This window comes from Halichoerus grypus, chromosome 1 (genome assembly GCF_964656455.1).
Source record: "Halichoerus grypus chromosome 1, mHalGry1.hap1.1, whole genome shotgun sequence".
NCBI lineage: Eukaryota > Metazoa > Chordata > Mammalia > Carnivora > Phocidae > Halichoerus > Halichoerus grypus.
This window is the reverse complement of record NC_135712.1, coordinates 158,130,280-158,255,334: the sequence shown is the minus strand read 5'-3', so window position 1 is coordinate 158,255,334 and position 125,055 is coordinate 158,130,280. Positions and strand designations below refer to the sequence as shown.

Below are 125,055 nucleotides of genomic sequence, written 5' to 3'. Positions count from 1 at the left end.
CAGATAAACTACTTGCACTTGAATCCTCATCTCAAGGTCACTTCTGGGGGCTGAGAGGGGGCAATTTAAAGCAAGCGTCTAATAGGTACTAGCGGATATGTTCAGAGACGAACAGAGCCTCCTCCCTTGGGGAATTCACAGTCTAAGAAGCAAAAATATCCAACCTGATATAGCACAATGACATAGTTAAGAGGTGTTGGGGGGTTGGGAGAAAAGAGGTTGAAGGGCATGTACTTGAATTTCCCAGGGGAGGACAAGCCTGAGCAGAGGCTAAGGGAGCCATCACAGAGGGCAGCCTCTACAGGGGCAGGACTGGGCAGGAGGCTGACCCCGCTGCAAGGTGTGGTCTCTGAAGGGAAGGCTAAGTGGCAGCACAGGGCAGGTGGGCTTGTTGTGAGAAGAGGGTGAGGGCCCTACACTCCAAAGTCATTTTGTGGGGTCAGTCTGCGGGGCAGGGCCACACCCCTCCACTCTGGGCAGAGGGGCAGTCAGGGCTTGGCCAGCCCATCACATGGGCCTCTGAGACTGTGGGGGGCTGGGCAGACCTTGAAATGGGGCTGCTGCCACCAAGATAAAGGCCATTTGGGGAAGACAAGGACTGGCTGGGAACGAAGGCTGGATGCTGTAGTGGCAGAATGACAGCAGGAAGCTGGGACAGACATGAGGAAAGCTGTGGGTAGGGTAAAGCCCAACTTGTGCCCCAAACCTCCTCCAGTGATCCATCCACATGCCTGGAATCAGCCCCCTGCTTGGGATTTGTCCCCTCAGAACTTCAGTAGTAACAATAAACATAGTAGCAGGAAACATGGGTTGAGCCCTCACTATCTGAGGGCTGAGGGCTTTACATGGATGGCTTCCCGTCAACCTCAACCCTTTGAGGTAGGCACTAATATTAATACCACTTTGCAGATAAGAAAACTGAGGTTCATATCTTTCCTAAACTCAGCTTGGGCTTCCACAACAAAGTACTACAGACCAGGTGGCATGAAAAACAGAAATTTATTTCTCAGAGGTCTGGGGCTTGAAATCCAAGCTAAAGATGCCAACAGGATTGGTTTCTGGTGAGACTTCTCTTCCTGGGTTGTAGATGGCCACAGTCTTGCTGGGTCTTCACATGGCCTCTTCTCTGTGGGCATGGGAGAGATAGGAAGAGAGAGAGAGAAAGAGAGAGATGAGAGATGAAAGACAGAGAGAGAGGAAAAAAGAGATGCGAAATGAAAGACAGATACAGAGAGAGAGAGAGAGAGAGATGAGAGATGAAAGACAGACACACACACACACACACACACAGGGTGGGCGGCTCTTGAGTCTCTTCCCCCAGTTGTTGGGACACGAGTCCTATCTGCTCAGGGTCCCACCCATAAGCCCTCATTTAACCTTTATTGCATCCCTATAGGCCCTATCTCCAAGTACAGTCACACTGGGGATTAGGGCTTTAATATACAAATTTGTTGCGGGGGGGGGGGGGGGGGGGGGGGGGAGACATAATTTAGTCCATAATATCCCCTAACACCATATAAAACTTTATCATTTACAAATGTCATTTTGTAAATGGTGAGGTCTATATATCTTAAATTTCCATCCCAAGACTACAGTTTGGCATAGTAGCTCTTTGCAAAAGCTACTCACTGCTTAAAATTCAGACAGGCCTGTGGACTCCCAAGGCAGCATTCTGGGTGGGCACTTACAAATGCTGTAAGTGAGGGGAAGAGAATGGGGCATGAGCCAGGACCTAGTGTACACCAGCTGCCACTTACCAAGGCCCTTAGGAATGGGTTCTGTGTCTTAGCATGGCGACTGTCCTTTGGAGCTTAGCTGGGGCTGCCCCCTTCACAAGAGTACTATATTCTCCCCATGGTTTCTTTACTAGAGGTCAACTGTTAGTTGACATTTATCATTACACTTTTGTTGGTTTATTCTTCTTGCAGTGGAGTTAAGTAGGAAATAAAATGTTTCTTGTACCCATATTGAAACAAGATAAGCCCACCTAAAAAATTACAGAACCCAGGGCAAGATTACAAGTGGGGGCCCACAAACCATATGTTTAAGTACATATGCAAATAAAACATGGCTGGGGTGCCTGGGTGGCTCTGTCAGTCAGTTAAGCGTCTGCCTTGGCCTCGGGTCATGATCTCAGGGTCCTGGGACCGAGCCCCACATCAGACTCTGCTCACCGGGGAGTCAGCTCCCTCTCCCTCTCCCTCTGTGCGTGTTCTCTTTCTCTCTCTCTCTCAAATAAATAAATAAAATCTTAAAACAAAAACAACAAACATGGCTGTAAAATAGAGTTCATTCTGTTTTCTGGCCTTGACAAATGTACCTCCATAGCAACTTGGGAGGCCGGGTTCAAATGTAGAATTCTTGGGCTCCTGTGTAAAGATACAGGGCATGCCCCCCCACCTGTTCATTCTCTGGGACACTGATCCAGGTATACATCCTAGAAGTGGGCTTAGGGTCATTCAGAATTCCCAGGTCCTGGGGAGTTGGAGCATGGTCTAGAAAGTTTAGGGCAGGATTACTGGCTACCAGTGGACATAACCCCTCTTTCTGTCAGGAGGGCAGGAGGTGCCAGAGGATGGTTAGTCCCCTGAAGCCTAGGTGCATAAGGAGGTGTGCAGGCAGTACGCAAATGTGGAAGACTGCACATTTGCTGAAAAACAGGGTGTGCATGTGGGTATCTGTAAACTTGTAAATATTTTTGTGTTTAATATGCAGAGTTGTCTTTTGCTGAAATAATATCATGTAGTACTAAATCTTGTTAAATATCTAGCTTTCACTTGCCCTTGCATTTCCACCACTGTTTTGGACTTTCTTCTGGTTGGACTCATGTTGAACTTTGCCTGAGACTCTCTCCCTCCAAAATCTCTCATCCCTCTTTAGATCTTGGTTAGAAGAGGCCCACAGTCAAGACATTTTTGAGTCAATCAGGGAAAACAGAACCAGACTGGGTATTGCTAACTTTGTTAGGTGTGTTACTGGTATTATGGGAATGCTTGAAAAAACAAACATTTATAGATTAGATAAGATACTCAAGTATTTAAAGGTGAAATATGTCTGCTGGAATGCTTTAAAATTGCTCCAGGAAAAAAAAAAAAAAAAACAGATGTGTGTGGGGGGACGGATACAGATGGGGGGGAAAAAAAGGCAAGGTGCAGACCATGATGGAAGCTGGTCTATGGATGTGTGGGACAATTCCACTGTTCTACTTTTGCATGTGTGCACATTTCTACAATTAAGAAGTTAACCACAAGAACAAAACGCTATTCCTGGAGACTTGACGGAGCACTGGCTGCCAGCGAAGCATCTGTGCCTTAGGAATAGCCCGTCTTCACACCCCCTTTAAAGACGGGATCCTCAAGCCCCCTCTCCTTCCTGGAGGTTTTAGAGCCCGAGATTCGGTTTCCTTTGTAAACCAGGCCTCAGATGATTCACTACAACACAGGAGGAGGGGAACTTGGCGCGCTCAGGCAACGCTCGGTTTACACAGTCATAGCCTGGTTGAACCCGGCCAGGAGAGGACTTCTGGGCACAAGAGTCCTCATCACGAACTCGACGCTCCCCGGCCCCGAGGGCGGGGTCTGCGCCGCCCCGCCTTCCTGCGCTCGCTGGTCAGGGCAACGCGCTGGTCAGTCTGGGGCCGCCCCTCCCCGCCTCCGCCCCGCCTCCAGGGCTGGCCCTCGGCCCCGGCCCCGCCCCCGCGCGCAGTGTCCGGGTCCCGCCGCGGCCGGGAGGGGTGGCTAGAGGAGCCTGACTTCCCCGTTTCCTCCGTGAGCCTTACCCGCGGCCCGCCCACCTCCTGCCTGCCTGTTGTGCGCCGCCGCCCGGGAGGGTATCCGGTAAGCGCGGCCCTGCGCCCCACGCGGGCTGGGGTGGGGTTGCGCGAAGTCTGGGGTAAACCGGGGGTGGGGTCCCAAGGAGGGCGTTCCGAGGGAGGGTCTGGATGTGTGGGGGTGTCACACTGCAGAGGCCCGGCCCAGGGGAAGCGCCGGGGTGGGACCAGGGCGGGGGATGCGTAGAAGAGGGAGTAAACCCAGGGCTGTTCGAGGGTATCTCGGGGCTGGGTGGGGCACACCTGGGAAGCCCCGGGCTTGGGGAACGCGGAAGACGAGGTAAACCGAGAGCCGGGGTGTCCGATGGGAGGCTGGGGCCAGGAGATACGCGAATGTAAGGTAAAACGGGGGAAGGGAAGGAAAAGTGGTTCCAGGGGCACCTAGGGCGGAGGTGGCGCCTAGGGAGGTAGCCAGGTTGGGACCCAGGGCAGGGGCAGCTCTGGATGAGGGACCTGGGGTGGAGAGAGACAAACCAGGGTTGGTGCAGTGCCCTTGCGGGTGGGAGGTGGGGAATCCAGACCTTGAGGGGTGGGCAAGTCTTGTTCCTCAGGTATCTCTGAGGCTCCCTCCCCCCCCACACATCCAGTGTTTGGGCTTAACTGGCCTCCTCTACCACACCTACTGATCAGAAACTACCCAGGTGGGTACTCCAGGTGATTCTGATGCAGCTATAGTTTAAGAACCACTGGTCTAAAACATTAGAACTTTGAGGGGTTTGAACTAGGGGTGGGGACTGTCCCGGTGTCTTGTGACATAAATGCGTTATTAAATCTTCACAACTCTGAAGTCAGTGCTATTGTCCCCTTTAACAGATGAGGCACTGGAAGCACAGAAATTGAACTTTTCCTAGGACCCGCATCTAGGAAGGGGAAAAGCTGGGATTCAGACCCTTTGGGCAGGCTCCAGGGTGCTCCCACTGAACCCCATCCTCTGTGAAGCCCAGAGGCACTTTGACTCACAGCCAGGTAGTGGGCAGCTGAGTGGAGCCGATTGGTTCCAGCATTTCGGCTACCCAGTGAGTGGTTAGGAATGGCCATTCCTCCTGCCTTGGGGTGAGCACTAGTTTGTATGAGGTGCTAGCAACCAGGTCTCAGACCTGATGTGCACTGGGGTTCCCAAAAGGGCTTGGATTCAAGGCCAGCTTCTCCCTGACTCACTGGGAGGCGTCTGGATGATCAGTGACCCTACAGACTCATGTGATTGGCAGCCAGTGTTCATCTGGGCCCTGGTCCCCCTGCCCAGCCCCTCTCATAGCCTGCGCCCGAGGAAGGGGCTCCCAGCACTCTGGCCCTGCAGGACTCTCACTCCACACTCTGACGCCTTGGCTGGGTAGTTCTTTGTTGTGGGGGGCTGTCCTGGAGCACTCCCTCCATCTCGTGTCCTCTGGGGGAAAGGCTGGGTGGGCACCGCTGCCCTGAGTCCGCGCCATCTCCCCCCAGCCTTGCCCCTCTCTGTGGGCTACAGGAGAGGGTTTACTGTGTCCACAGCCACTCTCCCGACAGGAGCCTCCCTTACCAGCAGGCCCCAGGACCTGGCGTGTTCATTCATCTGTGCTCATTTCTGTTGATCCAAATGACACTGGAACCCATTCTCCTTCTGAAACACTCCCACGTTCTCCAGGAAACGGAGTGCCTCTGACCACCATCCATGGGGATGCGAGGTCCCTGCTGGTGGGTCACGGTGTCCCCACACCGTAAGGGACACAGAGCAGGTGGGAATGCCTGCTGGGTGCTGACCACAGTGGGCCTCTGACCCATTTTAGATGATTTTAGCGGACATTCCTCAGTGTGCTTTCCTCACACAAGTTTCTCTTGGAGCTGTTCCCTGGGATCCCCCTAGCTCTGCCTTGCACCTTGAGATGTGGCCTCTTTCTCAGCACTTGGGGAACCTTTCAGTTTAGCTTGGCTGCTGGCACTTGCCTCCTGATGCCAACCTGGTTTCTTGGCATATTTGGAAACTCATTTGTGTTCTATCTGAATCGCACCACAATGAGTGGGTCATCCAGAGGGTTTTACTCCTTTTGGGAGGAGAGAGCAAATCTTCAAGGTTCGCGTTTCTCTAATTATCTAGTTTTTGTAAACATTTTTTGGGCCTCTTTTAAATTGGTTATCTTGTCTGAATATCTGTGCCCTTCAGCTGGTGCACTTTCCTGCTGCCTGGTTATCTTGTGACCACGGGTGCTGGGTGATTTTTCCTGCTCTTCCCAGCACTGTCTGCCTTGTCCACTCCTTCCTGCTCACATGCATGGGTCACGGATGTGTCTTCTCTTCATGAAGTGATGCAGTGGTGATCAAATTGACAAAGGGCCCAGTTTATTAAAAGCAACAAAGGAAGGATTCTCTAATAGGCTGTATTTCATCCTTTGTTGACATTTTTTGTCTGCAGTTTTATTTTATTCTTTATGGGTTTTATACATTTTGTATTAATCTAACTTTTCTGTTTTGATGTCCTAAAGAACTTGTGGCCCTTTGCGGGTTCAGCTTGTGAAGTGGTAATTATACTGTGTTTATTATTATTATTAGATGCTGAAGCTATCACTGATTGACAGTGGTAGTCTGTTTACATTTTGTTCCTTTGTCATTTTAGTCCCTCCTCAGACAACTTCTGAAAGCATCTTATTTTCTAGCAACAACAAAATGTTCCAGAGCCATCTTGATTTTTCTCCTGCCTCAAGTTACGGGATTCATTGTCCTCTAAGAGTCCTGGTTCTGAGTATTAGAGGTGAATATCTGAGTGTCAGATGTGCGTGGGGGTACCCCCCCCCCCCAGACTAAGGGAAAGTCCTCTTGCTTTGGACTACTTTTAGAAGTGTCAGAGCCAGAAAGTACATCCTTTTTAAAGGTTGGTGTTCACATTGACTTTGAGCATTTTGATGCCATGTACCCAGCTATCCTTGCAGTACACCATGGCTGCTAAGATTTGTCTCCCACACTGGAAGTCCTCAACTCAGCCCTCAACTCTCTCACCCCAGAGGAGGGCAGGTGAACTGTAACTGAAGTCACAGAGCCCAAACATTGTCAGCTTTGATGCATAACAAAGCACGGGAAAACTGAGGGACTTAAAGCCAACAGTGATTTATCCTTTCTCAATGTTCTGTACATTGCTGGGGTGTAACTTTGGCTTCACGGGGTCATCTGGGGTCACTCATGGGCCCTGATTCCTTTTAGTGGGGGAAGCAACAGAGTTGTCTTTTGAAAACAGAAAATCAGTCTGTGGAAGAAACATGAACGCCTTGCTCTGCCTTTAAGGTCCTACAGGACCGGCTGCCCTGCCATCCTCTTGCATCCAGGTACCGCAGACTTGTCGGCCTCTTTGCCGTTTCTTCCTTGGAAGCACCAAGTTAGCCCTACCCCAGTGCCTTTATACTTGCTGCTGTCTCTGCTTGCAGGGCTCTTTCCCTAGACCTTTGCACAGCTGGCATTTAAAAAAAAAAGTTTTATTATTTATTTTTTAGTAATTGCTACACCCAACGTAGCTTGAACTCACAAGAGTCACATGGTTTTCTGACTGAGCCAACCAGGCGCCTCTGTGCAGTTGGTATTTTTTTTTTTTTTTAATGAATTAGAGCTAAGTAAAATGTCACCCTCTCTTCTAGGGCCTTCCTTGATCCTCCATCTGTATCCTACCCTACACTTTCCCGGCATGGCACCTGTCAGTTCACTGTATTAAATTTCTCTTGTTCATTTATTTGTTCTCTTGTTTATTTCTGTCTCTGCCTCTAGAATACAAATTTCCTGAGAGCAGGACCTTTATCTGTCTTGCTTTTCACGTGTTCTTGGTCCCTAGAAAATCCCTAGCATAAAAGGAAGGAACAAAATGTTATTTGTTGAATGGATGATGAATCATTCATGCACTGAGGGGGCGAGAGGGATGAATAGGTGGAGCACAGAGGATTTTTAGGGCAGTGAAACTACTCTGTATGATATCATTATGGTGGACACACGTCATTAAACATTTGTCCAAACCCACTGAGTATACAATGCAGGAGCGAACCCTAATATAAACTGGACTCAGGGTGATTATGATGTGTCAGTGTAGGTTCAGTGTAACATGCTCCTCTCGTGCAGGATGTTGGGGGAATTCTCTGTACCTTCCTCTCAATTTTTCTATGAACCTAAGACTGCTCTAAAAAAGAAAGGTTTTTTTTCCTAATAGTGCACATCCATTGGGAAGAAGTCTGAACAGTGTAGACGTGTATAAAGTCCAAAGGATTATATCCATGCCTCCTGAACCCCAAGCTCTTTCTGTTATACCCAGCCCTCCTATGTTGACTGGTTGGGTGGCTGGGGTGCCTTTCATGGGAAGGATGAGATTGAGAGTCGGAATGGGGACATCGAGAGCTCTGCGTTAGACCTAGGGTGCCTGAGACGCTTCTCAGACCACTGAGTAGGAGGTTGACTCTGTGTGTGGATCCCGGCTGAGCTGGAGACCTCTTTCCGGGGGGGCAGCGCAGCACATCATTGTTACTTCAAGCACGGGCCTGGGGGAGGTCCGGACACAGGCTGTGGACAGAAGAGAGGTGAGGAGAGTCTGGCATGTCAGCGCTGGAGGTCGGGGGGAGAAGCCACAGCAGGAAAAGAGACAGTAGGACACCAGTGGAGTAGGACCAAGTGAGGCGCACATGGAAACCTGGGAAGGGCCACCAGGAAAGACAGAGAATTTCAGATAAACAGTGAATCACTTTTCAGCGTAAGTGTGTCCCATTTGATCTGCTGCATCTGGCAGCCCAGAGCCGGGAGGAGAAGGCTGTGACGTCCATCTGGCCTTTCTACCGTGATGCTGTAAAGGCCAGGGAAGCCTGTGGGCCTGTACTACTTGTGATGAACCCCCAGCCAGTTCCCCAGCTGGAAGCACAGTTGAGGCTGGACCAGCCCTTGTGGTTCTCACTATTACAGGAAGCGCCTCAGCAAAAACCATCAGAAAACTTTGAAGAACAAGCTTTCTTACAGGTCCCGGAGGGGACACGGCATGCCTCAGGGCCACACAGCCACACAGTGCAGTCTCAGGTGGAGAGAGGGAGGGGGCGAGGACATGGGGCTCGGCCTTTCCTGGGGCGAGATAACTAGGGTTTCATGGGTTCACTGTTTATCAGATGATTTAAAACCTAAGAGCAAGAATTAGGATGAGGGAAGGGAGAAGCGGGGTCACTCAGGCAGTCAGTGATCTGGATTACCTAGGATTTGCTAAAGGGGGAGCTCTGTGGGTGCAGTGACCTGGCTCTTGGGTAGGTTTGCCAGTAGCTGTGTCATATAGCTGGGGTTGCAGATGTCTTGGATATGGATGCCTTGGCAGGCAGAGGCTTCCTGTCAGGCACACGCTACAAAGGAGTCTCAGGGAGCCTCAGGAGAAACAAAGTCAGCTCCAACACCATTAACATAGCCTTTATTCTAGAGTGCTGAGCCCTAGAAGGCTTCCAGAGAGCATTCTGACTTGGGGAAGGAGGGTGGAATGTTTTATGGGCTTTAGCAGGAAGGTATTGGTTAGAATTCCCCTAGACTTAGCAGGAAGGGGGAAGCCCCAGTCCAGCCAGTTTCAGAAATGAGAGCAGGGCATTGTTCTTGAGGGTCAGCAGCTCTTTCAGGCAGTCGACTTTATCAGGAGGGATGAAAGGAGCAGGAGCTAAAGTCACATGCAGGAGGGGGTGGGGGGCACACTGCGGGGGCAAGGATGTGGGGAGGCCATGGTGGGCAGGTCTCAAGTCCTTGAGAGTGTCTCATGACACGCTGAGGTTTGGGGGAATTGTTTGGCATCGTGCAGGTGACCTCTGGCCTTGGCAAGGGCCACTTGTGCAGGGAGGAGCCGGATGGGTGTTGAGCACAGAGGCAAGGACACCGAGACAGTGGGGATGTGTCTCTTTCATTGTGTTCTGAAGGGGAGGAGAGAAATGGGGTGCAAGCTAGAGGGTGGCTTGAGGTCAAGGGAGCTTGTTTGAGAGGGAGATTCTAGAACAAGGTCCTGTTGTCATTAGATGATCCTGCAGAGGTAGAGGGGAGAAACTGAAAAGGCAGGAGAGAGGAGACCCTTGTGATCGCTGGTCCTTGAGAGGGCTGAGGTGGGTTCTGGGGCACAGGTGAGAGGCTGGCACCCCTCACCCCCTTTACCCTGTGTTTCCTCTGCTATGTGATGGAGGCAGTAATAGACCTTCTTGGGACTTGTGAGGCTAAGGGATATGAAGGACCGCTGCATGGGTCATGGGTAGCTGTGTCTATTCTTCTTCTTCTTTTTTTTTTTTAAAGAAATTATGGATCTGGTACTGCAGGGACGCTGGGATCCCCCCCCCCCCCAGCTCTGTTCTACTAATTGTCCTTCCTCCCCATGTGTTCCAAGGGAGCCACACTGAATAGCAGAATGGGGACCTGAGACCCTGTAGACGATTTTATATGTGGCTCGCAGTGATGGTTGGACTGGGACTCTTCTCTCCATTGTTACCTGCTTCCCTACTATGGCCAAGCCTCCCATGTGAGCCTGACTCACTTTACCAGCACTGCTGCCCTGAGTGGGATGAATTTAAAGAGAATGTTTGGTTTACCTCGAGGGTTCAGGCTTAGAGGCTTTAGGGCAAGAAAGCCACTGGGATGGTAGAACAAGGGTCTTAGTCCTAACGAATGACCTGGGCCTGGACCAGCCAGGTAAGGGTGGCTCCTGTGGGGGGCAGGACCAGGGCGGGGGGCCAGGGTGGGCCGCACTGGGCCTGCTGTGGCAAGAGGAGCAGACATTTCCTGTCCCACTGCTGGGCTGCTACAAAGCCTTTAGGAGTCATGCAGGAATAAGTAATTCCTGTTGTTTGTTTGTTGTGGTTTATTGCCTTTCTGAGCTGAGCAAAGCCTGCCTTGGCCCAAGTTCTGTAGGCTTGTGTGTGTGGACGGTTCCTACCTTCAGAGGTGTCCCTGAAGACGTGAGGCCTCCTCTGTGCCCTGCTTACTCGTTGCTCACTCAGGCTGTCCTCACAGGCCCAGTGTCTCTGTTGACTTCGATAAACCTGCTGCACATAGTGCAGGGCCCCTGGCCCTCTGCCAGTGTGGAGGTGGGGCTGGTGGCCTTGGGCGGCTTGTGGCTACAAGTTAAAACATGTATCGACTGACTTGTCCCTGCTGAGTTCTTCCCTCTGCTCTTCCTGTCTATAAATCCTGTGGAGGGCGCCTGGGTGGCTCGGTCGGTTAAGGGTCTGCCTTCAGCTCGGGTCATGATCCCAGGGTCCTGGGATCGAGTCCCGCATCGGGCTCCCTGCTCTCTGGGGAGCCTGCTTCTCCCTCTCCTCCCCACTTGTGCTCTCTCTCTCTCACTCTCTCTGTCTCTTTCTCTCAAATAAATAAAATCTAAAAAAAAAAAAAATTAAGGAAAAAAAATTAAATCCTGTGGAAAAGAAGGTTTTACCAACAGCTGGGTGGACTATCAAGGATGACATGAGATGCTAAAAACAGAGGTGAACAGGTATATACAAAACAACCCAGGATCTAGAACATTCATTTTTAAAAAAATAGCATGCATGAGTGTGTCTGTGTGTACGTTGGAAGGATATATACTAGATTTAGTGTTATTTGGGGGCAGTAAAATTGTTGATGATTTAAACTTCCATATTTACACCTTTTTTGTGTTTTCTAAATTGTATTTCTTATGAACACATTACTTTTGTATTAAAAAACAATCGAGTGATTTTTATTTTGGAATGGATGGTCCCTTGGGAGTAGAATAGGTGGATCGTGGCAGGTCATTTGGTCGCATTCGACACAGCAGTAAAATGAGATGGTCCCACAGCGTGGCTGAATGTGAGAAACCTAATGTTGGCCGAAGAGACCAGACAGGAATAGATGGGAGTATGACTTACTGATCTAACCTGCAAAGAAAGCAGACACTATTGTTTAGGACTGCTCTCATAGTTGGTAACACTAAGGAAGGAATGAAACAACAGCTGAGGAGTGGTTCTTCCCAGAGTTCGGACAGTGGTCCCCCGTGGTAAGGAGTAGGGGCTGTTATTGGACAGGGGCTCAGAGAGTTTGGGAAGCTGATAGTCTTCTGCTTCTTCCCCTTATTCCATAAATAATTCATGAATATTTTTTGACACACAAATCACGTACCATAAAATTCACCCCTTCAAAATGTATAATTCAGGAGAACAGAAAATACATGTTCACACAGAGACTTGCGTACATATGTTCATAGTGGGGTATTATTTGTAATAGCCAAAAAGTAAAAAAAGTTCAAATGTCCGTCACCAAATGAGTTGATAAACAAAATGTGGTCTATTCATACAGTGGAATATTTCACTAGTATATGAAACTTTGTTCCTATATATAGCTCTGTACTCTCCTACTTTGTGCTCCTACTGTCATACAAATTGCATATTTAGTTATTGTGTACCCATATATAGTGATTTGTAGTTACTGAATTATGCAGTTGTCTTTGAATTGGATGAGAGAAAGAAGAGTTATTAACAAAAATGCAGTTATGCTGTTTTTTATACTTGCCTTTGTAGTCACCTTTACTCATGCTCTTTCCTTCTTTATGTGGATGCAAACTACTATCTGGGTCCTTTCGTTCCAGCCTGAAGGACTTTCTTTGGTATTTCCTATATAGGGCAAGTGTGCTAGTGGCAAGTTCTCTTGGTTTTTGTCTATCTGGGAATCTCTTAATTTGTCCTTCATTTTCGAAGGATACCTTTGCTTCTCATAGAACTCTTGGCTGGCAGTCTTATTCTTTAAGCTTTTTGAATATGTCATCCTGCTGCCTCTGGCCTCCATGGTTTCTGATGAGAAATAAGCTATTAATCTTGAGGAGCTCTTGTACATGAAGAGTGACTTCTCCCTGCTTTTAAGATTCTCTGTCTTTGACTAATAATGGTGTGTCTTGGTATGGATCTCTAAATTTATTCTACTTGGAATTTGTTGAGGTTCTTAAATATGGGAATTTTTCTGATCATATTTGGAAAGATTTTGCCCATTCTGTCTTCAAATATTCTTTTTTACCCCTTTACTCTCTCTTCCCTGAGACTCCTGTTATGCAAATGCTGGCTTGCTTAATGGTGTCCCACAGGCCTCTGAGGGCTTGTTCATTTTTCTTCATCCTGTTCTGTTCTTCAGATTGGGTAATCTGTTGATTTATCTTTCAGTTCAGTGGTTTCTTATTCTCCCTGCTCAGGTCAGCTGTTGCACTCCTCAAGGGAATTTTACACTTTGGCTATTATATTTTACAACTCCAGAATTTCTACTTGGTTCTTTTAAAAAGTTTTTATCTCTTTATTGATATTCTCTGTTTGGTTAGGCTTCATTTTCATACTTTCTTTGGTTCTTCAGGCATGGTTCCTTAAGTTCTTTGAACATATTTAAAATAGCTGATTTAAAGTTTTTGTCTAGTAAGTCCAATGTCTGGGCTGCCTCAGGATATTTTTTATTAATTGCTTTCTTCCCTGTGCATAGGTCATAGTATCATGTTTTCTTGCATGTCTCATATTTTTTGTTGAAAACTGGACATTTAAAATTCTATAATGTGGGGCACGTGGGTGGCTCAGTTGGTTAAGTGTTCCAGCTCTTGGTTTTGGCTCAAGATTATGATCCCAGGGTCCTGAGATTGAGCCCCGCATCGGGCTCTCTGCTCAGCGGGGAGCCTGCTTCTCCCTCTCCCTCTGCCTGCCGCTCTCCCTGCTTGTTTTCTCTCTCTCTTTCTGTCAAATAAATAAAATCTTTTAAAAGATTTCGTAATGTGACAACTCTGGAAATTAGATTCTCCCCTCTTCTCAAGGTTTCTTGTTATTGCTGCTTGCTGGAGTTGTTGTGTCTTTGGTGACTTTTCTGAGTGACCTCTTTAGTTTGTATTCTGTGTTGTATGCGGCCACTGAAGTCTCTGCTCGTGGTCAGGTAACGCTTGGGTAGAGATCTCCTTGAAGGCCTCGCGTGGAACTGCGTGGAACTGCCGAACATCCCTGTCTGTGCCTGGGGGCTCTGTGTGCGCATTGGGGCATGCCTTCAGCGCGTTGTCTGGTAGCGGACAGCTCTGCCTCGCCCTCACTTTCTGCTTGTGCAGAGCCTCCAGAGCAGCTGGAGGGTAGAGCTTTGGGCCTTCTCAGCTATTTTGTGAGCAGATGCCCAGCCCAGTATGAGTGGCCTTCTCGATTCCCAGGAATTTTTAGGAACTTTGCAAAATTTGCACATCTAATTCCCCTTTTCCTTTTAGGCTTTTTGGTTAGTGTATTATTTACCCCAGCTATTACCCACTGCCTCAGGCAGCTGTGAAGTGCCTTTAATTGTTTCCAACAAATGTCCCTCAGGGAAAGGCTTTTGTACACTGAGTGAATTAGGAGTGGGGTGAAATACAGACAGTTTGTAAGTGACAACTTCCAGTGAACCACCTACTAGGTCAAAGAATGACAATTTTTTGAAAATGAGGCTTTGAAAGAGCTTGAGCCCATTCTGTTCTCTCTGGGCTGTTGGTTTTTTAGGCTGCTGCAGAACCAGAGAGCAGGGGGTGGGACTAAGGCACAGTTAAAATATCACAATCACCTCTGTTGCTGTTCTTGCTAAAGATTCAGCATTTTTTTTCTTGAATAAATACTCTTTGCATTACTGCAAGCCTTTGATTAATTCCCAGGGTTCTGAAAAAGTGGATTCCACACTTTTTGCTAGTTTTCTTGTTCTTTTATGGAGAGAATTTTCAGTTCCCTATACCACCAGTTTTGCTAACTCCAATTCCTAAATATTTAGTGCTCTCTTCTATAATGTGTTTTTTTCCCTCAAATATGTGCATATTAAATAAAAAATCTACTTAAATTGGGGTTGCAGGAGACCATGTGGAGGCAGTCACTGTGTGAGGGCTTACATGGCATCAGCCCCAGAGGGGTCAGGAACTCTACTGAACAGCCCCTGTTGCTTTGTGTCTCCCAGGTTAAGGCTGCCAGGGGCTCAGCTCTGCTTACATGGATGGGACGGAGACCCGACAGCGGCGGCCAGAGGAGCTGGTTCTGCCACACAAACTCAGTCCTGGAAGACTCTCTGCAGCCTCAGAAGATGGACCTCTGAGTGAATCTGAGAGCCAAAGGGCGGTCCCTAAACCACTGGGGACTGAGCTCAGCAGGGAGACTGCCTTGTCCATTGGCCTTCAGGTGGTAGTGCCCTTCATGTTTGCAGGACTGGGACTCTCCGGGGCTGGTGTACTTTTGAACTATTTCCAGGTAAGAGGAAACTAAATGGTAATAGTGCTGTTGGTGGCATTGTTGAATGTCATCCCTGAAGAGTAGGCAGCTGCATGTTGAGTCCAGCTTGAGGACAAGGGGCAGGGCCTTCTCTTTCAAAAAGCATTTTTCTACAAATTGGGCAAGATTCTTTTAGTTACTGGTGATGGAGACTAAATTTAACCCAGGTTAAGCTTAAAAAAGACAATTTATTAGCTCATATAATTGAAATCTCTAAGGGGTTGGATTTCAGGCATGGCATGATCCAAGTGCTTAAATGATATGATGCTGGCTTTTTCTCTGTCACTCAGCTATGTTTTATTTTCAGGCAGAATTCTGTACCTAGATGGGAGGATGGCCCTTGGCAGTTAATCCTTAGTACATGTGTTCTTAGAAAAAAAAGAGACCTCTTTGTCAATGTCCACATCAATCTCTAAAAATTGATCCTGATGTCAGGCATCCACTCCTGTTCCAGTCACTGTTCCCTAAAGGAGGACATTCTCTGCTTGGCTAGCCTGACTTATGTTGTTAATCACTCTTTGAGGGGAGGCAGGGCCCGTTGATTTGCAGCCCTCCTGGAATGCCACATAGTGAGGAACTGGGAGTTACCCATCAGACAAAAAAATTACCAATGAACCATGCCTTTCCTGTTCTTCTACTGTCAGAGCCCTATTCCTTTCATCAGTGTGACCTTCAGAAGTCCTCCCTGGAAAGGCGTAATACCTAAGGATATTCTAAGTCATGACTGGCCAGATCTCTCCTATCAGTTGACAACCAGCAGAGAACAAAGATCGTCTAGAGTGGGGCAGGCTGGGAGAAGCAGGGCTGACACATCTGACAGCTCCCATCCCATGCCTCACTCAGTGCTCTAGGGACTCTGCACTGGGGGTGGGGGTGGTGGTGGGCTCTCTGTGCCTGGGAACTTGAGCCCTGTCCCTCACTCATTTGAGTCCCAGTTCTGCCATGTAGCTGTAAGGGTGGTAGTTTAAAATTTTTTTTATACCAACACTAAAATCAGATTTCATGTAAAAGTCTGAATTTTTCTTTTCTCTTGGAAACCTGGCAACTGTTACAACGTTGGACCCACATTCTCTCAGGGCCACAGTCAATGGTTGCTGCCCCCTCTAGGTGGCCGTGTTCTCTAGTTTGCCACAGTCCCCACCACTCCCTCTTATTACACCATCCTCCTTCACTCCATCACCTGCCTGGCCCTGCCCCAGTATGGGGCTCTCAAAGACCTTTCCAACAACCAGCTGTCTAGTTTCTCATGACATCACCACACCAGTGACCAGCTGCACTCTGAAGATCCACCTAGACCTCGTCAGGCCCTAGGATGGCCTTCTCTTAAACTGGAGTCCCTATCCTGGTTGGATTCAGCCCTAGTCCCCATGTGTGGTCTCTCTCTGACCTCCAGCCCTCAGCCCTCTCCTTTCTCTCGGTGACCTGGTGCCTTCTGGCCCTACATCCTTCTTTAAGCCGTGGTCAGTCAGCACTGCCGTAACCTCCAGAGCACCTCAGTGCCTGGCTTCCATAACCTGGAGATTCCTCCCCACCCCACTCCCACCTCCTGCCCCTGCCTCCTCACTGCTTCCTTACTTCAGGTCCTCCTCCCTGCAGTCCATTTTCTGTACCAGCGATTTTCAAAATGTCTGTTTTATCGAGGGTTCCTACCAGAATGATGTCACTGAGCATGTATCCCACACACTCACACACACACACACCTCACACATATATATTTATACATACATTCATAGACATCAATCCCCTGTATGTACACACATTGGTTTAGAAAGTGTACACACACACATAAGTTTATAAATTACATATGGAGAGGCAGTATAATAGTGAACTGAACTGCTTAAGGGCCCAGGCTCTGGAGCTTTTTCTAAGTGGGTTTGAGTCCGACCTTTGTCACTTATACAAGTTGCTCTTTGTTCCCCTGTTTTCTCTTCTGTAAATTAGAGTTGACCCCAACAAGGTTGTTAAGAGGACCGTGAAGTGCTGGTCACAGTGCCGGGCATTAGAAAGCACCCAGTGAAGGTTAACTGCTATTGTTCCTGTCGTCACTGATACTCTGTCACGTGCAGTGCTGGGCCAGTTTTCAAAAACTTACATAAAATTTCAACTCAAGAGGATAAAGATTAGGCAGAAATATCCATTCTAGAGTTTCTTTCATGTGTTCATTGGACCCACATGAGGGTCATGGCCCAACTGCCATGTCAGGGGGACCGCCATGATGCAGATCTGAATTTTAAAATCCCTGTTGATTTCTCTATTAACTGTGGAATAAAATCCAGGCTCCACAAACTGGTATCCAAGGGCTCCCCTTGGCTATATCAATTAGGATGGTTTCAGCCACAAATATCAGAAAGCACACCTAGAATAGATTAAATAAGAAGGAAATCTGTCATCTCCCAAAATGGAATTTCCAGGATAGGGTAATTCAGGGTTTGGAAAGTGTTATCATCACCAGCCAACGATGCGTGCAAGAAACCAGGACCTTTCCAAGTTCCTGCCAAATCAGCACCCAAAGTTGGCTTTGTCCTACAGCTACATCACGGTCAGAGGGAGAAGAATGGGTCATGTGTTCTGGCTCCTCCTTCTTAAGCACAGGGAAACTTTCCTAGGCACTCCCAACAGAATTCCCCCACTTCTTACTGGCAGATTTGAGGTACATCCCACTTTGAAACCAAAAATCGGCAAAGGGAATGGAATAGCCTCGATTGGTTTGGCCTGCTTGAAGTGAGGAGAAGAGTAGGTCCCCTGCCCTGTGGGGACAGGGTGGGTTCCTGTGTACAGTTGGGTTCCGTGGGGAAGGCTGGAAAGGGGCAGTGGTGCCACGCTGGCTCAGGGCTGCTGAGGCTCCAGTTCTGCAGCTCTGTCCAGTGGTGCTGGCTCTAGTCTCAGCAGCATGGTAGCCTCCAGCCTTCGACTGTCCCCTCCCTGTGCCTGCCTTCCCACCAGCCCCAAGTGAAGAGGCCTCCCATCATCCTTCCTGCCCCGTTTCACATAGGCAGTCTTTCACAGAGGTGCTGGCCCCACTGACGTTTCACCTTCACAGATGATGGGATATTTGCCATTTCCTTTTATCTTGTGTGTTGATCTGGTGTGTCCTTGGTTTGAATGTGAACTCCCTGAGAATAGAGGCTACACCTTTTTTTTTTTTTTTTCCTGGAAAAGGTAGAATATTCATGTGGTTCAGGGTTCAAAAGGTTCACCAATGTGTGCAGGGACCAGGCTCCCCAGTCTACACAGAGGCAGCCAGTGGGCCCCAGTTGGTTGTGTTTTCTCCTAAAGATATTTTATGCATGTACAAACAAGTATCTGTATCTGTTCATCTGCTTCTGTATATTTTTCTCTTTTTTCAAGTTTTAGCACATACAGACTGTTGAATGCTTTGCTTTTTTCACTTTACAATATAGCTGTACAGTATATTCACTACACAATATGTTCCCTTTACAATATTCTTTATAGGTATATTAAGAGTTTCCTTTTTTTTTTAATGGTTGTTCAGTGTTCCATTATACCAGATACAATACAATATACCAGAATTTATTTAGCCATTTCCCTTCTTATGAGCTTTTTAAATTTAATTTAATAGTTTGCTATGGCTGCCGTAACAGTACCACAGCCTGGGTGGCTGAAATGTCAGAGACTTCTTTTCTCACAGTTCTGGAGGCTGGAAGTCCAAAATCAAGGTGCCCTCAGCGTCGGTTTCTCTTGAGGCCTCTCTCCTTGGTGTGCAGATGGCCACCTTCTCCCTGGTCATCCCTCTCTACATGTCTGCGTTCAAATTTCCTTTTCTTGTAAGGACACCGGTCATATTGGATTAAGACCTATCCTTATGACCTCATTTTAATTTAATGCCTTTTTAAAGGCCCAATTTGTTGGCAACAGATGCAGTCATATTCTGAGGTATGGGGTGGGTGAGGAGGGTTAGAACTTCATTTTGGGGGAGGGGGTATGATTCCGCTCATAACAACAACTTAAAATGGTATTACTAACAAAAGCTGCAGTGAATCATCTTGACGTTTCATACACACCTGAGTAAATGAGTAGGATAAATTGTTGCAAGTAGAAGTGCTGGGTCAAAAGATGCATGCATTTTCGACTTGGACAGATATCCCCAAATCACTTGCCCTGGAGGTGGGACCAGAGCAACAAAACTAGAAGCTGGTTCTTTGAAAGAATTAATAAGATCGATAAACCTCTGGTCAGACTTATCCAAAAGAAAAGGGAAAGGACCCTAATCAATAAAATCATGAATGAAAGGGAAGAGATCATGACTAACACCAAGGAAATAAAAACAATTATTAGAAATTATTACCAGCAACTATGTACCAACAAATTAAGCAACATGGAAGAAGTGGATGCCTTCCCAGAAACTTATAAACTACCAACTGAAGCAGGAAAAAATAGACAATCTGAACAGACCAATAACCAGCAAGGAAATTGAAACAGTAATCAAAACCTCCCAAAATACAAGAGTCCAGGGCCAGATGGCTTGCCAGTGGAATTCTACCAAACATTTAAAGGAGAATTAATACCTATTCTTCTGAAGCTGTTTCAAAGAATAGAAATGGAAGGAAAACTTCTAAACTTGTTCTATGAGGCCAGCATTACCCTGATCCCAAAACCAGGCAAAGACCCCATCAAAAAGGAGAATTACAGACCAATATTCCTGATGAACATGGATGCAAAAATACTCACGAAGATTCTAGCCAATAGGATCCAACAGTACATTTAAAGGATTATTCACCCCTACCAGGTGCGAGTTATTCCTGGAATGCAAGGGTGGTTCAACATTTGCAAATCAGCGTGATAGAGCACATTAATAAAAGAAAATTGAAAGTATGATCCTCTCAATTGATGCAGAAAAAGCATTTGACAAAATACAACATCTTTCTTGATTAAAACTCTTCAAAGTGTGGGGATAGAGGGAACATACCTCAATATCCCTCCACCACCAAAGGAAAATGCCTGTTTTCCAGCACTTGACAACATAGTTTATTATCAAATCCTTTGATCATTAACAATCCCATAGATGGAAAATTGCATTTCATTGTACACTCTATTAGTTTCTATTACTATGTAACACATCATCCCAAAATTTATCAGCTTAAAACAGCACTCACGTATTATCTCATGGGCGCTGTGGCAAGAATCCAGGTTAGCTGGTTTTCCTGCTTCCAGGCCTCTCAGCAGTCAAGATGTTAGGCCACAGCCGTGGCCTCTTCCCAGTGGGCTCACCCTCCCCCAGTGGGCTCACCCTCCCCCAGTGGAGGGATTCAGCTCCTGGCGGGTTGTGGGACTCAGGGCCTCAGTTCCTCACTGCCTGTTGCCCAGAGGCCACCTTCAGGACTTTCCCTGCTGGACGTGTCCAACATGGCAGCTTCATCAATGCGTGAGGTCCGAGAAGGAAACGGTCTGTTAGCAAGACACAAACCACTGCCTTTTACAACCTCACCACAGAAGAACATCTTTCCTCTTTTGGCTAGAGGCAAGTCACTAAGTTCAGCCTGTGTTCAAGGGGAGGGGATTACACCAAGTGTCAGTACACAGGGTATCAGGGGCCATTGTCGAGGTCCCTTGTGGTGTAGTTTGCATTTCTTACATTAACGAGTGAAGTTGAATATCTTTGGATATTTGCCTCTATTTTTTGCCCATATTTTTGTGGAGTGGTTATCCTTTTTCTTATTGATACCTAAGGGTTCTTTATATATAGGGAAATTGGCCCTTTAATTGTGATATGGATTACAAATATGTTTCTCATTTTTCTATTTATCTTTTGACTTTGCTTTTGACCCTGCATGTTTTTTTTTTTTTAAATGTAGTGAGATTAATACTCTTTCTTTTAAGGCTCTGAGCCCGTGTCCTCCTTAGAAACAGAAGCTTCCTCTCGTATAGCTTTCCAGCCCCTTGGGTACCCACACAGGGCAGCATATTACAGGGTTTGGGAATGTGTTCATATGAAGAAGAAAGAACCCCATTCTTTGTGATGAGTCTGATCTCTTCGCATTACATATAGCAGAAGTTCAAACTGGTGGTCTCTGCAGAGTGGTCAGGAACCTTGGGCCCCATGGAAGTGGGTGGGGTAAAGAGGAGGGAGGGTCTGGCAGGGATGGTGCCTTAGCAGAGACACTCGGAGCAACCTAGAAAGGCAGGAGGGCAAGGGGCTGGCAGGAAGGGCGAAGCAAGGGGGTGGAGAGTTTTGTGAGGGAAGGGATTGGAGCCTGGACTGAGTGTCACAGGGGCTGAGGCCAGCCTGTTGCCTCCCCTTGGTGAGGGAAGATTCCCATCCTAGGGTTATGGAGGTGGTCGAACATAGGGCACCCAGCCCTGGAATGTTGAGAAATACCACAGGTTATTAATCACAGGGACTCCTAGCCTGAGAGGGGCCAGCAGATGCTGTGCAGGGCCCTCAGTAGGGAGTGCTTGGGAGCAGAGTGAACCTGCAGGGGCTGTGGGAGGCACTGTGTGGTATCAAAAGGGTGGGGGAGCCCCTGGTTTCTGTGGGAGGGTGTGACTGGCATGGTCACAGGATGGCAGGGAAGTAGAGTCCACTACTCAGGGATAAGAAGGCACCAGCCCTATGATAAGAAAGGCTGTGAGACAATTGCACTCCTGGGTATTTACCCCAAAGATACAAAAGTAGGGACCCGAAGGGGTACGTGCACCCCTAATAACTTCCATGTTTTTTTCAAGCCCAGCTAGTATCTTTAAAGTGATGATTCTGAACTCTAGATCTGACATTGTACTAATGTCCGTATTGAGTAGGTCCCTGGCAGTCGGTACTACCTCTTGTTCTTTTTGTTGAGGTGATTTTTTCCGTCTTGTCATTTTGTGCAGAGGAGAATAGATTAATGAGAGAACAAAATGCTAGCAGGGTAACAACGTCCCCAGAAAATATACTCTAAACAAATCAGAAAAGACCTTCCAGAAAGTGGTCGCTTTTCTGTTCAGAGAGTTGTTGCTATTCTTTTCTTCGATCTCCTGTTGAGTTTGTAGGTGTTCAGAATGGTTTGATCCCTATCCAGCTGAATTCCTGAGAGGAGACGAAATCCAGGTCTCCTACTCCTCCGCCATCTTGCTCCGCCCCCCCTGAAGGGGTACGTGCACCCCGATGTTTATAGCAGCAATGTCCACAATAGCCAAACTGTGGAAAGAGCCAAGATGTCCATCAACAGATGAATGGATAAAGAAGATGTGGTATATATATACAATGGAATATTATGCAGCCATCAAAAGGAATGAGATCTTGCCATTTGCAACGACGTGGATGGAACTGGAGGGTATTATGCTGAGCGAAATAAGTCAAACAGAGAAAGACATGTATCATATGACCTCACTGATATGAGGAATTCTTAATCTCAGGAAACAAACTAAGGGTTGCTGGAGTGGGGGGTGGGGTGGGAGGGATGGGGTGACTGGGTGATGGATACTGGGGAGGGTATGTGTTCTGGTAAGCGCTGTGAATTGTGCAAGACTGTTGAATCTCAGATCTGTACCTCTGAAACAAATAATGCAATATATGTTAAGAAAGAAAAAAAGAAGAAGAAGAATGTAGCAGGAGGGGAAGAATGAAGGGGGGGAAATCGGAGGGGGAGAAGAACCATGAGAGACAATGGACTCTGAAAAACAAACTGAGGGTTCTAGAGGGGAGGGAGGTGGGAGGATGGGTTAGCCTGGTGATGGGTATTGAGGAGGGCACATTCTGCATGGAGCACTGGGTGTTATGCACAAACAATGAATCATGGAACACTATATCTAAAACTAATGATGTAATGTATGGGGATTAACATAACAATAAAAATTAAAAAAAAAAAAAAGAAAGGCTGTGAGAACAGCGGGGTGGAACCTGTGGGTAGGCTACTCAGGACCATCCTGCTTTGCCCCCATGTCACAGTAGCACATCATACTGCTAGTTTTAGGCCTCACACCACATTGACCCTGGGATGCCTTGACACCAGTTTAAACCTTGGGACTGGGACTTCTAGGGAGCAGGCAAAGTGCCTCCCGAGCAAGTGAAGCAGCCTCTTGACCTGAAGGGAGAGGGTGAACTTGTAGGGGTTCCCCATTGCAGCCCATAAAGGCAGTGGAAGGGCCTGTTTTGGCAGTGCAGGGAGCATGTATCCCCAGGAGCATGAATCCAGATTAAAATCAATGCCAGATTAATCAATCTCCCACCCCCAGTGGGGCTCATTTGCTACCTTCTAGCTTAAATAGGAGTTTCTTGAGAAGAACAATGTGCCTCTCAATTGCACTGGCTGCAGGGGAGGTGGTAGTTTACTGCGTCCTTCCTGTAGAGCCAGCATTGTGTATCCTATGTATCGAGGAGGGCCTGGCCGTGGTCGGTAATGTTGGAACACCAAGGAGGACAAGCAGTGTCCCAGTGAGGCCTTGTCTGTGGCCTTACTACATGTGGAGACATCTATGACTTTGACCTATATTTGGGGTGTCTCTGAGACAAGAGTGTCCCAAGTTCTTCCTTACCCTGAAAGGAACAAGTCAGGCAGTGGCCCGGGAGTTTGTGAAAGGTGCAGGTGGAGACATTTGCTGGCCAGGGCATCCAGTGCTAAATGGCAGCCTAAAGTTTGGGACTTCTGCTGACTGTTGGGTGGGTTGTGTCCTTCATTAAGGACATAAACATTCCACTGAGCTCCATCACATAGTACAGTGGTCATACCACCCATGAAGTGTACAGACACCATTGCTGTGCACTCAGTTGATGTCGTGGGGGCTCCCTACACAGCCCAGGGGACCAGGGGAGCAGTGACAAGGGACTGAGGCATTTGGCAAGGGGCTGAGGAAGAACAGGGGAGACCTCTTCCTGGAGGTGGCATATGCCGGGGGTCCCAGGTTTGATTCTATCCTGCATTGAGGAGGCCTCAATAGCTATGCCTCCCAAGGCTCAATGGGCAGCTGGGTATGGAGGGTCACAGGCCAGGGTCCGTGAAAGCCTCTCTTTCCAGGGGAGCCCAGTGTGTGGCCGGCAGTTGCTGCTTGGTTGGTGTTTTGTGTAGGCAAGGAAGGTATTTTCTTGCATCTGAAGGCCTTGGGCGCTGTGTGTCCATTATGGATATACGGTCTAGAGACCAGGAAGCATAAGAGGAGGTTGCTAAAGCTTTTTCAGTGAAGGAGTATTTGAGGGCACTGATGGGAATGCCTCTTGACTTTATTTATTTTTTTTAAAGATTTTATTTGAGAGAGAGAGAGAGAAAGAGCACAGAGAGAGAGGAAGAAGGAGAAGCAGACTCCCCACTGAGCAGAGAGCCCAATGCAGGGCTCCATCCCAGGACGCCGAGATCATGACCTGAGCCAAAGGCAAAAGCTTAACTGACTAAGCCACTCAGGTGCCCCATACCTGTTGACTTTAATTTGGACAGATTCTAGGGCCTTTTGTTGGAGGTGTCCATTCAAGGCAGGTGTCTTTGCAAGTGACAGCATAAATGGGCATAAGTAAAATGTGTAGATGAGCACTGTGTTGCCTCTGGATCTGAAAAGGATTAAATGATGTTGGGCTTGTATTAACAGTGTGTGTGCTGAGAGATCAGTCGCTGTTTTCTGACAGTGTCAAGGATGGAGTTGCTCTGGGTTTACCAAAATAATTTTCATGAATTTGCCAAGGTGGCTGGCTTTGCCTCCTACATGTGGAGTCATGGCCCATCCTCTCTTTATGAACTCCTTTCTGAGTATTTGGATGCCCTTAATGAATGTGTCACATGAGTCTCCCTGGAGGAAGACATCATAATGTAATACCGGACCTGTGCTCCTCGAGAAGGGTGCAAGCAGTTAAAATGTTGTCTGCAAAGATTGTGCATAGCAGAGCTGGTGAGGTACCCCGTGAGTAGCCTGGAAAAGTCTACTGTGTCTATTCAGAGTTGAAGGTTACCTGCACCTAAGAGGCTGTTGAGATAGGCACTGAATAGAACACATTAGCCAGATCTATAGTAGCAAAAGACTTAACGGCTGCTGATTGGGTGGAGTCAGTAATCTCAGTAACATTGGATGGGGGTCTCTGGATGGAACCAGAGCATTAAGGTTATGGTCATGCACTCTGAGGCACCTTATATTCTTTCCAGCTTTAAGAACAGGCCAAATTGGACCTTTAAAAGGAGGAGCAGTGGGGGTAATCACTCCTTCACCAAGTAGGTCTTGTATGATCCATTTCAATCCTTGAAGACCCTCTGTTAGTTTACACTGGACTGTGTTAACTATTTTAGCTCAGCAGAGGGGGGTGTTTCATGGGGTCTCATTTTTGCAATTTAATTTATATGTCAGACTAGGTGACAGGAGTGTCATAGAGCACTTGCATCTACCCCCCCCCCACCACCACCCAAAGGCACCTCCTGCCAGGACATGGCCACTTGGCAGTAGTCCTTGACTTGGTGACGGGAAGAGACGGCCGTGCCCAGGAGAGACAGTGAGTGGAACACGGAGCAGGCTAACGCACAAGCTGGCCAGCAGTTCGCGGCTCCATCCCAGGCAGCCCTGGCCATGTCAGCAGCTAGTTAGCAAAGAGCAGCTGGTGAAAGCTGACCAGGTTTGGGCTGTCCTATTTATGATGCCAACTATTGGAATCACCTCCTCCTCACTCCATTGGTGAGAGAGGGTTTCCCACCCTAGCATTATGGAGATGGCCCAAACACATGGCGACCCCAACACTGGACAAAGGAAATCACTGAGTTTATCAGTCACATATACTCACAGCCTGGGGGAGGAGGACACTGCCTACCACCCAGAGACACACAGGGTTGCGCTGGGGAGCAGAGTGAACTGCCAGGAGCTACGGGAGGCAGGCTTTGTAGTAACAATATGATAAGGTGCCCCTGGTTCCCATGGCAAAGCGTGGGCTGGCCGGAACTAAAACCCCCTACTCGGGAATAAGCAGAAACTGTGCCTGGTCCCCTTGATAAGGAGAGTTGCTTGACTAGAGGACCTTGTCTGTTAGAGCAGAGTAGGGAAGGGAAGTTGTAGTTAGACCATTTGAGGCCCTCCTGGTTTCACCAGATGTCAAGGCAGCAAATCATAATGATTTTAGGCCTTACACCACTCAACCTATAGAAGGCTGATTGGGTTTCTTTTTCTCTTTGTTTCTATGATTCTATTTATTTGTTCATTTGTTCACTCATTCATGCAACCCGTGTGTGTGTGTGTGTGTGAGAGAGAGAGAGAGACAGACAGACAGACAGAGCAGCACTGTCCTGGACACTATGGAGGACCCAACAGCAGGCCCCGCTCTCACGGCATCATAGTCAAGCAGGGAGGGACAGACAGCAGATGCATAAGTCAGTGTTAGACAGCAGAAAGGGCTCTGAAGACAAGCAGGCCAGCTGTGCCTCAGCCTCAGAGGGGGAGGCTGGAGGAGGCCTGAGGACTAGAGGCTGGAGTGAGGCCCGAGTGACATGAGGGAGCTGCCTAGAGAAACTGTGTGTGAGAACAGCTGGCCCTGGGTGGGAGGGCGTGCTCTGGATCCACGTGTTCACCTGTGGGTGGGGTTCTGCCAGCCACATAAGAAGCAGGAAATAAAGGAGAACCCCTCCTGTTATTGAAAATGTAATCGGCTTGATCTCTGAGACCTTAACAGGATGGGGAAGAATTCAGGTCTTTTAAGCATGACCATGTGGCTCAGAACCAGCCCAGGCTCAAGGTGACCGTGAAAGGAGTAAGAGGCCATTTGGAAGGTGTGCTGCTGGGAAGATAACCAGTTCCCACTAAAGAATCAGAAAGGAAAGCTAGGAACAGTGGTGTGCATTCCAAAGCCCTCTGCCACCCTCTGCAGGCCCTCCTAATTGTCCTACAAAGACACACCCCCTAAAAATTGAGGGGGTTGGAATAGATAAGGGATTCATGCTGTAGGCCTGGGGATCCTGATTCATTGGTCCGTCCCTGGGTCTGGGCTGCACGTTTCAGGTCGTTCTGCTGGCAGAATAGACTGAAAACCACTGATGCTGTCCCACCCCTCATGATTAGAAGTTAGAGGCCCACACGGGCAGGGACTTATTCAGGGTCACCCAGGAAACCACCTCATCCTTGACCCAGATTCTACCCTGCTGCCCAGCGCAGCCCCAGAATCTAGTTCAAGCTCTCTGAGATCTTCTACTATGCTACTGAACTGTTTTTAAAATCACATTGCTGATTTTCTGGATTATGACCCAATAAACCATGTTGACAGATTTTGTTCTCAAATAGCACAGGAAAGTAATTTTTTTCATGTAATGATATATTTTATTTATTTTTGGTGACAATTTATGTTTCGATGGTTATGAAAGCAAGTAATCACAATAGAATGTACAGAAAATTATAAAATAAAGGTCACTTTTAATTCTACCACTCAAAAGTAGCCACTTTTAGCATCTTGATGTATATCCTTCTGACCTTTTACTGCTTGTGTTCACTGCTCTGTGTGTGTGCGTTTATGTTAATTTCTCATTTGATTTTTTAAACAAATGAGAAACATTTTTGTAATGATTAAGAACTTGCTTAATTAAGAATCTCTTTCTGTGTGAAATTATGTAAATGATTGTCTGTTTCCATATCTTCTGTACTGATGAGAATGGTTCAAGGGCCCACTGTGTATAATTATACATTGTATTAGGATGTTTGACCAAATTCAGAACTATAAAGAAATTGCAGGAGTTGCTGAAATCAGAAGTGATCACTTGTTGGGGGCCCCTCCAGCTGGGTGCCGTGGGAGCAGTGTGATCAGTGGCCAGAGAAACCAGGGCAGCTCCAAGTGGTTCTGTTGTAAACCAATTAACTTCTGCAACTTCTTTCTCAAAAACATGCCATTTCTCTCTGCCTTCTGCTGGTTTAGACTCTTGTTTGAATACAGGGACTGATGGCGGGCAGCAGCAGATGGGGAAAAGGGCAAGGAGTGGACTGCAGGGAGGTTGGTGGAGGCAATCTGCCCCAGAAGTCAGGGTCTTAGTCCCGCCTCTGATACTAACATGTGTGATGATCTTGGGCAAACCCTCTCAGGCCCTTCAATTTCTTTCTTTCTTTTTTTTTTAATTTAAATTCAGTTTAGCCAACATACTAGTTTTTGATGTAGTGTTCAATGATTCATTAGGTGTGTATAACACCCAGTGCTCATCACGACACATGCCCTCCTTAATATCCATCACTCGGGTACCCCATCCCCCCAACACCCCTCCCTTCTGTAACCCTCAGTTTGGTTCCCAGAGTCCAGAGTCTCTCATGGTTTGTCTCCCTCTTTGATTTCTTACCATTCAGTTTTCCCTCCCTTTGCCTATGCTCCTCTGCGCTACTCCTTATGTTCCACATATGAGTGAAACCGTATGATAATTGTCTTTCTCTGACTTATTTCACTTAGTGTTATACCCTACAGTTCCATCCATGTCGATGCAAATGTTGGGTACTCATCCTTTCTGATGGCTGAGTAGTATTCCATTGTATATATGGACCACATCTTCTTTATCCATTCATCTGTTGAAAGGCATCTCAGCTCTTTCCACAGTTTGGCTATTGTGGACATTGCTGCTATGAACACTGGGGTGCATATGGCCCTTCTTTTCACTACATCTGTGTCTTTGGGGTAAATACCCAGTAGTGCAGTTGCTGGGTTGTAGGGTAGCTCTATTTTTAACATCTTGAGGAACCTCCATACTGTTTTCCAGAGTGGCTGCACCAGCTTGCATTCCCACCAACAGTGTAAGAGGGTTCCACTTTCTCTGCATCCTTGCCAACATCTGTTGTTCCATGTCTTGTTAATTTTACCATTCTGACTGGTGTAAGGTGGTATCTCAGTGTGGTTTTGATTTGTATTTCCCTGATGGCTAGTGATGTGGAGCATTTTTTCATGTGCCTGTTGGGCCTTCGATTTCTCATTTGCAAAAACAGAAGGTTGTACTTCTTGGTGAACATCCTAGAGATATTTTTGCGAGTCTGGTGATGGATTGAAAGTGAAATGATTCAGCGTGAAAGGCCATTGAGAAGCACAGATGGCTACACAAGGGAGTGAAGCTCTTTCATTCATTCATTTATTTATTCACTTGCAGGTCTCAGTGCTATGTGTGGTTGGTTGGTCCTCATCTCTGCTCCCATTCCTTGGGTTTCCTTCAGAGCACTTATCACAGGTCATAATTACATTTTCATTTTTATGTTTGGCTGCCACACTGGAAGGCATGTGGAAAGCGTGTGTCTTTCAGCTAACATGTACCATGACACTTAGACCAAGAGTCTGGCAAATATCAGCCCCTCAGTACTAATTTCTGGAGTAAATGAATGAATGCTTTCCCCTGCTCTGAAGTTGCAGCAGTGAGTCAGCCAGATTCCAATCTCCAGAGGAGTGCACTCCAGGAGGGGAGAGTCAATGTGTGTGCATTTCATGCTGCCACTGAGCAAATGTGGGCTTGCCTTCAGAGGGGTTCAGAAAAAGAGCTTGGGAATTCTGGGGAAGATGTTAGGCTCCAGCCAGGAAACTGGGATGGCCTTAAAGATGAGAAGACACTTCAGTTGGCCCTGAGGTTTAGCAAGAGTTTGGCCTGAGCAGTGTGTGGAACCTGCAGGAGTATTGTGAACATAGGCATGGCCCACGTGAGGGTCCCGGGAAGTTCCTTCTAGGCTGTGTGGTGGATGACCATATTCTAGAAAGAGAGGGCTCAAATGGATGCTTTTCCCCCCAAAATTGTGAGGGACCTTGAATGTCTGGCCACAGAATCTCAACTTTTTCAGGTAATGAGTTGACAGCTAATGAGGGTATTTGGGCAAGCAGGTGACTTGGAGATGTAATATAAAATGTTAATGTGAAGAGCATATTACTTCTGGTGGACAGATGGGTTAGGAGGTAGTAAGGGCCCTGGTAAAGGTGGTGACCATGAGCTGGAGAGGAGGGGACAGACATGGGAGAGACGTGGGGACAAGCAGATTGGATGTGGGGTTGAGGTGGTCAGGGGATGGGTAATCAGAGTGGGTTTGGGGTTTCTGGCAGAACCATTCATTGAAGCAGGAGGCTAGGGAGAGGGGTGGGAAGGAATGATCATGGAAGACTGATCGAGTTACATGGGGGTTACACGGAGTCTGAAAGCTCAGGGGAGGCTTGGTAGTTGTTAGTTTATCTGAGATGAGAAAAGTAGAGTGGGGATGAGGCTCCCAGATGTCCCTGTTACCTATTGCTATGCAGCACACCTCACCCAAATTTGGTGACTTGTTTCAAGCCAGTCGTTCAATTTAATCATGAATCTGCAGTTTGGATAGGGCTCCGTGAGAATGGGTGTCTGCTCCGTTGCAGCATCTGCTGCTGTGGCTTCCACACATCGTACGCAATGCAGGGTAGCTCACTTACACGACATGACAGTTGCTCCTGGCTGTCACCTGGAATCACAGCTGGAACACCCATAGGGGGCCTCTCTGTGTGACCACTTGGGCTCCTCACAGTGTGGTATCTGGGTTTCAAGCATGAGCATCTCAGGAGATGGGAAGTGGAGACTTAGTTTCTCAAGAACCAGACTGGCATGGTGTCTCTTCCACTGTGTTCTACTGGGCCAGCAGTCACAAATCAAAGGGACGAATGTCCAAGAAGGGTAGAGCTCGTTATGTCTGGCTCCAAGGAGAGGCTTTAAAAATATCTGTTGAATGAATGAATAAATGAATTATGTGAGGACAGATGCAGAGAGAGGAATATCTGGGGCTTGAGGGAGATATTTTTTGGAGAAGTTTGGCTGGAGTTGGTGAGGAGGTGGATAGGCTTGAGGAAATCAGTAGGATCTAGATTGGTGAGGACCATGAACTCCAGGCTAAGGGGATGGAACCTGAGTGTGGGACATACTATCCAATAGAGGGGAACCAGCTAAGTTGCCTGAGAGGAACAGGAGCAGAAGTTGAGGCCCAGATCAAGGGCCTGGTCCGGGTTAAGTCCTCTTGGGTCAGTAGGTAAGTGTGCTTCTGACCTGGGGCTTCTTTTGGTTGTGGCCTTGATCCTTGCTCCAGCCAGCCCTCAGGCCTGCCATTCTGTCCCTGGTACCTGTGGAATGCACAGGGCACACCCAACAATAGAATCACAGGCAGTCAAAGGTAACGTCCCAGCCAACTCTCTGGGTTGGGGCAGTCAGCAGGCTATCAGGGTTGGTCTAACCTTTGTAGTGGATGAGAGTGGTGTGGTCCCTTTGGAAACATGTTTATAAGCCTTCTGGGCCCTTGAGAGAGAACAGGGCTGCATTTCCTCTGTGAACACAGCTTCTTCATATGGCCATGAGCCTTTGGACTCTGAAGTCAAGGTGATCGTAGGACATGGCTTCTTTCTTGGGTACCTGCAGCCCTCTCAACCTTGAGGAATGAACTCCTCAGGGGCCTGTAGGAGTGGGTCCTTTATGCTGAGATTTGTCCAGGCACTTCTCTGCCGAGTAGAAGCAGCCTGGGGTGCATAAGCAGAGGCAGGCAGGATTCTTTGCAGCCCTCACCAAGGCCAGGCCTCATGCGGCTCTGTCTCCCTGGGTCCAGCCCAAGCCAGCGTGGACTGGATGCTGTCAAGGTCACTGGGAGAGACTGTGAGTCTCCTCATGACAGTCCTGCTGAGGGAGGTCCCAGCTGACACAGCAGCCACTCTCTGAGGAGAACCTGATCTGCAGGGAGTGGACGGACAGCAGGAGCTTGCCGAGGCCCCAGATGAGGCTCTGAGTCACACTGGCCTTTGTTTCTTGCTTGCTGTCGCCCTTGGTGGAGGGGCAGTCGGGGAGCCTTCCAGCACCTCAGGGCACTGGCAACATTACCTGTGTGGACCTCTTAGGAAACATATCCTGGTGTGGGTGAGGAGGACAGAGGACAGACTTGGACGTCTTGCTCCTGTGCATGTGGTTGGCAGCCTGACCATGGTGGTCACCCAGCTGAATCTGGAGTTTCGCTTCCAGGGCAAGAAGCTGCGAGGCTTCAGCTGTGAGCTTACCCGGTCCCCCCACGGGGTCTTCCCTGAGACTGTCTTCACTATCATTTGCCAGATCGTGGTGCCCATTCTACTCTCAGGCTTGGGCATGTTGACGGCGGGCCTGGTGATGAACATCATCCAAGTGCGTACTGGGCATATGATAACCAGCATGGGGCCCTGGGTGGAGGGAGTGGGGAGCCAGGCTCCCTGGGGATCACAGATAGATTGGGAGAGTCCTGAGCCTGGCCTGATGCCCAGGAGTCCCGGGCTCAGTGGTGCCAGCCAGAGGTCCCTCCAGAGGCCTCAGGTCTGAGATCCATAGAAGCTTCTGACGACCCTCTCCAAGGTCAGCCCACATGAACCATGTTAGCCTGGGGAGCTCAAACCATTTTCCTTCCAGGGAATGCAGGTTCATCAGGCAGGGCCTGGAGGGGTTCAGACTCTTTGCCATTTGCTCACTACGTGAGGGAATTCATTAGCCTCCCCTGCATCAGCTTCCCCACCTACAGACAGGGTTAACGAGTGCACCTACCTCACAGGGTTGTGAGAATGGGCGCCCGAGAATGCCTCATGCTGGGGCCCTGAGGGTGATGGGCACTGTTCCCTCCAGTCCCCAGAATCTCTGTCCAGAGCTCAGGCTGGGGTCCAGGCGGCGCGGGATGCGGCGGTCTCTCTTAGGTGGAGGCACATGTAGGGAGGCCCTTGAGCGAGAGCACACACTCTAGCATTCGCTTCTCCTGGTCTGTTTATGCTCAGGTAATGCTGTTTGAATCATTGAGGGTTTGCTTTGTCTGCCTAAACATTTTTATAGAATTAGTCTGTGATTCTAGACGATATACGTAAGTGAAGAAGAGAGGGTGCCCATAATCTCGGTCAACGTTGTGGTGTGTATCTGTCAAGAACGTATGGGATCATACTATATGATATGCTTTTTAGTCAGTGAAATTAAATTTAAATTTAGTTTTGCAGCCCATGGGGACATCCCAGCTAGTGTGTGCCTTCCTCAGTTGGACCCCACATCTCCTTCCTGATGGCTGCTCAGCCTTCCTGTGCACCTGTCTCTGAGTTGGAGAGGGGCAATCAGCACCCACCCTGTCCCCCAGTCTCTGGATGAGGCTCATGATGCCTCCTACTTAGCCTCTGCTTGCACGGCTCAGTGGATGGCACATTCACTGCTCCTGGGGCTAGAGCAGCCCATTGTGTACTGGCCAGTACTGTTAGAAAGCATTCATTTGTGGGACTGGCAACCTATATACCCATCTCTCCCACCTCAGAGCTTCAGCCCTTGGGCTTTTGTAGTAGTCTCTCACCCCTTCCCTAAGACCCTCCTGGGGATACTGGGGACAAACACTCTGCCCTGGGTCTCTCCTTTTTGACCTTCCATGACCTCCTCATGGAGCATGAGTTTGAGCCCCTCCACTACATTGCGTGTCCCTTAGTTGCTGCAGCCTGGGAGAATGCTGATCAGTCAGCTGGGGGATCTTGGCAGAGTCCAGAAGATTCGGTGGCATGTGGGGGGAAGACGGGCTCGGGATTGTGCCTGACCATTAGCAGTGGTGGTGCAGAAGGCCAGTCCAGGAGGAAGTCTACTGGAGGGCAGAACACCTTTCTGGACCTCTGTGTTAAGGTGCCATCTGGGAGGCTAGCATGCAGCAAAAGGGGTGTCTTGGAAGGCAGGCCCAGAGCATACCGGGGGAAGGCTGTCTGCAAATCCAGGCCTTGAGCCATCCAGCTTTGGGAGGCCCGGCAGCTGGGAGAAACAGAAAAAACCCTGGAAGATACAACTCATTCCTTCTTCCCATTTGCAAACGTGCAGGGCCTCCCGGCTATGGTGAATTTCAAGGGCACTCAGGTTTGCTTGGCTCCTGCGTGTGCACCACCACCTCCCTGCTCACCGCTGCTCAGCGGTGCAGGAGGCAGCCTTGCCAGCACCATTCCACAGGGTAGTCCCACAACACAGGAGGGTGACCTGGCTCCATCTGTTCCCAGGCTGCCTCATGCCGGGGCCTCGGGTCTTATGAGCCTGCAGCAAGGATGACCACCTGGCAGGTGTGTCTCGTGGCTGTGCCTGGCACAGTGGGCTGGCCCCAAGGGCACTGGTCAGGTCCTGGCTTTACCTCCTCTAGATTTGGGGCCAGGGATCTGTTCTCTGTTTATGGGGTCTGGGTTCAGTCTATCGTTGGGCCCAGGGATTGAGGCCCAGTAAGTGGTCAGAGTATCAGTTCGTTGTTTTTGTTTTTTTTCAAAGAATTATCTTTCAGTTACACAAGGAAGGAAGGTATAAATGTTTCTCTTTTTTTATAAAGTAAGTATCGCAGTTGAGGTTAAGCCCTCAATCTCAGTTTATTCGTGGAGGAAGCCTCTATTATCAGGTCACGTGTGTCCTTCAGACCTTATCAGGGTGCACCCAGAGGCAATGACAGGGGTTTTAATTGTGTATGTGGTCTTTCTGCACTGAATCAGACATGAATTAGGATGTAGCCGTGCTCAGAGTAGGTGAGATGAATTCATTCATTCATCTGATTCCTCATTTCTTCACTCAGCATATTGTGTTGAAGTCTGTACCAGCTGCTCTGGGGCTCTGGGGGTGCAGCGGTGAGCAGAAGCAGGCCTGTCCCTGCCTTCCTGGCATTTGTAGCCTAGTGGGCGAGGCAGGCCCTCATCTGATCATCCCACAAACAAGTATCAGGGAGCAGAGGCAGTGAGCAGACGTTTGCCTGTGAAGAAAGAGGGATCAAAGAATCTGTAGTTAGCAGGACAGCTGGAGTTGGACCTTACAGGATAATATAATAGCTTCTAGGATGATGTGAGAGACAGCAAACATTCCAAGCAGAGGGATCAGTGTGTGCAGAGATACAGATGAATGACGTTTGCAAGGAGTGAGGAATGGGACCCGGCCATGGTCATGGGGGCAGGGTGCTGGACAGGCAGTGAGGGGATCTGTCTGCTCTGCTCATGTTGTATGCTGAGTACAGAGGAGTTGTTTGGGTGTTGGTGAGCCCTCTGTGGCAGGGGATGCTGAGAGGGGGGTGTTATTTTTACTCTTGAGTCAGTGGGTACTCGGACTTGTGTGTCAGCTGAAAAGAAAGTGCTCGGGAGCAGGCCAGCTTGCTGGGGAGGTGGGAGGAGGCTTGGGGTAGACAATGCCAGCCTTAGGGGAGGCCAGAGCCCAGGGAGGAGGGCCCTGTCAGGAACTGGATAGCAGACTGACCTCTCTGGATGCGATGTGGTGCACTGATAGGACAGCTGCACAGGGGACTGGGGCTGGATGCTTCTGGAAGACCAGGAACTGCAGGAGGCTGCTGATGGTGGGAGTACCTCCTTGCCTGGTGACACAGTTTTCTTCTGAACTTTCAGGGGAGGGCAGACTCCTAACTCCATCAGAGCTGGGAATGGATTCTGAATGCCCCAGCTTTGCAGATAAGGTAAAAGGAGAAAGGAAGCCATCAGCCATGGGTGCTCTTTCTCCATCGAAGAACCTGAAGGAGGCGTGACCCCTTTCACTTCAGGCCCTGTAAGATGTTTTGTTGGGATGCTTTAGATGACTCTTCTGGGCCCCTACAGTAAGTGGGTTCATACATCTTCAGTTTCAGGGAACAGGGACCAGACGCCAGGCCTCCTGTCTGCTAGCTGACAAAGTAGGAGGATGTTTTAGGTCTAGAATTCTAAAACCAAGAGGAACCTTTAGTGTAGGGATCACATGTATCTATAGGGGCCAGAGAGGTAAATTAAGTCAGTAGGACCAGATGGGGTATTGAAAATTGATGGAGGGGGGCACAGGCAATCTAATTGCATATAAACAGGTAGAAATCATTTTCACTTCACAAACAAGTTTTTTCTCTTCCAGTTTTCTTAATGTATGTGCCCCTTTCATTCCTTTTTATTTTATCTTATCTTTATTTGAGATAGAGCGAGAGCGAGTGAGAGAGAAGAGGGAGATAGAGAGCACGAGGTGGGGAGGGGCAGAGGGAGAAGCAGGCTCCCCGCTGAGCGAGGAGCCCGACTCAGGGCTTGATCCCAGGACCCGGGGATCATGACGTGAGCCGAAGGCAGATGCTTAACCGACTGAGCCACCCAGGGGCCCTTTTTTTTCATTTTTAATTTTTTACATTTGATAGAGACCTGGATAGAGACATATTCTGTCTGTTTTGACAAATCCAGAGTCCGCACATGATGCTGTGGGGCCACTTGGCCGTGGTGTCTTGGGGCCACCTGGGAATCACTGTCCCTGGTAGAGCAGGGCCACTCCTCAGTCCCAGCTGGTCTTGCCAGCGCTCCCATTCATGAGGAATCTCCCAGCTTTGAAATCGGTGACTCGTTCCTGTGCTACAAACACATGGGCCACACTGGACACAGCGTGTTTGCAGACTGGACCCAACCAGTTGGCCTCGGACCCCAGCTTGCCCCCCAGTTTTCCCAGCTGCTGAAGGCCAGAGAAAGAAAGGAACTCTCCTGAGGCCACTAGTGCTGTTCACTGAATAGTATTCAGAAAATTTCATGGCTTCCTTATTCTATGTTTAATTTAAAGCCATTTAAGAAACTACTTAGTCTTACTCATGAGAAGTAACTTGCCACAACTTCTTTCAAGAAATTTTGAAGATGTGCCAATATGTGTATTTGAATTGATCTCCTTATTCTTTCCCCACCAGCACTGGCCCGTGTTTGTAGAGGTTAAAGACCTATTGACGTTGGTGCCACCCCTGGTGGGCCTGAAGGGGAACCTGGAAATGACGCTGGCGTCACGACTCTCCACAGCTGTAAGTAGATATCTGAGTGTCTGGGCCAGCTGCCCCCCAGGGATGGACCCATGGGCACCTCCCAAGCTCCCCTCATAGCTTGTTAGCTGGTGGGTTGGACTCTGGAAAAATGAGTGTAATGAGGTTCTGTTCTATCACGATGCTCCACCTGGTCACTCCTCCCAGTCTGCCATTCTGTTTTTCCATGGCCCAACTGGACTGCTGGCAAGGGCCGGGCCCAGCTCTGTGTGCCCTCAGTTTCTCCTCTAACCCAGTGTCAGGTGCTGCTCTGTGTCCCTGAGCCTGGCTCCACACATTCACATAAAAGTTGTAATGAGCAATGCAGACTTCCTGGAGAGTTTGGGAGAGGAGACAGAGGATTTGAATCACCATGGCACCCACCTCTGTTGGAGGACTCTGTTCTCTAGAATGGCTCCTTGAATGCTCCGTCAGCAGAGCGGCTTCTCAGGGTTCTATAGCTCACACTATCCTCGCCTTGTTACTTGTGGCAGCCCTCCCAGCTCTCCTGGGAGCTGAAATTCTTTTATGCATAGTGGTCTCTCCCCTTTGTGAACCAGTGTGTGAACCAGGCCTGTGGCAAGAGGAGGTATGGTACAGGCAAGAGACTGAAAGAAGGGCAGTGTAGCTGGCATAGTGCTGCCTGGAGAGGTGGGTGAAGGGCAGTCAGCCTGACAGTGGCCCCTGAAGAGCCACATCCTAATCAGTCGGGCCTGTGCATGGTTCCCTATGTGGACAGGGTCTTTGCAGGTGTGGTTAAGTGAAGGACCTGGGAGATTATCCTGGATTATCCAGGTGGGCCCCAGTGTCATCACAAAGGACAGGGAAGTTTCAGAAGAAAAGGCCATGTGAGGGAAGCCAAGGCAGAGAAGATGCTATGCCATGGATTTGAAGATGGAGGAAGAGCCAGGAAAGGTAGCTCTACCTGCTGGAAAAGGTGAAGAAACAGATTCCTCCCTAGAGCTTCCAGAGGGAGTAAGGCCCTGTTGACACCTTGATTTTTGCCCCAGAAGACTCATTTCAGACTCGGCCTCCAGAACTGTAAGAGAATGCATTTCTGTTGTTTTAAGCCATGAAATTTGTGATAATTTGTTACAACAGTATTAGGGAATTAACAGGTAGGGCTGGATCATTTACAGACCCGTAAGGACATTGAAATGTTTTATTTTTTTATTTTTATTTTTTTAAGATTTTATTTATTTATTTGAGAGAGAGAGAATGAAAGGGAGAGCACATGAGGGGGGAGAGTCAGAGGGAGAAGCAGACTCCCCGCTGAGCAGGGAGCCCGATGTGGGACTCGATCCCAGGACTCCAGGATCATGACCTGAGCCAAAGGCAGTCGCTTAACCAACTGAGCCACCCAGGCACCCCATTGAAATGTTTTAAGCAGCAGATAACATGATACAGACACACACACGAATGATTACATTGGTCAGTGTTTGAGAGGGAAAAAAATGTTGCTTGCAGCCTCTGCTGTGGTGTCATTTCAGGTGTTAGCATTTTTATTTCATAATGTTTAACTACATGTTAAACATTCTCTGCAATGATCAAATCTTCGTTGTAATTTGTTTTAAATACATAAAACATAGAGGGAAAACACACTAGTAGTATAATTCATTACAGCCATCTGTCCAAGGAGAATACCGTCATTATCATCACAGTAGAACCTTTGAAGGCACTCAACACCCATTCTGTATTTTTGTTTAAATCACTGTATTAGGGTATAAATTAATAAAATAAAAACTCACAAATTTTAAGCATATAGGTCAGTGACTTTTGACAGATCTGTGTCCCCGTGTAACTACCACCCCAGTTGAGATCTAAAACATTTCCATCTCCCCAGGAGATGTCTCCTCGTGCACTCAGCCCAGCCTCTCCCACCACTCCATCCTGGCAACCCTGATCCAGCTCCAGTCTCTATAGATAAGTTTTGTTTTCAACACACATTCATGATTTTTAAAAATACTCGTAGTGCAACTTGAAATAGAATAATTTTTCTGTATTGTTTTATATTTATTTTGTTTTATTTACATTGTTTTATTTTAGCTATATTGTTCTGGATGTTTTAGATATTGTAATAAGCCAAGAAAAGGAAGAAAGAGACTTGCATATTGGGAAGGAGGAGAAAAACTCATTATTTGCTATCGATATATTTGCCGTCTTGGAAAAATCTAAGCAAATCAGCTAGAAAACTATGAAACTAATAAGCTCAATAAAGTGACCTGGTTTCAAAATATCTAGATGAAATTAAAAAAATATATGTATTGACATACATAAATGTGTATCTATGTACTTGTGTACACACTAGAAATAATCATTTACAAAATACAGTCAGAAAAGAGGTATCTTTTAAAACATAAACTAATTTTAAAACATCTTCAGACTGAAGCCATAAATGTTCAGGACCTATACAAATAAAACAACAATACTTTACAAAGGGAAATATAAATTTGGAGAGAGATACGAAGTTCCAGAATGGGGAAAGTCAATGTAGTAAAGTTACCAATTTTCCCTGTTTTAGTTTATAAAGTTAATGCAGTTAGTATCAGTGTGCCAAAGGAGTTAGGAGAACAGTTGACAATATTATTTTTTTTATTTTTATTTTTTTTAAATTTAATTTAATTTTATTATGTTATGTTAGTCACCATACAGTACATCATTAGTTTTTGATGTAGTGTTCCATGATTCTTTGTTTTCGTGTAGCACCCAGTGCTCCATGCAATACGTGCCCTCCTTAATACCTATCACCAGGCTAACCCATCCCCCCACCCCCTCCCCTCTAAAACCCTCAGTTTGTTTCTCAGAATCCATAGTCTCTCATGGTTCATCTGCCCCCTCCGATTCCCCCCCTTCATTTTTCCCTTCCTTCTCCTAATGTCTTCCATGCTATTCCTTATGTTCCACAAATAAGTGAAACCATATGATAATTGACTTTCTCTGCTTGACTTATTTCACTTAGCATAATCTCCTCCAGTCCCATCCATGTTGATGTAAAAGTTGGGTATTCATCCTTTCTGATGGCTGAGTAATATTCCATTGTATATATGAACCACAACTTCTTTATCCATTCATCTGTTGAAGGGCATCTCGGCTCTTTCCACAGTTTGGCTATTGCGGACATTGCTTCTGTGAACATTGGGGTGCATATGGCTCTTCTTTTCACTACATCTTTTCACTACATTGTCTTTGGGGTAAATACCCAGGAGTGCAAATGTTGGGTTATAGGGTAGCTCTATTTTTAACTTTTTGAGGAACCTCCACACTGTTTTTCAAAGTGGCTGTACCAGCTTGCATTCCCACCAACAGTGTAAGAGGGTTCCCCTTTCTCCATAACCTCTCCAACATTTGTTGTTTCTTGCCTTGTCCATTTTTGCCATTCTAACTGGTGTAAGGTGGTATCTCAGTGTGGTTTTGATTTGGATTTCCCTGATGGCTAATGATGATGAACATTTTTTCATGTGTCTGTTAGCCATTTGTATGTCTTCTATGGAGAAGTGTCTATTCATGTCTTCTGCCCATTTCTTGACTGGATTTTTTTGGGTGTTGAGTTTGAGAAGTTCTTTATACATCGTGGATATCAGCCCTTTGTCTGTGGTGTTTGCAAATATCTTCTCCATTCTCTGGGTTGCCTTTTTGTTTTGTTGACTGTTTTCTTTCCTGTGCTTCTTGATGAAGTCCCAAAAGTTCATTTTTGCTTTTATTTCACTTGCCTTTGGAGATGTATCTTGAAAGAAGTTGCTGTGGCCAATGTCAAAGAGGTTACTGCCTGTGTTCTCCTCTAGGACTTTGATGGATTCCTGTCTCACATTGAGGTCTTTCATCCATTTTATCTTTGTGTATGGTATTAAAGAAGGTCGAGTTTCCTTCTTCTGTATATAGCTATCCAATTTTCCCAGCACCATTTGTTGAAGAGACTGTCTTTTTTCCATTGCATATTTTTTCCTGCTTTGTCAAAGATTATTTGACCATAGAGTTGAGGGTCCATATCTGGGCTCTCTATTCTGTTCCATTGATCTATATGTCTGTTTTTGTGCCAGTATCATGCTGTCATGGTGATCATGGCTTTGTAATATAGCTTGAAATGAGGGAGCATGATGTGCCCAGCTTTGTTTTTCTTTTTCAACATTTCCTTGGCGATTTGGGGGTCTTTTCTGATTCCATACAAATTTTAGGATTATTTGTTCCAGCACTTTGAAAAATATCATTGGAATTTTGATCGGGATGGCATTGAAGGTATAGATTGCTCTGGGTAGCATAGACATTTTAACAATGTTTATTCTTCCGATCCATGAGCATGGAATGTTTTTCCATCTCTTTGTGTCTTCTTCAATTTCTTTCATGAGTGTTTTGTAATTCCTAGAGTATAGATCCTTTACTTCTTTGGTTCAGTTTATTCCAAGGTATCTTATGGTTATAGGTGCTATTGTAAATGGAATCTATTCCCTAATTTCTCTTTCTACAGTTACATTGTTAATGTAGAGGAAAGCAACTGATTTCCGTGCATTGATTTTGTGTCCTGCCACATCACTGAATTGCTGTATGAGTTCTAGTAATTTGGGGGTGGAGTCTTTTGGGTTTTCCACATAAAGTATCATGTCATCTGCAAAAAGAGAGAGTTTGACTTCTTCTTTGCCTATTTGAATACCTTTTATTTCTTTTTGTTGTCTGATTGCTGTTGCTAAGACTTCTAGTACTATGTTGAACAGTAGTGGCGACAGTGGGCATCCTTGTTGTGTTCCTGATCTTAAGGGAAAGGCTCTCAGCTTTTCCCCATCGAGGATGATATTCGTTGTGGGTTTTTCATAGATGGATTTTATGAACTTGGGAATGTTCCCTCTATCCCTATACTCTGAAGAGTTTTAATCAGGAAAGGATGCTGTATTTTGTCAAATGCTTTTTGTGCATCAATTGAGAGGACCCTATGGTTCTTCTCCCTCCTCTTATTAATGTGTTCTATCACACTGATTGATTTGCGAATGTTGAACCACCCTTGCATCCCGGGGATAAATCCCACTTGGTCGTGGTGGATGATCCTTTTAATGTATTGTTGGATCCTATTAGCTAGGATTTTGTTGAGGATTTTGGAATCCATATTCATCAGGGATTTCGGTCTGAAATTCTCCTTTTTGATGGGGTCTTTGCCTGGTTTGGGGATTAAGGTAATGCTGGCATCATAGAATGAGTCTGGAAGCTTTCCTTCTGTTTCTATTTTTTGAAACAGCTTCGGGAGAATAGGTATTATTTCTTCTTTGAATGTTTGGTAGAATTCCCCAGGGAATCCATCAGGCCCTGGACTCTTGCTTTTTGGGAGGTTTTTTGATCACTGCTTCAATCTTGTTACTGGTTATTGGCCTATTCAGGTTGTCAATTTCTTCCTGTTTCACTCTTGGCAGTTTAGAGGTTTCCAGGAAGGCATCCATTTTTTCCAGGTTGCTTAATTTATCAACAACTACCTGTTGTTGATAATAATTTCTAATAATTGTTTCTATTTCCTTGGTGATAGTCATGATCTCTCCCCTTTCATTCATAATTTTATTAATTTGGGTCCTTTCTCTTTTCTTTTGGATAAGTCTGGCCAGTGGTGCATCGATTTTATTAATTCTTTCAAAGAACCAGCTTCTAGTTTCATTAATCTGACCTACTGTGTTTCTGGTTTCTAATTCATTGATCTGTGCTCTGATCTTAATTATTTCTCTTTTAAGGCATGGCTTAGGCATCATTTGTTGCTTTTTCTCCAGTTCTTTAAGGTGTAGAGTTAGTTGGTGAATTCGGGATTTTTCTATTTTTTTGAGTGAGGCTTGGATGGCTATGTATTTCCCCCTTAGGACTGCCTTTGCAGTATCCCATAGGTTTTGGACTGATGTGTTTTGGTTCTCATTGGTTTCCATGAATTGTTTAAGTTCTTCTTTGATTTCCTGGTTGACCCAAACATTCTTGAGCAGAGTGGTCTTTAGCTTCCAAGTGTTTGAGTTTCTGCCAAATTTTTCTTGTGATTGAGTTCCAGCTTTAAAGCATAGTGGTCTGATCATATGCAGGGAATAATCTCAATCTTTTGGTATTGGTTGAATCCTCATTTGTGACCCAGTATGTGGTCTATTCTGGAGGAAGTTCCATGTACGCTCAAGAAGAATGAGTATTCTGTCGTTTTAGGGTGGAATGTTCTGTATATATCTACGAGGTCCATCTGGTCCAGTGTGTCGTTCAAAGCTCTTGTTTCCTTGTTGATTTTCTGCTTAGATGATCTGTCTGTTGCTGAGAGTGGAGTATTGAGGTCTCCTACAATTAACGTATTGTTATCAATATGACTCTATATTTTGGTTAATAGTTGGCTTATGTAGTTGGCTGCTCCCAGTTGTTAGATCTTCTTGTTGGATAGACCCTTTAAGAATGATATAGTGTCCTTCTGTGCCTCTAACTACAGTCTTTAGCTTAAAATCTAATTTGTCTGATATAAGAATTGCTACCCCAGCTTTCTTTTGAGGTCCATTGGCATGGAAGATGGATCTCCATCCCTTCACTTTCAGTCTGGATGTATCTTTAGGTTCAAAATGAGTCTCTTGTAGGGAGCATATGGATGGGTCCTGTCTTTTTATCCAATCTGCAACCCTGTGCCGTTTTATGGGAGCATTTAGGCTGTTCATGTTGAGAGTGATTATTGAAAGATACGAATTTATTGTCATCATGTTGCCTGTGAAGACGTTGTTTTTATAGATTGTCCCTGTAAATTTCTGTTGTAGATCACTCTTGGGGTCTTTCTCCTTTTAAAGAACCCCCTTAATATTTCTTGCAGGGCCGGCTTAGTGGTCACATATTCTTTCAACTTCTGCTGGTCGTGGAAGCTCTGCATCTCTCCATCCATGCTAAATGAAAGCCTTGCCGGATAAAGTATTCTGGGCTGCATGTTCTTCTCATTTAGTACCCTGAATATGTCTTGCCAGGCCTTTCTGGCTTTCCAGGTTTCTGGATAGGTCTGACGTTATTCTGATGTTCCCCCCTCTGTACATAAGGAATTTCTTCCCCCTAACTGCCCTTAAGAGGGTTTCCTTCGTTCTGTGTTTGCGAGTTTTACTATTACATGCCGGGGCGTTGGTCTGTTTTCCTTGATCTTGGGAGGGGTCCTCTATGCCTCTAGGACACAAATGTTTGTTTTATTCCCCAGATTAGAGAAGTTCTCAGCTATGATTTGCTCAAATACATCTTCTAGTACTCTCTCTCTCTCTCCACCCCTCAGGGATCCCAATAATTCTGACATCGGAACGTTTCATGGTGTCTCTTATTTCTCTAATTCTGTTTTCATGGATTTTGAGCTGTTTCTCCCAAGCCTCCTCTTTTTCCTTCTTTTCGATCAATTGGTCTTCTAGATCACTAAGTCGTTCTTCTGCCTCATTTGCCCTAGCTGTTAAGAGTATCTAGATTAGATTGGATCTCATTGATAGCATTTTTAAGTTCTGCCAGTTCAGCTTTCATTTCTGCCCTTAGAGACTCTATGTTGCCATTAATCAATTTCTCCATTCTAGCTATCATCTTCATAACTGTTACCCTGAAGTCCCATTTCTGACATCTTGGTTATACCTGTATCCATTTGTAAATCTGTGGCAGAAGTCACAGTCTCTGAGTCTTAACTGTTTTGAGGGTTCCTCTTCCTAGTCATTCTGTTGAGGGGTGGTTGAGGGAATGTACAGAGTGCAAATTATTGACGAGAACCCAAGCAAGATGCACCTGTTTTCTAGGGACCTTAGGGTTGCTGGCCTCTTGTTCTCCCAGCTTGTCTTCTGGGGGAGGGGCCTGCCACGCTGTTACTCAGGCAACCCTGTTTGGGCAGAGTTGCCCTGCCCCCTCTGGGGGGGATGAGCTCAGTGAAAACTGGTTTTTCAGGGCTTTTGTTCTCTGGCGGCTTTCCCTGGTGGCTTTCTCATCTCTTCGGAGGGTCAGAGCAGAAGCGACTGTTTCCAACCCTCTGCCTCAGAACAGAGAAGTTGCAGTCTGTTCTTCAGTGAGCTCTCCAGGCCACACTATCTCCATTTCTGTCTATGCTGCTAAAAACTGCAGCTCCCTGGGTTGTGCACCCTGCAGCAGTACTCCCAGTCCTTTCCTCCAGGTTGGGGCACGTGGGCACGTCTCTGCCCTTTGTGCTTCTAAAACCACCAGCCGCCCCCAGTTTGCACGCACGGCCCCGCATCTCCAGGTTTCAGTCCGGGGGGGCTGCCCTAATGTCCTTTCCCCACCACTACCAGTCTGCGAGTCTGTGCCCCATCCTCAGTGCGGGAGCTTTCACGAACCGGCGGTTCAGGATCCCCACAGCTCCCTCACCCTTCTGTTTTATCTTCTGATATCTGCCCATGGAATCATGACTCCCTGCTTCATACCTCGAAACCAACCGCCTGCAAGATTCTGTTTGTAGAGATCCAGATATATCTTCTTACATCTCAGGCTGATTTCGTGGGTGTTCAGAGTGCTCTGGTGGATATCCAGCTCAATTCAGGGGACCGGTTGGAATAGGGTCCCCTACTCCTCCGCCATCTTTTCCCAAGTCCAACAATATTATTTTCAAGTTGATCTGGCCGAATAAGTGAGTGAGAATAGCCAAGAAAATATTGATAGGAGAAAGAGTAAGAATACTAATAGTAATGGTGAAATTTGATTTCCACATTTAAAATGTAATATAACGCTATAGTAATTAAACTATTTTGCAACCAGTGTTAGTGAATGTATCATACAACAAAATAGAACATCCAGAAAAAAAATCAGATGTATACAAATATAATCTATTGAATATTGGCATTTTAAACCAGTGAAAAAGGTTGAGTTTTTAATAAAGATTTATTTATTTATTTGAGAGAGGGAGAGAGAGAATCCTCAAGCAGGCTCCCCCTGAGTAAGGAGCCCAATATGGGGCTCGATCCCAGGACCCTGAGATCATGGCCTGAGCTGAAACCAAGAGTCCAACGCTTAACCAGCTGAGCCACCCAGGCTCCCTGAAAAAGGATGAGTTATTAATAAATGGTGCTGAGATCATTGGTTAATTCTTTAGAATTAATTTTTCCTTATGTCCTACATCAATATGTATGTTGAGCAGATTGAATAATTTATTTTTTTTAAATTTTTTATTGTTATGTTAATCCCCATACATTACATCATTAGTTTTAGATATAGTGTTCCATGATTCATTGTTTGTGCATAACACCCAGTGCTCCATGCAGAACGTGCCCTCCTCAATACCCATCACCAGGCTAACCCATCCTCCCACCCCCCTCCCCTCTAGAACCCTCAGTTTGTTTTTCAGAGTCCATCGTCTCTCATGGTTCTTCTCCCCCTCCGATTTCCCCCCCTTCGTTCTTCCCCTCCTGCTACATTCTTCTTCTCTTTTTCTTTCTTAACATATATTGCATTATTTGTTTCAGAGGTACAGATCTGAGATTCAACAGTCTTGCACAATTCACAGCGCTTACCAGAGCACATACACTCCCCAGTGTCCATCACCCAGTCACCCCATCCCTCCCCCCCAACCCCCACTCCAGCAACCCTCAGTTTGTTTCCTGAGATTAAGAATTCCTCATATCAGTGAGGTCATATGATACATGTCTTTCTCTGTTTGACTTATTTCACTCAGCATAATACCCTCCAGTTCCATCCACGTCGTTGCAAATGGAAAGATCTCATTCCTTTTGATGGCTGCATAATATTCCATTGTATATATATACCACCTCTTCTTTATCCATTCATCTGTCGATGGACATCTTGGCTCTTTCCACAGTTTGGCTATTGTGGACATTGCTGCTATAAACATCGGGGTGCACGTACCCTTTCGGATCCCTGCTTTTGTATCTTTGGGGTAAATACCCAGTAGTGCAATTGCTGGATCATATGGTAGCTCTATTTTCAACTTTTTGAGGAACCTCCATACTGTTTTCCAGAGTGGCTGCACCAGCTTGCATTCCCACCAACAGTGTAGGAGGGTTCCCCTTTCTCCGCATCCCCGCCAACATCTGTCCTTTCCTGACTTGTTAATTTTAGCCATTCTGACTGGTGTGAGGTGGTATCTCATTGAGGTTTTGATTTGGATTTCCCTGATGCCGAGCGATATTGAACACTTTTTCATGTGTCTGTTGGCCATTTGGATGTCTTCTTTGGAAAAATGTCTGTTCATGTCTTCTGCCCATTTCTTGATTGGATTCTTTGTTCTTTTGGTGTTGAGTTTGATGAGTTCTTTATAGATTTTGGATACTAGCCCTTTATCTGATATGTCATTTGCAAATATCTTCTCCCATTCTGTCAGTTGTCTTTTGGTTTTGTTGACTGTTTCCTTTGCTTTGCAAAAGCTTTTTATCTTGATGAAGTCCCAATAGTTCATTTTTGCCCTTGCTTCCCTTGCCTTTGGCGATGTTTCTAGGAAGAAGTTGCTGCGGCTGAGGTCGAAGAGGTTGCTGCCTGTGTTCTCCTTTAGGATTTTGATGGACTCCTGTCTCACATTGAGGTCTTTCAACCATTTGGAGTCTATTTTTGTGTGTGGTGTAAGGAAATGGTCCAGTTTCATTCTTCTGCATGTGGCTGTCCAATTTTCCCAACACCATTTGTTGAAGAGACTGTCTTTTTTCCATTGGACAGTCTTTCCTGCTTTGTCAAAGATTAGTTGACCATATAGTTGAGGGTCCATTTCTGGGCTCTCTATTCTGTTCCATTGATCTATGTGCCTGTTTTTGTGCCAGTACCATAGTGTCTTGATGATGACAGCTTTGTAGTCTGGAATTGCGATGCCACCAGCTTTGCTTTTCTTTTTCAACATTCCTCTGGCTATGCAGGGTCTTTTCTGGTTCCATAAAAATTTTAGGATTATTTGTTCCATTTCTTTGAAAAAAGTGGATGGTATTTTGATGGGGATTGCATTGAATGTGTAGATTGCTCTAGGTAGCATTGACATCTTCACAATATTTGTTCTTCCAATCCATGAGCATGGAACGTTTTTCCATTTCTTTGTGTCTTCCTCAATTTCTTTCATGAGTATTTTATAGTTTTCTGAGTACAGATCCTTTGCCTCTTTGGTTAGATTTATTCCTAGGTATCTTATGGTTTTGGGTGCAATTGTAAATGGGATCGACTCCTTAATTTCTCTTTCTTCTGACTTGTTGTTGGTGTATAGGAATGCCACTGACTTCTGTGCATTGATTTTATATCCTGCCACTTGACTGAATTCCTGTATGAGTTCTAGCAGTTTTGTGGTGGAGTCTTTGGGATTTTCCACATAAAGTATCATATCATCTGCAAAGAGTGAGAGTTTGACTTCTTCTTTGCCAATTTGGATGCCTTTGATTTCTTTTTGTTGTCTGATGGCTGTGGCTAGGCCTTCTAATACTATGTTGAATAGCAGTGGTGATAGTGGACATCCCTGCCGCATTCCTGACCTTAGGGGGAAAGCTCTCAGTTTTTCCCCATTAAGAATGATATTCGCTGTAGGTTTTTCATAGATGGCTTTTATGATATTGAGGTATGTACCCTCTATGCCTATACTCTGAAGAGTTTTGATCAAGAAAGGATGCTGTACTTCGTCAAATGCTTTTTCTGCATCTATTGAGAGGATCATATGATTCTTGTTCTTTCTTTTGTTAATGTATTGTATCACGTTGATTGATTTGCGGATGTTGAACCAACCTTGCAGCCCAGGGATAAATCCCACTTGGTCGTGGTGAATAATCCTTTTAATGTACTGTTGGATCCTATTGGCTAGTATTTTGGTGAGAATTTTTGCATCCATGTTCATCAGGGATATTGGTCTGTAATTCTCCTTTTTGATAAGGTCTTTGTCTGGTTTGGGGATCAAGGTAATGTTGGCCTCATAAAATGAGTTTGGAAGTTTTCCTTCCATTTCTATTTTTTGGAACAGTTTCAGAAGAATGGGTATTAATTCTTCTTTAAATGTTTGGTAGAATTCCCCTGGGAAGCCATCTGGCCCTGGGCTTTTGTGTTTTGGGAGATTTTTGATGACTGCTTCTATTTCCTTAGTGGTTATAGGTCTGTTCAGGTTTTCTATTTCTTCCTGGTTCAGTTTTGGTAGTTGATACATCTCTAGGAATGCATCCATTTCTTCCAGGTTATCTAATTTGCTGGCATAAAGTTGCTCATAATATGTTCTTATAATTGTTTGTATTTCTTTGGTGTTGGTTGTGATCTCTCCTCTTTCATTCCTGATTTTGTTGATTTGGGTCATTTCTCTTTTCTTTCTGATAAGTCTGGCCAGGGGTTTATCAATCTTGTTAATTCTTTCAAAGAACCAGCTCCTTGTTTTGTTGATCTGTTCTACTCTTCTTTTAGTTTCTATTTCATTGATTTCTGCTCTGATCTTTATTATTTCTCTTCTCCTGCTGGGTTTAGGCTTTATTTGCTGTTCTTTCTCCAGCTCCTTTAGGTGTAGGGTTAGATTGTGTACTTGAGACCTTTCTTGTTTCTTGAGAAAGGCTTGTATTGCTATATATTTTCTTGCCTTTGCTGCATGCCAAAGATTTTGAATAGTTGTGTTTACATTTTCATTGGTTTCCATGAATTTTTTTAATTCTTCTTTAATTTCCTGGTTGACCCATTCATTCTTCAGTAGGATGCTCTTTAGCCTCCATGTATTTGAGTTCTTTCCGACTTTCCTCTTGTGATTGAGTTCTAGTTTCAAAGCATTGTGGTCTGAAAATATGCAGGGAATGATCCCAATCTTTTGGTACCGGTTGAGACCTGATTTATGACCTAGGATGTGATCTATTCTGGAGAATGTTCCATGGGCACTAGAGAAGAATGTGTATTCCATTGCTTTGGGATGGAATGTTCTGAATATGTCTGTGAAGTCCATTTGTTCCAGTGTGTCATTTAAAGTCTTTATTTCCTTGTTGATCTTTTGCTTAGACAATCTGTCCATTTCAGTGAGGGGGGTGTTAAAGTCCCCCACTATTATTGTATTGTTGTCGATGTGTTTCTTTGCTTTTGTTATTAATTGCCTTATATAATTGGCTGCTCCCATGTTAGGGGCATAGATATTTACAATTGTTAGATCTTCTTGTTGGATAGACCCTTTAAGTAGGATATAGTGTCCTTCCTCATCTCTTATTACAGTCTTTGGTTTAAAATCTAATTTGTCTGATATAAGGATTGCCACCCCGGCTTTCTTTTGGTGTCCATTAGCATGGTAAATGGTTTTCCACCCCGTCACTTTAAATCTGGGGGTGTCTTTGGTTCTAAAATGAGTCTCTTGCAGACAGCATATCGATGGGTCTTGCTTTTTAGTCCAGTTTGATAGCCTGTGTCTTTTGATTGGGGCATTTAGCCCATTTACATTCAGGGTAACTATTGAAAGATAGGAATTTAGTGCCATTGTATTGCCTGTAAGGTGACTGTTACTGTATATTGTCTGTGTTCCTTTCTGGTCTATGTTGCTTTTAGGCTCTCTCTTTGCTTAGAGGACCCCTTTCAAGATTTCTTGTAGGGCTGGTTTCGTGTTTGCAAATTCCTTTAGTTTTTGTTTGTCCTGGAAGCTCTTTTTCTCTCCTTCAATTTTCAGTGACAGCCTAGCTGGATATAGTATTCTTGGCTGCATATTTTTCTCATTTAGTGCTCTGAATATGTCCTGCCAGTCCTTTCTGGCCTGCCAGGTCTCTGTGGATAGGTCTGTTGCGAGTCTAATGTTTCTACCATTGTAGTTTACATATCTCTTCTCCCGAGCTGCTTTCAGGATTTTCTCTTTGTCTCTGAGACTTGTAAGTTTTACTATTAGGTGTCGGGGTGTTGACCTATTTTTATTGATTTTGAGAGCGGTTCTCTGTGCTTCCTAGATTTTGATGCCTGTTTCCTTCCCCAAATTAGGGAAGTTTTCTGCTATAATTTGCTCCATTATACCTTCTGCCCCTCTCTCTCTTTCTTCTTCTGGGATCCCAATTATTCTAATGTTGTTTCGTCTTATGGTATCGTTTATCTCTCGAATTCTGCCCTCGTGATCCAGTAGTTGTTTATCTCTCTTTTTCTCAGCTTCTTTATTTTCCATCATTTGGTCTTCTATCTCACTGATTCCCTCTTCTGCCTCATTTATCCTAGCAGTTAGCGCCCCCATATTTGATTGCACCTCATTAATAGCCTTTTTGATTTCTACTTGGTTAGATTTTATTTCTTTTACTTCTCCAGAAAGGGTTTCTCTAATAACTTGCATGCTTTTTTCAAGCCCAGCTAGTACCTTTAAAGTGATGACTCTGAACTCTAGATCTGACATCGTACTAATGTCTATATTGAGTAGGTCCCTGGCAGTCAGTACTACCTCTTGTTCTTTTTGTTGAGGTGATTTTTTCCGTCTTGTCATTTTGTGCAGAGGAGAATAGATTAATGAGAGAACAAAATGCTAGCAGGGTAACAACGTCCCCAGAAAATATACTCTAAACAAATCAGAAAAGACCTGAAGCAGTGGGAAAAGAAAGGGAAAGAGAGAAAAAAGAAAAAGAAAGAAAAAAAAAAGAAAAACGTAAAGATAAAAACAAACAAAAACAGAACAAAACAAAACAAAACAAAAACAGAATGTGATCAAATATGATCAGGCTGGTTTATAGATAAGTGCCACACACTAGATTTTGGGTGTATTTTGGTCTGTTAAAAGAAAGTGCGTCCCAAAATTTTAATGAAAGAAAAACTTATATATGTACAAAAATAAGGGTTGATATGATGAAGGGATGGAATATTACTGTAAAGATGGAAATTATAAAAAATTTTATAAAAGGAATTGATAAGTTGTTTGAAAAAAGAAAGAAGAGGATTTAAAAGAAAAGGGAGAGAATGTGATCAGGCAGGGGAGTAGAAAAAAACCATAACTAGAGATTTAGAGTATATTTTGATCTGTTAGAAGAAACTATCTCAAAATTTTAAAGAGAGAACAACTTATATATATATGCCAAAAATACGGGTAACTACTATGAAGGGATAGAATATGACTCTCAAAATGAAAAATAAAAATGTTTTTTAAAAAAGGGATTGATAAGATGGTTGAAAAGGGAAAAAGAAAAATTAAAAAATAAAAAAAAGGAAAAAGAAAAAAAAGACAGTTAAAAAAAATAATTAACTTTGAAAGACTAAAGAATCATGGGAAAAAAGCCATGAATTCTATGTGCAGTATTCCCCTAGCGCTGGAGTTCTGACGTTCTCATCAATCGGTAAACTTGGTCTTGGCTGGCTGTTCTCACTGGTCTTCTGGGGGAGGGGCCTGTTGCCGTGGTTTAAAAGTCTTTGCCGGAGGCGGAATTGCCCCACCCTTGCCGGTGCGGGCTAAGTAATCTGCTCCGGTTTGCTCTCGGGAGCTTTTGTTCCCTGCAAGCTTTCCGTACAGCTTTGGAGGCGGAGAGTGAAAATGGCGGCCTCCCAGTCTCCGCCCCAGAGGAGCCGAGAACTTGGGGCCCCGCTCCTCAGTGAGCCCCCAGAGAAAAGCAGTCAGTCACTCCCGTCTCCTCGGTCTCCGGCACACTCCGTGCTCACCCGGCCTGTTACCGAGCATTTCTTTCTCTGGCACCCGACCCCGGGTGGCGTCTCCAAACCCAGCAGATCCCTGCGGTGCACTCCCGCGCCGCTCCTCCCGGGGGAGGAAGGGGAGTCTCCCCGGATCTGCTGCTGTCGGGTCCCTGTTGGAGGAGTAGTGGCCTGACTGTGCCACAGATCACGGTTTATGGCAACCCCGAGCTGAGAGCCCGCGCCTCGGCTCTGTCTCTGCAGCCGGCTTCCCCGCTCCGATACCTGGGAGCTCTGCCGCACTCAGGCACCCCCGGTCTTTCTGTGACCCCTAGGGTCCTGAGACCACACTGTCCCACGAGGGTTCCACCCCCCACTTAGCCACCAGAGTGACGTCCCGCAGCAGAGCCGACTTCTAAAAGTTCCGATTTTGTGCTCTGCGGCTCTATCACTTGCCAGAAGCGGCTGACGGAGGCCCCCACCCGCCGTCTATCCTCCCGAATATCGCCTCGGATTCACTTCTCCGCACGTCCTACCTTCCAGAAAGCAGTCGCTTTTCTGTTTAGAGAGTTGTTGCTATTCTTTTCTTCGATCTCCTGTTGAGTTTTTAGGTGTTCAGAATGGTTTGGTCCCTATCCAGCTGAATTCCTGAGAGGAGACGAAATCCAGGTCTCCTACTCCTCCACCATCTTGCTCTGCCCCCCCGGTGTTTTAGTTTTTAAAGAAACTGCCAGAAAATTTTGTCAGTTCCCACCAGCAATTTTTTAAATTTTTTTTTATTATGTTCAACTAGCCAACATATAGTACATCATTAGTTTTTGATGTAGTGTTCAACAATTCATTAGTTGCATATAACACCCAGTGTTCATCACAACACGTGCCCTCCTTAATACCCACCAGCAATTTTTGACATAACCAGTTTTTCCACATCCTTGCCAGTATTTAGTATTGTCACTATCTTTAATTTTAGCCATTTTATTGAGTGTGCAGTGATATCTCATCTTGGTCTTAATTTGCATTTCCCTGAAGGCAGTGCTGTTGAAAATCTTTTCATGTGCTTATCTGCCCTTCACATATCGTCTTCAGAGAAGTATTCATTCATATCTTTGCCCATTTCTAATTTGATTTTCTATTTTTGATTCTTGAGAGTTCTTTATACATTCTGTATATGAGTTTTTTGTCAGATAGGTGGTTTGTAAACATTTTCTCTTAGTCCGTAGCTTGTCTTTTCATCTCCCACCCCAACAGGTTCATTTAAAAATTTTTTTAATTGTGATAAAATACACACAATAGGAAATTGACCATCTTAACCATTTCTCAGCATCCAGTTCACCGGCGTTAAGTATTTTCACATTGTTGTACAACCATCACCACTATCCATGCAGACTCTTGGTTTTGGAAAACTGAAATATTGTTCCTATCAAACAATGATTCCTCACTCTCCTCCCCTCAGCCCCTAGCAACCACCACTCTACTCTCTGTTACTATGATTTTGGCTACTCTAGGCACCTGATGTAAGTGGAACCATACAGTCTTTGTCCTTTTGTGACTGACTGATTTCACATAGCATAATGTCATCAAGCTTCTTTGATGTTTTAGCATGTGTCAGAATTTACTTTCTTATTAACACTAATATTCCATTGTGTATATAGAGCACATTTTGTTTATCCACTCATTCATTAATGGACACTTGAGTTGTTTCCACCTTTTACATATTACAAATAATACTGCTATGAATATGGGTATGTAACTATATCTTAACATCCCTGCTTTCAGTTCCTTTGAAGTACAATTGCAAGATCATGTGGTAATTCTGTTTTAATTTTTTGAGGAACTACCATACTGATTTCTTCAGGGGCTGCACAATATTAGATTCCCATCAATGGTGCACAGCATCATCTCCAGCACTTGTTACTTTCTATTTCTTTGATAGTGATCACCCTAATGGGTGTGAGTTGGCACCTACTGTATTTTTGATGTACATTTCCCTAATGTGGCAGGATACAAAATCAATGCACAGAATGCACAGAAATGTCCCATTTGATCACTGCTTCAATCTCATTACTGGTTATTGGCCTATTCAGGTTGTCAATTTCTTCCTGTTTCAGTCTTGGCAGCTTATAGGTTTCCAGGTAGGCCTCCATTTCATCCAGATTGCTCAGTTTATTGGCATATAGTTGTTGATAATAATTTCTAATAATTGTTTCTATTTCCTTGGTGTTAGTCGTGATCTCTCCCCTTTCACTCATAATTTTATTAATTTGGGTCCTTTCTCTTTTCTTTTGGTTAAGTCTGGCCAGTGGTTTATCAATCTTATTAATTCTTTCAAAGAACCAACTTCTAGTTTCATTGATCTGATCTACTGTGTTTCTGGTTTCTAATTCATTGATCTCTGCTCTAATTTTAATTATTTCTCTTCTAATGCGTGGCTTAGGCGTCGTTTGTTGCTTTTTCTCTAGTTCTTTAAGGTGTAGAGTTAGTTGGTGAATTCGGGATTTTTCTATTTTTTTGAGTGAGGCTTGGATGGCTATGTATTTCCACCTTAGGACTGCCTTTGCAGTATCCCATAGGTTTTGGACCAATGTGTTTTCGTTCTCATTGGTTTCCATGAATTGTGTAAGTTCTTTGATTTCCTGGTTGACCCAAACATTCTTGAGCAGAGTGATCTTTAGCTTCCAAGTGTTTGAATTTCTGCCAAATTTTTCTTGTGATTGAGTTCCAGTTTTAAAGCATTGTGGTCTGAGAATATGCAGGGAATAATCTCAATCTTTTGGTATCAGTTGAGACCTGATTTGTGACCCAGTATGTGGTCTATTCTGGAGAAAGTTCCATGCGCGCTCGAGAAGAATGAGTATTCTGTTGTTTTAGGGTGGAATGTTCTATAAATATCTATGAGGTCCATCTGGTCCAATGTATCATTCAAAGCTCTTGTTTCCTTGTTGATTTTCTGCTTAGATGATCTGTCCATTGCTGAGAGTGGAGTATTGAGGTCTCCTACAATTAACGTATTGTTATCAATATGACTCTTTATTTTGGTTAACAGTTGGCTTATGTAGATGGCTGCTCCCATGTTGGGGACATAGATATTTACAATTTTTAGATCTTCTTGTTGGATAGACCCTTTTAGAATGATATAGTGTCATTCTGTGTCTCTAATTACAGACTTTAGTTTAAAATCTAATTTGTCTGATATAAGAATTGCTACTCCAGCTTTCTTTTCAGGTCCGCTGGCATGGAGGATGGATCTCCATCCCTTCACTTTCAGTCTGGATGTATCTTTAGGTTCAAGTGAGTCTCTTGTACGCAAATGAGTCTCTTGTATGCATGGGTCCTGTGTTTTTATCCAATCTGCAACCCTGTGCTGTTTTATGGGAGCATTTAGGCCATTCACGTTGAGAGTGATTCTTAAAAGATATGATTTTATTGTCATCATGTTGCCTGTGAAGACGTTTTTATAGATTGTCCCTGTAAATTTCTGTTGTAGATCACTCTTGGGGTCTTTCTCCTTTTATATATCCCCCCTTAATATTTCTTGCAGGGCTGGCTTAGTAGTCACATATTCTTTCAACTTCTGCCGGTCGTGGAAGCTCTGCATCTCTCCATCCATTCTAAATGAAAGCCTTGCCAGATAAAGTATTCTGGGCTGCATGTTCTTCTCATTTAGTACCCTGAATATGTCTTGCCAGGCCTTTCTGGCTTGCCAGGTCTCTGTGGATAGGTCTGATGTTATTCTGATGTTCGTCCCTCTGTATGTAAGGAATCTCTTCCCCCTAACTGCCCTTAAGAGGGTTTTCTTGGTTCTAAGATTTGCGAGTTTTACTATTACATGCCGGGGTGTTGGCCTGTTTTCCTTGATCTTGGGAGGGGTCCTCTCTGCCTCTAGGACGTGAATGTTTATTTCATTCCCCAGATTATGGAAGGTCTCAGCTACGATTTGCTCAAATACATCTTCTAGTCCTGTCTCTCTCTCCACTCCCTCCAGGATTCCAATTATTCTGACATTGGAATGCTCTATGGTGTCACTTATTCCTGTGATTCTATTTTCATGGATTCTGAGTTGTTTTTGCCTGGCCTCCTCTTTTCCCTTTTTATCTATTATATTGTCTTCCAGGTCGCTTATTCTCTCTTCTGTCTTGGTTACCCTTGCTGTTAGATTATCTAGATTGGATTGGATCTCACTGATAGCATTTTTAAGCTCTGCCAATTCAGCTTTCATTTCTGCCCTTAGAAACTCTATTGCCATTAATTGATTTCTCCATTCTAGCCATTGTCTTCACAATTGCTAGCCTGAATTCCATCTCCAACATCTTGGTTATATCTGCATCCATTTGTAAATCTGTGGCATAAGTCATAATCTCTGAGTCTTTTCTATTTTGGGGGTTCCTCCTCCTAGTCATTCTGTTGATGGGTGTTTGAGGGAATGTATAGAGTCCAAATTATTGACCAGAACCCAAGCGAGATGCACCTGTTTTCTTGGGACCTTAGGTTTGCTGGTGTTTTGTTTTCCCAGCCTGTCTTCTGCGGGAGGGGCCTGCCGCACTGTTTCTCATGCAACCCTGTTCGGGCGGAGTTGCCCTGCCCCCCATGGCAGGGGATGGGCTCAGTGGGAATCAGTTTTGGGGGCTTTTGTTCTCTGGTGGCTTTCCCTGTGGCTTTCTGCATCTCTTCTCCGAGTCAGAGCAGAAGAGACTGTTTCCAACCCTCTGCCTCAGAGCAGAGAGACCACAGTCTGTTCTTCAGTGAGCTCTCCAGGCCATAGTGTCTCCGTTTCTGTCCGTGCTGCTATAAACTGCAGCGTCCTGGGTTGTGCGCCCCTTCACAGTGCCCCCAGTCCTGCCTCCAGGTCAGGGCACGTCTCTGCCCTTTGTGCTAATAAAACCACCAGCCACTCCCAGTTCGCCTGTGCGACCCCGCCAATGCGGGTTTCCACCCCAGGGGCTGCCCTAACATCCTTTCCCTGCCGGTACTGGTCTGCGAGTGTGTGCCCCGTCCCCAGTGCGCGAGGGTGTCGCTCATCGGCAGTGTAGGATCCCTACAGCCAGGTACCCTCCCACTGCCATTTATCCTCCTATATCTGCCTGCGGAATCAGGGCTGCCCGCAGAATCAGGGCTCCCCGCTTCATACCTCAGAACCAACCACCTGCGATATTCTGCTTGTAGAGATCCAGATCTTCTTACATCTCCGGCTGGTTTTATGGGTGCTCAGAGTGGTCTGGTAGATATCCAGCTCAATTCCAGGGACCAGTTGAAATAGGGTCCCCTACTCCTCCGCCATCTTTCCTTTCTGGAAATAAGGACTTTAAATGACACACTGGACCAAATGGACTTCACAGATATATTCAGAATGTTCCATCCCAAAGCAACAGAATACACATTCTTCTCTAGTGCCCATGGAACATTCTCCAGAATAGATCACATTTTAGGCCACAAATCAGGTCTCAACTGGTACCAAAAGATTGGGATTATTCCCTGCATATTTTCAGACCACAATGCTTTGAAACTAGAACTCAATCACAAGAGGAAAGTCAGAAAGAACTCAAATACATGGAGGCTAAAGAACATCCTACTGAAGAATGAATGGGTCAACCAGGAAATTAAAGAAGAATTCAAAAAATTCATGGAAACCAATGAAAATGAAAACACAACTGTTCAAAATCTTTGGGATGCAGCAAAGGCAGTCCTACGAGGAAAGTGTATAGCACTACAAGCCTTTCTCAAGAAACAAGAAAGGTCTCAAATACACAACCTAACCCTACACCTAAAGGAGCTGGAGAAAGAACAGCAAATGAAGCCTAAACCCAGCAGGAGAAGAGAAATAATAAAGATCAGAGCAGAAATCAATGAAATAGAAACCAAAAGAACAGTAGAACAGATCAATGAAACTAGGAGCCGGTTCTTTGAAAGAATTAACAAGATTGATAAACCCCTGGCCAGACTTATCAAAAAGAAAAGAGAAATGACTCAAATAAAATCATGAATGAAAGAGGAGAGATCACAACCAACACCAAAGAAATACAAACAATTATAAGAACATATCATGAGCAACTATATGCCAGCAAATTTGATAATCTGGAAGAAATGGATGCATTCCTAGAGATGCATAATTGCTCTTTGTAGATGTTCTCATTTTGTTCATACATCTTTTCCTGATTCCCTTTAGATCTCTATCCATGTCCTCCTTTAGTTCATTGAGCATATTTAACACAGTTGTTTTAAAGGCTTTTTCAGTAAGTCCAAATCTTTTGTTTCTTTAGGGTTAGTTTTTGTAGACTTATCTTGTTCCTTTGAATGGACCATGTTTCCCTGTTTCTTTGTCTGCCTTGTCATCTTTTGTCAAAAAAATGGCATTTGAGAAAATAGCCACCTCTTCCAGTCTTTGCAGACTTGCTCCATAAAGAGGAAGACCGTCACTTATCAGTCTGGTGTGAAGGCTTAAAGTCTTTTCAGGCCTTTTCTGGGCACGTGTCTTCCTTGGGCCTGTGTATGTGCTTTTCTTTCCACCCCAATTCAGCACACAGGGCTGCTATTAAATGTCTTGATTAACCTAAAAAGCCCAGCCTTGCTTCTCCTTGGGGCCTTAGATGTATTATTGTATTCCTCTGACCATATTCTTTGCTCGAGGCACGCGTGGGCCTGCAGTTCTCTGCAGCTGTACTGTATCCAGCACCCAGCACTGGTTTTGGTGGCCTGCAAACTGATATCCAAACTATGCCACCTTCCTCCTCCTGATCTCCAAGTCAGGCAAAACAGAAACCAGTCCCTCAGGTAGCCTCCAGGCAAGTCAGGATGGTGCAGACTATTCCACTGTTTCCCTTCTGTCCTGAGAGAAGGACCAAATACTGTACTGCTCTGTACAGAGGAGGGAGTGGGGCAAGGATAAGCAAAAACACTGGAATTGTCTACTGTTTTGAGTGTGGGTTTTTCTTGGTTGAGCACTCACTTGGTTTTACAGATCCATGACTGGTTTCTAGAGCTCTCACAAAGCTGTTTTGGTCAGTCTGTTGTTTACTTTGTGTTTTCACTGGAGGAAGAGGGCCTGGAGATTCCTAGTCTTCCATCTTGCTGATATCACTCTCCCTCAGTTTTCTTTTAAATTTACTTTTTGTTTTATTTTAGTATATCTTCCAGTAATTGTTTCAGGTAAGATTTGTTGGAAGTAAACTGTTTGGACATTTGCAGCTTGACAGTGCTTTATTTTATCCTCACATTTGAATGCCAGCCTGGTTGCTTACAGAATGCATGGTTCATAGTTATTTTTCTTCAGTACTGAGGTATGTTTTCAGTGTCTTCTTGTGCTCAGTGTTACTGATGGAAGTCTCATTACCTTTTTTTTTTATATTTGATTTATTTATTTGAGAGAGAGAGAGAAAGCAAGAGAGAGAGCACAAGCCAGAGGGGGAGGCAGAGGGAGAGGCATACTCCCTGCTGAGCAGGGAGCCTGATGCGGGACTCTCTAAGTTGGTCTCTGTAATAGATGCCCCACCTTCCCACTGATTTTCTTTTTGCATTCTTAGCAAAAAGCCACCGAGCCTGTCCTTGGACTGGCTTTGTTGCTCCAGCTCTTACCCTACATCTCTGGGACTGCCATTCCAGAGTAGAGCAGTGTCCATCTACCTTGATGGAGACCTGTCCCCCAGGGCCCCCTCCCCGTGGTTTATCCTGCTGGCCTGGTCCTCACCGTATTGCCCTGCTTCCTTCCTGCTTTTACTGGCTTGGTCAGTTCCCCACAGTTCTGGAAAATGGACCATTTAATGATCTTCACACCACATCCCACCACCATCCTACACTGTCTCAGCATCCACATGGATAACTCATCCCAAACCCAAGCCTCCCAATTTTTGGACGGCTTCATCTCCAGTGACCTTCACCTCCATTCCACCTCAGCTGCCCAGGCCCCTCACCTGGCCTTGAAATGCTTACACATGCTCCAAAATCCTATTGACTTCACATCCCACCTCTTCTCACAGCTTCCTTCCCTCTGGTGCTCTTCCTCCCTCATCTCTACAAGGTCTTCAAGCTTCCCAGCCCACCACTCCTCCTCCTGCACCTCTTGGCATCACTCCCTTTCTTGTTCAGCCTCAGCTTGGAAATACAACATCTTGAGGAAGGAATGCCTTTCTAATTCATACTCAGGGGTCATGGGCCAGTAGCATCCCTTATCTGATGAGTACCAGGGTTCGAGTTGGCTGATCGATAGGAAACAGCAAATGGGCACATTGAGTCCAGTGAGCACCTAGTGCATTGAGGAGCAGAGAGGGGCAATGAGCCTGTTGGCCTCACATGTTCGGCACACGGCAGGCTGTGTAACTGTGTTCTGCTCCACCTTAGTTCCTTGTCCCTGTGAGCACCCCTGAGGTGGGTATTAGTCTACCTTTGTGAAGGAGTCACCTGGGGCTCTATGATTGTTCCATGCTGCATCCAAGGTGTCCGTCATGCTGAAAACAAAAGCATCCCCTTATTTGTTCATGAAAAGTAATTCCATTTTTCCCTTGGAGTTCAGGAACTTAATGAACTCAGTACAAAGGAGCTAGGAAAATACATTTATCTACATCTTGAATTTTGCTGGCAAGTACTATGAAGTTAGGAGCTGATTACCATTTTTAAAGGAGAAAATCATATTTTGGATCTTGTTTTTTTATCCTAAGAGAAGGACTTGAGCATTTCTTAAATAGGATGATTTGCAGAGGTCATGTTGGGGTGGTTAGTGGTCATCTGAGATGTGACTTGCTGGAAGAGGGAGTAGGGAATTGTAGGTGTTGGGGACAACGTGGCCGAAGACTTGGCTGAGGGCACAAGCCAGCTTCCCAGCAGGAGTCCTTCCCATGCTACCTGTGGCTGAGCTTTAGAGTCAGGTGGCCCTGAAATTGTTGGTGACACTTATCTCTGTGTGCTTGCATACTTGAGCATGGGCGAGATGGTCTATGACACTATCTTATTCTCAAAGGGACTTGGGTCCTTACCTTTCCCACCCCCAGTCAGTTTTGAAAGCTGGGCAGAATAATTTGTTCTAACATCAATGAAATGATATTTGCTGATTTCTGTCCTGAGAGACTGCCTTTTCCAGGAAGGCTTGGCCTGGCTTTGTGACCACCCAGACTTACCCTTTGTCCTTTTCTCTCCATCCTAGGCCAACACTGGACAAATTGATGATCCCCGGGAGCAGCACAGAGTTATCAGCAGTAACCTCGCCCTCATTCAGGTGACTCTCCCCTTTGTCCGATCGCTGAATCTCCTCCCTGCTTTTGAATCTGCAGCCAGGCCTGCTCCATGTAGGAAGGCTGAAGACTAAGTAAGCCTTTGTCCCTGCACTCCGGACTGAACTTGGGGAATGGGCCACCCATCCACCCTGCACCCACCAGACCACATCCATGTGGCAGCTGGAGGCTCAGCCCAACTATAGGGCACCAGCATGTCCACCTGAAAGTAGATGCCTCTTCGGAGAACCCAAGGTCCCTCCAGTGCCCCCAGCCCCTTCTTTTCAAGACAGGCTTATTGAAAGATTCACCTATACTTGCTCGCTCCTCTTTCTCATAGCCTGGACAGAGCTAACAGCTTTCTCTTCCCGCTATCTTGACTCAAGCTGTGCTTGCCAAGGTCACTGACATCCTAATTGGTATACTCTCTGATTGCCTCATACATGTGATCCTACTTATTCTCTCTGGAGCATCTGCTCTTCTTCCCGCCTGGAGGTTCCTCCGTGGCTGCACTCCTGCCTCTCAGCCTGTTCTTTCTCAGACTTTGCAGGACACCCCGCTCCCCATGCCTTTGTCTCTTAAATGCTTCATGCTCGTTCAAATTTGTACCTCCTTCTAGCAGACCCTAGTTGGGCTAAGTTCTCATCCTAGGAGTCTCAGAGTATTAGAGAGTCAGGAGGCCCAGGGCAGGGGGAGACTGGGAAGAGATTGGCTCAAGGTAAGAGAGGAGTGGCTTCATCCAGAACCTTCTGGGCTTCTCTGGCTGGGGGGAGCCTATGGCCACACAAAGAACCTGGACTCTGAGATCAGACAGGCCTGGAGTTAAGGCTATCATTTATCAACTGGGTGGCCTTGGGCAGGACACACAAGACTTGCTTAGCTGTATCTCCCTGTCCATCAAATTAGGAGGATACCCACTTTACCTCTCACCTGGGTTCCAGAGCCCCTGTTTCTAGCTCTCCACTGGGTATCTCCATCTACCTGTAGCAGAAGCATCCACAAAACAGCTTAGACAGATCTGGCCTCATCACCTCCTCTCCTCATACTCACTTCTTGTGAAGTCCCCAACCCTGAAGAGTTTGATGGTTGAAAGCTCATTCTGGGGGCTGACCAGCTGGAGGCCCTTGGACAAGTCACCTCACCTTATCTATAAGATGGGCCACTGTGAGGTTTCAATCATGGAAGGCTGTGACACCTGGCTAGCATGTGGTAATCTCCCAATCATGGTCGCTGTGCCCATTAATCAAGCTAGAGACCAAGTCACCCTCAGCATTTCTCTGCTCCTTACCCTTCTGTCCAGTCCTGAGGAGTCTGCATCTGAGCTGTGCTTGAATCAGCCCTGCTTCTCCTCCTTGCCTTGGCCTCTTGGTCTCTGACCTCACTGACTACAAACCTCTTCACTGTTCTCACTGCCCCAGGCTTCTTCCTGTCCGGCTCTCCTCTGCATGGCCACCTGAGTGACCTTTTCTAAATCCTAAAGCTGATCAGGTGTCCTCCTCCTGAGGCTCCTTTGTTGGTTCTTCTTGTCCAAGTGTGGGCCTAGCCCAGAGGCACTCCTGGTCTGGTCCTGTCCTCCTGCAGTCTCCTGTCCCCCATCCCTGCTGCTTTTGCATATGTGGTTGTCTCTCCTTGGAATGTCCTTTCTCTTCCTGTTCTCCTGGCAGTGAAGCTTCAGTCAGTTCCAGCCCGATACCGGGTACTCTCCAGGGCTTGTACAAGCTGCTGGGGCTGCCCTGGTTGCAATTCTGTGTTTAGATGTCTGCCTTCCCCACTTGAGCTGAGTCACATGGGCCAGGACCGCGGCCTGTGGCTGAAGAGCTTTGGAGATTAAATGAGGTGCTCGTGATGCCCTTAACAGAGGGTCTGACAAGGGGCAGGTTATAAATGCCTCAGCTACAAGTCACCAAGTCCTTGTCCATATGCATGCACATTTCCACATGATTGATTCTCAACAAACATTCATTAAGTCCCACTCTGGGCCGGGCACTGGCTTGGCACATTGTCCTGATCATAGCATGGATATAATTTTGTCTTCCCCCTTTTTTAAAAAGCTTAACATTGAATCACAAGTGGTACAATAAATTTCATAATTGAACTTTTTAATAACTTTGTATTCTATCACAAATATACCCAAGAGTGATATTTAACAACTGGTAGGGCCTAAGCACGAAGAGCTGGTCTGGCAGGGCCAATGCCAACTGTCCAGACTCAGCCCTGTTCCACTTCTTTCGACTGTCACCACGAGGGTGCACCTGCAATTGTTCGTATGCTTCTACTCGATAAATTATACTGCAATGAAATTATTCTCTTTTGCATGAATTTCTTAAGAGAAGTTCCCACAAGTTCACAAGGTATGAACAATTTGAAGTTCTAGATTTTTTTCCAAAAGGATTATAAAATATTTGAATTCTTAGTATCAAATGATAGACCAGTATTAATATTTCTGTTATTAGTTTCTCCATAACCTCACCAGCATTGAAAGTATTCTTCTGAATGACTTTCTGCATTTACCATATATATGTATGTGTCCATAGACAATATATGATACAACTTTCTGTGTTTTTTAAGCATTAGAAGTATTGTACTGGACATATAATTCTGTTACTTGTACTTTTAAGAGTGACTTAATGAATGAAAATCACTGAGAATAGCAGATAGTAAGCAGTCAGTAAATATCAACTCCAGTCATCATCATCATTATTTTGTGGCTCTTTGTTCACATGTGCAAATGTTTTCCTGGGAAAATGCTAGATCATAAAGTAACCAAATCCCCTCCCCCCAAATTCTTGTACCAATTTTATCACATCTATGTATAAGAGAACCATTTTCCCATATATTTGTCAATGTGTATCTTATGTTATCAGCCTTTTAAATTTTAATTTTACCTAGTCTGATGGATAAAAATAGTGTAGCCCATCCATTAATTCATTCATTCATTGGATGAGCACAGATGAGGGCTGAGCACCTGCAGAGATGGCACTGACCTTTTAGTAGAGGAAGACCAACGTCAGTTACAAAGAAATAAGATACCTACTATCAAATTGGGATTTTATTTTAAATTTTCCTGATTATTCAGGAAGTTGGTCACATTTTTGTGTGTTTCTTAGCCATTTGTATTTCCTTTTCTGTGAATTGTCTATCCATACCCCTTGCACATTTTTCTTTCAGGTTGTCTTTTTTAAAAAGTTGCCATTGGTTTGTTATTTTGATCACTAATGCTTTATTAGTTGTAAATGCTGGAGATATTTTCTCCAGCTGTCTCTCCATCTTTGAATTTCTGGTATCATATAGAAGTCATACTTAGATTTATATACATTTATCTCTATTTTTCTTTATAGATTTTACGTGTTATATCTTCAGAAGGAGTCCCTTTCTAATCCAAAATCTGAAACATACTTTTCTATATTTTCTCCTGTTTTACACTTGAGGTTTTATGTTTAGTGGTGTGTGTATGTGCATGCACGGTATAAAGTAGAAATATATTTTCTCCCCCCAGACAGATGCCTGCTTTCCCTTTCCCTGTTTATTCAGTATCCACCCATTCCATACTGATTTGAAATGCCACCTTTATCTTTATTAAATTTTTATATATTAAATTTTCATATATTCATGATACTATTCCTGGACACCAGTCTGTCCTGCTGATCTGTTTGTCTATTTCTCTGCCAATACCACCATGTTTTAATTACTATAGCCTTAAAACTACGTATTGATAATGAATGTGCCAAAACTCCCTCTTGATCTTTTTTCTCAAATTGTCTTGGCTATTCTCACACATCTACTCATCTTTGTGAAACTTAAGATGAGTTGTCAAGTGCCATGAAGAAGCTTGTTGGGACTTTGATTGGAATTATATAGGTTAACTTGGGGAGCATTTTTCATCCATGTATATGGTAGAGTTCTCTGTTTATTCAGCCTTCTTTAATAACACAACATGTTTCCATTTCCATTAAGACATTTGAATTGCAGTTGACCCTTGGACAACACAGGTTTGAACTGGGCAGGCCTGCCCCTATGCAGAGTTGATTCAATTCAGTACTGTAAATGTATGTATGATTCCTTATGATTTTCTTAATTTTCTCTTCTCTAGCTTACTGAACTGTAAGGATACAGTATATAATACACATAATATACAAAATATGGTGTTAATCGACTTTATGTTATGGGTAAGGCTTCCGGTCAACAGTAGGCTATTAGTAGTTAAGTTCTGGGGGAGTCACAAGTTATACACAGGTTTTCACCTGCATCGCCGCCCCAATGCCTGTGTTGTTGAAGGGTCAACTGTACTGATAACAGGTGCCAATATTGATACTCAGACCTGGACACATCATGGTACTGGCCTGAGTGAGCAGCAGAGATGTGTCCCCACCAAGATGAAATGGGAACTGCAGCTGGGATGGGGGAGAATGTAGAGAAAGGGGGCACCAGCATGCAGAGCAAGTGCCAAGGAAGGAAGGCAGAGAGAGAGATGGAAAGTGTACACAGAGGCTTCCAAGGTGTAGCTGTGGATCATGGAGTGTTTCCACATTGCAGGGGACATTGGTTGTCTGTATAGCTAGAGAGCACTTTTGCCTAGAGCCGTGGGAGGAGCCACAAGCAAGAGACTGGTGGCCCTTGGCTAAGGGCCGAGTAGAAGATGATTTCCCGAAGCAAGATGGCATTGAGCTAGTTGCAGAACAGGAAAACAACAGTTTTCAAGGGAGTTGGATTGAAGCAAGGTGTTAGTCTTTGTTTTTCCCAGGTTGGAGGGGCCCTTGGCAGACTTTAGGGTAAGGGATGAGAGGTAGTGGTGAGTGACATACTGACCTCTCAAGGTCAGAGAGGAGGCAGAGTGAAAGGCAGGGAGGAGTGATGGTGGTCAGTGGCACCTTTCCTCACATTTCTGATTTCTGCCCTGACAGGTGCAGGCCACCGTCGTGGGGCTGCTGGCTGCCGTGGCCGCCCTGCTGCTGGGCGCCGTGTCTAGGGAGGAGTTAGATGTGGCAAAGGTGGAGTTGCTGTGTGCCAGCAGCGTCATCACCGCCTTCCTCGCCGCGTTTGCCCTCGGTGAGCTGTGCCCCCACCCCAGGGACCACCCCGTCCTGGCTCTCTCCGCCCCCCTTCCTCGGTGCTCTGCTCTCAGCTCTTTGTGTTGCAATTCCTTGAGATGTGAAAGATGGGAGCACTAATGGTGGAGCCTCATATATCCTGCCAGGGGCTGGGGGAGAGCCTGTTGGGTTACCAAGACGCACCTTAAAGGTGGGCAGGGCGGATGATGAGTCCACTCTTAGGCAGGGTGTGTGTGCCAGAGCGAGCTGCTGACTCCACATCTCTTCCCTCTGCTTGTTTAAAGAACTGGCCTTTGCTCAGTAGACACATTCATTTCTTCATCCATCCATCCATTCATTCATTCACTTACTCATTCAGTCAGTCTTTAAACATTTCTCAAGCATGGCTTGCATATGGGCTTGTGGTGGGATCTGGAGTCTGCAGTCATGGTGGGGAGCAGGGCTCAGGTTTTAACTTCAATTTCATCTCTGCAGGCGGCCCTTGCACACATTCCACCCTCCGCCCTTCTCCCCAGCTGCCACCACGCTCTTCTGTGCCGTGCACCTGTTTTCCTTATAGAGCACTTGTGAAAATCTGTAATCATCCACTTTCTTCATTCATTTTCTGTCTCACCTCCTCGCTAAAATGTCAGCACCTCAGAGAGGGGCCCTGCTTCTCCAGTTCTGTTCCTATCACACTGCCTGCCACACATCAGATGCTTCCTATGTGTCTGCAGAAGGCGGGAAGACACAAGCATTGACAGACATGAGCTCACGCATGACAGTGGCAACGACAGTGGCTGGGCAGTTACTGTAGAATGTCACCCATTCGCTCATTCCTCAGTACTTACTGAGTGTCTGCCACATGCCAGGCACTGTTGCGGTGCTGGGGATGCTCTGGGGAGTGACTGCACCGTTCTGTGATGTTGATATTCTGGTGCAGAGTGAGACATCCGTACACGAGCACAAAGGGCCAAGTGTCTAGGGTAGCCCCCCGTTCACAGTCATGCTTTCTTTTCATGTCCTGTTTGTTCACTTCAAATTCTTGTTCACTTATCTGTGCGCCGTCCGTTCCTCTGCCCGACAAGCATTTACTGTGTGAGTACAGAGCCTGATGGTTATTTTCATTACCTAAAATAGGCATATTTCAGCTCCTAAATGTTTGCTAAATGAATGGGGTTTATTCTGGTTCTCTTCTGGACTGCGTGTCTGAGTGTCTCTTGCAAACCATGTGCAAGTACAAGAAGGAATAAGTGAACACTATAAATTGGATTTGCATTTACACTTCTGTCCTCCATCTGACTGCTCATAAAACCCCTTTGAGCTCAGTGTTCTGTAAGATGATGTGGCGGGCTATTTGGTGGATTCTGTTCCTTCCTGTGTTAGTGTATATAATCAGGAGGGAGGGTAAAAGTGTAGAAAACCAGGAGCAGATTCACAAGCTGCGCTTCCCTGGGTAGGAGTGTGCTCCTGGCCAGGTACCTGTGCCAGTCTGGCCAAGGGAAGAGCAGGGTGAGTACGCCACACCTTCTGGAGAATTAGAGCCCAGGAGATGCTTGACATGAAGTCTCTTCTGAAAACAGCACCACCAGATGATTCAGGAGGCCAGTCCTGTTCCTGTGGGGCCCTGTAGAGAATGCCATTCCTAGCTCTCCATTTTACAGATGAGGAAACTAAGGCCCAGAGAGGGGGCGGAGCTCACCAGCATGGATATAGCCGGGTTGTCCAGAGATGTGTAGAAGTTCAGAAACATGGCTGGTGGCTCCTCGTGTGACCTCGACGTGACTCTGCTGTAAAGCCAGGTGGTGGTGGTGGTGGTGCTGGTGGATTTTAGTAGGTGCTCTCAAACTGGTGGTGTCTGTGTAGTCCCTGTGGGATTGTTACCAGACCGCCAGCTGTGCAGACTCAACTTCACTTAGAACTGACATTTCAAAAGAGAGAAAGCAGCTATGACCTGGCATGAAACAGGGCACAAACAGTGGCCAGTTAGTATGGCATTGAGGTGAGAATAATAATTTTGTTTAGAGTTATGAATACTGGGTAAAATGTTAAAACGTCAATAGCCAAGATACAAAGTGTCTTCTTAAAGACCCACATGCGACACTGTTGGTTTAAGTCCTAGGCAGTGGCCGAGGGCTAGAGGACGACACACGACTATCGCCTTAGAGCACAGGGTCAGGACAGAAAGTAGGCCCCGGGGAGGTCTCCAGTGCAGCACCTGAAACTCCACCCCCAACCCCACTGGCAGAGGCCACCTGCTGCCTGCACCCAGTGGTGGCCCTGCTGGGCTCCCGAGATGGGCCTGTTCCCCAGAGATGCAGCCCCACTGACAGTACTTTATGCAGTCTGCATCTGCTTCCCCTTCCTTCCCTCCCCCTCTCCCACCCTGGGCGCCCTGTGCGCCATCCTGTGGCTCTCCTGGTTCCCCTGCCCCCAGCAACTCCCCCCTCACAGGCTTTGCCCCTAACAAACCTCTCACGTTGCTAATCCCACCAAGGTACCTGTTTCCCTGGGAACTCCAGTGGACACAAGAGGCCGTGCCCTGCCCCTGGGGCTCTTTTGTTCAGAGCAGTTTTGGAGTCCTCTTTCCTGCATTGAGGGGCTGTGAGCTTCATGTCTGTAGTCCCAGGTGGTGGGGAGCCCGGGAGTCTACTCCCTGCTATCTCCCCCATGGGTTTGAGTGTATCATCAAAGCTTTCAGGCTGCTCTTCGCAGCCTGTCACAGGGGTCCACCCCGCCCCCCCACCTCCCACTGCCGCAGCCTGATTCTCAGGCTCCAGCATAGCAGTGAAACTGAGTGTCAGGGCAGCCTGGCTCCAGGCTTGGTCTGTGTGGATCGAGGCATTACTGAGCAGCCTCGCAGCCACCTTCTCATCCAGTGCTTTGAGTCTCCTCTGTCTCCTGTCTGCAGGAATGCTGATGGTTTGTATAGTGATTGGCGCTCGGAAGCTCGGGCTCAACCCAGACAACATTGCCACGCCTATTGCTGCCAGCCTGGGAGACCTCACTACACTGTCCCTTCTGGCTTTTGTCAGCAGCTTCTTCTACAAATACAAAGGTAAGGGTGCCCCAGGAAGGGGGGGGGGGGGCATGAGCAGGGCTGGGTCTGACATCCGCACCCAGCCCACAGCATTCAGACCAGGCACCCCTCACACAGAAAGGAACTTATGGGGTCTGTCATGGGGTCAGAAATCCTACTTTTCCCAAGGCAAAGCCTGAGGTCATTCAGCAGATTTGAGGTTTTCTCTAGCAGGTACCTGAAGCTTTCCCAACCACTCGGGTCAACAGATAGGTTGTCTGTCTCCCCTTAGGACGGGGGTGCACAAGGAGGCCAGGGAGGACTGGAGGCTAACAGAGCTCCATGGGAAGGCAGTTCACATTGGACACATACAAACCACCTGGGAAGGGACTCCCAAGGAGGAGTGTCACAGCCATGGGCAGCAGCAGCATATCGTCCCTCCACAGGTGTGAGGAGCCCAGGGCTCCTCAGAAGGTGGCCCGGTGCCCTAGTCAGCAGCCGAGGGAGACAGGCACGCATCTTGTATGATGGGCCCTCACGGCTAGAGGCCCTGACTCCACCAGGGGTCTCCCCAGGTGTGTCCTGGGAGTACCGAGGTTTGCTCATGCCCTGGGCATTGTGGCCAGGCAGCATCCCCCTTGCCAGATGGTTCTCACCTGCTGGGTTTCCACAGCTGACCACTCTCCTCTGAGTGTCACAGTTGTTACTTTCCACCTAAGCTGGCCACCCGCAGTTGTTTGGATCTAGTAAGTGTGGATTCTGAGCATGGTCACAACCCTGAGTGCTGGGGGGGCAGGTGGCATCAGTGAGTGGTGCGGATGGTGAAGAGGACAGTGGGGAGCATTGGAGGAAATGCCTGGACAAAGGCACAGCTGCATCGAAGCTCCGGCTTAGCATTGCCCCATGGGAACGTGGACCCAGGACCATGAGAGATCACCCAGCATCTCCATGCTGGCATCTGAAGCATACTGACAGAGTACCTGCCACTTAGAGTGTTCAGGCCCTGGAAACCTTTCCCTCTCAGCCTTGGGCCTGGCTCCTTGCCACCCTGGGATATGCTTGCCACCAATGTTTAATGGTTGGAAGATTCTCAAAGTTCCTGTAAGTGGCAGTGAAGATCTAATAATAAGATGACCTAATTTTCCTTTTAAACCAAACTGAATTTAAAATAAGATTTGTGTATGGGTTGGTTAATGGAGTTTTATAGGTGTCCCTAGACCCTTCCTCTCCACCCTGCTGTACGCCTACTGAAATAGTGCACGTTTCAACACATGACTTACTAGCCGTTGAGTAGTGTTGGGCTGTCCATCTCTTGAATTAGACTGTGACTACACCTTGGGTGTGCTTGGGGGGTTCACTGGGCCTGGCATGTACCGGATAAATCTTCACTGACAACTGTGTCACCTGTCAGTGCAGTTGGGAAGACAAGCATATGCGGGGGGATGTGCTCATCATGGTGGTGGGAAAATATGAGGTGGAACCTCTGCCAGGGCTTCCAAGTCATTCTAAAACAACTGGACTGCAAAACTGTCCCGAAAGTAGTGCCCCTATAGGCTGCTGCCTTCCAGAGCCTTTGAGACTTGCTTAGAGCTTGCTGGGCTTGTCCCTCATCTCCTGGGATGGTGAAGAGGCTGGCCACTTCTGCCATGGAGCACTTTGTCCGGAGCCCACCATGGGCACCTGTGGCCCGCCCTTCCTTGTAGTTGCTCAAGGAAAGGAATGGACTGTAACTGCCTAGTGCAGAGAAAGACAAGTGGGAGATTCTCCTAATGATGCTACTCAGAGAAAGGGGGTGTGGGGCACAGACCCACCTGTACACCTCTGAGTGCTGAGGCCCACTCTGCAGAAGGGCATGCACCACCCTGAGCCTGAGCCTGCCCTTTGGAGGTGGGGCTAGGGGGTGAGAGGACAGTTCTAGAGAAATCTGGTGTCTTGTTCTGTGTGCATTTGGAAGGTGACACACAGAGAATAAGCAGGAAGAGTGTGAGTGGGAATGGTGCTGGTGTGTGTTGGGCCCTGGCCGGACCCCAGGTACAGTCAGGTGTCCCAGATCCAGGTGTGTTTTCATGGCTCGCACCAGTGCAAGAAAATGACACGGGCATGAGTAGCTGCAAAGCTGGCCATGTTCTGGGCCCTGAGACCCATGGATGCCAAGGAGGTCACCTTGGGCTGGCCTCAGCCAGGAGCAGGATTGGCATCATTAGTTAACTCTGGCATTAGCCCTGATTTCTGCATGCTGGCTCGAGTCCTCGTGGGCCACCTCTTCACACTGTAGTCTCTCATATGCCTATCTGAGGGGTAGTTGAGAACATGAAATGAGTTTGTGCTTGGGAAGTGCTGAGCACGGTGCTGGCCCATGGTCACAATCCTATAAATGCCACCATTAATAATAATAATTAGGTTGGGATGGAAGGAGATGGAAGAGGGTACTTATGTCAGGAAAATAGCAAAAAAGAGAGGTGAAGGGGACTGTGACAGGAATTGAGGACAAAGAGGAGCTTTTCCAGTTTCTTCATGAGATGGTAAATTCTTTGAGAGGTATGTTACGTTGGTCCACTCTAAGCTGCTGGGGACAGAAGTGTCTCCTCAGACCTCTAGTGCTTTTAGCTCTCAGCCCACCCCTCATCTTTGGAACCCAGGCCATGGCCCACCAGGCCATGCTCATGTGCCCTGGCACGCATCCCCTCCTCTCCCCACAGACAATCGATATCTGACGCCGCTGGTGTGTATTGGCTTCATGGCCCTGATCCCTGTGTGGGTCCTCATTGCCAAGCAGAACCCGCCCATCGTGAAGATCCTGAAATTTGGGTGGTTCCCAATCATCCTAGCGATGGTCATCAGCAGGTGAGCATGAGTGAGGGCTGCCGCCAACTTCTCCCTTCACATACCACCCCTGGCTTCTGTGGACAGGGAGAGTGGCCTGAGAGCCACAGAACCTCTGGAGTGAGGGCGGCACTCATGGTTGCTGTGGGCTCCTCCACTAAGTCCTGGTGCAGGTTGAGTCATACCTCTTTATTCTTCATCTGTTTCCCTCTCACCAGGAACCTTAGGCCTTACTTATTCTGAGAGGCAGCCCTATTTACAATTGCAGGAGCACCAGAGAGCCAGGCAGAGCCAACCTGGGAACATCAGATGAGTGCGCTAGTGCCTCTGCTCCCTGCCCCCTCGTGGCGCTGCAGGACACTGGGTCTCCCATTCCCGTGCTGCCAGAGCTCTCACTGGCCTGGACCCCTGCTTAGGCTGTAGGGAGCCCCTTACCTGCCTCTGTGAACACCATTTCTACAGCATGGCTGCCGGTGGGACCTGGGAGGCTGAGGGATTATTGGCCCTGGGCCCTTCAGCTCATCTCAGGTCTTCTACCCTTGAAACCTGATCCTCCAGAGCCCTTTCTGTTAGTAGACCTGGACAGGGGCCACCCCAGTCTTTTCTGAGGTGCTTTCCTAACTTTGAATCTCAGGGAGAAGCGGTTATGGGCTAGGTCTCTTTGCTTCCAGAAAGCTCCTGGGCTCCTTATACAAACCGGTCTAACTTTTTCAGGGCTGTAGCGGCAGGGCAGCCTTTGCTAAACTACAGGGGCTGGTGGGAGTGAGGTCTTGTTGTGGCATCTCTGAGAACAAGCAGCATGGGACGATATTCATGCAGGTTCCATTTTCTGCTCAGGAAACTAGCATTTCAGTTACATTTCAGGGCATGGGTCACGTGGCAGAGCCCAGCCAGCTAAGTGGCCTTGGAGGGGAGTTTGTCATTTGTTTTTAATGGGCTGACATTATCTGATGGGTCTTCTGGAACAGCTGAGGCTCAGAATACAGGTGGAGAAGTGAGTGCGCATAGTGCAGAGGACACTGGGGAGACCAGCTTGGCGACAACAGATATTTTGTGTAGGGGTCAGGAAAGTGTTTGCTAAGCTGAGAAGGCAGGCTGATAAAACATTTTGTATAGAGGTGTACCAGGTCACCTACAAGGGTAAACTAACCATTTGCCCTCTATTCTCTCCCCAGTTTTGGAGGGCTCATCTTGAACAAAACTATTTCTAAACAGCAGTACCAAGGCATGGCCATATTTACTCCCATTATATGTGGTAGGTATTGGCAGCACTGTCACCTGGGGCCCTCAGTGTGCTGGGCTGTGCTGGCCCCCAGGGCCAGGGCAGTGGGATCTGACAGCAGCGACTTCAGAGATTCGGCCCCAGGCCCTCAGAGCCATGGCCATGCTTCTGCTGGGCAGCGGCTGCTGGACTGGTTTTTCTCAGGTGGAAGGAGACCCTTGGGGAGAAAGCCCTGCCCACTGTTCCACCAGCTCACACCCTTTTCCTCCTAGTCACCACGGAGACTTGAGCCTTCCCGCAGAGCTAAATCCCACCTGTTGAAGGCACACCATGTCTAAGCCAGGATTTGCTGGCTCCTGCAGATGGAATGTGGCCTTCAGAACTGGGGTGTTGACTTCTCATGGTTTTGTTTTGTTTTTAAACTTAGATTCACTGATGACATTTAAAACTCAGACACTTGCACATAAAAATCTGGATTTCTGTTTTCTCCTTAAAAAGCAAGGCTGTGATAGTACTGAATTTACATTCTCGGTGAGGTGAGAATCAGCTGCCACTGAAATAGGACTTATGCTGTTCCGTTTGCCCGAATCCCCTCCATTCCCCGTTGTCTTTCACCCAGCATTTCACTGATTCACCTTTTAGGCTTAGACCCTGTGGGCATTTATGGTGAGGACCCTCTTTTAACCAAAGCTTGGTTCGTGTCCAGCTTCTGATAAGGATCTGTAAATGGGACCAGCCAGTCAGGAGAGGAACCAAACGTGATAACTTACTGCACACTTGCTTGGTCCCAGGCCCTGGTGTTCTGGGTCTGTAGAAACATGCTTCAGGGATGCCTGGGTGGCTCAGCTGGTTAAGCATCTGCCTTTGGCTCAGGTCATGATCCTGCAGTCCTAGGATTGAGCCCCACATTGGGCTCTTCGCCCAGCAAGGAGCCTGCTTCTCCCTCTGCCTGCAGCTCCGCCTGCTTGTACTGTCTCTCTGTCAAATAAATAAATAAAATCTTTTTTTTTTTTTTTAATGAACATATAATGTATTATTTCTTTAGGGGTACAGGTCTGTGATTCATCAGTCTTACACAATTCACAGTGCTCACCATAGCACATATCCTCCCCAATGTCCATTACCCAGCCACCCCATCCCTCCCACCCCCCACTCCAGCAATCCTCAGTTTGTTTCCTGAGATTAAGAGTCTTTTATGGTTTGTCTTCCTCTCTGGTTTCGTCTTGTTTCATTTTTCCCTCCCTTCCCCTATGATCCTTTGCCTTGTTTCTCAAATTCTTCATATCAGTGAGATCATATGATACTTGTCTTTCTCTGATTGACTTATTTCACTTAGCATGCTACCCTCTAGTTCCATACATGTCGTGGCAAATGGCAAGATTTCATTTTTTTTGATGGCTGCATAATATTCAATTGTATATATATACATCTTCCTTATCCATTCATCTGTCGATGGCCATCAGGCTCTTTCCATAGTTTGGCTATTGTGGACATTGCTGCTATAAACATTGGGATGTATGTGTCCCTTCGGATCACTACATTTGTATCTTTAGGGTAAATACCCAGTAGTGGAATTGCTGGGTCATATGGTAGCTCTATTTTCAACTTTTTGAGGAACCTCCATACTGTTTTCCAGAGAGGCTGCGCCAGCTTGCATTCCCATCAACAGTGTAGGAGGGTTCCCTTTTCACCGCATCCTCGCCAACATCTGTCATTTCTTGACTTGTTAATTTTAGCCATTCTGACTGGTGTGAGGTGGTATCTCATTGTGTTTTGATTTGTATTTCCCTGATGCCGAGCGATGTTGAGCACTTTTTCATGTGTCTGTTGCCCATTTGGATGTCTTCTTTGCAGAAATGTGTGTTCATGTCTTCTGCCCCATTTCTTGATTGGATTATTTGTTCTTTGGGTGTTGAGTTTGATAAGTTCTTTATAGATTTTGGATACTAGCCCTTTATCTGATATGTCATTTGCAAATATCTTCTCCCATTCTGTCAGTTGTTTTTTGGTTTTGTTGACTGTTTCCTTTGCTGGGCAAAAGCTTTTTATCTTGATGAAGTCCCAATAGTTCATTTTTGCTTTTCTTTCTCTTGCCTCTGGAGACGTGTCTAGCAAGAAGTTGCTGCGTCCAAGATTGAAGAGGTTGCTGCCTGTGTTCTCCTTTAGGATTTTGATGGATTCCTCTCACATTGTGGTCTTTCATCCATTTTGAGACTATTTTTTTTAAGTTTAATTTAATTTTATTATGTTAGTCCCCATACAGTACATCATTAGTTTTTGACGTAGTGTTCCATGATTCATTGTTTTCGTATAACACTATTGTTTTGCTCCGTGCAATATGGGCCATCTTAATACCCATCACCAGGCTAACCCATCCCTCCACCCCCATCCCATCTAAAACTCTCTGATTGTTTCTCAGAGTCCATAGACTCTCATGGTTCATCCGCCCCCTCCGATTTCATCCCCTTCATTTTTCCCTTCCTTCTCCTAATGTCCTCCATGCTATTCCTTATGTTCCACAAATAAGTGAAACCATATGATAATTGACTTTCTCTGCTTGACTTATTTCATTTAGCATAATCTTCTCCAGTCCCATCCATGTTGATGCAAAAGTTGGGTATTCATCCTTTCTGATGGCTGAGTAATATTCCATTGCATATATGGACCACATCTTCTTTATCCATTTGTCTGTTGAAGGGCATATTGGCTCTTTCCACAGTTTGGCTATTGCAGACATTGCTGCTATGAACATTGGATCCTTCTTTTCACTACATCTGTAGCAACAGGGAAAGACTTTAGGGCAGTCCCCCGGACTGAAACCCAGAGCGGTAGGGCTGCGCGTGCATTTTGAGTCTATTTTTGTGTGTGGTGTAAGGAAATGGTCCAGTTTCATTCGTCTGCATGTAGCTGTCCAATTTTCCCAACACCATTTGTTGAAGAGACTGTCTTTCTTCATTGGATATTCTTTCCTGCTTTGTTGAAGACTAGTTGACCATAGAGTTGAGAGTCCATTTCTGGGCTCTCTCTTCTGTTCCATTGATCTATGTGTCTGTTTTTGTACCAGTACCATACTACCTTGATGATTATAGCTTTCTAGTAGAGCCTGAAGTCCAGAATTGTGATGCCACCAGCTTTGCTTTTCTTTTTCAACATTCCTCTAACAATTCGGGGTCTTTTCTGTTCCATACAAATTTTAGGATTATTTGTTCCATTTCTTTGGAAAAAGTTGATGGTATTGCCTTAAATGTGTAGATTGCTCTAGGTAATATAGACATTTTCACAATATTTGTTCTTCCAGTCCATGAACATGGAACGTTTTTCCATTTCTTTGTGTCTTCCTCAATTTCCTTCATGAATATTCTATAGTTTTCTGAGTACAGACTCTTGGCCTCTTTCGTTAGATTTATTCCTAGGTATCTTATGGTTTTGGATGCAATTGTAAATGGGATCGACTTCTTAATTTCTCTTTCTTCTGTCTTGTTGTTGGTGTATAGGAATGCCACTGATTTCTGTGCATTGATTTTATATCCTGCCACTTTACTGAATTCCTGTATGAGTTCTAGCAGTTTTGGTGTGGAGTCTTTTGGGTTTTCCACATAAAGTATCATATCATCTGCAAAGAGTGAGAGTTTGACTTCTTCATGGCTGATTTGGATGCCTTTTATTTCTTTTTGTTGTCTGATGGCTGAGGCCAGGACTTCTAGTATTATGTTGAATAGCAGTGGTGATAGTGGACATCCCTGCCGCATTCCTGACCTTAGGGGGAAAGCTCTCAGTTTTTCCCCATTGAGAATGATATTCGCTGTAGGTTTTTCATAGATGGCTTGTATGATATTGAGGTATGTACCCTCTATGCCTATACTCTGAAGAGTTTTGATCAAGAAAGGATGCTGTACTTTGTCAAATGCTTTTTCTGCATCTATTGAGAGGATCATGATTCTTGTTCTTTCTTTTGTTAATGTATTGTATCACGTTGATTGATTTGTGGATGTTGAACCAACCTTGCAGCCCAGGGATAAATCCCACTTGGTCGTGGTGAATAATCCTTTTAATGTACTGTTGGATCCTATTGGCTAGTATTTTGGTGAGAATTTTTGCATCCATGTTCATCAGGGATATTGGTCTGTAGTTCTCCTTTTTGATGGGGTCTTTATTTGGTTTTGGGATGAAGGTAATGGTGGCCTCATAAAACGAGTTTGGAAGTTCTCCTTCCATTTCTATTTTTTGGAACAGTTTCAGAAGAATAGGTATTAATTCTTCTTTAAATGTTTGGTAGAATATCCCTGGGAAGCCATCTGGCCGTGGGCTCCTGTTTTTTGGGAGATTTTTGATGACTGCTTCAATTTCCTTAGTGGTTATAGGTCTGTTCAGGTTTTCTATTTCTTCCTGGTTCAGTTTTGGTAGTTGATACATCTCTAGGAATGCATCCATTTCTTCCAGGTTATCTAATTTGCTGGATTATAGTTGCTCATAATATGTTCTTATAGTTGTTTGTATTTCTTTGGTGTTGGTTGTGATCTCTCCTCTTTCATTCATGATTTTATTTATTTGGGTCCTTTCTCTTTTCTTTTTGATAAGTCTGGCCAGGGGTTTATCAATCTTGTTAATTCTTTCAAAGAACCGGCTCCTAGTTTTGTTGATCTGTTCTACTGTTCTTTTGGTTTCTATTTCATTGATTTCTGCTCTGATCTTTATTATTTCTCTTCTCCTGCTGGGTTTAGGCTTTATTTGCTGTTCTTTCTTCACCTCCCTTAGGTGTAGGGTTAGGTTGTGTATTTGAGACCTTTCTTGTTTCTTGAGAAAGGCTTGTATTGCTATATACTTTCCTCTTAGGACTGCCTTTGCTGCATCCCAAAGATTTTGAACAGTTGTGTTTTCATTTTCATTGGTTTCCATGAATTTTTTTTAATTCTTCTTTAATTTTCTGGTTGAACCATTCATTCTTTAGTAGGATGCTCTTTAGCCTCCATGTATTTGAGTTCTTTCCGACTTTCCTCTTGTGATTGAGTTCTAGTTTCAAAGCACTGGTCTGAAAATAGGCAGGGAATGATCCCAGTCTTTTGGTACAGGTTGAGACCTGATTTGTGACCTAGGATGTGATCTATTTTGGGGAATGTTCCATGGGCACTAGAGAAGAATGTGTATTCTATTGCTTTGGGGTAGAATGTTCTGAATACATCTGTGAAGTCCATTTGTTCCAGTGTGTCATTTAAAGTCTTTATTTCCTTGTTGATCTTTTGCTTAGATGATCTGTCCATTTCAGTGAGGGGTGTGTAAGGGTCCCCCACTATTATTGTATTGTTGTCAATGTGTTTCTTTGATTTTATTATTAACTGGCTTATATAATTGGCTGCTCCCGTGTTAGGGGCATAGATATTTACAATTGTTAGATCTTCTTGTTGGATAGACCCTTTAAGTGTGATGTAGTGTCCTTCCTCATCTCTTATCATAGTCTTTGGTTTAAAATCTAATTTGTCTGATATAAGGATTGCCACCCCGGCTTTCTTTTCGTCTCCATTAGCATGGTAATTCATTTTCCACCCCCTCACTTTCAATCTGGGGGTGTCTTTGGGTCTAAAATGAGTCTCTTGCAGACAGCATATCAATGGGTCTTGTTTTTTTATCCAATCTGATAGCCTGTGTCTTTTGATTGGGGCATTTAGCCCATTTATATTCAGGATACCTCTTGAAAGGTATGAATTTAGTGCCATTGTATTGCCTGTAAGGTGACTGTTACTATATATTGTCTTTGTTCCTTTCTGGTCTATGTTACTTTTAGGCTCTTTCTTTGCTTAGAGGACCCCTTTCAATATTTCTTGTAGAGCTGGTTTGGTGTTCACAAATTCTTTCAGCTTTTTTTTTTTTTTTGTCCTGCAATCTTTTCATCTCTCCTTCTATTTTCAATGACAGCCTAGCTGGATACAGTGTTCTTGGCTGCATATTTTTCTCGTTTAGTGCTCTGAATATATCATGCCAGTCCTTTCTGCCCTGCCAGGTCTCTGTGGATAGGTCTGCTGTCAATCTAATGATTCTACCATTGTAGGTTACAGACCTCTTGTCCTGAGCTACTTTCAGAATTTTCTCTTTGTCTCTGAGACTTGTGAGTTTTACTATTAGATGTCGGGGTGTTGACCTATTTTTATTGATTTTTGAGAGGGGTTCTCTGTGCTTCCTAGATTTTGATGCCTGTTTCCTTCCCCAAATTAGGGAAGTTCTCTGCTATAATTTGCTCCAATACACCTTCTGCCCCTCTCTCTCTTTCTTCTTCTTCTGGGATCCCAATTATTCTAATATTGTTTCATCTTATGGTATCACTTATCTCTCGAATTCTGCCCTCGTGATCCAGTAGTTTGTCTCTCTTTTTCTCAGCTTTTTTTTTTTTTAAAGATTTTATTTATTTATTTGACAGAGAAAGAGAGAGCACAAGTAGGCAGAGTGGCAGGCAGAGGGAGAGGGAGAGGCAGGCTCTCTGCTGAGCAGGGAGCCAGACATGGGGCTCGATCCCAGGACCCCAGGATCATGACCTGAGCCGAAGGCAGCTGCTTAACCAACTGAGCCACCCAGGCGCCCCTCTCAGCTTCTTTATTCTGCATCATTTGGTCCTCTGTCTCACTGATTCTCTCTTCTGCCTCATTTATCCTAGCAGTTAGAGCCTCCATTTTTTATTGCACCTCATTACTAGCCTTTTTGATTTTGACTCGGTTGGATTTTAGTTCTTTTATTTCTCCAGAAAGGGTTTCTCTAATAACTTCCATGCCTTTTTCAAGCCCAGCTAGTATCTTTATAATCATCATTGTGAACTCTAGTTCTGACACCTTACTAATATCCGTATTGATTAGGTCCCGGCAGTTGGTACTGCCTCTTGTTCTTTTTTATGAGGTGATTTTTTCCACCTTGTGATTTTGACCAGAGGAGAATAGGGAATGAGAGAACAAAATGCTAACAGGATAATAACCACGACCCCAGAAAAATATACACTAAACAAATCAGAAGATACCCGAAACCGGGGGATTAAAAGAATATGATCAGGTTGGTGAAAATAACAGAGCCACACACTATATTTGGGTGTATTTTGGTCTGTAGAAGAAATTGCCTCCCAAAATTTTAAAGGAAGAAAAACTTACATATACATACAAAAATAAGGGTAAATATGATGAAGGGATGGAATATGACTGTAAAGTTTATGAAAATTAAAAAGATTTTAAGAAAGGAAATGATAAGAAGTTGGTTGAAAAAAGAATGAAAAAAAATTTTTTTAAAAGAATATGATCAGCAGGCGGAGGAAGATGGCGGAGGAGTAGGAGACCTGGATTTCGTCTGGTCTCAGGAATTCAGCTGGATAGGGATCAAATCATTCTCAACAACTACAAACTCAACAGGAGTTCAAAGAAAAGAATAGCAACAACTCTCTGAACAGAAAAGCGACCACTTTCTGGAAGGTAGGACGTGCGGAGAAGTGAATCCGAGGCGATATTCGGGAGGATAGACGGCGGGAGATGGGCCTCCGTCGGCCGCTTCTGGCAAGTGATAGGGCCGCTTCTGGCAAGTGATAGAGCCGCAGAGCACAAAATCGGGACTTTTAGAAGTCTGCTCCGCTGAGGGACATCACTCCAGTGGCTAAGCGGGGGGTAGAACCCTCGCGGGACAGTGTGGTCTCAGGACCCTCAGGGTCACAGAAAGACTGGGGGTGCCTGAGTGCGGCAGAGCTCCCAGGTATCGGAGTGGGGAAGCCGGCTGCAGAGACGGAGCCGAGGTGCGGGCTCTCAGCTCAGGGTTGCTATAAACCGTGATCTGCGGCACAGTCTGGCCACTGCTCCTCCAGCAGGGACCCAACAAGCGGCAGATCCGGGGAGACTCACCTTCCTCCCCCGGGAGGAGTGGCACGGGAGCGCACCGTGGGGATCTGATGGGTTTGGAGACTCCGCGCGGGGTCGGGTGCCAGAGATAGAAATGCTCGGTCACAGGCCAGCTGAGCATGGAGTGCGGCCGGAGACCGGGGAGACGGGAGTGACTGACGGCTTTTCTCTGGGGGCGCACTGAGGAGCGGGGCCCCAAGTTCTCAGCTCCTCCGGGGCGGAGATTGGGAGGCCAACATTTTCATTCTCGTCCTCCAAAGCTGTATGGAAAGCTTGCAGGGAACAAAAGCTCCCGAGAGCAAACCCGAGCAGATTACTTAGCCCGGACCGGCAAGGGCGGGGCAATTCCGCCTCAGGCAAAGACATTTGGGAACCACGGCAACAGGCCCCTCCCCCAGAAAATCAGCAAGAACAGCCAGCCAAGACCAAGTTTACCCATCAATGAGAATGGCAGAACTCCAGCCTTAGGGGAATCCTGCACATAGAATCCATGGCTTTTTTACCATGATTCCGTAGTCTTTCAAAGTTAAATTTTTTTTGAACTTTTTTTTTTTTGAATTATTCTTTTTCCCTCTTTCAACCAACATCTTATCAATCCCTTTTTTCAAAAAAACATTTTTATTTTTCATTTTTAGAGTCATATTCTATCCCTTCATAGTAGTTACCTGTATTTTTGGCCTATATATATAAGTTGTTCTCTCTTTAAAATTTTGAGATAGTTTTTTCTAACAGATCAAAATATACCCTAAATCTCTAGTGTATGGTTTTTTCCTACTCCCCTGCCTGGTCACATTCTCTCCCTTTTTTTTCTTTTTCTTTTCTAAAACTTCTTCTTTCTTTTTTCAAACAACTTCTTATCAATTCCTTTTATAAAATTTTTTATAATTTCCATCTTTATAGTCATAGTCCATCCTTTCATCATATCAACCCTTATTTTTGTACATATATAAGTTTTTCTTTCTTTAAAAATTTGGGAGGCACTTACTTCTAACAGACCAAAATACACCCAAAATCTAGTGTGTGGCACTGATCTATGTACCAGCCTGATCATATTTGATCATATTCTGTTTTTTTTTTTGTTTTGTTCAGTTTTGTTTGTTTTTATCTTTATCTTTTTCTTTTTCCTCTCTTTCCCTTTCTTTTCCCACTGCTTCAGGTCTTTTCTGATTTGTTTAGAGTATACTTTCTGGGGACATTGTTACCCTTTTAGCATTTTGTTCTCTCATTAATCTATTCTCCTCTGGACAAAATGACAAGACGGAAAAAATCACCTCAACAAAAAGAACAAGACGTAGTACCAACTGCCAGGGACCTACTCAATACGGACATCAGTACGATGTCAGATCTAGAGTTCAGAATCATCACTTTAAAGGTACTAGCTGGGCTTGAAAAAAGCATGGAAGTTATTAGAGAAACCCTTTCTGAAGAAGTAAAAGAACTAAAATCTAACCAAGTTGAAATCAAAAAGGCTATTAATGAGGTGCAATCAAATATGGGGACACTAACTGCTAGGATAAATGAGGTAGAAGAGGGAATCAGTGATATAGAAGACCAAATGATGGAAAATAAAGAAGCTGAGAAGAAGATAAACAACTACTGGATCACGAGGGCAGAATTCGAGAGATAAGTGATACCATAAGATGAAACAACATTAGAATAATTGCGATCCCAGAAGAAGAAGAAAGAGGGAGAGGGGCAGAAGGTATATTGGAGCAAATTATAGCAGAGAACTTCCCTAATTTGGGGAAGGAAACAGGCATCAAAATCTAGGAAGCACAGAGAACCCCTCTCAAAATCAATAAAAATAGGTCAACACCCCGACGTCTAATAGTAAAACTTACGAGTCTCAGAGACAAAGAGAAAATCCTGAAAGCAGCTCGGGAGAAGAGATCTGTAACCTACAACAGTAGAAACATTAGATTGGCAACATACCTATCCACAGAGACCTGGCAGGCCAGAAAGGACTGGCGTGATATATTCAGAGCACTAAATGAGAAAAATCCAGCCAGGCTGTCATTGAAAATAGAAGGAGAGATAAAAAGCTTGCAGGACAAACAAAAACTAAAGGAATTTGCAAACACGAAACCAGCCCTACAAGAAATCTTGAAAGGGGTCCTCTAAGCAAAGAGAAAGCCTAAAAGCAACATAGACCAGAAAGGAACACAGACAATATACAGTAACAGTCACCTTACAGGCAATACAATGGCACTAAATTCCTATCTTTCAATAGTTACCCTGAATGTAAATGGGCTAAATGCCCCAGTCAAAAGACACAGGCTATCAAACTGGACTAAAAAACAAGATCCATCGATATGCTGTCTGCAAGAGACTCATTTTAGACCCAAAGACACCCCCAGATTGAAAGTGAGGGGGTGGAAAACCATTTACCATGCTAATGGACACCAAAAGAAAGCCGGGGTGGCAATCCTTATATCAGACAAATTAGATTTTAAACCAAAGACTATAATAAGAGATGAGGAAGGACACTATATCCTACTTAAAGGGTCTATCCAACAAGAAGATCTAACAATTGTAAATATCTATGCCCCTAACATGGGAGCATCCAATTATATAAGGCAATTAATAACAAAAGCAAAGAAACACATCAACAGCAATACACTAATAGTGGGGGACTTTAACACTCCCCTCACTGAAATGGACAGATCATCTAAGCAAAAGATCAACAAGGAAATAAAGACTTTAAATGACACATTGGAACAAATGGACTTCACAGACATATTCAGAACATTCCATCCCAAAGCAATGGAATACACATTCTTCTCTAGTGCCCATGGAACATTCTCCAGAATCGATCACATCCTAGGTCATAAATCCTGTCTCAACCAGTACCATAAGTTTGGGATCATTCCCTATTTTCAGACCACAATGCTTTGAAACTAGAACTCAATCACAAGAGGAAAGTCAGAAAGAACTCAAATACATGGACGCTAAAGAGCATCCTACTAAAGAATGAATGGGTCAACCAGGAAATTAAAGAAGAATTAAAAAAAATTCATGGAAACCAATGAAAATGAAAACACAACTATTCAAAATCTTTGGGATGCAGCAAAGGCAGTCCTAAGACGAAAGTATATAGCAATACAAGCCTTTCTCAAGAAACAAGAAAGGTCTCAAGTACACAACCTAACCCTACACCTAAAGGACCTGAAGAAAGAACAGCAAATAAAGCCTAAACCCAGTAGGAGAAGAGAAATAATAAAGATCAGAGCAGAAATCAATGAAATAGAAACCAAAAGAACAGAGGAACAGATCAACGAAACTAGGAGCTGGTTCTTTGAAAGAATTAACAAGATTGATAAACCCCTGGCCAGACTTATCAAAAAGAAAAGAGAAATGACCCAAATCAACAAAATCATGAATGAAAGAGGAGAGATCACAATCAACACCAAAGAAATACAAACAATTATAAGAACATATTATGAGCAACTATAATCCAGCAAATTAGATAACCTGGAAGAAATGGATGCATTCCTAGAGATGTATCAACTACCAAAACTGAACCAGGAAGAAATAGAAAACCTGAACAGACCTATAACCACTACGGAAATTGAAGCAGTTATCAAAAATCTCCCAAAAAACAAAAGCCCAGGGCCAGATGGCTTCCCAGGGATATTCTACCAAACATTTAAAGAAGAATTAATACCTATTCTTCTGAAACTGTTCCAAAAAATAGAAATGGAAGGAAAACTTCCAAACTCATTTTATGAGGCCACCATTACCTTCATCCCAAAACCAAATAAAGACCCCATCAAAAAGGAGAACTACAGACCAATATCCCTGATGAACATGGATGCAAAAATTCTCACCAAAATACTAGCCAATAGGATCCAACAGTACATTAAAAGGATTATTCACCACGACCAAGTGGGATTTATCCCTGGGCTGCAAGGTTGGTTCAACATCCACAAATCAATCAACGTGATACAATACATTAACAAAAGAAAGAACAAGAATCATGATCCTCTCAATAGATGCAGAAAAAGCATTTGACAAAGTACAGCATCCTTTCTTGATCAAAACTCTTCAGAGTATAGGCATAGAGGGTACATACCTCAATATCATACAAGCCATCTATGAAAAACCTACAGCGAATATCATTCTCAATGGGGAAAAACTGAGAGCTTTCCCCCTAAGGTCAGGAACGCGGCAGGGATGTCCACTAACACCACTGCTATTCAACATAGTATTAGAAGTCCTAGCCACCCCAACCAGACAACAAAAAGAAATAAAAGGCATCCAAATCGGCAAAGAAGAAGTCAAACGCTCACTCTTTGCAGATGATATGATACTTTATGTGGAAAATCCAAAAGACTCCACACCAAAACTGCTAGAACTCATACAGGAATTCAGTCAAGTGGCAGGATATAAAATCAATGCACAGAAGTCAGTGGCATTCCTATACACCACCACCAAGACAGAAGAAAGAGAAATTAAGGAGTCGATCCCATTTACAGCTGCACCCAAAACCATAAGATACCTAGGAATAAATCTAACCAAAGAGGCAAAGGATCTGTACTCAGAAAACTATAAAATACTCATGAAAGAAATTGAGGAAGACACAAAGAAATGGAAAAACGTTCCATGCTCATGGATTGGAAGAACAAATATTGTGAAGATGTCAATGCTACCTAGAGCAATCTACACATTCAATGCAATCCCCATCAAAATACCATCCACTTTTTTCAAAGAAATGGAACAAATAATCCTAAAATTTGTATGGAACCAGAAAGACCCCGTATAGACAGAGGAATGTTGAAAAAGAAAAGCAAAGCTGGTGGCATCACAATTCCGGACTTCCCGCTCTATTACAAAGCTGTCATCATCAAGACAGTATGGTACTGGCACAAAAACAGACACATAGATCAATGGGACAGAAAAGAGAGCCCAGAAATGGACCCTCAGCTCTATGGTCAACTAATCTTTGACAAAGCAGGAAAGAATTTCCAATGGAAAAAACAGTCTCTTCAACAAATGGTGTTGGGAAAATTGGACAGCCACATGCAGAAGAATGAAACTGGACCATTTCCTTACACCACACACAAAAATAGACTCAAAATGGTTGAAGGACCTAAATGTGAGACAGGAGTCCATCAAAATCCTAAAGGAGGACACAGGCAGCAACCTCTTCGACCTCAGCCGCAGCAACTTCTTCCTAGAAACATCGACAAAGGCACGGGAAGCAAGGGCAAAAATGAACTATTGGGACTTCATCAAGATAAAAAGGTTTTGCACAGCAAAAGAAACAGTCAACAAAACCAAAAGACAACTGACAGAATGGGAGAAGATATTTGCAAATGACATATCAGATAAAGGGCTAGTATTCAAAATCTATAAAGAAGTTATCAAACTCAACACCCAAAGAACAAAGAATCCAATCAAGAAATGGGCAGAAGACATGAACAGACATTTTTCCAAAGAAGACATCCAAATGGCCAACAGACACATGAAAAAGTGCTCAACATTGCTTGGTATCAGGGAAATCCAAATCAAAACCTCAATGAGATACCACCTCACACCAGTCAGAATGGCTAAAATTAACAAGTCAAGAAATGACAGATGTAGGCGGGGATGTGGAGAAAGGGGAACCCTCCTACACTGTTGGTGGGAATGCAAGCTGGTTCAGCCACTCTGGAAAATAGTATGGAGGTTCCTCAAAAAGTTGAAAATAGAGCTACCATATGAACCAGCAATTGCACTGCTGGGTATTTACCACAAAGATACAAATGTAGGGATCCAAAGGGGTACGTGCACCCCGATGTTTATAGCAGCAATGTCCACAATAGCCAAACTGTGGAAAGAGCCAAGATGTCCATCAACAGATGAATGGATAAAGAAGATGTGGTATATATATACAATGGAATATTATGCAGCCATCAAAAGGAATGAGATCTTTCCATTTGCAACGACGTGGATGGAACTGGAGGGTATTATGCTGAGTGAAATAAGTCAAACAGAGAAAGACATGTATCATATGACCTCACTGATATGAGGAATTCTTAATCTCAGGAAACAAACTGAGGGTTGCTGGAGTGGGGGGTGGGGTGGGAGGGATGGGGTGACTGGGTGATAGACACTGGGGAGGGTATGTGCTCTGGTAAGCGCTGTGAATTGTGCAAGACTGTTGAATCTCAGATCTGTACCTCTGAAACAAATAATGCAATATATGTGAAGAAAAAAAAGAAGAAGATAGTAGGAGGGGAAGAATGAAGGGGGGAAATCGGAGGGGGAGATAAACCATGAAAGACGATGGACTCTGAAAAACAAACTGAGTGTTCTAGGTGGGAGGGGGGTGGGAGGATGGGTTAGCCTGGTGATGGGTATTAAAGAGGGCATGTTCTGCATGGAGCACTGGGTGTTATGCACAAACAATGAATCATGGAACACTACATCTAAAACTAATGATCTAATGTGTGGTGATTAACATAACAATAAAAAATTTTTTTAAAAATGTGGTCAGGCGGGAGACTAGGACAATGTCATACACTAGATTTAGGGTATATTTTGGTCTGTTAGAAGAAAGTGTATCATAAAATTTTAAAGAACGAACAACTTTATAATATATATATATATATATATATATATATATATATATATATATATATAAAGGTTATATACAATGAAGAGAAAATATGACTAAAAAATGAAAAATTAAAGGTTTTTAAAAATGAATTGATAAGATGTTGGTTGAAAAAGGAAAGAAGAAAAATTCAACTAAAAAATATAGAAAAAGAAAAGAAAATTTAAAAAATTAACTTTGAAAGACTAAAGAATCATGGGAAAAAAAGCCATGAATTCTATGTGCTGTATTTCCCTAGTGCTGGAGTTCTGCCATTCTCATTGATCAGTAAACTTGGTCTTCGCTGGCTCTTCTTGCTGATCTTCTGGGGGAGGGGACTGTTGCAGTGGTTCTCAAATGTCTTTGCTGGAGGCGATTGCCCCACCCTTGCTGGGGGGCCGGACTAAGTAATCTGCTCAGGTTTGCTCTTGGGAGCTTTTGTTCCCTGCAAGCTTTCCATACAGCTTTGGAGGATGAGAGTGAAAATGGTGGCCTCCCAATCTCCGCCCTGGAGGAGCCGAGAACTCGGGGCCCCACTCCTCAGTGAGCCCCCAGAGAAAAGCAGTCAATCACTCCCATCTCCCTGGTCTCCGGCCGCACTCCATGCTCACCTGGCCTGTGACCGAGCATTTCTATCTCTGGCACCCGACCCCGTGTGGAGTCTCCAAACCCAGCAGGTCCGTGAGATGCGTTCCTGTGCCACTCATCCCCAGGGAGGAAGGGGAGTCTCCCCGGATCTGCTGCTTGTTGGGTCCCTGCTGAAAGAGCAGTGGCCCGGCTGTGCCACAGATCATGTTTATGGTAATCCTGAGCTGAGAACCCACTCCTCGGCTCTGTCTCTGCAGCTGGCTTCCCTGCTCTGATACCTGGGAGCTCTGCCACATCAGGCACCCCCAGTCTTTCTGTGACCCCGAGGGTCCTGAGACCACACTGTCCCAGCGAGGGTTCCACCCCCCGCTTAGCCACTGGAGTGCTGTCCCTCAGTGGAGCAGATTCCGATTTTGTGCTCCGTGCTCTTATCACTTGCTGGTAGCTGGCTGATGGAGGCTCCCTCACCCCGCCATCTATCTTCGGGAATATCGCCTCGGATTCACTTCTCTGCATGTTCTACCTTCCAGAAAGTGGTTGCTTTTCTGTTCAGAGAGTTGCTCCTATTCTTTTCTTTGATCTCCTGTTGAGTTTGTAGGTGTTCTGAATGGTTTGATACCTATCTAGCTGAATTCCTGGGGCCAGAGGAAATTTAGGTCTCCTACTCCTCTGCCATCTTGCTTCGCCCCTAACAAAATCTTAAAAAAAAGAAAGAAACAGCTTCAGAGGCCCTTGGGCACCCCCTCCCCCTACTTCCATGGGAACCTAGGTGATTGTTCCTTGCATGTCAGTGAGACCCAGTAGGTCTGCTCCCAACAGAGGCAGGGCTGGCCACTCACACAAGGGGCTGAGCACCTAAAGGACTGCATCACCTAAGTAAGGTCCCGATGTTTAACACTTGGAAAGATTTCCTTGTATGTCACCCAACTCAGATGCCCCTGGTGCCACAAAAGCAGTTTGAATGAGTTCGGCAGGTGTGACAGTAACTGGGCTGTAAGGAGTGGCAGGGAACAGTCATGCTGCAGAGCATGTTCCTGGAGTGGAGGGAGTGGGGCCTGCTCAGCTCCAGCCAGTTGCTGCCTGTCAAGATTGGAGGTCTGGAGTTGCCCCAACTGACTTGTTAGGAGAAGCTGGCAATTAATTTGAATTACTTTTTAAAAGGTTTTTCCTTTTTTTTTAAATCGTGTATAACACCCAGTGCTGCACAACTATTGAATCATTGAACACTACATCAAAAACTCATGATGTGCTATATGGTGGCTGACTGAACATACATACATACATACATACATACATAAAAAATCATGTGGGTCTAGCAAAATAGATCTGCAGCTGTCCTCTGCCCACAGACCATTCTTTGTATCCAGGGTAGTTGGTTTCTCCCTCTGGACATCACTGGGGCACATCTGGCCCAGTGAGGGATTAATCCCCAGGGGGCTGAGGAAATCGAATGGGGGCAGCCCGCCCACCCTCTAAAGGAGAGGGCCATGAGTAGGCCCTGTTCTCTGCCAGCCCCAGATCCTGGCCCTGCAGAGGGAGCTTGGCATGGCCTTTGTCTTCTGGGCCCTGGGGTCCTGGCAGGGCTGTGCACAATCCACTCCATGTGGAAGCTGGGGCCTCAGCAGTAAGCCCCAGGCCTGTTGCATATGATAGCTCTTCTTCTCTTGCTGCTGTCCCCAATTTCTCTTCTGTCTCCTTCCCACCTTAGGGGAAAAAGCACTTTCATTTTCTCAGATGTTCCATTCTGGAATCTGATTCCTGTCACATCCTATGACTTTGAATGGCTTATCAAGATACCTTCCCATAGACCTTTCTGTCACTGTCTTCCCTCCCTCTCTCCCTATTCCCTACCCCCTCCCTCTACCCAACAAATATGTATTAAAAACCTACTTTGCCAGTCACACTTCCTTCACCGTAAGAGATAGCTGTCAAGGTGATACCTCACTCACAAGGTCCAGTTTACCCTTGCTTGGGGCCGAACAAGATCTGTGGTAAAGTGGGAGGGAAGGAAGAAAGATCCAGTGCTGAATCAGTCAAGGAAGTCTTCCTGGAGGACATAGACTTAAAGTAAGAGATAGAACTTAGAGACTGGCATAAAAAAGGGGAAACCACATTCTTTTTCTCCTCCCAGGTGTTGGTGGCAATCTGGTGGCCATTCAGACCAGCCGGATCTCCACCTACCTGCACATGTGGAGCACGCCTGGTGTTCTCCCCCTCTGGATGAAACAGTTCTGGCCTAACCCATGCTCCACTTTTTGCACCTCAGGTGGGTCTGGTGTCTTCCAGAGGCCATGTGGCCATTTCTTTACACAAGTAAAAATTGCCATCATTGGAATCTGCTCTGTAGCAACAGATGTCTAAGACCAGTGCTGACCTCAGCCCAATCATCTTCAAGGGCACAGCTCCTCCTCCCAGAGACCTGACTCCCCATCTCTGCCTCTAGTTGATTCATCCATTCATTCAGATATTTAATTCTGCCAGGTACTAGGTGTCAGGTTGCAGTGATGAGTCAGAGAAAGCGGATTCTTGCCCACATGGATTTACATTATCCAGAAGAGCAGATAAACACACCAAAAAAAGGAGCATTTAACTACAAATTGTGGCATGTTTTAAAATAAAAAAGTACAGGGTCCAGTGGAAGGAATTTCAGGAGATATTGAGATATGGGTTTGGCAAGTTCCTCTCTGAGGATGATGGGGGGAGCAGGGGAGGGTGTGGGGGGGAGGAGGCGTGCTGGAGCAAGAGGGGCGTTTGAGGCAGAGGGGACAGCCTGAGCAAAGGCTCAGAAGCAGGAAGGAGCTTGGTAAGTCTGAAGAATTGAAAGGCCAGGGAGGCCTGAGCATAATGAGCAAGGGAGAGGATGGAGGAAGCTGAGACCAGGGAGGGAGGGGTTGATCATTATAGGACCTTGAAGCTTGAGGAAGGGAGACTGGATTCTATTCTGAGAACCACTGGAAACCTTTTGAGGTCTTTTCTTTTTGTTACTTTTAAAACTTGGATCTTTTCTCCCACTGCATTTTCTTTTAATCATTTCCTTTCTGTTTCAAGAACTACCTTTAGCCATTCTTTTAGGGTAGATTTGCTGGCACATTCCTGAAGGATATTTTTGCCAGATATAAAATTCAGGGTTGATGGTTCTTTTCAGCACTTGAAAAATGTACCACTTCCTTCTGAATCCCCTGGTTTCTGATGAGAAATTACTGTCATTTGAATTATTTTTTTGTCTTTTGTTTGTTTCAAGACTTTTTCTTTACTTTCTAGTCTTTGAGTTATGATGCACATTGGTGTGGATTTCTTAGGGTTTGGCATGTTTGGGGTTTACTTAGCTCCTTGAGTACATGGATTTATCTTTTGCCAAATTTGGGAAATTTTAAGCCATGATTTCTTTGATACACCTTCAGCCCCACTGTCTTCTTCCTTTCCTTCCTGTATTCTGATGACATGAATGGTGGATCTTTTGTTACAGTCCCACAAGCCCTGGAGTCTCTGTTCAATTTTTCCCCCAGCCTATTTTACTCTCTCTTATTCAGATTGGCTAATTTCCATAGGTTTTTTTCAAGTTCATGGATTCTTTCCTCTGCCCTCTTCACTCAGCTAGTCATCCATTGCATTGAGTTGTTTGGGGTTTTTTGGCTATTGTATTTTTTCAGTTCTAAAATTTCCACATGGGTCTTCTTTGTATCTTCTGTTTCTTTTCTGAGACTTTCTAATTTTTTTTTACCAAAACATTCTATTTTTATCATTTGTTTCAAGTATATTTGTAATTGCTGGTTGAAGCACTTCTACAATGGATTCATTAAAATTGCTTTCAGATAATTCTGCCATCTGTGTCATCTCATTCTTAGTGTCTGTTGGTTGTCTTATCAAGTTGAAATTTTTTTTCTTTTATAAGAAGTGATTTCAGATTGAATCCCAGGCATTCGGGGAATATGTTATGAAACTCTGGATCTCATTTAAGTCTTTTTCAGCTACCTTTTCTGACACTGCACTACTGAAGGAAAGGGAATGCATTGCTTCCTTACTGCCAGTTGGAGGTAGAAGCCCAGGTTTCCCCCCACCCCTACCATCCCCACCGTCTCTGTTCATACACTGGGGGAAGAGGAGCACTTCATTGCTGGTGGGCTGGGGAGGAGTCCACGTTCCTCTGACACTACCCTGGCTGAGAGGGAGAGGGCAGCTTTGTTATTGCTGCCCACATGGCCTTCACAGACATGGTTGAGTGGGGAGCTCATTACCACCAGGCAGAGTACCGCTTACTCTCCACTCAGCCTTCTCTATCCCCCCTCAACCAGAAGGGGTGAGTGGCACATTCCACCTAGATTTGGTCAGAAGTCCAGGCTCCCCTCTTGGCCTTTGCTAATGGAAGTGGGGCTGTAGTTTTTCCTGTGATGTTTGGCTGGAATAGAGAAGTTGCCTAAAAGTTCTGTGTTTTGCTAGGCTGTCCCTCTTTTGGACTTTTGGCTAGACAGAGCGGGCTTTTGTTGAGTCTTTTTTTTTTTTTGGTCTGTGCCCATTGACGTTTCTGAGTTGCTGACTTCTCTAGCATCTGGTCTGGGATATATGAGGCAAAACTCCCCCAAAACACCAAAACAACAACTCAGGGAATTCACTTCTGTGTTGTTTGTTGGGTCCCCAGGTCCCTGGCCAGTCCACCCTTTCTCTCCACCTTTTCAAATCTTCTTATGTTTGTTTTATATATAATGTCCAGGGTTTTTAGTTGTATTTAATGAGAGGAATAGGAAGAAATATGTCTAGCCATCTTGTCTTGAAGTGGAAATTACCATTGAATTTTCTGATTTGTCATTTATATATAGAAAATCTGTTTCTATTTCTCCATTATTTCTGTATCTGTCTTAGTTCAGCTGCTATAATGGAAGTATAGAATGGGTGGCTCATAAATACAAGAAGCTTATTTTTTATAGTTGTGGTTTGTGGAAGTTCAAGGTCAAGGCACTAGCAAATTTTGTCTGGTGATGGCCTGCTTACTAGTTTGTAGACAGCTGTCTTCTCACTGTGTCCTCACATGGTGGAAGGAGTGAAGTGTCTGAGGTGTCTTTTATAAGGTTATAAGCACTAATGACATTCATGAGTGCTGTACCCTTATGACCTAATCATCTCCAAATACCATCACATTGAGGGTTAGATTTACAACATATGGATCTGGGTGATGGAGGACACCCAGATGCTATAGCAGCATCTAAATATTTTACTGAATTCTTATTTATGTAATGTTTCTATAGATTTTCTTGAGTTTTAGGGCCAGCTGCCAATAGCAATTATTTATTTTGCTTCTACTTTTTTTTCCAAAGAATCTTTTCATACCTTGTCTAATTTTTCATCATGAATAGATTTTGGACTCTTGAGTGTTCTCAGCCTCTCTCTACATATTATTTTATGGTAGTGTTTTTAGCTTCTAAGCTGTATGATTGTTCCTCCTCTTTCTTGTTAGTTTGATGAAATATTTTAACTCAGAGGTAAATGGAGACTTTTTATTGAAACTCTATTTCTGTTGAGAAGTCAGTTGCATTCATATGTTACAATTTTTAAAAGTGTGTGTGGTTGGGGCAGGGAAGTCACACTTCTTGCAGAGTCTCAAATTCTTAGAGTACTGAAGCCAAAAGAGAATGTGCTGAATGAGTCCCAGAGGCTTAGCGTGAGGAAGGGGCTGCCTGAGGCCTCCCATGAGTGTGCCACCCTTCCCTGGATTACTAATTCCACATGCTGAGCCTTCGTTCGTCCACATTCCAGAGCTCTCTTCCACCTTAAGCCCTTTGCATGTTCCCTTTCCTCTGCCCAGAGTCCTCTCCTCCAGATTCATATCTCAGCCTAGATGTCATCTTCTCTCAAGGGCTTCTAGTCTCCAGTATTCATCCTACTAATATACACTTTGTTCTCTACCACATTATCCTGGTTTATTTTCATCCTCGCACTGGTCAGTTTGAAATGACTTTTCTTGTTTGTTTGTTTCTGCTACTCGATTCTGTTTTGTTTTGTTTTGTTTTGTTTTTCTCTCTCTCTCTCTCTCTTCCCTAAAATGTCAGTTCCATGAGGGAAGGGACAGGAGTATATCCCCATATGCGAGAATGTGCCTGCCACATAGTAGATGCTCAGTAAACACTCGTGTAATAGATAAATGAATGTGGATGCCTCACTGGAGACTGTCACATGCCAAGGTGGCTTCTGCTGCCCAGCAGGTCACACAATCTCCTTGGTTTTGTTTTTTCCAGAAATTAATTCCATATCAGCCCGAGTCCTGCTCTTTCTGGTGGTTCCGGGCCATCTGATTTTCTTCTACATCATCTACTTGGTGGAAGGCCATTTGGTCCCAGACAGTAAGATCTTTGTGGTGTTCTATCTGCTAGCAAGCCTGATCCAGGTGAGGATGACTATAGCAGTATCAGAGCAGCATTCAGTGGTTGGTCAGCCAGCAAGATTTGTCTTGGTTGGCAGGAGGGCAGTTCCAGGACCCCCATCTTCCAAGAGTCAACTTGTTCAAGCCCAAGGGCATGATCCAGACAGAGAAGCCACTCCACACTCTGTATTGCACACTTCACACTGAACATTCCACACAGCACATGCTACACTGCACATTTCATAGGGTACACCCCCCACAAGGCACACTCCATACTACATATAGCACACTGCACACTCCTCAGCAGAGGATCAAAGGTTCATCCTGAAGTTGCAGCAAGTTGCCGTGAAGCAAGTTGATCAGTGGGTCCAACTGATGATCTGTGCCATGCACACCAACCATCACAGATAGGGTGGGCAGAGACCAGGCCCCTGCTGGAGTGTTGCTGAAAGGCATGTAGGGACTTAAGTCAGGGCTGGATGGTGATAAGGACATGATGAAAGAGAGTAAGCTGGTGCCTGCCTCTGGGTAGTACTCAGCAGACTGTCTGCCCAGACTAGCTGACTGATGCCCCTCGTGGGCCCAGGTTGTCTGCAGAGATAACTGTGCTAGGAGGGCAGTGCTAGAACTAGGGACTGACATGTTCAAATCTCCCTGAGTTAGGGCACTTACAATTGCAGCATGTCCCTGACCCTGAACAGTGGGCTGGAGCACTCTGACAAACTGTCTTGAGCAGGAGCAGGGAAGGGGCTGGAGTCAGCCTGGGACAGGGGATCGAGGAGCCCTGGAATGAGGCCAGGACTGTGCTCACTACTGGCACTTTCAGGAAAGGCTTAATGTCCAAAGCTGCCCATACAAGGGCTTCCAGCAAACTCAAATTGAAGTCCCAATAAGGTCTATGTCTTGAGTTTTCAAGGATACTGAGAGGAGTTGGTGTAGCAGAGATGGTCTGTCTGGCACCTCAGTTTGCCACAAGTAGGACCTGACCACAGGGAGGGAGGCTAGGCAACTATGGATAAGGGTGGACTTCCTGCCTCTGCATGAGCTCATAGCTGGGCACTGGCCCCAAGAAAAGCTAGAGGAAGGGGACTCCTTGGAGTGGACATGTCCACCTTGGTATCTGCCTTTGAAATTTGCTAGTGTTTCTTAGTGACACTTGACTATCTGACTTAGTTGTTATTTTTTGTGTCTGCTTGCTCTTGTGCCAGGTGACGATTCTCCTGTACCTGGCAGAAGTGATGGTTCGGCTGACATGGCACCAGGCCCTGGATCCAGACAACCACTGTATCCCCTATCTCACAGGGTTGGGGGACCTCCTAGGGACTGGCCTTCTGACACTCTGCTTTCTTATCAACTGGTTATTGAGGAGTGAAGCAGGGCTGGATGGCTTCTCAGAACCAGCATCTGGACCTCCCTAATGAGCCCAGGCAGCCCCAGTTGCTCAGTAGAATTTTCCTTCACACCAGCAGGGTACAGAAGTTTCTCCCTGCCTGGGTCCTCAGGAAGGATGGTTGACACCCTGCCTCTGCAGTGGCCCTTTGTCAGTCTGCTAAGGACACTAACACACATCTTGACTCTGGAGTTGGAACCTGAGCCTATGAGGGTGAGGGAGGCCTGAAATCAGAAGCATTGTTTGTGTGTGAATGTGACTGCATGTTCCCGGACATAAGTGCACACCCATGTGCTTGGTGAGTGCAAATGAGTGTGCATGTGTGTGTGGAGAGCAGGGGACTCTGGCCTGAAGACGCTGAAGGAAGAGACATGTCCGGTGCACTTGGGAGATATGCTGGCACTGTTCTGTGCCCATGCAGCCTGGATTGGGGAGGAGCAGGAATGAGACGCCTTCTGTGCCCAAGCCTCAGGACTGAGCTGTGGCTTAAGCACAGTCTTCACCAGCTCTGAGCTTCGTTGGCCATTTTGCCAGTGTGCCTGCAAATGTGCAGCCCTTCCCAAGACAGCCTTTCCTTGCACACCCTTCATCTGCTCCCAGTATTTAATCCTGTTAATGTTTTTTCTCTTTTTCTTCCTTTTATGTTTAAGCAAAACTTCTGTTTAGATTTTAATGATCAGAGAAGTATAAAATAAAACATAGATTATATTATACTTGGCCTTTGTGTCCTTAAAGATAGTTAATGCCACCATGAGACTTGGGGTCTATAAGTAACAAAAACCTCTGGTGTTTCTCTAGTGTTTGTTTCTCAAACTGTGGTCTCCAGCATAGAAGCATCAACATCACGGGGAAACTTGTTAGAAATGCAAGTTGTTTACCCTCCCTCCCCTAGGCCTGCCAAATCAGCCTGTCTTGGGGTAGAGCTCAGCAATGTAGGTTTAATAAGCCCTCCATGTTGTTCTGATACACTCTCACCTTTGAGAACCACTACTCCAGAATGCCCTCACTTTTTTAAAATATATGTTTACTTCCTGATTCTTTTTTTTTAATTAAATTAATTTATTTATTTAGAGAGCACACACGAGTGGGGAGAGGGCAGAGGGAGAGAGAGAATCTCAAGCAGACTCCACGCTGAGCATGGAGCCCAACACAGGGCACAATCCCATGACCCCAAGATCATGACCGGAGCCGAAATCAAGAGTCAGATGCTCAACTGACTGAATCACCCAGGCGCCTGCTACTTCTTGTTTCTTATTAACTCATCATAACAACTTTAGCCATGGTTTGGACTGAGGATTATTATCTTCATCTGGTAAAACAGGTATTTACTTATTAATTTAATACATATAGACATAGACCATTTTGTATCAGTGCCCCAGAAGGAAAGAGGTGGCATCTAACTGGTGTAATTGGGCAGGGCTTGAAGAAGGGACAGTTTACAGATACATGGGGAACAATGGTGAAGCACCCTATGCCTGGGCACAGTTAAGGGGCTGTTACCACCAGAAACTCCCCTGAACTGGGGAGTGAATAGGAGTGGGATTATCTGAGGTTGGGTGGAGGGGCATCTCTATTTAAAAAAAAACAGCTACCATCAGCTGTGGCCTGGCAGAGAGAGATCCATGGGAATAAATACCCCAACCTTATTCTCTGCTTACCCTTTAAACTGCTAGTGTCTCCCATTAGCCAAACCCAGCCAGAAGTTAAATGACTGGCGGTGTCACTTACAGATGGTTTCATAAATATATAGAGGTCTCAGCCTCCTGGGGCTCAGAGCCAGTTGAGGGTGGACAGTGGTTCTGGAGAGGCAAATGGAGAATATCCGGCACACCTAGGTACCAAGTCCTAGGCTAAGTACTGGGGATGCACTTGTGGGCAAAGCATTCATCATCCCTCTCTCAAGGGTCTATAGGGGAGATGGTCAATAATAAACATCATAGGTTTGTGATAACATGGATGGACCTAGAGGGTATTATGCTAAGTGAAATAAGCAGACAAAGAAAGATAAATACCATGTGGTTTCACTCATATGTGAAATCTAAAAAAACAAAACAAATGAATAAACAAAAAGCAGAATCAGACCTATAAATACACTGATGGTTGCCAGAAGGAAGTGGGGTGTGGGGATGGGCAAAATGGGTGAAGTGGAGTGGGAGATACAGTCTTCTAATTATGGAATGAGTCACAGGGATAAAAGGCACAGCATAGAGAATATAGTCAATGATATTATGATAGTGTTGTATGGGGACAGAGAGCAGCTATATTGGTGAGCAGAGCATAATGGGAAGAGATGTTGAATCCCTATGATGTATGCCTGAAACTAATAGTGTGTCAACTATACTCAAATAAAAAATTGCTTAAATAAATAACACTATACCAACAAGTGTTAAAATTCTAGCTGTCATAAGTCTTGCAAAAGAGAAGAATATGATGCTGTAGAAGTATGTAACGAGAGCTAAGACTTATTGAGCACTTACTGTGCCATGTTCTGAGCATTTTACATGTGTAAACTCAGTGTAATAGCCTCACAGCAACCTGATGTTATAGGTATGATAGATTATCCCCATTTATAGATGAAGAGACAGCCATTTTGAGGTCTCTTCACTTTCCCAAGGTCCTTCGGTGAGTAGTGGTAATCTGGCTGAGACCCAACCTATGCAAGTGGTAAAGGGATTTGACCAAGACAGGAGCTCAGGAAAGATTTTTTTCAGGAAGTGCCATGTAAGCTGAGATCCAAGAATAAGTAGGAGTAAATCAGCAATGAGTGAAGAGGTTTGGGTGGAAGGTAGAGCATTCAGGAAGATGGATCTTATCATAGGTAAAGGGGGAGCAGAGTAGAGGGGTCACTACTGAAGCTTGAGTTCCTGCAACATTTAATGACCAGGGGAGTATGATCCTGCAATGCAGAGGCAGAGAAGAGACATGAGAGAGGTAAGGAGAGAAAAAAACAAAACAGGAGAGCATCATATTTGGGGACCAAAGAAGTGTATTATAGAAAGGGAAAGTGGTCCAGTGCTTTGAAACTAGAACTCAATCACAAGAGGAAAGTCAGAAAGAACTCAGATACATGGAGGCTAAAGAGCATCCTACTAAAGAATGAATGGGTCAACCAGGAAATTAAAGAAGAATTAAAAAAAATTAATGGAAACCAATGAAAATGAAAACACAACTGTTCAAAATCTTTGGGATGCAGCAAAGGCAGTCCTAAGAGGAAAGTGTATAGCAATACAAGCCTTTCTCAAGAAACAAGAAAGGTCTCAAATACGCAACCTAACCCTACATCTAAAGGACGTGGAGAAAGAACATCAAAGAAAGCCTAAACCCAGCAGGAGAAGAGAAATAATAAATATCAGAGCAGAAATCAATGAAATAGAAACTAAAAGAAGAGTAGAACAGATCAATGAAACTAGGAGCTGGTTCTTTGAAAGAATTAACAAGACTGATAACCCCCTGGCCAGACTTATCAAAAAGAAAAGAGAAATGACCCAAATCAACAAAATCATGAATGAAAGAGGAGAGATCACAACCAACACCAAAGAAATACAAACAATTATAAGAACATATTATGAGCAACTATATGCCAGCAAATTCGATAATCTGGAAGAAATGGATGGATTCCTAGAGATGTATCAACTACCAAAACTGAACCAGGAAGAAATAGAAAACCTGAACAGACCTATAACCACTACGGAAATTGAAGCAGTCATCAAAAATCTCCCAACAAACAAAAGCCCAGGGCCAGATGGCTTCCCAGGGATATTCTACCAAACATTTAAAGAAGAATTAATACCTATTCTTCTGAAACTGTTCCAAAAAATAGAAATGGAAGGAAAGCTTCCAAACTCATTTTATGAGGCCAGCATTACCTTGATCCCAAAACCAAAGACCCCATCAAAAAGGAGAACTACAGACCAATATCCCTGATGAACATGGATGAAAAATTCTCACCAAAATACTAGCCAATAGGATCCAACAGTACATTAAAAGGATTATTCACCACGACCAAGTTGGATTTATTCCTGGGCTGCAAGGTTGGTTCAACATCCACAAATCAATCAATGAGATACAATACATTAATAAAATAAAAAACAAGAACCATATGATCCTCTCAATAGATGCAGAAAAAGCATTTGACAAAGTACAGCATCGTTTTTTGATCAAAACTCTTCAGAGTGTAGGGATAGAGGGTACATACCTCAGTATCATAAAAGCCATCTATGAAAAACCCAGAGTGAACATCATTCTCAATGGAGAAAAACTGAGAGCTTTTCCCCTAAGGTCAGGAACATGGCAGGGATGTCCACTATCACCACTGCTATTCAACATAGTATTAGAAGTCCTAGCCATGGCAATCAGACAACAAAAAGAAATAAAAGGCATCTAAATTGGCAAAGAAGAAGTCAAACTCTCACTCTTTGCAGATGATATGATACTTTATGTGGAAAATCCAAAAGACTCCACCCCAAAACTGCTAGAACTCATACAGGAATTCAGTCAAGTGGCAGGATATAAAATCAATGCACAGAAATCAGTGGCATTCCTATACACCACAACGAGACAGAAGAAAGAGAAATTAAGGAGTCGATCCCATTTACAACTGCACCCAAAACCATAAGATACCTAGGAATAAATCTAACCAAAGAGGCAAAGAATCTACTCAGAACACTATAGAATACTCATGAAAGAAATTGAGGAAGACACAAAGAATTGGAAAAACGTTCCATGCTCATGGATTGGAAGAACAAATATTGTGAAGATGTTAAGGCTACCTAGAGCAATCTACACATTCAATGCAATCCTTATTAAAATACCATCCACTTTTTTCAACGAAATGGAACAAATAATCCTAAAATTTTTATGGAACCAGAAAAGACCCCGAATAGCCAGAGGAATGTTGAAAAAGAAAAGCAAAGCTGGTGGCATCACAATTCCGGACTTCCAGCTCTATTACAAAGCTGTCATCATCAAGACAGTATGGTACTGGCATAAAAACAGACACATCGATCAATGGAACAGAATAGAGAGCCCAGAAATGGACCCTCAACTCTATGGTCAACTAATCTTTGACAAAGCAGGAAAGAATGTCCAATGGAAAAAAGACAGTCTCTTCAACAAACGGGGTTGGGAAAACTGGATAGCCACATGCAGAAGAATGAAACTGGACCATTTCATTACACCACACACAAAAATAGACTCCAAATGCGGCACCTGGGTGGCTCAGTCGTTAAGCGTCTGCCTTCGGCTCAGGTCATGATCCTAGGGTCCTGGGATCGAGCCCCGCGTCGGGCTCCCTGCTCGACGGGAGGCCTGCTTCTCCCTCTCCCACTCCCCCTGCTTGTGTTCCCTCTCTCGCTGTGTCTCTCTCTGTCAAATAAATAAAATCTTAAAAAAAAAAAAAAAGACTCCAAATGGTTGAAAGACCTAAATGTGAGACAGGAGTCCATCAAAATCCTAAAGGAGAACACAGGCAGCAATCTCTTCGACCTCAGCCGCAGCAACTTCTTCCTAGAAACATCGACAAAGGCACGGGAAGCAAGGGCAAAAATGAACTATTGGGACTTCATCAAGATAGAAAGCTTTTGCACAGCGAAAGAAACAGTCAACAAAACCAAAAAACAACCGACAGAATGGGAGAAGATATTTGCAAATGACATATCAGATAAAGGGCTAGTATCCAAAATCTATAAAGAAGTTATCAAACTCAACACCCAAAGAACAAAGAATCCAATCAAGAAATGGGCAGAAGACATGAACAGACATTTTTCCAAAGAAGACATCCAAATGGCCAACAGACACATGAAAAAGTGCTTAACATCGCTTGGCATTAGGGAAATCCAAATCAAAACCTCAATGAGATACCACCTCACACCAGTCAGAATGGCTAAAATTAACAAGTCAGGAAACGACAGATGTTGGCGGGGATGTGGAGAAAGGGGTACCCTCCTACACTGTTTGTGGGAATGCAAGCTGGTGCAACCACTCTGGAAAACAGTATGGAGGTTCCTCAAAAAGTTGAAAATAGAGCTACCATACGATCCAGCAATTGCACTACTGGGTATTTACCCCAAAGATACAAATGTAGGGATCAGAAAGGGTACATGCACCTCGATGTTTATAGCAGCAATGTCCACAATAGCCAAACTATGGAAAGAGCCAAGATGTCCATCGACAGATAAATGGATAAAGAAGATGTGGTATATATATACAATGGAATATTATGCACCCATCAAAAGGAATGAGATCTTGCCATTTGCAACGACGTGGATGGAACTGGAGGGTATTATGCTGAGCGAAGTAAGTCAATCAGAGAAAGACATGTATCATATGACCTCACTGATATGAGGAATTCTTAATCTCAGGAAACAAACTGAGGGTTGCTGGAGTGGGGGGTGGGGTGGGAGGGATGGGGTGACTGGGTGATAGACACTGGGGAGGGTATGTGTTCTGGTAAGCTCTGTGAATTGTGCAAGACTGTTGAATCTCAGATCTGTACCTATGAAACAAATAATGCAATATATGTTAAGAAAAAAAAAAAGAAGATAGCAGGAGGGGAAGAATGAAGGGGGGAAATCGGAGGGGTAGACAAACCATGAGACACGGTGGACTCTGAAAAACAAACTGAGGGTTCTAGGAGGGGGGGAGGATGGGTTAGCTTGGTGATGGGTATTAAAGAGGGCATGTTCTGCATGGAGCACTGGGTGTTATGCACAAACAATGAATCATGGAACACTACATCTAAAACTAATGCTGTAATGTATGGGGATTAACATAACAATAAAAAAAACCTAATGATGTACTGTATGGTGACTAACATAACATAACATAATAAAATAAAATTAAAATTATTAAATTAAATAAATAAAAACATTAAAAAAAATAAAAAACAAAGAGGCACATACACCCCATGTTTATAGCAACATTATCAACAATAGCCAGACTCTGGAGAGAGCCCAAATGTCCATCGACTGATGAATGGATAAAGAAGTGGAGTATATATATACAATGGAAAAGTACTTGGCCATCAAAAAGAATGAAATCTTGCCATTTGCAAGGATGTGGATGGAGCTAGAGTGTATTACACTAAGTGAAATAAGTCAAAGACAAATACCATATGATCTCACTCATGTGGAATATTTTTCATTGCTACAAACTTTTTTTTATTTAAATTCAATTAGCCAACATAGACTACATCATTAGTTTTTCATGCAGTGTTAAATGATTTATTAGTTACATATAACACCCAGTGCTCATCACATCACGTGCCCTCCTTAATGCCAATCACTCAGTTACCCCATAGCCCCACCCACCTCCCCTTCTGCAACCCTGTTTGTTTCCCAGAGTCAAGAGTCAGTCATGGTTTGTCTCCCTCTCTGATTTCTTCCCATTCAATTTTCCCTCCCTTCCCCTATGATCCTCTGTGCTATTTCTTATGTTCCACATATGAGTGAAACCACCATATGTGGAATTTAAAAAGGAAAACAGATGAACATGTGGGAAGGGGGTAAAAAGCAAGAGAGGGAAACAAACCATAGGAGACTTTTAATGCTAGAGAAAAAACTGAGGGTTGATGGAGGGAGGTGGGTGGGTGATGAGCTAGATGGGTGATAGGCATTAATGAGAGAACTCTTTTTTATTATTAAGTTTTATTTAGTTATAGTGCAATAGTGGTTTCTGGAGTAGAATTCAGTGAATTCATCACTTACATAAAACACCCAGTGCTCATCACAAGTGCCCTTGTGGGGGTGACCTCGTGTGTCCCACACTGGTTGTCCCTTCACCACCTGCTCTTAGTGGGGCAGCCCCATGGGGCCACTCAGGGGAGACCCAGGATAGGCACACCCTGGCGGTCCTGGAGAAGCCACAATGGGGCGCTCACACCCAGGGAGTGAGAGCACCTCAAATACATTGAGTCCATCTACCCTGTCCTCTGCCTCCTTTCTGGCCAAATCCCTGCCCAACTGACCCATGCTTTCCCTCCAGATGCTGCCCCGCCCCAACGTCCTTACCTCCTGTTCTGTTGCGTGGCACCAAAATGTTCCATGGGGCCACACAGAGAATGCACAGGACAGGCATGCCGGGTGTATTGCAGGGCAGATTGGTGGGGAGGTGCTTGCACCAGGAGGATTGTAAGGACTCCAGCAGTGCTGAGCTAGCCTGCAAACCCCTTCCCCCATCTTCTCCTTTCTGCCACTTCCTGCCCACCTGCCCCCCTCACTTGTTCAGTGGCCAGACACCAAAAGTTTCCACAGGCCAGTCAGGTAAAGGCACGGGAAGGGCATGAAGGGCAGTCCCAGTGAAGTGGGGAGGGGGGCACTGGGACATTCCCTGCCTTACCCACCTCCCTGCTGCCCATCCCACCCCTCCCACATGACCTCCCCAAAGCTAGGTGGCCAAACTCCAGAAGGTTCCACGGGGCCTCTCAAGTGAGATAAAGCCCAAGGGTGGTCCCAGGAAAGCCTGGAGAGAGGTGCTTGCACCAGCAGAGCATGCGGGACCTGGCCAGTGCTGCGCCTGTCAGCCCGGAGTGCCCCAGCATTTGCCCAGGCGCCCTGGGGCTGGGAGTCCCTCTCTCTCCCTTCCCCACCCCTGGCTCCCTTTCTTGGGCTGTCATGAATCTCTGGTGTCCCATCCAGTTCCTCTGGGCACCATCACTCAGAAGCCACAGGGTGGGAGCACAGCTGCAGCCTGTTGGGGCCTGCAGTGCAAGGGCAGTAGGGAAGATCAGATAGAGTCATCTCTTTCCCAGGTGACCATGCAGTGTTGGTGCCCCACCTTTGACCAGCAGTCTACACTTTGGGTTGGAGACCTCACTTTTGACTCCAGTAATGTTTGCTGATCTGGGAGACTCCATCAGAATGGAACCCAAAATGGTCCTTAAATCCTCCAGAAGTTGGTTGTAAGCATGCTTACCTTTTGGGTCAATACCATAATTGAAACCTGGTCAAGATTTAAACTCCTTTGAATCTCCTTGGTAAATTTACATTTGTATTTTGCAGTGTTTAGTTCTTGACTTCAGTCCATTTGTGAGTAGGCAATTTTTAGCAAGGAAGGACAAGAGCCACATTTCAGCCACATACAGATTTTTGAGATGGCAAAGGCCAAGGGCTTACTTTCAAGATGTGTTAGTGTGATTTTACTGGTGAATGTAACAGAAACCCGTTTAAGAATTAAATAAAGCTGGAGTGGGAAGTGCAAAGATGGTGGAGGAGTAGGGGACCCTATTCCAACCAGTCCCCTGAATTGAGCTGGATATCTACCAGACCACTCTGAACACCAACGAAATCAGCCTGAGATGTAAGAAGATATATCTGGATCTCTACAAACAGAATATCACTGGCGGTTAGTTTCAAGATATGAAGCAGGGAGCCATGATTCTGTGGGCAGATATCGGAAGATAAACGGAAGGTGGAAGGAGCCTCTGGGATCCTGCACCGCTGGATAGTGAAAGTCTCCCATGCTGGGGACCAGGCACAGACTTGCAGACCTGTAGCTGTGGGGAAAGGACTTTACGGCAGCCCCTGGACTGAAACTGGAGTGGCGGGGCCGCACGTGCAAACTGGGGGCAGCTGGCGGTTTTAGAAGCAAAAAGGGGCAGAGACGTGCCTGGACCTGGAAGCGAGGGCTGGGAGTGCTGCTGAAGGGCACACAACCTAGGACTCTGCAGTTTTAGCAGCACAGACAGAAACGGAGACAGTGGCTTGGAGAGCTCACTGAAGAACAGACAGGTTGGAAACAGTCACTTCTGCTCTCTCAGAAGAGATGCAAAAAGCCACCAGGGAAAGCCACCAGAGAAAAAATAGCCCAAATAAAACAGTTTTCACTGAGCCCATCCCCCACCACAGGGGACAGAGCAACTCTGCCCAAACAGGGTTGCCTGAGTAACAGCGTGGCAGGCCCCTCCCCCAGAAGACAGGCTGGAAGAACAAGAGGCTGAAAACCCTAAGGTCCCTATAAAAGAGGTGCATCTTGCTTGGGTTGTGGTCAATAATTTTGACTCTGTACATTCCCTCAACCACCCCTCAACAGAATGACTAAGAGGAGAAACCCCCAAAATAGGAAACACTCAGACACTGTGACTTCTGTCACAGATTTACAAATGGATACAAATATAACCAAGATGTCATAAATGGGACTTCAGGGTAACAGTTATGAAGATGATAGCTAGAATGGAGAGATCAATTAATGGCAACATAGAGTCTCTAAGGGCAGAAATGGGAGCAGAACTGGCAGAACTTAAAGATGCTATCAATGAGATCAAATCTAATCTAGATACTCTAACAGCTAGGGTAAATGAGGCAGAACAACGAATAGTGATCTAGAAGACCAACTGATCGAAAAGAAGGGAAAAAAGGAGGCTTGGAAGAATCAGCTTAAAATCCATGAAAACAGAATTAAAGAAATAAGTGACGTCATGAAACACTCCAAAGTCAGAATTATTGGGATCCCTGAGGGGTGGAGAGAGAGAAAGGACTAGAAGTTACATTTGAGCAAATAGCTGAGAACTTCCTTAATCTGGGGAATGAAACAAACATTCGTGGCCTAGAGGCAGAGAGGACCCCTCCCAAGATCAAGGAAAAGAGACCAATGCCCCAGCATGTAATAGTAAAACTCGCAAATCTTAGAACCAAGGAAACCCTCTTAAGGGCAGTTAGGGGGAAGAGATTCCTTACGTACAGAGGGACGAACATCAGAATAACGTCAGAGCTATCCACAGAGACCTGGCAAGCCAGAAAGGCCTGGCAAGACATATTCAGGGTACTAATGAGAAGAACATGCAGCCAAGAATACTTTATCCAGCAAGGCTCTCATTTAGAATGGATGGAGAGATGCAGAGCTTCCACGACCGGCAGAAACTGAAAGAATATGTGACCATTAAGCTGGCCTTGCAAGGAGGGTTCTATAAAAGGAGAAAGAACCCAGGAGTAATATAGAACAGAAATTTACAGAGACAATCTATAGAAACAAGGACTTCACAGGCAACATGATGACAATAAATTCATATCTTTCAATAATCACTCTCAAGGTGAACAGCCTAAATGCTCCCATAAAATGGCACAGGGTTGTCGTTTGGATAAAAAGACAGGACCCATCCATATGCTGTCTACAAGAGACTCATTTTGAACCTAAAGATGCATCCAGACTGAAAGTGAAGGGATGGAGATCCATCTTCCATGCCAAAGGACCTCAAAAGAAAGCTGGGGTAGTAATTCTTATATCAGACAAATTAGATTTTAAGCTAAAGACTGTAGTTAGAGGCACAGAAGGACACTATCATTCTTAAGGGGTTTATCCAACAAAAAGATCAAACAATTGGGCCAACTACATAAGCCAACTATTAACCAAAACATAGAGTCATATTGAAAACAATGCGTTAATTGTAGGAGACCTCAATACTCCACTCTTAGCAATAGACAGATAATCTAAGCAGAAAATCAACAAAGAAGCAAGAGCTTTGAATGACACACTGGACCAGATGGACCTCATAGATATATACAGAACACTCCACCCTAAAACGACAGAATACTCATTCTTCTTGAGCGCACATGAAACTTTCTCCAGAATAGACCACATACTGGGTCACAAATCAGGTCTCAACTGATATCAAAAGATAGAGATTATTCCCTGCATATGATCAGACCACTATGCTTTATTTTTTTTTAATTTTATTATGTTATGTTAGTCACCATACAATACATCATTAGTTTTTGATGTAGTGATCCATGATCCATTGTTTTCGTATAACACCCAGTGCTCCATGCAGTACGTGCCCTCCTTAATACCCATCACCGGGCTAACCAATCCCCCCTCCCCCCTGCCCTCTAAAACCCTGTTTGTTTCTCAGGTCCATAGTCTCTCATGGTTCATCTCTCCCTCCACAGACCACTATGCTTTAAAACTGGAACTCAAACACAAGAAAAAATTTGGAAGAAATTCAAACACTTGGATGCTAAAGACCCCACTGCTTAAGAATGGGTCAACCAGGAAATCAAAGAAAAACTTAAAACAATTCATGGAAACCAATGAGAACAAAAACACACCGGTCTAAATGGGCCATAACTAAAATGTAAACATTTGGTGATTCAAGGGACAGTGTTGGAAAATGAAAAGAGAAGTCATAAAACGGAGGAAAATATTGCAACTCATATAACAAATAAGAAACATATCTAGAACATCAAAAGAAGTATTACAACTTAGGAAAAGACAAACAACCCATTAAAAATTAGGCCAATGACCTCAACAGACATGTCTCCAAGGAAGACATCCAAAGAGCACATGAACAGAAGTCAAAAATAGTCCATCACGAAGGAAATCCAAAGCCAAATCAGGGTGACTTAACATTTCACACCCACAGAACATTTATCATCCAAAAGACAGATAAACATTGGCGAGGATGTGGAGAAATTACAACCTTCATGCACTGTTGGCAGGAATGGAAAAGGGTACAGTCATTTGGGAAAGAGTCTTGCAGGAATTCAAATAGTATAATACAGATACCGCGTGACCCAACAACTCCCCTCCTAAGTAAATATCTATAAAAACTGAAAGTATATGGCCCCACAAAATCTTATCCATGAAGGTCCCTAGCAGCATTATTCTTAATCATCCAAAAAGGAAACCAACCCAAATGTTCTTCCACCAGGAACAAAGAAACTGTGCAGTATTTATAACAACAGAATACTGTTCAGCCAAATAAAAAACACAAAGAACCCATTCATACTGCAACATCGATGGACCTTGAAAACATTATGCTAAGTGAGGAAGCCAGGCACAAACGGTCACACCTTGCATTATTCCATTTACACCAAAGGGTTAAAATAAGCAAATCCATGGAAAGACAAAGTATATTCCTGTTTCCCTGGGACTTAGAGGTTAGGGGAAATGAGGATTCTCTGCAGAGGAGGAGGGGATTTCTTGTGTGGGGATAATGTAAAACATCTGGAACCCATTGTCATGATGTTGAACAATTCTGTGAATATACTAAAAACAAAACCAAAACCATGAAACTGCACAACTTAAAGGGTGACTTGCATTGTCTGTCAACTTTCCCTCAGGAAAGCTGTTACAGTGATTAAGTGTACATCATCATAACAGAAAGTAAACCCCAGAAGGCAGTATGGAATGTTGTCCCCTCATATTGAGGCCTCTGAACTAAGGAAATGAACACCCAGATTAATTCTATTAGTGAAGATTCTAAATACAAGACCTACGGAAATAATCATGAGGATTTCCTTGTTTCAATTTCAAAGAAAAACAAAAGCATCTAAATTTTTTAAAAATTCACAATTTCAGGACAAAATCATCATAACTCAGGCAGAGGGTAACCAGGGAAACCAAAAAACAGCAGTTACTATGAGAGGTTTTGACTGGAGGGATTGATGCTCTGAATATGAAATCAGACCCACATTTATTATTGTCCCACCCACAAACATGACGTGAAAAGTAAGACAGCCCAGGTAATGGTGTGTCTTTTGAAAGCATCAGTTTGTGAGAAGGACAATATTAAGACATAGATCTTGTGCCATCATGAAGAATTGAATTTTCCAGAATCCGAGAGAGAAAAGTCAAAACTCAGATTCCATTGCATAGGCATTGGACTGCGTCCTCCTTGTGGCAGGAGTGGATTCCAGAAGATAACACGTGGTGAAAAGGTCAAAGAAGGCAGTGTTTCACAAGAAACACTGTCATAGAGAACAAACTGGTGGTTAGCCAAGGAGAGCTGGGTGGAGGGGTGGGCAAAGTTTGTGAAGGAAATTAAGAGTACCCTGATCCTGAGGAGCAAGGAGAAATGCATCGAATTATACTGGAATTAAGAGACTAAGATGAAATTATACTGGAATTAAGAGAATATACTAGAATTAAGAGAAGAAAATGAATGAAATGAAATGAAATGAAATGAAATGAAATGAAATGAAGTGAAATCAAACCAGAGAACATTAAAAAAAAAATCTTAAAGCCGATTTGTGGACCCTGGATCCATTCTAAAGTTTCCAGGAGGTAGCAGACATCAGTGCGGATGAGGGCAACCAGCAGGCAAAGTCACAAAGAATCGTGAAAACTTCAGTACTGTGTGCAGTCCTAGTTCACAGGCACAAGTCTATGAAAATTCATCAGGCGAAAATGTACCTTCCACAAGTAATCAAAAACACATACAGAGACCTTTGGCCTTTGTCAGAAAGGTGTGTGGCTCTTCTTTACACCAAGTTCTGTACAGTTTCCATGCCTATCAGCTCCCCCAATACGCTCCCCTTTGCAGGTGGCACTCACCAGGCTGTGGCTGGAACTAGGTGGCCTGTGAGAGGCAGTCAGGTCCTCATGCACCCCCAGTGTGAGGCTCCCGCCCTCGCGCCTTCCCAAGGACTGCCCCTGCTTGCCTTTCCTGCTTCTCACCCAAGTGGCTCCATGGCACTATGTGGTGCCAGCCAAGGAGCAGGGGCAGGAGGGCACAGGGCAGGCTGCGTCTGGTGGGAGGACTGTGGCAGGCTGGGAGGAGCTGCAGAGGGTAGGTTGCCGGAGGTGGAGGTAGAGCCAGAGGCTGAGGCAGAGGCTGGGGTGGGCTGACTCAAGGGCTCACCTTCCCCGGGGTGTGGGTGCGAGCGCCCTGTGGCGGCATTCTGGGAGCACAGGGGCGGGCCTGTCCTGCATCTCCCCTGAGTTGCTTTGTGGCCCATTCTGGTGCCCCACACGGAGTAGGTGTGGGAGGGAGGCTGGCCTGGGGTGGAGATCCAGGCGCACTGCGCCACCACGTGCACTCCTCAACCTGCTGGATGCACTGGCATCAGAAGGTGCTGGGGGTAGTCAGGGGAAATGCGGCTCAGGCGTGCAGGGTGCTGCAGGGCTGTGCTGCAAGGGGGCGCCTGTACGGGTTGGGGCGCAAGCTAGTGAGGACCTGAGGGGTGGGGACTGTGCATGGGGCAGGGGCTGCAGGAGGAAAGGAGGCAGAGGCAGGAAGGAGGCTGAGGGGCTGGCTCGTGCCTCCAGGGTCCTCACGCTCCTCCTGGTGCTGGCAGCCTTCCTGAATCCGCCCCGGAAAAACCTGTGCTCCCCTGTATGGCCCTCCCCTGAGTGGCCCCGGGGAACCCTCAAGTTGAGGAGGGTGCGCGCGCGCGGGAGTGTCCCGTACCGCTCCTCACCTGCGCCCTCAGGCACCTGCTCAGTGCAGGGCGCCAGAATATGCTTCAGGGCCATTCAGTGGAGACAGGACAGCAGCGTGCGGGGTCGTTCACACCCTGTGAGGCGGGTGTGGGCACCTCACGCACGCGCCCTGAGTCTGCCCGCTTGCCCTCCTCCTTCTCTTTCCTGGCACCGCCGCGCCCACCCTGCCGCCCTCTGTCTGCCCACCAGACCAGAGTGTTCCGTGGGCCGCCAAGAGAAGGTGCAGGCTAAGTACTCCCAGCGCGTCGCACGGCTGAGCCACGAGGGTGCCCTGGCATTGGGGGAGACTGAGGACCCCAACCACACTCAGACAGCCCGCAGAGTCCTTCCCCTGCTTTCTTTTCTTTCTGCCTCTGCCCCTCCCACGTGCCTTCCTGTGCTCGTTCTGTGGCCAGGGCACCAAATGGTTCCACTGGGGCCATCAAGTAAGGCGTCGGAAGGGCCTTGGGGAGGTCCTGGTGAAGCAGGGAGGGGGGCACTCGTACCAGAGGAGCTTGGGGACTCGGCCTGTGCTGAGCCCACCCACCCCGCAGAGACCCCCGCACCTACCTTTGTGGCAAGGTGCTCCAACGTTCCACAGGGCCACTCAAGTGAGGTGCAGAACTGGCGCCCCCAGGCGTTGGAAGGCGGAGCCGCAAGTGGGGGTTAGCTCCTTAGGGAATGGGATCATGAGAACCCAGATACCATCAGTGGTATCTGCCCTGGCCCCCTTCTCCATCCAGTGCCCCCCACCTTGTGCCCTCCAGTACTTCCTCAGTGACCGGGCACTAGAGAATTTCACCGAGGCGCTGTGGCGAGGCTCAGAAAAGTGTGGTCCCAGTGAAGATGCCACAGGGCTGCTGGCAGAGGGCGGGAGTTTGGGCATGCCACCCCATGCGCTCCCTTCTTCCCAAGTGCCACTGGTCTCCTCCCTTCTCATGCCATCTCCCATAGCTAGGTAGCCAGACTCCAGAAGGTGCCACAGCACCACTCAGGTGAGGCACAGAAAGGGCATGCCTGCACAACGTGAGGCGGAGCTCCAGGGGGTGCTGGCTCTCTAGGGAGAAGGATCATGAGAACCCCTGTAATAGCCTGCACACCCAGCCCTCCTCCTCCTCCTTCCAGCCACCCCCCATTTGGTGCCCTCCGGTACCTGCTCAGTGACCGGACACTAGAGAATTCCACCAAGCGGGCCACTTTTGTAAGGCTTCAGAAGGTGCAAGTTACAGTCCCAGCAGAGCATGATAGGGGCTCTGGGGCCTGAGGGAGCTTGGCATGCCGCCCCATCTGTCCCCATCTTTCCGTCCACCTTCCACAGCTAGGGAGCCAGGCACAAAAAGGTTCCATGGGGCCACTCAGGGGAAGCTCCAGAAGGGCACAGAGGGCAGTCCTGGTGAAATCGTAGGGGGTGGCGGTTGGGGGCTGCCCCCAGTTCAAGGGGAGTTGGATGGGAGCATGCTGCTCCACCTGCCCCATTCTTCCCAGCCTTCCCATCCTTCCCTCCTTAATTCTTTCAAAACACCTTATACACTTGGAATTTTTACCTCTCCTTAAGCCTGCAATCCAGAGCAAACTTTGAATTTGGGTTGAGTCTGTGTCTCCCAGCTTTCTATCCCTAAGACCTCAAGTAAATGCTGTGCTTGTTTTACAGCCTCTTCTTCATGGTCAACTTAACTTTGCCTCATTTGCAGAATTCATAGCTTCTGACCTTTGTCCTGGGCACCACTCTAGGTTCAAGCAAGGGAATTGCGATTGTATAACATGCACTGTCATCTCCCTGGTGGTAAGACCTCTAGTGCCATCTACGTCGCAAATGGCAAGATTTCACTCCTTTCAATGGCTAACTTTCCAATGTGTGTGTGTGCGTGTGTGTGCCCGTGTGCATATACACCACTTCTTTATCCATTCATCTTGGACATCTTGGCTACCGGCACAGAAGAATAAAAAGCACACACAAATTTCGGCTTTTCACTACAATCGTGGTCGCCGGCCGCATCGCAGGGGTTGCACGTCGCCCGGTTTCCTTCCTGGTGCTTGCCCGATTAGCCCGGCACCGCCCAGAGGTCCATGATCCATCTGACGCACACAACTAGGCTTTGGGTCTGGTCAGGGCCACGCCCAGGGCCAGGGTTAGGGTTCGAGTCCTGAAGACGCCGGGCGCCAACAATTCGATGGCAAGGCAGAATCCTATCCTGAGGGCTGAGTGGAGGGCTAGCATTAGGGTGCGGCTCAGTCTTCAGCTTTGGCCTCAGGGGCATGCTCCCGGTGGGGCTGCGTTTCAGGTGTTTCGCTCGAATCACGTTCTCCAGCAATATCCGTGGGTGCCAAGGGGCACCCGTTCCTTCTCTGTCCCTGACAGATGCGTCTGGCATCGACGCGGTGACCCCAATCCACTGCGCCCTCAAAACTAGGGTTCAGGCACAAGAGGCTGCACAGCCGGGGCTAGGGTAAGGGTTCCGTTCTGGGAGATGTTAGGAATCACTCCACTGGCAGCGTGGAGACCCACCCGGAGACCCGAGTTGAGGCTGAGCCCTAGGGGGACGCTCAGGCTTAGGGCTTGTTTTCAGGGCCTTGGCACCTTGTGGGTTGGAGGGTCACGGTTTTGCTAGAAGTGTGTTATTGGCTTCACTGTGGTGGCGGTGGTTGCCTGTGGTGTGGCGTGCTTCCGTCTTTTTGGGGCTTTTGTCGTGTGACAGTCTTGGGTCCCCAAACCCCTCCTTCCTCAGGATTAAGCACTGGGGCCTGGGTAGGGCCAGAGCCATGCCTACGGCGAGGGTGAGAATCTAGGAGAGAGTTGGCACCTATCCGACGGCGGTGCATAGAAGTGCCTGGAGGGCAGAGTTGAGGCCTGGCCTTAGGGTGAGTCTCTAGCTTCCAGTTTGGCATTGGGGAGACGCTACTAGTGTCCCTGGGCTTTCGGCTTTTCACTACAGGCATGGTCTTCATGCCCATCCCAGCGGTGGCAAGTCACCGGCTTTCCGAATTTGTTCTCGCCTGATCGGCCTGGCACTGCCCAGGTGTCCACAAATCCACTGGACCCTCCCAGCTAGGGTTTGGGTCTGGTCAGGGCCACATCCAGGGCCAGGGTTAGGGTTAGAGTCCTGAAGACGTTAGGGGCCAGTTCGATGGCAGTGCAGAGTCATAGCCTGAGGGTTGAGGGGACGGCCAGCATTAGCGTGAGGCGCCGGCTTGGGGTTCGGCCTCAGGAGGATTCTCCAAGTGTTGCTAGATTTGGGGCGTTTCACTAGCATCATCTTCTCCAGCAACACCTGGGGGTTGCAAGTGGCATGGTTTCTCTAATCTGGCATCCGTCAGGGGACTCAAATCGCCTGCGCCCTCAGAACTAGGGTTCGCACACCAGAACTTGCAGTCAGGGCTAGGGATTGGCTTCCCGTCTGGGAGATGGCAGTAGGAGTCTCTCACCTGGAGTTGTGGTTTCTTGTTTAAGTCTATGGCACTTGCCTCATGCTTCTGCACGCACATTTGGGATCCTTTATATCTTCCTAGGCGGGGGCGGGGAGGGCGGGGGGTGGGGGGGCGCGTGTGCAGGGAAGTGTGTCGGGAGTAGCCCACTCTGCACACTTGTTTCTCAGAGTTCAGCCTATGGCGCTTCCCTTATGTCTCGACACACACTTCTGAAAGTGTTCCTGTCTTCACGAAAGAAGGTGCTAGTGAAAAGTCGGGTTCTTTGCAGGGTTATTTTCTTGGAGTTTTTCTGTGCATGTGGTACTTTCCTTAGGCTTTTGACACGCAATTTTTCAAAAGGCTTCTGTCTTCCGTACAGATGATATTATTGGGAAGACGGTTCACCTACCGTGTTTTTCTTGGAGTGACATATAGGGCACTTTGCTCACGCTTCCAGCCATACATTTGAAACGCGTCTCTCTTCCTGAAACAACTTGTTCGCTGATATACACACCCGAAGCAGACTTGTACCTCAGAGTTAAGTATATATGGTACTTTCCTCATGCTTTCAGGCACACTGCCGCACATATATTTTGTCAACGCATATGTCTTCGTGAGACAGGATGTTAGTTGAAACTCAAATTCTATGCCTTTGATGTAGTGAAAGGAAGTTTCAACTGTACCCCAATGGTTTCATAGCAGCAACACCCACGATAACCACACCATGGAAGGAGCAACTCTGTACAGAATTCCTGCTTAGGCTAAAATAGCCATGCCTGAGGGTGGAAGCATTTTGCTGTGTGCATGTGTGTGCGCACTGCAAGGGAGTCCAAAGCATTTTACAAGTGAGAGTCAGGCCCCAGCAAAAGGCAGAACAAGACTACCCGTGTGTTCAGGGCGCCTGGGTGGCTCAGTCGTTAAGCGTCTGCCTTCGGCTCAGGTCATGATCCCAGTGTCCTGGGATCAAGTCCCGCATCGGGCTCCCTGCTCTGCAGAGAGCCTGCTTCTCCTTCTCCCACTCCCCCTTCTTGTGTTTCCTCTCTCGCTGTCTCTCTCTCTGTTAAGTAAATAAATAAAATCTTTAAAAAAAAAAAAAAAAAGTCTACCCGTGTGTTTGATATACCTAGCACTGCAGCCCAACTTTTGCATTGAAGAATAAAAGCTACGGTTCTAACTCGAACAAACAACAGTGTACAGAAACAGTGTTTTAGCTTCTGACGACCTCTCTATGGGAGGAAGCAGTTTAGGGTGTACTGTGCGAGAGAGCCTGAGGATGGGTTCCATTTCGTAAAATCGGGGTAGAGACAGGCCGGTACAGAAGGCAGCTCACAAATCACATCATGGTTATGGGGCTAGTAGCGTTGCCCTGGGGGTGCGTGCAGGTTGAAAGTCAAACACCTAACTCGAAGGTAAAACTGGGTAGAGAATCCGTGCTTCAGTGAAAACAGCCGCTCCTGACGGTGGAAGCATTTTGTTGTGTGCGTGCGTGAGAGCACTGCAAGGGAGTCCAAAGGTTTTTACGAGTGAGACTCAGGCCCCAGCAAAAGGTAGAACAAGACTCCCCGTGTGTTTGATTTAGCTAGCAATGCGGCCCTACTTTTGCATGGATGTCTAATCTCTAACGTTCTAACTCGAAGAAACAAAAGTGTACAGAAACAGTGTTTCAGCTTCCGACGACCTCTCTGTGGGAGGAAGCAGTTTAGGGTGTACTGGGGGTGAGAGCCACGGGACTGGTTCCATTTCGTAAAATCAGGTTAGAGACAGGCCGGTACAGAAGGCAGCTCACAAATCACATCACGGTTATGGGGCTAGTAGCGTTGCCCCGGGGGTGCGTACAGGGTGAAATTCAGCCACCTAAATTGAGGAAAAACTTGGTAGAGAATCCGTGCTTCAGCAAAAACAGCCGCTCCTGAGGGTGGAAGCATTTTGTTGTGTGCGTGCGTGAGAGCGCTGCCAGGGAGTCCAAAGCTTTTTACGAGTGAGACTCAGGCCCCAGCAAAAGGTAGAACAAGACTCCCCATGTGTTTGATTTACCTAGCACTGCGGCCCTACTGTTGCACGGAAATCTAATCACTAGGGTTCTACCTCGAAGAAACAACAGCATATAGAAACAATGTTTTAGCCTCCGATGACCTCTCTGAGAGGAAGCAGTTTAGGGTGTACTGTGGGTGAGAGCCTGGGGATGTGTTCCATTTCGTAAAATCAGGGTAGAGACAGGCCAGAACAGAAGGCAGCTCACAAATCACATCATGGTTATGGGGCTGATAGCGCTGCCCCGGGGGTGCATGCAGGCTGAAAATCAGCCACCTAACCCTAAGGAAAAACTCGGTAGACAATCCGTGCTTCAGCGAAAAAGGCCGCTCCTGAGGGTGGAAGCATTTTGTTGTGTGCGGGCGTGAGAGCACTGCAAGGGAGTCCAAAGCATTTTACGAGTGAGACTCAGGCGCCAGCAAAACGCAGAAGAAGACTCCCAGTGTGTTTGACTTAGCTAGCAGTGCGGCTCTACTGTTGCACGGAAATTTAATCGCTACGGTTCTAACTCGGAGAAAGCACAGCGTACAGAAACAGTGTTTTAGCTTCCGACGACCTCTCTGTGGGAGTAAGCAGTTAGGGTTTACTGTGGGTGAGAGCCAGTGGATGGGTTCCATTTCGTAAAATCTGGGTAGAGACAGGTGGGGACAGAATGCAGCTCACAAATCACATCATGGTTATGGGGCTAGTCGCGTTGCCCCGGGGGTGCGTGCAGGCTGAAAGTCAGTGACCTAACTCGAAGGAAAAACTCGGTAGAGAATCCGTGCTTCAGCGAAAACAGCCGCTCCTGAGGGTGGAAGCATTTTTTGTGTGCATGCGTGAGAGCACTGCAAGGGAGTCCAAAGCTTTTTACGAGTGAGAATCAGGCCCCAGTAAAAGGCAGAACAAGACTCCCCGTGTGTTTGATTTAGCTAGCACTGCGGCCCTACTTTTGCATGGAAATCTAATCCCTAGGGTTCTAATTCAAAGAAACAACAGCATACAGAAACAGTGTTTTAGCCTCCGATGACCTCTCTGTGGAAGGAAGCAGTTTAGGGTGTACTGTGGGTGAGAGCCTGGGGATGGGTTCCATTTCGTAAAATCGGGGTAGAGACAGACCAGTACAGAAGGCGGCTCACAAACCACATCAGGGTTATGGGGCTAGTAGCGTTGCCCCGGGAGTGCGTGCAGGCTGAAAGTCAGCCACCTAACTCGAAGGAAAATTTCAGTAGAGAATCTGTGCTTCCGCGAAAACAGCCGCTCCTGAGGTTTGAAGCATTTTGTTGTGTGCGTGCGTGAGAGCACTGCAAGGGAGTCCAAAGCATTTTCGAGTGAGACTCAGGCCCCAGCAAAACGCAGAAGAAGACTCCCAGTGTGTTTGACTTAGCTAGCAGTGCGGCCCTACTGTTGCACGGAAATTTAATCGCTAGGGTTCTAACTCAAAGAAACCACAGCATACAGAAACAGTGTTTTAGCTTCCGACGACCTCTCTGTGGGAAGAAGCAGTTTAGGGTGTACTGTGGGTGACAGCAAGTGGATGGGTTCCATTTCGTAAAATCGGGGTAGAGACAGGCCGGGACAGAATGCAGCTCACAAATCACATCATGCTTATGGGGCTGGTAGCGTTGCCCCGGGGGTGCGTGCAGGCTGAAAGTCAGCCACCTAAGTTGAAGGAAAAACTCGGTAGACAATCCGTGCTTCAGCGAAAACAGCCGCTCCTTGAGGGTGGAAACATTTTGTTGTATGTGTGCGTGAGAGCACTGCAAGGGAGGCCAAAGCTTTTCAGGAGTGATACTCAGGCCCCAGCAAAGGGCAGAACAAGAGTCCCCGTGTGTTTGATTTAGCTAGCACTGCGGCCCTACATTAGCACGGAAGTCTAATCTCTAGCGTTCTAACTCAAAGAAACAACAGTGTACAGAAACAGTGTTTTAGCTTCCGAAACCCTCTCTGTGGGAGGAAGCAGTTTAGGGTGCACTGTGGGTGAGAGACATGGGACTGGTTCCATTTCGTAAAATCGGGGTAGAGACAGGCCGGTACAGAAGGCGGCTCACAAATCACATCATGGTTAAGGGGCTAGTAGCGTTGCCCCGGGGGTGCGTGCAGGCTGAAAGTCAGCCACCTAACTCGAAGGAAAAACTCGGTAGGCAATCCGTGCTTCAGCAAAAACAGCCGCTCCTGAGGGTGGAAGCATTTTGTTGTGTGCATGCGTGAGAGCAGTGCAAGGGAGTCCAAACCTTTTTACGTGTGAGATTCAGGCCCCAGCAAAAGGCCGAACAAGACTCACCATGTGATTGATTTAGGTAGCACTGCGGCCCTACTGTTGCACGGAAATCTAATCGCTAGTATCCTAACTCGAAGAAACAACAGCGTACAGAAACAGTGTTTTAGCTTCCGACGACGTCTCTGTGGGAGGGAGCAGTTTAGGGTGTACTGTGGGTGAGAGCCTGGGGATGGGTTCCATTTCGTAAAATCGAGGTAGAGACAGGCCCGTACAGCAGGCAGCTCAGAAATCACATCATGGTTATCAGGTTAGAAGCGTTGCCCCAGGGGTGCGTGCATGCTGAAAGTCAGCCACCTAACTCGAAGGAAAAACTCGGTAGAGAATCCGTGCTTCAGCGAAAACAGCCGCTGCTGAGGGTGGAAGCATTGTGTTGTGTGCGTGCGTGAGAGCACTGCAAGGGAGTCCAAAGCTTTTTACGAGTGAGAATGAGGCCCCAGCAAAACTCAGAACAAGATGCCCCATGTGTTTGATTTAGCTAGCACTGCGGCCCTCATTTTGCACGGAAGTCTAATCTCTAGCGTTCTAACTCGAAGAAACAACAGTGTACAGAAAGAGTGTTTTAGCTTCCGACGCCCTCTCTGTGAGAGGAAGCAGTTTAGGGTGTACTGTGGGTGAGAGCCACGGGACTGGTTCCATTTCATCAAATCAGGGTAGAGACAGGCCGGTACATAAGGCAGCTCACAAATCACATCATGGTTATGGGGCTAGTAGCATTGCCCCGGGGGTGCATGCAGGCTGAAAGTCAGCCACCTAACTTGAAGGAAAAACTCGGTAGAGAATCCGTGCTTCAGTGAAAACAGCCGCTCCTGAGGCTGGAAGCATTTCGTTGTGTACGTGTATAAGAGCACTGCAAGGGAGTCCAAAGCTTTTTAAGAGTGAGACTCAGGCCCCAGCAAAAGGCACAACAAGACTCACAGTGTGTTTGGTTTAGCTAGCACTGTGGCCCTAGAGTTGCACAGAAATCTGATCGCTAGGGTTCTAACTCGAAGAAACAATAGCCTACAGAAACAATGTTTTAGCCTCCGACGACCTCTCTGTGGGAGGAAGCAGTTTAGGGTGTACTGTGGGTGAGAGCCTGGGGATGGGTTCCATTTCGTCAAATCGGGGTAGAGAGAGGCCAGTAGTGAAGGCGGCTCACAAATCACGTCATGGTTATGGGGCTAGTATCGTTGCCCCGGGGGGTGCGTGCAGGCTGAAAGTGATCCACCTAAATCGAAGGAAAAACGCGGTAGAGAATCCGTGCTTCATCGAAAACAGCATATCCTGAGTGGAAGCATTTTGTTGTGTGCGTGCGTGAGAGCACTTCAAGGGAGTCCAACGCTATTTACGAGTCAGACTCAGGCCCCAGCAAAAGGCAGAACAAGACTCCCCGTGTGTTTGATTTAGCTGGCACTGCGGCCCCACTTTTGCATTGAAGTCTAATTGCCAGGGTTCTAACTGGAAGAAACAAGAGTGTAAAAAAACAGGGTTTTAACTTTCGAAGACCTCTCTGTGGGTGGAAGCAGTTTAGTTTGCACTGTGGGTGAGAGCCACGGGACTTGTTCCATTTCGTAAAATCGGGGTAGAGACAGGCCAGTACAGAAGGCAGCTCACAAATCACATCATGGTAATGGGGCTAGTAGCGTTGCCCCGGGGGTTCGTTAGGCTGAAAATAGGCCACCGAACTCAAAGAAAAACTCGGTAGAGAAACCGTGCTTCAGCGAAAACAGCCGCTCTTGAGGGTGGAAGCATTTTCTTGTTTGCATGGGTGAGAGCACTGCAAGGGAGTCCGAAGCTTTTTACGAGTGAGAATCAGGCCCCCAAAAAAGACAAAACAAGACGCCCCGTCTGTTTGATTTAGCTAGCACAGTGGCACGACTTTGCACTGAAGTCTAATCTCTGGCGTTCTAACTCGAAGAAAGAACAGTGTACAGAAACAGTGTTTTAGCTTCCAACGCCCTCTCTGCGGGAGGAAGTAGTTTAGAGTGTACTATGGGTGAGAGCCACGGGACTGGTTCCATTTCGTCAAATCGGGGTAGAGACAGGCCGGTACAGAGGGCAGCTCACAAATCACATCATGCTTATGGGGCTAGTAGCATTGCCCCGGGGGTGCATGCAGGCTGAATGTCAGCCACCTAACTCTAAGGAAAAACTCGGTAGAGAATCCGTGCTTCAGCGAAAACAGCTGCTCCTGAGGGTGGAAGCATTGTGTTGTGTGCGTGTGTGAGAGCACTGCAAGGGAGTCCAAAGCTTTTTACGAGTGAGAATCACGCCCCAGCAAAAGGCAGAACAAGACTCCCCGTGTGTTTGATTTAGCTAGCACTGCGGCCCTATTTTGCACGGAAATCTAATCCCTAGGGTTCTAATTCAAAGAAACAACAGCATACAGAAACAGTGTTTTAGCCTCCGAAGACCTCTCTGTGGAAGGAAGCAGTTTAGGGTGTACTGTGGGTGAGAGCTTGGGGATGGGTTCCATTTCGTAAAATCGGGGTAGAGATTGGCCAGTACAGAAGGCAGCTCACAAACCACATCAGGGTTATGGGGCTAGCAGCGTTGCCACGGGAGTGCGTGCAGGCTGAAAGTCAGCCACCTAACTCGAAGGAAAATTTCAGTAGAGAATCTGTGCTTCCGCGAAAACAGCCGCTCCTGAGGTTTGAAGCATTTTGTTGTGTGCGGGCGTGAGAGCACTGCAAGGGAGTCCAAAGCATTTTCGAGTGAGACTCAGGCCCCAGCAAAACGCAGAAGAAGACTCCCAGTGTGTTTGACTTAGCTAGCAGTGCGGCCCTACTGTTGCACGGAAATTTAATCGCTAGGGTTCTAACTCGAAGAAACCACAGCATACAGAAACAGTGTTTTATCTTCCGATGACCTCTCTGTGGGAAGAAGCAGTTTAGGGTGTACTGTGGGTGACAGCAAGTGGATGGGTTCCATTTCGTAAAATCGGGGTAGAGACAGGCCGGGACAGAATGCCGCTCACAAATCACACCATGCTTATGGGGCTGGTAGCGTTGCCCCGGGGGTGCGTGCAGGCTGAAAGTCAGCCACCTAAGTTGAAGGAAAAACTCGGTAGACAATCCGTGCTTCATCGAAAACAGCCGCTCCTTGAGGGTGGAAGCATTTTGTTGTGTGTGTGCGTGAGAGCACTGCAAGGGAGTCCAAAGCTTTTCACGAGTGATACTCAGGCCCCAGCAAAGGGCAGAACAAGAGTCCCCGTGTGTTTGATTTAGCTAGCACTGCGGCCCTACATTAGCATGGAAGTCTAATCTCTAGCATTCTAACTCGAAGAAACAACAGTGTACAGAAACAGAGTTTTAGCTTCCGACCCCTTCTCTGTGGGAGGAAGCAGTTTAGGGTGTACTGTGGGTGAGAGCCACAGGACTGGTTGCATTTCGGAAAATTGGGGTAGAGACAGGCCGGTACAGTAGGTAGCTCACAAATCACATCATGGTTATGGGGCTACTAGCGTTGCCCCGGGGGTGCGTGCAGGCTGAAAATCAGCCACCTAACTCGAAGGAAAAATACGGTAGAGAATCGGTGCTTCAGCCAAAACAACCGCTCCTGAGGGTGGAAGCATTTTGTTGTGTGCGTGCGTGAGAGCACTGCAAGGGAGTCCAAAGCTCTTTACGAGTGAGACTCAGGCCCCAGCAAAAGCAGAACAAGACTCCCCGTGTGTTTGATTTAGCTTGCACTGAAGCCCTACTTTTGCACTGAAGTCTAATCTCTAGCGTTCTAACTCAAAGAAACAACAGTGTACAGAAAGAGTGTTTTAGCTTCCGAAACCCTCTCTGTGGGAGGAAGCAGTTTAGGGTGTACTGTGGGTGAGAGACATGGGACTGGTTCCATTTCGTAAAATCGGGGTAGAGACAGGCCGGTACAGAAGGCGGCTCACAAATCACATCATGGTTTTGGGGCTACTAGCGTTGCCCCGGGGGTGCGTGCAGGCTGAAAGTCAGCCACCTAACTTGAAGGAAAAACTCGGTAGAGAATCCGTGCTTCAGTGAAAACAGCCGCTCCTGAGGCTGGAAGCATTTCGTTGTGTGCGTGCGTGAGAGCACTGCAAGGGAGTCCAAAGCTTTTTAAGAGTGAGACTCAGGCCCCAGCAAAAGGCACAACAAGACTCACAGTGTGTTTGGTTTAGCTAGCACTGCGGCCCTAGAGTTGCACGGAAATCTGATCGCTAGGGTTCCAACTCGAAGAAACAATAGCCTACAGAAACAATGTTTTAGCCTCCGACGACCTCTCTGTGGGAGGAAGCAGTTTAGGGTGTACTGTGGGTGAGAGCCTGGGGATGGGTTCCATTTCGTCAAATCGGGGTAGAGAGAGGCCGGTAGAGAAGGCGGCTCACAAATCACATCATGGTTATGGGGCTAGTATCGTTGCCCCGGGGGTGCGTGCAGGCTGAAAGTGAGCCACCTAAATCGAAGGAAAAACTCGGTAGAGAATCGGTGCTTCAGCGAAAACAGCCGCTCCTGAGGGTGGAAGCATTTTTTTGTGTGCCTGCATGAGAGCACTGCAAGGGAGTCCAAAGCTCTTTACTAGTGTGACTCAGGCCCCAGGAAAAGGCAGAACAAGACTCCCCGTGTGTTTGATTTAGCTTGCACTCTGGCCCTACTTTTGCACTGAAGTCTAATCTCTAGCATTCTAACTCGAAGAAACAACAGTGTACAGAAACAATGTTTTAGCTTCTGAAACCCTCTCTGTGGGACGAAGCAGTTTAGATTGTACTGTGGGTGATAGCCACAGGAGTGGTTCCATTACGTAAAATCGGGGTAGAGACAGGCCAGAACAGAAGGCAGCTCACAAATCACATCATGGTTATAGGGCTAGTAGCATTGCCCCGCGAGTGCATGCTGGCTTAAAGTGAGCGACCTAACTCGAAGGAAAAACTCGGTAGAGAATCCGTGCTTCAGCGAAAACAGCCACTCCTGAGGGTGGAAGCATTTTGTTGTGTGCGGGCGTGAGAGCACTGCAAGGGAGTCCAAAGCATTTTATGAGTGAGACTCAGGCACCAGCAAAATGCAGAAGACTCCCAGTGTGTTTGACTTAGCTAGCAGTGCGGCCCTACTGTTGCACGGAAATTTAATCGCTACGGTTCTAACTCGAAGAAACCACAGCGTACAGAAACAGTGTTTTAGCTTCCGACGAGCTCTCTGTGGGAGTAAGCAGTTAGGGTGTACTGTGGGTGAGAGCGAGTGGATGGGTTCCATTTCGTAAAATCGGGGTAGAGACAGGTCGGGACAGAATGCAGCTCACAAATCACATCATGGTTATGGGGCTAGTAGCGTTGCCCCCGGGGTTCATGGAGGCTGAAATTCACCCACCTAAGTCGACGGAAAAACTCAGTAGACAATCCGTGCTTAAGCGAAAACAGCCGCTCCTGAGGTTGGAAGCATTTTGTTGTGTGCGTGCGTGAGAGCACTGCAAGGGAGTCCAAAGGTTTTTACGAGTGAGTCAGGCCGCAGCAAAAGGCAGAACAAGACTCCCCATGTGTTTGATTTAGTTAGAACTGCGGCCTTACTTTTGCATTGAAGTCTAATCGCTAGGGTTCTAACTTGAGGACAAAACTGTGCACAAACCCAGGGTTTTAGCTTCCGACGACCTCTCTGTGGGAGAAAGCAGTTTAGGGTGTACTGTGGGTGAGAGCCACGGGACTGGTTCCCCGTGTGTTTGATTTAGCTAGCACTGAGGCCCTCCATTTGCATTGAAGTTTAATCGCTAGGGTTCTAAGTCGAAGAAACAACAGTGTACAGAGACAGTGGTTTAGCTTCCGACAACTTCTCTTTGGGAGGAAGCAGTTTAGTGTGTGCTTTCGTTGAGAGCCACGGGACTGGCTCCATTTAGTAAAATCGGGGTAGACACAGGCCGGTATGAAGGCAGCGCACAAATCACATCATGGTTATGGGGCTAGTAGCGTTGCCCCCGGGTTGCATGCAGACTGAAATTCAGCCACCTAACTCGACGGACAAACTCGGTAGAGAATCCGTGCTTCAGCGAAAACAGCCGCTCCTGAGGGTGGAAGCATTTTGTTGTGTGCGTGCCTGAGAGCACTGCAAAGGAGTCCAAAGCTATATACCAGTCAGCCACAGGCCACATCAAAAGGCAGAACAAGACTCCCAGTGT

At 46.0% G+C, this 125,055-nt stretch overlaps 1 protein-coding gene across 6 annotated transcripts; it reads left to right on the top strand.

The window, feature by feature from the left end:
• The first annotated feature begins 3,695 nt into the window (after nt 1–3,695).
• Nucleotides 3,696–96,841, top strand: SLC41A3 (solute carrier family 41 member 3). 6 transcript variants are annotated; one of them, XM_078074144.1, is made up of 12 exons: nt 4,014–4,169; nt 6,457–6,551; nt 14,705–14,991; nt 36,523–36,630; nt 61,208–61,279; nt 66,176–66,320; nt 69,213–69,359; nt 72,020–72,164; nt 73,319–73,398; nt 90,518–90,652; nt 94,614–94,762; nt 95,947–96,841. In XM_078074144.1, the coding sequence occupies exons 3-12, from the start codon at nt 14,737–14,739 to the stop codon at nt 96,154–96,156; spliced, it is 1,446 nt and encodes a 481-aa protein (XP_077930270.1). In that variant the 5' UTR covers nt 4,014–4,169; nt 6,457–6,551; nt 14,705–14,736; the 3' UTR covers nt 96,157–96,841. The 6 variants fall into 6 exon arrangements, with proteins under 6 accessions (XP_077930261.1, XP_077930272.1, XP_077930277.1 ...); XM_078074135.1 differs by lacking the exons at nt 4,014–4,169; nt 6,457–6,551 and adding an exon at nt 3,696–3,836; XM_078074140.1 differs by lacking the exon at nt 6,457–6,551.
• The last annotated feature ends 28,214 nt before the right edge of the window (nt 96,842–125,055 follow it).

Coding starts and splice junctions, on each gene's coding strand:
- SLC41A3 (XM_078074135.1), top strand. CDS start 14,737: ATGGATGGGACGGAGACCCGACAGCGGCGGCCAGAGGAGCTGGTTCTG. Junction 66,321..69,212: donor CCTCGCCGCGTTTGCCCTCG/GTGAGCTGTGCC, acceptor TCCTGTCTGCAG/GAATGCTGATGGTTTGTATA. Junction 72,165..73,318: donor CTAGCGATGGTCATCAGCAG/GTGAGCATGAGT, acceptor TTCTCTCCCCAG/TTTTGGAGGGCTCATCTTGA.